At 44.2% G+C, this 129309-nt stretch overlaps 5 protein-coding genes and 2 long non-coding RNA genes across 12 annotated transcripts; 3 read left to right on the forward strand and 4 right to left on the reverse strand.

Moving 5' to 3' along the window:
- Positions 1 to 5544: 5544 nt before the first annotated feature.
- LOC110538971 (cell adhesion molecule 2) lies at positions 5545 to 16195 on the reverse strand. Of its 2 annotated transcripts, XM_021625938.3 has the most exons (8): positions 15491 to 16195; positions 14686 to 14958; positions 14270 to 14596; positions 12670 to 12933; positions 10900 to 11148; positions 10224 to 10547; positions 9729 to 9971; positions 5545 to 8944 (listed from the first exon to the last, which is right to left on the reverse strand). In XM_021625938.3, the coding sequence occupies exons 1-8, from the start codon at positions 15549 to 15551 to the stop codon at positions 8718 to 8720; spliced, it is 1968 nt and encodes a 655-aa protein (XP_021481613.2). In that variant the 5' UTR covers positions 15552 to 16195; the 3' UTR covers positions 5545 to 8717. The 2 variants fall into 2 exon arrangements, with proteins under 2 accessions (XP_021481613.2, XP_090049557.1); XM_090193431.1 differs by lacking the exons at positions 12670 to 12933; positions 14270 to 14596; positions 14686 to 14958; positions 15491 to 16195 and adding an exon at positions 11911 to 12412.
- A 42022-nt stretch (positions 16196 to 58217) lies between these two features.
- Positions 58218 to 87452, forward strand: LOC110538423 (sphingosine 1-phosphate receptor 2). 2 transcript variants are annotated; one of them, XM_021625240.3, is made up of 2 exons: positions 58218 to 61559; positions 83963 to 87452. In XM_021625240.3, the coding sequence occupies exon 2, from the start codon at positions 84130 to 84132 to the stop codon at positions 85249 to 85251; it is 1122 nt and encodes a 373-aa protein (XP_021480915.1). In that variant the 5' UTR covers positions 58218 to 61559; positions 83963 to 84129; the 3' UTR covers positions 85252 to 87452. The 2 variants fall into 2 exon arrangements, with proteins under 2 accessions (XP_021480915.1, XP_021480917.1); XM_021625242.3 differs by having other exon boundaries at positions 58218 to 61460.
- Positions 87453 to 91178: 3726 nt separating this feature from the next.
- Positions 91179 to 92664, forward strand: LOC110539171 (uncharacterized). The gene is made up of 4 exons (XR_016485277.1): positions 91179 to 91780; positions 91853 to 91917; positions 92103 to 92265; positions 92458 to 92664. It is a non-coding gene; the product is annotated as an uncharacterized LOC110539171 (long non-coding RNA).
- A 2274-nt stretch (positions 92665 to 94938) lies between these two features.
- On the forward strand, positions 94939 to 113478 carry LOC110538418 (DNA (cytosine-5)-methyltransferase 1.S). 4 transcript variants are annotated; one of them, XM_021625235.3, is made up of 35 exons: positions 95339 to 95592; positions 96323 to 96365; positions 97253 to 97360; positions 97511 to 97757; positions 98011 to 98086; positions 98174 to 98264; positions 98352 to 98392; positions 98480 to 98534; positions 98614 to 98697; positions 98890 to 98999; positions 99106 to 99224; positions 99372 to 99464; positions 99597 to 99748; positions 99947 to 100134; positions 100507 to 100521; positions 100797 to 100980; positions 104435 to 104532; positions 104901 to 105054; positions 105217 to 105332; positions 105421 to 105622; positions 105790 to 105926; positions 106520 to 106699; positions 109176 to 109400; positions 109597 to 109789; positions 109923 to 110013; positions 110159 to 110293; positions 110447 to 110729; positions 110842 to 110983; positions 111136 to 111302; positions 111401 to 111578; positions 111981 to 112176; positions 112411 to 112574; positions 112759 to 112875; positions 112975 to 113083; positions 113217 to 113478. In XM_021625235.3, the coding sequence occupies exons 1-35, from the start codon at positions 95546 to 95548 to the stop codon at positions 113267 to 113269; spliced, it is 4593 nt and encodes a 1530-aa protein (XP_021480910.3). In that variant the 5' UTR covers positions 95339 to 95545; the 3' UTR covers positions 113270 to 113478. The 4 variants fall into 4 exon arrangements, 2 of the variants coding, with proteins under 2 accessions (XP_021480911.3, XP_021480910.3); XM_021625236.3 differs by lacking the exon at positions 100507 to 100521 and having other exon boundaries at positions 94939 to 95592; XR_016485279.1 differs by lacking the exon at positions 100507 to 100521 and having other exon boundaries at positions 106150 to 106699.
- Positions 113479 to 113821: 343 nt separating this feature from the next.
- LOC110538421 (eukaryotic translation initiation factor 3, subunit G) lies at positions 113822 to 118024 on the reverse strand. The gene is made up of 10 exons (XM_021625238.3): positions 117435 to 118024; positions 117302 to 117348; positions 116891 to 116979; positions 116701 to 116760; positions 115314 to 115418; positions 114962 to 115154; positions 114718 to 114837; positions 114330 to 114466; positions 114067 to 114173; positions 113822 to 113915 (listed from the first exon to the last, which is right to left on the reverse strand). The coding sequence occupies exons 1-10, from the start codon at positions 117455 to 117457 to the stop codon at positions 113900 to 113902; spliced, it is 897 nt and encodes a 298-aa protein (XP_021480913.1). The 5' UTR covers positions 117458 to 118024; the 3' UTR covers positions 113822 to 113899.
- Positions 118025 to 118458: 434 nt separating this feature from the next.
- Positions 118459 to 120593, reverse strand: LOC110538420 (P2Y purinoceptor 11). The gene is made up of 2 exons (XM_036938391.2): positions 120412 to 120593; positions 118459 to 119802 (listed from the first exon to the last, which is right to left on the reverse strand). Exon 2 carries the CDS (start codon positions 119712 to 119714, stop codon positions 118773 to 118775), a length of 942 nt encoding a protein of 313 aa, XP_036794286.2. The 5' UTR covers positions 119715 to 119802; positions 120412 to 120593; the 3' UTR covers positions 118459 to 118772.
- Positions 120594 to 121010: 417 nt separating this feature from the next.
- LOC149979378 (uncharacterized) lies at positions 121011 to 121471 on the reverse strand. Its single transcript, XR_016485280.1, has 2 exons — positions 121310 to 121471; positions 121011 to 121189 (listed from the first exon to the last, which is right to left on the reverse strand). It is a non-coding gene; the product is annotated as an uncharacterized LOC149979378 (long non-coding RNA).
- Between the last annotated feature and the right edge of the window lie 7838 nt (positions 121472 to 129309).

Consider the following 129309-nt stretch of genomic DNA (forward strand, 5'->3'; position numbering starts at 1 on the left):
CTTGTTTTAATATTAATAGTGCTCCAAGGCAGAGTGCACTCAGACCCCCCTTCCAGCATTGGGGAACATCCCGCGCCACCCTGCGCACGAGCCATGTCTATTTCTATGGGCAAAAGCACTTTTCATGACAAAAACTGTTCACACCCCTCTTGTTGGTGAAGAGAAAATCTTGCAGGTTTAAAGTTTATTTTCTGCAATTCTACAAATTTTTTCATGAGGTGCAGAGAAAATGTAGCATTTTTATTCTATACATTTTGCAATGTCTAATGTGTATTTATGTGATATTTAAGTGGCTCAAACGTTAAAACAATATCTATGGGGCAAAAAAAAAACGTTAGCTGATGTGTCCCGACTTTATAAATAATATAAAAAACTCAGGTTTTCAATTTATTAATGTGGTTGAGAGTTGTAACAGTAGAATGCACAAGGTGCACTTTTTACATGTGGTAGTGTATGGGAAGTTGTCCTCTTGTTATGTCATTCACTGACAGACATTAGAGAGCTATTTCTAACATGTCAGTAATGTATAGTTGATCAACTAGCCCATGTTAGCTGGGTAGGTATGTTAGGCTAACCAGCTACTGTGGGGCAAAAAAGTATTTAGTCAGCCACCAATTGTGCAAGTTCTCCCACTTAAAAAGATGAGAGAGGCCTGTAAATTTTCATCATAGGTACACTTCAACTATGACAGACAAAATGAGAAAAAAAATCCAGAAAATCACATTGTAGGATTTTTTATGAATCACTCAGCAACAGGCTGCCTCACTGCCTGATAGTCAGCAGCAGATCCGCATAATTTAGATATTTTTAAGAAATGTCATGGCGGCCGCGGTGCAAACAAGAAGTAGCCCTAAAACCCGAAACCAATAGGTTACATTTTCACCCACTACATCGTTTACAAAGTAGCCAAATAATACGAAAAGCACCTACATGGCAACCCTGAATCATCGCTCTCATGTCTGTGCAAGCAAGCTAGATAGTGCTACGTATCAACTGGGGCAAAAACCATAGTGAGCTTCGATTAGTCAATAGCAACAGGGTGTCGTGTAAACGACGAACTTTAACCTTTCTCAAAGCTAATGGTTATACGGATTTAACTGCATTTTTGTCCCGCCCTGATCACGATACCTCACCCATGCTTGCGTCGCACAATGGTCGCTCCGCCCACTTCGCGTCCTTTGAAAATGAATGGGTTTTCGTTTAATCCGGGATGACGGAGATCCCAAAACGCGTCGCGAAATAACTGTTGTGCAAAATCAGAATAATGACCAGCTGTTTTGAAATCCTGTAGATTCCTCATATGGCCAACGTACAAGAAAAATCAAGTTCTGCAAATCACACAACAAATTTTATGAGGGATTATTTGAAATGAACAATGTAGTGCGTGTTCGGGTCTCTTCTATAATTCATTAGGTTTAAGGATGACTTTTTCAAAACAAAAAGCCTATTGAAATATTTCATATATTTTTCACGAGTAACATTTTAAATACTCAGAGCAGGTATTCCCAAATTGGGGACAATAGCAACGGGATGTCGTAACCCCCAGTGGTGCGAGCAATGCCGTCGGGGGTACGCCAAACAAAAATGTGATTCACATTAAAAAATATATATTTATTTTTTTTGTCCCGCAAAAAATTCTTCACATTTTCAAACAAACCATTTAAATTTTCCAGCTATACATTTGGGTGAGTTTTTTTCTCCTTAGTAGCCTCGTTTCAATGCCAAAAATAAAATTAAACCATCCAGTGTTCAGCGAAATAACAATACAATGTCAAATACAGGTAGCCTAGTCAAATAATTAACATTCAACCACATTAACTTTTACTCTCTTGCGGGAATTCCACTAGCGGTCTGTATGTAGCCAAGAGTTGCTGCTGCTCATTCCGTTTGCTCAAAAATGGATAAATGGTAAAAAAAAAAAAAAAAAAAGTAGGGCCCACGTCAATAGAGACACATACCAGCTCTACTGGTAGTACTGCTACTATCAGCAGTACCTCACCTGCACCTGTCAACGACACAAGTTGTTCTGCTTCCACGAGCACATCCAATGCAAGCATCATAAATTCTACAGTTGTTGTTAGCCCAGCTAGCATGGACACTGATAGATGTGAATCTGATGCAGCCGAAGAGCTACTGCATGCTTACCTGGGAAAGCAACAAACAGCAGACAGGGACGTTGGACCATCGAAGAGGCGCAAATATGATGAGAACTACATTGATTTGGGGTTCACTTATAGTGGGAGTAGTGCCTTTACTCAGTCACAGTGTGTTATATGTGCAAAAGTACTATCTCACAACTTGATGAAACCTGTCACAACTTCCTCCGAACGTCACCGGTCTTCTAGCCATCACCGATCCACCTTTAATTTTCCATTTGTTTTGTCTTGTCTTCCCACACACCTGGTTTCAGTTCCATCAATTACATGTTGTGTATTTAACCCTCTGTTCCCCCCATGTCCATGTCCGGTATTGTTAATTGTAAGTGCTTGTGCACGTTATGTCTGGTTATTGATTGTTCTGGTGGGTTTTCCGGTGGGTTTTTATTATTAAACTGCGCCGTTGGAAACACAGTTTTTTGCTCTCCTGCGTCTGACTTCTCTGCCGCCAGTACGCACCCCTTACAGAATACCGGACCAAACTTATGGAGTAGGCAGGAGCAGGTACCCTGGGTATAGGGGTGGAGGAGCGCATCCAGGAGCACGCAGCAATGCTCCACCATCTTGGCACCGCGATGGACCACGTTGCCCAGACAATGGACCGCTGGGAGAGACAGGGAGTTCTCCCAGCGCCTCCACCAGCACAGCCGGGATCTCCAATACACGCCCCTCTTTCTCCTGGTCCCAGTGGGATTCGTCTCTCCCTTCCCCAGGAATACAATGGGACGGCTGCAAACTGCCAGGGGTTCCTCTTGCAGCTGGACTTGTACCTGGCAACCATCCACCTGGCTCCTTCGGGCCATGAGAGGGTGTCCGCCCTCGTCTCGTGCCTCACCGGGAAAGCCCTGGAGTGGGCCAAAGCCGTATGGAGAGAGGGAGCTGTGGCGTTGGACCGGTTTGAGGAGTTCACCCGCCGTTTCCGGGCAGTCTTCGACCACCCGCCCAAGGGTAGAGCGGCGGGTGAACGCCTATTCCATCTGAGACAGGGGACGAGGAGCGCCCAGGAGTTTGCCCTGGAGTTTCGGACCCTGGCTGCCGGCGCGGGATGGAACGACAGGGCCCTGATTGACCATTATCGCTGCAGTTTGCGCGAGGACGTCCGTCGGGAGTTGGCCTGCAGAGACACCACCCTCACATTCGACCAGCTGGTGGACCTGTCCATCCGTCTGGATAACCTGCTGGCTGGCCGCGGACATTCAGATCGGGGTCTGTTGGTTCCATCCCCCCTCTCCGATACCAATGAAGCTGGGAGGGGCGGTGCGCAGGGAGACCGGGGGGGGGGGGGTGCCAGCTCGTGCACCATCTGTGGCCACAGAACCGGGTTGGTTCCTCTGGGTATCAAGGCAGCAGACAGGGCGCTCTGGCGTCACCCCAGGTGAGCCGGCACCATTCTCACCCAGAGCCCTCTGTCGCACATATGTTTATGTATGTCACTTTCTCTGAGTTTTCCCCGCATTCCCAGCATAAGGCGCTCGTCGATTCAGGCGCGGCTGGGAATTTTATAGATAGATCGTTCGCCAATAGTTTAGGTATCCTCTTTGTTCCGGTGTCTGTGCCTTTCCCCGTTCATGCCTTAGATAGTCGACCATTAGGGTCAGGGTTGATCAGGGAGGCCACCTCTCCTCAGGGCATGGTGACGCAGGGAGACAATTAGTCTCTTCCTTATTGACTCTCCTGCGTTTCCAGTGGTGCTAGGCCTACACTGGTTAGTTTGTCATGACCCCACTGTTTCTTGGCCACAGAGGGCTCTCACGGGGTAGACGCGAGAGTGCTCGGGGAGGTGTTAATGGGTTTCCGTTGGTGCTACTCTGGTGGAGAGTCCAGACCAGGTCTCCACTGCGTGCATTCCCCCTGAATATGCCTGATTTGGCTATCGCTTTCTCCAAAAAGAAGGCGACTCAATTACCACCCCATCGACGGGGCGATTGCGTGATGAATCTCCTGGTAGACTCTCCACTTCCCAGGAGTCACGTGTATCCCCTCTCACAGGCGGAGACGGAGGCTATGGAAACATATGTCTCCGAATCCCTGCATCAGGGGTACATTCGGTCCTCCACTTCACCCGGCTCCTCAAGTTTCTTTTTTGGGAAGAAGAAGGGGGAGGTCTGCGTGTATTGACTATCAGGGTCTGAACCAGATCACTGTGAGGTATAGTTACCCCCTACCGCTCATAGCCACAGCGATTGAGTCAATGCACAGTGCGCGCTTCTTCACCAAACTAGATCTCAGGAGCGCTTACAACCTGGTGCGTATCCGGGAGGGAGACGAGTGGAAGTTGGCTTTCAGTACCACCTCAGGGCACTATGAGTACCTCGTCATGCCGTACGGGTTGATGAATGCGCCATCAATCTTCCAGGCCATTGTAGACGAGATTTTCAGGGACCTGCACGGGCAGGATGTTGTGGTGTATATTGATGACATTCTGATATGCTACACGCACCGAGCATGTGTCCTTGCTGTGCAGGGTGCTTGGTCTCCTGTTGGAGCATGACCTGTACGTCAAGGCTGAGAAGTGCATGTTCTTCCAGCAGTCCGGAGAGTGACCGCAGAGTAATTGGCTGTCGTCAAGGCTCTGAAGGCGTGGAGACATTGGCTTGAGGGGGCTAAACACCCTTTCCTCATCTGGATTTACCACCGCAATCTGGAGTACATCCGGGCAGAAAGGAGATTGAAACCTTTTTGTGTTTACCCTTTCCTACAGACCAGGCTCCCAGAATGTGACGGCAGACGCATTGTCCCGGCTGTATGACACAGAGGAGCGGCCCATGGATCCCACTCTCATACTCCCCGTCTCCTGCCTAGTGGCGCCGGAAGTGGGGCGACGCACAATTGGCCTAGCGTCGTCCGGGTTAGGGAGGGCTTGGCCGGTAGGGATATCCTTGTTTCATCATGCACCAGCGACTCCTGTGGCGGTCCGGGCGCAGTGAGCGCTAACCAAGGTTGCCAGGTGCACGGTGTTTCCTCCGACACATTGGTGCGGCTAGCTTCCGGGTTGGATGCGCGCTGTGTTAAGAAACAGTGCGGCTTGGTTGGGTTGTGTATCGGAGGACTTTCAACCTTCGTCTCTCCCGAGCCCGTCCGGGAGTTGTAGCGATGAAACAAGATAGCATCATAAATTGATCTCCTGGGAGCATACACAATTCACAAAATAAATACTGTAGTGTGGGGTATTCTCTAGGCCTATTGGGGGTATAAAAAGCCATAGGTCCTAATTTACATTTTGTAACATTAGAAATGTAACAGTTAAAAAAAATATATATATATATATATAATTTACTTTCTGAAAAGGAAATTCTGATATTTGTGTTAAATAAACAATTATTTTTTAGAAATATTAAACACATTTTGCTCAATTATTTGTTCAGTCATTTTCACAATACAACAATAATTATCATCATAAAAAACTCAATATTTTAATGATAACTCAAAGCAATATTATACAAAAGATTAATACAAATGAATTTCTTAACTCAGGAGTATTTACATGAGAGGATTGTGAAACAAAAGATCTCCACAGAAGTTTGTGTAGACTACATACTGTGGTGAAAGGGGATCAGGGGAGAAACTCACTCTCCTAACAACCAGAGGACCAATATTGGTAGAAAATCTACACTGACCATCCCTTTGTACAATATTAATTGTTCTCTTGTTCCCTATAAGCCCCCCCCCCCTTTGCAAATCTATTCTCCACATACTCTATGGGCCCTTAAATGTAGAGGCACTCATTTTTACAGACTTTATTAAATATACAGTTCTATATTTTATATTACATACACAAAAGGCTTTGAGTTTACATGAAGTAGCATAAAACGTATGCATTTACATTGCAGTTACATACACTCATTGGCCAGTCTATTAGGTACACCCATCTAGTTCCGAGTCAGACCCACTTTGCCTCCAGAACAGCCTGAATTATTCGGGACATGGATTCTACAAGTCAAAATGTTCCACAGGGATGTTGGTCCATGCTGACACGGTGGCATCACGCAGTTGCTGCAGTTTGGACGGTGATACACCACCGTCACCAGCCTGTACTGTTGACACCAGGCAGGATGGGTCGTGGGCGCTCGTTTCTGAGATACTGGATTTGGTGTGCCATGCTCAAAGTCGTTTAGGTCACTCGTTTTTCCCATTTTAACGTTCAATCGAACATTAATTATATGCTTTGATGCCCGTCTGCCTGATTTATATAGCAAGCCACGGCCAGATGACTAACTGTCTGTAGGAGTGATACATTTTCGTGAATTGGGTGGTGTACCTAATAAACTGTCCGGTGAGTGTATATGGGCACCTTGTAATTACAAAGTGTTACATACCTGTAACTGTATAACAAACCGGTAAAACAGCTGTAAGTACTATGCAACAATGTAACTACCATGTAATTACAAAGTGTTACATACTTGTAACTGTATAACAAACTCATGTAATTACAAAGTGTTACATGCCTGTAACTGTATAACAAACCGGTATAACAGCTGTAAGTACTATGTAACAATGTAACTACCATGTAATTACAAAGTGTTACATACTTGTAACTGTATAACAAACCGGTATAACAGCTGTAAGGACTATGTAACAATGTAACTACCATGTAACTACAAAGTGTTACATACCTGTAACTGTATAACAAACCCATGTAATTACAAAATGTTACATGCCTGTAACTGTATAACAAACCGGTATAACAGCTGTAAGTACTATGTAACAATGTAACTACCATGTAATTACAAAGTGTTACATGCCTGTAACTGTATAACAAACCGGTATAACAGCTGTAAGGACTATGTAACAATGTAACTACCATGTAACTACAAAGGTTTTAGGCCACAATGTGCAGTGGGACCTAAAAAGTATTGACATTACTCTTGAGCTCCAGGCTTTCTCTTGACTCCTGCATTTGATAAGAATGGCTTGATTCAATCTGCTTACAGGAAGAGGCAACCACACACCAACTGCCCCTTCCACACCTTCAGAACTCACATTACAGTGATGCAGTTAAAACACTGAACACTCCAGATGCAGTGGAAGTGTAGAGTAGTAACAGAGTAGCGAGACATGAGACATGAGCTCCCCTAAATGAGCTCACCACTGGTTTAACCTGGTTCAGGTTCTTTCAATCGCATTCATTCTCCACCTGTCTGCCTCTCTGATGTCTGTTTTGAGCTTTGCAACATTGTTTCAACTGGGCCCTCACATGAGCTTGGGACAGACAGCTGTAGTTGTATCCCGTATTTCAGCCCCTTTTCAGGTGTCCAGAATTTTTTTTTATGTACATTTGTCAGCAAGACTCATCAATGAATTCAGGCTACAAGAGTGTAGGCTTCCTTACAATCACTGAATGTCAGTACACTGTTTGGTCTTTTGTAACAGATGTCTCTTTCCCTTGGTGAAATGGAGGGTGCACTGTTTGGAAGCTGGAATTATTTTGTGGACAAAAGTGCACAGGTAACTTAATAATGTTTGAAGTGATTTGTTTGAGAATCAGATGAAAACATCATGACTGTTAGTGTTCATGCCACATTAAAAGGTAACACATGTTTACTGTAAAAATATATCTTTACTATTGGGCTCCCTCACCAATTTTCTTTTTTTAGGAAGTCGAAAAAAATAAAGACCCCTGAATGTCACGGAATAATTCACACTCTGGGGAAATAATACTTTTCACATGTAGGCTATATTAATTGGTTTCAGTGATCATTGTGCTCACAACCTAAATAAGTTGTGTGCATATACTGTAGCACAGGAGGTTGGTAGCACCTTAATTGGGGAGGACGGGCTCGTGGTAATGGCTGGAGTGGAATTAGTGGAATGGTATCAAATACACCAAACATGGTTTCCATGTGTTTGATGCCATTCCATTCACGGTGTTCCAGCCATTATTATGAGCCGTCCTCCCCTCAGCAGCCTCCACTGTACTGCAGGTTACACTCTGAAGCTTCTTGTCATGAGCAAGACATCACATCCAGGCAAAGGGAACATTCTCACAATTCCAATTGTGTGCTGCTCTTCAAGCAATTGCATTATATGACAGCAATTACATTGTCATCAGACCAAACTAAAAAAAGACATTCAAAATGACATAACAATTTCCTTGTTGGTGCTTATGCAATACAAACCAGTTTTTCCAAAACCAGTCATATAAAAAATACATTTCAATTAAGCCAATTTCCAAAGAGGGATTTCAACTTGTCCATTCGCTGCTACTTCTTCTTGTCCTTCAGAGAAAACATCAGCTACACTTTGAATGTGTAGAATAGATCATAAAGCTCACACTAAAAACAGAGGTTATTCTACCTCATCAGGTACTTCAGTAGAAGAGGAAATAGAGGGACTGATCTGTACTTAAAATCTTAGTGCTAAAGTGGAAAGGGAGTGCATATGAAGCATAGGGAGGTTGGAGGAGAGTCAGGAGACACTCCCAACTATCACAATCCAGACCTGCATCTGACAGCTGAATGAGTTGTGACCAGCCCCGCAACCACCTCAACCACTTGGTCTCTCACTTAGTCACTTAGTCTCTCAGCGGGGAAAGAAGGGCTCATCCCAATAAAGCTCGTTCTCTTAAAAGTTGATGTTTGGCTGAGACAGTTTAGTCATCGGGAGCGGAGTGTCCCGGCCGCCGTTCTGCGCTACGTTGCCGTTGGGCGTGCTGCTGAGCTTGGCCTTCTTCAGGCTGTAGCGGCCCATCTTGGTGTTCTTGTAGTAGATGGAGTAGATGAAGACGAAGATGACCGAGATGACCACGACCATGAAGGCCACGAAGCCCGCTATGAGGGGCAGGTAGTCCTCTGTGACAAGAGAGACAAAACAACAAACACCCATTAATCCATCACACTCTGTTAACGTTCTGGCGCCACCTCAGACTGAACCATTTTCACCATCAAATAGAGAAGTGTCAATACACTGATTTATTCCTACTTCTTTCAACAGGAAAGAATAAGCACGTATTACTTAACATAATATTACATGATCCCACCAGTCAGAGTAGATCTACAACATACCGTAAGAGTGGGGACATTGCTCAACTTTAACCTTGAAATAGTCTTCTACAAGGAAACAGTCAGTACTGAGCTAAACTGCCAAATATTCAACAACTTTACCCAACACTTTTCAATGAATGATGGATAATGCTCAGTTCTACCTACCCTCACCAGGTGCCCTTCCCAAGGAGTTTGTTTCATGCCTGATTTTATATGTGCACAAAAATATACTGTCCCCTCATCATCTCATGTTTTGCAGCTTTGGTTCAAACTCCCTCACACAACAGAGATGTACTACATGTATCTGACTACAGAATGTGGCAGGAGGAGAGCAGTTCAGAAACCAGTAACTAAGAGGTTTTGGATTGGTCAACGGGTAAAGGACATATGAGAAAAACTGCCTAGTTAAAAGCTATTAATACAATTTGTTCAGAAAACATTAATCAGTCAACCAAAGAATAACAGACACAGAGAGAGAAAGGAGACCAGATAGATGGGAGGAGGAAGCAGACCAGCAAGAAGAAAACGGTCTACAAGACTTTCATAAACAGTCAATAAAGGGTTTAATACAGTTTAATAAAGGTTCCATTACCATTTAAAACCACCTCTACCACAATGAAGCTCGTCGCCACGTCGTTGGTGGCGGTGCAGTTGTAGAGCCCTGCCTCAAAGACAGTCAGGTTGCCTCCCGCCTCACTGACATGCTTCGCTGGGTCATAGACCCACTTTATCCTGGGCTGTGGGTAACCCTCAGCCTCACACACTAACTCCTCAGGATAGCCCCTGAACACAGGTATCCTCACTGGCAGTCGAGATGCATTGATGCATGGCTTATCTTAGAGAGAGAGAGGGAGTAAAAAGGCAGGTGGTGAAAATATGACAACGCATTTCTTGAATTAATTACTGCAGTGAAGGAAACAAACACAATTGTAAGTTTGATTATTTTCTTCTAACATTAAAAGACAGTGGAGTGAGACTTCACCGTCGAACATTACGCACTTACGGAATGTGCATAGAGCTAATGTATTATCACACGTTATACAACGTTAGCATGGTTTGTATATATGAACAGTTCTCAGCAACTCACAGTGTACAGTAATGCTGAGAGGTTCTGATGTCACTCTATGCTGTGGTCCCGCTGGTCCCAGGTCCAGTTCTGCTCTACATCTATACTGAGCTCCATCATCATCTCTACTGGGGCTGATCATCAGAGTATCTGACACATCCACTGGTGTCGTACTGACAGTACTGTAAGTTACATTATCTAAGGGTTCATTCCCTTTGTACCACTTCACAACCAGGTTCTGTAGAGGAGCGATGTTCTGGATGTCACACTGCAGCTGGTACTGTGTCCCCTCCACCATGGGACCAGAGTGTCTCAGAACAGAGATGGAGACGCTGTCTGGAGTCTCTGTGGAAGACAATTTTCAGACTTATTAGTGTTTCAAGATGAAAACCAACCTTTAAAAACAACTAGAAGTTCATACAAAACAGTAAAAAAGAGACCGTAAATATGTGTAAGAGCATATGGTAAATAATAATGGTGTAACGGTTCACCAAACCCCCTCGGTAGGTGTTGCGGTTTTGGGGTCACAGATTGGTTTTTTTCGGTACAACAGGAGCATGAAATGCCATTCACAATGTTCATATAATACAATATACAGTATAATATATTATACCAGCCAGATATAGAGGATACCCCTTACGGATAGAGACATTGTTCTTCTCACATAGAGAATGAGGAAGACAGCATCTTCACTTACTGTATACTGTGATGTGCAGAGGCTTACTGCATCTTCCAATCCCCTGAAAGGTTGCCTTACAACCAGGCCTTATGTCCCAGTCTAGGAGTTCCAAAACACTCCAGGTAGTGTCATTGACAACTTCTGGACCTGTGGTCCAGTAGATCTCTTCAACACTGGTTGTGTTTCTGCACGACACTGAGATTGGAGATCCATATTTCACCACCACACTCTCAGGGATTAGTTTGATAGGACATACCGGCTCCGCTCCTTACAGAGTTAGGAGAAAAGAGAGATAATGAATTACATCATTTAAATACCTGGTAATATCCAACAATAAATCACATCATATTTCAATGAGCAGCAGCAAAAAAGGTAAAGTGTGGTCCAATGTGACATACAGCTGAAAGCCGCCAGTGACTCAGTAGACCAAAATACAGGAAAATGAGCCAGGAAGGAAGGATACACTTCCTTCACAAAAATGGACTTTTTTTGCATCTCATTCTTTAGCGGGGCTTTTATGTCACTCTCCCTTCCCCTAATAAGCTCCATCAATAATGTAACCCACTTCACAACTAAATAACATACTTCACATGAAGCACATCTCTACATAACTTCAATGTAACTTCAACAAGTTAAGCAATTATTTATTCAATGAACTGGGATTTAGTGTGTGTGTGTGTGTGTCTGTGTGTTTGCGCAGGCATTTCCGTGGTTCTTTAACACTATTGCTGGATTAAGGAATATGACTAAAATACCTAGGAATAGTATTTCTATACATGATGTTGACTCTCAGAATCAGAGAGCACAGAGCCAGGTTATAGCCAGGTTATGGCAAATAAGCCAATATCTACCTTTGTAGCCTATTTCATCTCAACAATGTGCGTCTACTAGTGTGGTATTTTTTTCTCATCATATTTTAGAATAAACAAAATAAAGTTGTCAGGCAATTTGTATGACGATGAGCACGTTAACATGTTCTATAGTGGACACCACCGATCACTTCCCGTTCAGTGCGCTACAAAAACTTACTTGATTCTGATCCATTCAACAGCGACAACAGTTCCAAAGTCAAAGCCAATGAAATAAGGCGATTTAGGTACAAATCCTTCATTGCCTGAGCTCGAGGCTTTGTAAGCCGCCTGGATGTCTATCGGCCCGTTATTTAGCAGCCTCTGAATATATATATTCGAGTGCTTTTCTCTAGTTCAGTGGAAGTTGCAGCCGAGCGGCGCCGAATTGTTGACTTATTTAACGAAAGTGCAGCCAGCACAGCACATTCACTCTATCCCTCAACTCCACTCCCTCTTAAATATAATAGAAAACAACCCTCCCCCACAAGCACCAGGCCGTTTCTAAATGTGTTATTCAATTATGGAACGAGAAACCACATCAATAGCCTAGATAGGCTATACATAACGACATTTCAGAAAGCAGAGATTAATTTGGGAAAACAAAGCTGTAGGCATACTATTTTTTTTCCCTCTCCAGTAAAATACTGGTTGAGCTCAGTTTTATTCCTGGTATTAAAGGGACAGTCCAGTAATATTGATTTCAATGCATGTTCCTCATCATATTTGCTGTCACGAAATTATGATAGTATCATATTATAATAGACTATCATATACAAATGCGTCACTGAACAATGACATAATGTCCAGTAGGCATAAGCAAAGATGACAAATGCAACTGTGAATACAGCACATAGAGTGTCCCCCTTACTATGTAAAGCGCTTTAAGCATCCGGACAGGCAAAATCCAATAATTCATTATATTTGGTGAAGGTCTTACCTCTGACAGAGACCCTGGCTATTTTAAAGACCTTTCCCAGGGTATTACTGGCGTGGCATGTGTAAGTCCCAATGTTCTCCCCTGTGGTCTGCTCGATGGTCAGTAGGGACCCCCCATCATTGTTCTTCAATTTCACGTTGGGAGCCCGGTGATAAGTCCAGGAGTACTCTGGCCGGGGGTTCCCATCTGAGGAGCAATTCAGCCCAGTAGGGGAACCAACATCAACTTCTGTGTCCCTCAGCTCCAGAATGTTCTGTGGTGGGACTGGAGGCACGAGAGTGACATGAGCATAATAAGACCAAAAATACAACAGACGATGATATAGAAAATACAAATATGGACAGAAGACCTGGGTTCAAAGAGTATTTTACATTTTCATTAAAATACTTTGCATATTTGCTTGGGCCTGTCCTGGATTGCTACATGGGTGGGGTTTGAACTTTTGGGACTATTACATTGATTCCATTGCACAGATAAGCTCAATCAAGCACAGCTAAATCAATTCAAAGATGTTAAATACTATTTGTATTGTACCAAATGACCTCAGGTACAGGATAACCCTCAACAGTGCAGCTTAGGTTATGTGTTGTGTACTCAGCTATGCTGTAATATTTTGCATTCAATAAGTATAGTAACAGTACTGGGGAAAATGACAGAGACCTTTCAGCAGGCTGTTAAATTAACAGTACAATGAAGGCTAATAGAAAGTTAGGAGAGACAAAAACACATGCAAATTGCTGTTGTGATCGTTTGGAATTTTGGATTTGTTGGAACACACTAATAGTCCGTACCTGACTACCCAAAATGCTACACCACTCCCACAGATGTTAGTTTCTCCTCCGCAATAAGTCTTGATCTGACTACCTCCCCGACGATTTGAGGAACGCAAACATATTCTAACTATTCTGATTGGTCCGTGGGTAAACATGGGTAAACGTGGGTAAAGCGGTGTTTTGAAAATTGTTCATTGGCTTTGACACTCTGATTGGTTAGAGCTGATCCAATCGCTGATTACTTTGTTTGTAGAATACCCCTCATTTTGACGTCACTACAAACGACTTCAACAATGGCAGTTTTAGATGGAACTTTGTAGCTAACATAGAGCAGTGGAAGAATTCAGTTTGAGTTGTCAGGCAATATGTCGCAGACAAAAATAATGGCTGCCTTCCCCTTTAAGATGAGCCACCACAAGCTGTCATCCAGGCAGAACTACAGTTCCCCTCAGTCAGCACTCCCCACATCCTGCCGCTAGTTGCAATGGGTGCAGCAACCAAGGACTTCACAGCTGTTTTGGCTGATGACAGTTTTGCCATTGATACAGACTACAGGCACTGCAGACTGAAGTTAACATCAAACAAAAGGGTCAATGACATCCCTTTAGGATCGTTTGAAGAATGTGAAATGAAATAGTCCCTTAGGCCCAAAACACTTCAATTTTTTTGTTTCTACCTGGTTGCACTCACCTGTAAATTGTCCCAGGTCTGAATTAGTCCCTTGTTAGAAGGAGAGGATGAAAACCAGAAGTGCCTCGGCACTCCAGGACCAACATTGAACAGCCCCGCAGGGCCACCAACGCCAAAAAGAAAACAAAAAGACTTACAGTAAACAGCAAAATGAAGAGTCTGTGATGAGAGGACAGAAGCTAATGGTCCCTTCGGTCCCAGGTCCAGCTCTGCCTCACATCTGTACTTTACTTCATCCTCAAATCTCCTGGGGGTGATGTTAAGCGTGGAGAACACATCCACTGGGATCCTCGTGGAGTTATGAAATGTTTCAGTTTTTACAGGTTCATTCCCTTTGTACCACCTCACAACCAGGCTCCGTAAAGGAGCGACGTTCTGGATGTCACACTGCAGCTGGTACTCTGTCCCCTCCACCATGGGACCAGAGTGGCTCTGAGGAGAGACGGAGACGCTGTCTGGAGTCTCTAGAGACAAAATAGTTATATATAGTGAGAAAAAACTATTGTTTTCACTGACAAAACTCAGTACAAGACGCAAAAGAAAAACAACTTACTGTATAGAATGACAGGGAACTTTTCCATACACTGCTCTCCATCTTTTTGTGTGAGGTAGCATGCCGGTTGTATTGTCCAGTCTGTCAAATTCTCCACATTCCAGATGACATAGTTGACCTCTTCTAAAGCTGTACCTCCTGATGTGGCCTCCCAGCCCATCCCCTCATAGTCTGTGGATGATGTGCTGCAGTTGACTGAGACTGAGTCTCCATATCTCACCACCAATGTGAGAGGGCTGAGCTCAATAGGACAGGCGGCATGTGTAGGCCCACCTACAGGTCAGACCACATGACAGAGACCATAATCAGCTCATTTGCATTCTCAGGCAGACATACTGTTTCTTTAAACATATAAACGATCCCAAGTCTAAGCCTAGAATGCAGAATGGTAAACTAACAAGAGGTTAAAATTAGTTGCCTTTTTCAGAAGGCAGTTTCTAATCAGTAATCAAAATATAGGAAAAAAAGTTTACAACGTAGTATATTGGACAAAGACATAACCGTTAAGACAAAAAAATGGACATTTTGTGTCATGTCACATAATCTTTACTGCGAGCATACAGATTTTATCCGCTACTACATTGCCCTCTCCTGGTTATTCCAAAAAGTGTTATTGGTTCTTAGTTTATCCCTTTGGCCACTATGAAATACGATCCAGTTATTGCGGATTTTAATGCGAACCAAGGCGGCTATTGTTCTTATCCCTCTTAAAACTGGAATGTCAAATATTTTAGCGTTATCTGTGTTCCTATTCTGCTTGAAATTCTTACATTTTTCAATAACGGTATAACAAAACTAACTTTACCTGCCATCCAGAGAAGTAACGGAAACCCAAGAAAAATCCGACTAAATATTATTTCACACATTTTATATTAAACTAATGTTTCATTCCTAGAAAGACGTAGAAAAATATCGGTATTCCTTGTGGTCAGTGTCTGATGTCCAAATGTCCAGTCCCCACATGCACACAGCCCAACTCTTCAACAGGCGCAGCGGTCAGTTGTCTCACATTATATTTTGGCTCTGTATTGAATTACAAGAACAGGACCGAAAAATCGTGAGAAGTCACGTGCTCTTTACTGGAAGACCCCTTTGAACGATTTCAACCATCAAGCGCAAGAAACCGATCAATGTAAATTTAGGGAATTTCCATGGAACAGGACCCGGAACCTCGTTTTGGACTGTTTCATACTGGAACCCATTTGCAAGGATGCGGTAGTTCTCTTTTATCATACATCATTTCCATTGTTTGCGATGTAAAAATGATAGTAAAAGCAATCAGAGTTCCTTCAAGTTGCCTGCTGTGTATTTATCCTGCCATCTAAAAAAGGGCCAGACAGAGTTTATGGTTTGCGCAACATTGTATCGCCTATAGACCAACGCGTGGCCATTGTTGTGGTCAAAAAAATAATTGCGCCTGTATCTCTCATAGAACTAGAATGACATTCACTTTATGTGATCTCTCTTCCTCTGCTCTGACAGGCATGAGCCTGCAACTGTCATCTCTCCAGTGTTGCTCTTCATCATTTCTTTCACCGCTGATACATTGAAATACATTTGCCAAAATTATAGAAGTACTGTTGTCTGTTCAGAAAGAAATGAAACAAGTCAGAGAACTACACCAGTAATAGGCATATAATTTAGCCAAAACTAAAAAGATTTATGAAATATGACAAGTTAGAGATTTAAATAGCAATATTCATTTTTTTCTGAAAGGCTATATGTCTAAGCATCTGAGGTCACCAGCTCACAGTTTGACACCCACTCACTAGCATTAGGCAATGTGATGCAGTGTTTATGTTCTTCCATTTCAAACAAAATTAACAGTTCCATAAAATGTACATAATAAGTCATTTATCTTTTAATTTTGTTGTGTATATTATTTATTTCAGGGGAACAGTCACTCAATTGATTGCATCGATTTAATTTCAGAATATTTATATTCACATTTTTATTATCATTTTTCATAGTGTTGAAATTAGCACCGTAGTGCGGAATCTGTGTGCATTCTAGAATTAACTGTTATTTCCAGCTTCTCTCTGCACTTTCCTGTCTATTTATGAGACTCGTGGAAAGTACTGAATATCTTGGTCATGTGATGTGTGCTCTGGTAGAGTGGATGCAGAACTGAGTGGTGAAGTGGTGATGATATAATAAGTCATCAGATGAGGGGGAGGTAGTGGGCGGTTGGATGGCTCCATCCACAAATAACATCTCTGTTGACTTAGACTGATATTTAGTTAGAATAGAGATGGTGAGAACACAGAAATGCCTCACTATCTTATACACTATACCGGCTTTATAGCAACCCACAGGTGGGCAAGTGCAGGTGGGAAGACACTCAAGAGCTCCATCCAATCAAAAGGTGTATCTGCTACACGTCTGAATGGGTCCCTCGGTCTAGTCACAGTAGTCGTCTGGACTAGTACAATTTAATTATTTAGCTAAAGCTCTAGCCTTTTAGATGATTTCTTAGCCCTGCATCATCCATCAGCCCAGGTTTGGTCTGTGTTTAATAGATACGGTGAGGATAAGTCATACCCGGGGATCAGAACAAGAGGACTATTTACAAAATACCAGCTGCTGCTATTTCTAAGCAGAGTTCTAGACTTGAGTTAGGGTCAGAGGCTGTTCTAGCTAGTTGTCAGAGAAAGGGGAGGTGAAGGGAGAGGAGAGACAAAGTTATATACAGGGGAGGACTGGACTCCCCATAAGAACAAACAGTGTGTTCTTGTTGTAAAAACAAGTGTTTGAATTCCAGTCATGTCTCCGACACACTCCCTATTCAATAGTGCTCTCATACTGCAGTGCTCTCAAGACACTCTGAGTCTGTGTTATATGTCCTACATCCACGTGTAAAGTCTCTAGTCAATGTCCAAAAACGCTATAGAAAGTTCATACACAGACACTCAATGTGAACAATAGTATTCAATGTAAATGGATAGATCAAAGATATTGTTATTGACCACCAGCCAAAAGGAAACTTGAATCTCCACACAGGGGCTCTGCGTATCTAAGCAACAAGGTCAAAGGCAAAGTAAATAGTTACCAAATGGGACAGACATTTTCAGAACTGTAGCTGAGGAAACCAAAACTCAGCTTTCCTCCCGCTCCCCTTTGTCAGCCCTGTGTATGTTTTGATACTTTACCACCAGAGATCCTGTAGCTCCCCCGTATGTACGTTAAAGCAGAGAGACCTGGAGGGAGTTGACACGTTGCATTTTGGGTCAGACCTCAAACATTTCAGTTTCCTGTGGATCGAAGGTTCAGTTTGCTCCTCAGTGTACTCAGATGTTTCAGAGAGCGACATGTCAAACCAACACAAATACACTAGAGGATTTGAAACACAGTAGCTTTTCTTTGAGTGTTCATCCCACACATGACTTCCTCTTAAGATGACACTTTCATTCCTTTCTTTTAGCAACTTTGATACCAGAACACGTGGAAACAGTGCATCATTTGCAGGACAGTACATCCCTGCTGGCAACATAAAAAGAACAGAGAATGCACCAGACAAATGAATACACTAACACAGAGGAAAACAGTACAGTGTGTTCAAGAAGGTAGAAATTGGGGAAAAGGAAAATGTTGACACCCTCTTTACACTGTTTCTGAAATGTAGAAAGTGGCCCCTTGTCCCTTGTGTCCCTCTGACAGTGTATTCATCTATTCACCCTTCTGCAGGCCTATCCCATTCCATTTCTCTCTCCTCACTGTTTCATTGCTCTCTGTGCCCCTCAGTATCTGCATGTCTGTGTGTGCGTGCATGCGCGTGCGTGTGTGCGCACAGTCAGTGTGTGTCCCACTCCAAGGCCAGCCTCTGATAGCTTTGTAATGCTTTGAAACAGGACACTGATGGCGTGATCTTGTACCCTGTTGACAAACTAATGACCACGTCAGCTTTGGTGACCAGACTGTATTTTCTCACACTTCTGAGTACAGTCAACAGTCTCGTTGTTAACACAGTTCAGTAAGCTGTTTAAAAGTGTAAAAGATAGCAAGTAAAAAATGGTTACATTTTGTGGAGCACATTAAAACAATATGGTTGTTGTTCGTTTAATCCCTGACGCAAACCTCTGAAATATGATCATGTAGAATACATGAGCTCAACAAATGCCCCTCTGTGTCTACACATTCTTCATGGGGCTACTGGAATTTAGAAGCCGTTCCCATAGCTTGCCAATTAGAATAAGGCCTGGTGAGTAAGTGGGTTGGGTACACTCTGAATAGGGGGTATTTTCCTAAACAGTATTTAGAGTAGATTTTATATAGAGCATTTGCCACTCACTCCCTCAGTATACAATTGATAGGGGGTTTCTAACTAAACACCTACAACAATGAATCAGGGTTCGTGAAACGCACATTATTCTCAGAACACACACTCACAAGCACGTCTACTCATGCTCTATGTTGACTCCTGAGTTTTAGAAAGATAAAAACATTTCAAGGGAATTCACCTCCCAATTTAACCCTGACCTGTCAGCTGCCCCAGACTGGTCTCATAGACTAGACGTAACATAGTTAACGTCAAAGCTAGGACACTCAAATTACTATGATATGTTACGTTTTGTACGGTTACATAAGATTGTAGGTTACTTATGACAAAAACGAAAGGATGATAGGTGGGCGTATAACGCAAACGTCTAGCAACCCAAAGGTTGGGCATTCGAATATCATCACTTTGCATCAACTTACTACTTTTTAGCATGTTACCTAACCCTTCCTTTAACCCTAACCGTAACCCTTTAACCTAACTACTAACCTTGACCCTAACCTTAAGCCTTAACCCATAGAGCTAGCTAAAGTAGTGTTAGCTGCCTAGCCATCTAGCTAACATTGGATTGGAATTGGAATTCATAACACATCATGCATTTAGCAAATGTGTAACATATTGTACGAATTGCATTTCGTACATATTCTATGAACTGCAATTCGTAACATATCAAACAAATTGTAATTCGTAAACTATCATACGAAATGGATGATGGACATCCACAAATGAATACTTACCATACGAAACATAACATAGCATACTAAATGGAGTGTCTCGGATTTACATAGAGAATGATATGAAATGCTCTGAGACCAGATTGCAGAAAGATGGCTGCCCAGAGGACTATAACTACTTCCATAATGTTTTTTGCCTGAAGACTCAAACTGAATTATTCCGCTGCTCTATGTTTGCTACATACAGTACTACATACAGCATTTTCAAAACGCCGCTTTGCCCACGTGTGTTACGACTCTGGCTCGACCCATTGCCTTCTGGGACCAATCAGAACGGTTAGAATGTGAGTGCATTCTAGAAATCATTGGGGAGGTACTCAGATCCAGACTCATAACTGAGAAGAAACTAACATCAGTGGGCATATTATTTGACTGGAGCAAGGTGTTTGGGTAGCCAGGCAATAATGATTAATGATGACAACAGAACTGCAGTCTCGATCATCTGCAATGGTGTGATAGATATCAGCTAATCCTAGCTCAAATCAGTCACATACATGAATGTCCAGTAGGTCTACATGATTCACATGGCCATATTATTATTCAAAGTTAACATGATTGCCATTAACATTTTTTATTTATTATTTTGTTTAAAAAAAGTTAACCTGTAAATGTCATTTGACATTGGTATGTCCTAGGGAGAGCACAAACAGCTGTTTTGGGGTTCTCTGATAGATTTGTCTTGGTAATAGTGAGGGGAGGCTGACGTGAGCCTGACATAGCCCCAACCCCAAAGTCTTATGGACTAGACAGGTTTGTCTGCTCCAATAATGCATTTTGTGAAGTTTATTTTTTTACATTTTTTTTATTGTTTTGTAAATGTTGATCTTTACAAAATACAATTACACATCTGAACCACCATCCTATTCTGTAAATAAAAGTCAACTTCTGCACAGGATTCTATCTGACTCCTGAAACTCTTCTGCTCTTATGCCTGCTACAAGGTTCCTATTTTACAATGATGTAAACGCTTTCCCCTGATCATTCTTTCTCTGTCACACGCCTCTTAGTGCTTATGTAAGTTAACAAATATCCTGGCCAAAACCAGTCACTTGTTTTCCCTGATTGGGTCCAATCTGGACTACGTACTGTATGCGCTCTGAGATAAGGTATACTCTAATTCCGTACAAACTGTTCTGGGAAGGATCTAACTATCCAGATGTTGCCGTTCTTTGTTTGCCAATCATCATGAGGAATAATTCAGGGAAAAATCACTCACAAAGAGCACTTTAGCCAGCACAATGTTTGAGCATTATAAATGAAAGATTGTTTGGCTGCGTTAACACAGGCAGACATATTCAGAATTTTTTTCTACTAATGAACTTTTGAGGAATCAGATCAGCCCTTTTGACGATAATTGGGCAAAATATCAGAATTGGGCTTCCTGTATAAATGCAGCCATAGAACATGAACTTGGTTCTGTCTGAACTTTTAAGAATTCTCGTATCACATGCTGATGACTAGATGTGTTTTTTTTTAAATCATAAAGTATACTAGAGTCACACACCAGAAGGGTTTAGCCATTACTCCCCATATCCACTGTAAATGTGGGTGGCCGTGGTTGTTGATTGCGCAATCATAGACTTCCCAGTCGGGATTCATTGAAGTCGTTATCAAAGTCACTTCCACTTTTCCATTAATCTTAAAAGAAAAACCATTCAACACGTTAAGAAACACTGTACATGGAACGGCTTTCTTCCTGGGAAGGAGAGGACCAAAGCGCAGCATGGTGAGTGTTCATCTTATTTAATAATAAATCCAAACTGAACACTTCAAATGACAAAATAACAAATGTGGCAAAACCGAAACAGTCCTATCTGGTGCAGAGAACACAGAGACAGGAAACAACCACCCACAAAACAGGCTACCTAAATATGGTTCCCAATCAGAGACAATAACTAACACCTGCCTCTGATTGAGAACCATATCAGGCCAAACATAGAAATAGACAAACTAGACATACAACATAGAATGCCCACCCAGCTCACGTCCTGACCAACACTAAACAAGCAAAACACAAAAGAACTATGGTCAGAACGTGACAGTACATTAAATAGATGGGTGGGGAACTTCCTACCCTCTGTCGTGTCTTTGGCTATGCCGGATTAAGTGATATGACATGCTATTCTATAAAATAATTTCTCCGTAATATGAATATTACCTGATTGAGCTAATCATGTAAATGTAATTAACTAGAGAGTCGGGCACCACAAAATAATATTTATAGAGCTGTTATCTTCTGAATAAACTCTTAAAGACCTAGTAATATTTTACATCAATAGCAGTCAATATTAATCGTCATCTTAATTCAGTCTCATCTGAAAGTTGTAAATCCTGGGTTATCTGCACGAACCCTGGCTAACAAGTTGAATCAGCAATACAAAATTGGGTTTAATTGTTTATTTACTAAATACCTAACTAATCACACAGAATTACACATACACATATTTAAATCATAACTTGATTACAAATTACGTCATAAAGGAAAACGTTTCCCAACTGTGTCCTTTGTCCTTTGAAGAAGGTCTCTGCTGGTAAATTGAATACGTTGTAGTAACGTCGTTGTGTGGTAGACGGGATACACTGTCTGTTCCTTCCTAACCCTTGTTTGCAGCAGCTATTGCTAACTCAACGGCTAGGAGGTATCACTTCTGTAGTAAATAAGAGTTCAAAGTTCATACCATTCGCAACCAATGCTCATGATGATGTTGGCTTCGTTCTGTAGTTATTATCTGAACCATTCTGACATCGGACCGTCGTCCTCACGTCCTCGGAACAGGAGGTTATATTGTCATCAAGGGCTTATATAGGAAGGGAGAGGAGGGTGTGTTTGAAAAGTTTTATAGCCCATGTCCCTTCACAGGGGCAGGCCACTGATTGAGCAGATTATGAAAACCCAAATCTCACATTTTAGAAGCTAAAATCACATTTCATCCCATCACGAATAATTTCATATTCAAACATTTAAATTGAACAACAATTCCATGTGAATCCGATAACTCTGATGTATAGACTTTCCACTGTAGAGTTTATGTCATCTTATCATTGATGAGAATGTCTCAGATGACAATCGAACTGACATCATATTCATTAAGGACCACCGCATATGTTCAGTTGGTCGGATTACCAGAATATAGTTAATTTCCCTCCACCTTCTGATGTTCCCAGAATCTCTATGTTAACCAAAGGTTTTGCAAATGTAACATCAGTAAGGTAGAGAGAGGAAAAAGGGGGGAAGAGGTATTTATGACTGTCATAAACCTACCCCCAGGCCAACGTCATGACACCTCTAATGGTCAAGGTACATAAGGAAATACAAGCAAAAAAACTGGAACCAGATGACAAACAGGAAATGTCTACAGTCATTGCCAAAAGTTTTGAGAATGACACAAATATTAATTTCCACAAAGTTTGCTGCTTCAGTGTCTTTAGATATTTTTGTCAGATGTTACTATGGAATACTGAAGTATAATTACAAGCATTTCATAAGTGTCAAAGGCTTTTAATGACAATTACATGAAGTTGATGCAAAGAGTCAATATTTGCAGTGTTGACCCTTCTTTTTCAAGACCTCTGCAATTAGCATGTTTTAATCCCAGAGCCACTTAGTTACAATTTTTGCCTTATGGCGAGGTGCTCCATCATGCTGGAAAAGGCATTGTTCGTCACCAAACTGTTCCTGGATGGTTCGGAGAAGTTGCTCTCGGAAGATGTGTTGGTACCATTCTTTATTCATGGCTGTGTTCTTTGGCAAAATTGTGAGTGAGCCCACTCCCTTGGCTGAGAAGCAACCCCACACTTGAATGGTCTCAGGATGCTTTACTGTTGGCATGACACAGGACTGATGGTAGCGCTCACCTTGTCTTCTCCGGACAAGCTTTTATCCGGATACCCCAAACAATCTGAAAGGGGATTCATCAGAGAAAATAACTTTACCCCAGTCCTCAGCAGTCCAATTCCTGTACCTTTTAAATAATATCAGTCTGTCCCTGATGTTTTTCCTGGAGAGAAGTGGCTTCTTTGCTGCCCTTCCTGACACCAGGCCATCCTCCAAAAGTATTTGCCTCACTGTGCGTGCAGATACACTCACACCTGCCTGCTGCCATTCCTGAGCAAGCTCTGTACTGGTAGTGCCCCGATCTCGCAGCTGAATCAACTTTAGGAGACGGTCCTGGCGCTTGCTGGACTTTCTTGGGCGTCCTGAAGCCTCCTTCACAACAATTGAACCGCTCTCCTTAAAGTTCTTGATGATCCGATAAATGGTTGATTTCGGTGCAATCTTACTGGCAGCAATATCCTTGCCTGTGAAGCCCTTTTTGTGGAAAGCAATGATGGCGGCACGTGTTTCCTTGCAGGTAACCATGGCTGACAGAGGAAAAACAATGATTCTAAGCACCACCCTCCTTTTGAAGCTTCCAGTCTGTTATTCGAACTCAATCAGCATGACAGAGTGATCTCTTGCCTTGTCCTCATCAACACTCACACCTGTGTTAACGAGAGAATCACTGACATGATGTCAGCTGGTCCTTTTGTGGCAGGGCTGAAATGCAGTGGAAATGTTTTTTGGGGATTCAGTTCATTTGCATGGCAAAGAGGGACTTTGCAATTAATTGCAATTCATCTGATCACTCTTCATAACATTCTGGAGTATATGCAAATTGCCATCATACAAACTGAGGCAGCAGACTATGTGAAAATTAATATTCGTGTCATTCTCAAAACTTTTGGCCACGACTGTACTTTATGAGGATATTGTAAGTTGTTAAGGGATTTTTTTAATCAATAATGACTAATTATGTATACATTTCAATCAGGACTGAAGAGTCAGAATACCATTATGTTACTGTATAGATGTATGAATTGTATTTTAATCCTAGGACTGAATATAATGTGTGTAATTATAATCAAGAATTAGAACAACGACTGTCTGTTCCTTGGTAGAAATGAATGAACTTATCGTCAGACTGGCTAGAATGCTTATCTACACAGGAAGACCTTGGCTCGGTCATAAATGATCTAAATTGGTAGGAGAACTATACTGCTATTGTACCGGGTGGAGAAGAGACGGGACAGTTCGAAAACTAATGACATCATTTTCAGTTTATAACCTGTGGTAAACTGTATCGTGTTCAGTACTCTCGAGAATAAACACTACTGATTGATTTTGAGACTGGTCTCTGTCCATTTTATGCAAATAAGGGTCTTACAAATTCTTAGGAGTGGACAGAGTGTTGAATTGAATTGGTTTAATAAAACATAAAGGAATTGAATTCCTGTAACAAAGGATAGGGAGGATAGGAGCCATGGAGCATAAAGAGTCTCCTCAAATCAGGAGTTAAGTCATGAGCAGCAAAAATAGTCTAGTGATAGTTGATGTCACTGATGGAGGATACAGCTCTCTTCCTACTCTTATTTGTATCAGGGTTGGGCTCAATTCAGAATTGAAATCAGAATGCCTCATAAATTCCCATTTAATTCATGGATGGCAGTTAGCCTAGCGGTTTAGAGTGTTGGGCCTATAACTGAAAGGTTGCTGGTTTGAATCCCCGAGTTGACTAGGTGAAACATTTGTTGATGTGCCCTTTAGCAAGGCACTTAAGCCTAATTGCTCTGGTTAAGAGCGTCTGCAAAAAAATGTAAACAAAAATCAAAAATGTAAGTAGTAAACACGATACAGAATTTGAATGAAAGGAAATAGAATTAAATTCAATGAAATCCAAATGCCTCTTCTAATAAGGTTAGGGTTAGCTCTTCGACATCAACATCAAACATGTCAGTATATACATATGTAACAGATGTCATCACACTCTGTAACTCTCTTGCTTTGTGTTTTTTAAAAAAAGGCCTGTCCAGCCAGCAGTCCTAGGTGATTGAAGCACATCAGATGTGCAGGACAACAGTATGTTGATGGCTGTAGATTTGTGATTCGTCTGTTAGCATGGAAATAACTGTGAATTAGCAGGGAGCTAATTAGAGCATGCTATCTAACTTGCTTAAAAAGCATTAACATAAAACACAAAAGCACATCCAAGGAAGCCCCCAACATTTAACAGGTACCGTACACACATGATGCTTTATTTCAGAATGTGACCTACCGTTTGCATGTCAGTATCAGACTGGAAAGAATGGAAGTTTGTGATCTCCCCCTTCCTTATTTCACTCTGTCATTCAGGTTAGTATTGTGGATTAACTACATTGTTGATCCATCCTCAGTTTTCTCCTATCACAGACATTAAACTCTGTAACTGTTTAAAATCACCATTGGCCTGATGGTGAAAACACTGAGCAGTTTCCTTCCTCTCCGGCAACTGAGTTAGGAAGAATGTCTGTATCTTTGTAGTGACGATTGACCTGTACCCCTCGGTACCGGTACTCCCTGTAAACTCCATGTCACAGATGAGCCAAGGTGCAGCGTGCATGTAATTCCACATCTTTAATAAAGTGAAACCTTCACACAAAAAAACAGGCAAACAGAAACCGACCGTGAGCCGACCGTGATGCAACTGTGGTGCATGCAAACACACAGAAAATAAATAATTACCTATAACATTAGGTGGGGAAAAGGCTGCCTAAGTATGATTCCCAATCAGAGACAACGATAGACAGCTGCCTCTGATTGGGAACCATAGCTGCCAAAAACAAAGAAATAGAAAACATAGAATGCCCACCCAAATCACACCCTGACCTAACCAAATAGAGAACTAAAACGTCTCTCTAAGGTCAGGGCTTGACAGGAGTACATTAACATTGTTTTCAGAGGAAGTGAGTGATATAGTCTTTGGTATGAGGAAGTGTGCCCTGTTAGATTCAACAAAACTCTCATGTACTATGACTCAGTGTAATTTCTTTGAACTGCACTGAATTAAAAACTACTCCCTGTTACTCAAACTCTAATTCTAATTCTACATCCTGTGGGTTGTGGCTAATTCAATTCGAATTTCAACTCATGAGTTGAATTGGAGTCAATTCCAAAATTCTGAATTGAGCCCCACCCTGAATCCTATAATTGAATGATCTTTCTGGATCCATCCTGAATGTGCCCCTTTCCCCTTCCTTGTTGTGTTTGTCTTTTGGTCTTGTTCAGTAATTTTCTATGTTGTCTGAGCCTTTTTCCTTCTTTCTCCTTCACTTTCACCATGTACGTGGTAAAACAATAAGGACCTGAGTTTCACAGGGAGAAAATATTTCATAATGTTACACTTCAGCCCCTGTTCCCCAATTCAGATTGGGCTGCCCTGAATATGAACAGGGCCGGTATTATGGGTGGGAACTAGAGGGGCTGGCCCACCCTACGTCCTTGCCGTCCAAATAAAATATTGAAATATTGATTCTTTATTTGCCCTAGACGGCACTGTCAGAAAGACGCATCAATCTCAGATAAAGCATCCGAATGAGCAAAACGGCTCCCCTCTGCCGCGGTATGTGTAGACCATGTATCTGATGCTGTCTGGACAAAATGAGCATGGCATGGCATCATTTTTCTGTCCAGACAGCATCAGATAGTGACGAAGCGAGAGATCTCACTCTCTACAAAATCTTTGCTCAATAAGCCCAATGCATTTCTATGGGCATAATACGCAGACCTAAGCTTGTTGCTTGCATTCCCGCCTTTGGGAAAACGAACACCATTGTTAGGGCAGAGACATGAGCTTCTCGTCATTATATGCAGATATCTGGTTTCAGCCAATTGCGCATTACAAAGGAAAATTGGTGGGTGCATGGTGCACTGTTCGGATGCTGGCTTCCCCTAAAGTAAATTGATGTTTTGCCAACATTATATAATGACTCCTGTCTAAATAAAATAATTAAAATTACTTTACCTTTTCAGATGGGATTTTAAACGGGTGTCCTGACTCTCTGTGATCATTAAAGATCCCATGGCACTTATTGTAAGAGTAGGGGTGTTAACCCTGGTGTCCTGGCTAAATTCCCATTCTGGCCCTCATACCATCACGGTCACCTAATCATCCCCAGTTTCCAATTGGCTCATTCATCTCCCCTGTAACTATCCCCCAAGTTGTTGCTGTAAATGAGAATGTGTTCTCAGTTAATTTACCGGGTAAAATAAAACAATTGTTAAAAGTACATTTTGTCCTATGCCGAATTGTAGGTTAGAACACCTTTAATTGAACTACTACAGCACTAAAGAAATATGTAACCCGATGAAAAGTATTGATTTGGATGTATGTTTAAATACTTTCATGTTGTTTTTGATACTCACATGGATGACAATACTGAAGATCTATGATGGACAATAATATGCCTTGTGAACAATAAGATTTGAAAGAGAAGATGTATTATGACTATAAAAAAAAAACGTTTTGTCACCTCAAACATTATTTTAAATAAAACGGAATTAAAAAGAAGAAAAATGCTGGACTCCAAAAAACAAGTTGACATACAAAAACTTCCATGAACACTATTAAATATGTAAATCATGTTAAGTAGCCTAATAATGAATGTATTGATGTGAAAATATTCAAAGTAAGTATTCATATTAATTCATGTTAAGTTTGAAAAATGTGAGATCAAACTTTAATAAAGATTATTTGAAAAAAAAGCAAAGGCTGGTGCTCTTGCTTCAGTTGAATTTTAACTTTTTAGATTTTTATATATATTTTTTTTTAAATAATTTTTTAAGATTTTTTATGATTAACCATGTTGTTATTGAAATGAAACTGTTCCATGAAAATGTGCATTTCAAAATAATCATACACATGTGCAACACGCTGGTAAAATCTGACAAGACACGATGAACTGGCAACAGACAAACAGAGTACACAGATATAAATACACCGGGGAAACAGGAGACAAGGGGCTGTGAGACATACTGTATGTTTAATTCTGGACACATGAAAAGTGGGATGTATACGGAGGGAAAGGGGCAACAGAAGACGAACAGCAGAGGGGCTAAGGAATTTAGAGATCGGGAAAGGACCAATAAAATGGGGGGAATGTTTGTGGGACTCCACCCAGAGGGGCAGGTCCCGAGTGGACAGCCATACCCGCTGCCCATGACGGTAGCGGGGAGCAGGGGTCCGGTGGCAGTCCGCCTGTCGTCGGTGCCTGGAGGGTGGCCCATGCTCTCTTCCAGGTACGGCGACAATGATGGACGAACACCTGGGCAGAAGGTGTGCGGACCTCTGCTTCTTGCTCCAGAAAGAGCGGGTCCTGATAACCTAGGGAACACTCAAAAGGCGAGAGACCCGTAGCAGAACAGGGAAGGGTGTTGCGAGCATATTCCAACCACACAAGTTGCTGGCTCCAGGTTGTAGGATTAGTGGAGACGAGGCAGCGAAGAGTCTTCTCCAGGTCCTGATTGGCTCTCTCTGACTGGCCGTTGGACTGGTGATGAAAACCAGAGGACAGGCTGGCCGACAACACAATAAGGGTGCAGAACACCTTCCAGAACTGGGACGAGAACTGAGGACCGCAATCGGAGACCATGTCGACCGGCAGTTCATGGATCCGGAAGACGTGCTGCACCATGAGCTGGGCCGTCTCCTTAGCTGAGGGCAACTTCGGAAGGGGAATAAAATGGGCGGCTTTGGAAAACCGGTCCACCACCGTAAGGATGGTGGTGTTGCCATCAGGCGGCAGGAGGCCCGTGACAAAGTCCAAGGATATATGGGACCAGGGATGGGGAGGGACAGGAAGTGGTTGAAGGAGGCCAGCCGGAGCTTGCCACTGAGTCTTGTTCTGTGCACACACAGTTCAGGCGGCAGCAAATGCAGAGACATCAGGAACTATGGTGGGCCAACAAAAACGTTGTCGGACAAAATCAGAGGTTCGACGGGAGCCAGGATGACAGGTGAGTCTCGGGGAATATGCCCATTCCAGAACAGGAGCACGGGCAGAGTCCGGCACCAACATCTGGTTAGCTGCGGAAGAGGGACGCATAAATCCAGCAGTGAAAGAGTCCTCAACATACCCTTCCATCGCTTTGGTCTCTGGACCTGACAGGGAATAAAGTCACCCCTGAGGAGGTTTAGTGCCCGGTAGAAGGTCGATGGCACAGTCATAGGGCCGATGCGGAGGAAGCGAGCCTTGCAGAAAGCCTCCCGGAAGTACTGGTATTCTGCAGGAATGGCGGAGAGGTTCAGGGCTTCTCCCAAGCCTGCAGGAAGAAGTCACAGGGCAGGCAGCACTGACTTCAGGCAATGCACATGGCAAAACGGGCTACAACCCAGGATAGAACCAGTAGCCCAGTCGATCAGAGGATTGTGCCTCTGGAGGCAGGAGAACCCCAAAACCACGGGTGCATGAGGGGATTCAATGGGAAGGAACTGCATACTTTCACTGTGATTGCCCGACACTCTCAGGTAATTGGGAAACGTAATGTGGGTGAGTCTGCCAATAGAGCGCCCATCCAACTCTCTGATGTCCATGGGAATGGAGAGGTGTTGTGTGGGGATTCCCAGCTTCGACACCAGGGTATCATCCATAAAGCTCTTGCCGGTCCAAGAGTCAATGAGCACCTAGAAAGATTTGTAGGCTGGGAAGAAACTCCACTGGTGGCGGGGTTGCTGAGAGTCTGGGGGATTACTGGTGTGGCCCACTGCCTAGTAGGGAATCTTGCTGGGAGACATCATTGTGGAGCTGGTCTGAGTCTGCTGGTTCAGTCATGGCTAGTTCATACTATCACGACTCAGGATATGACCCAAATGCAGACACAGGAGGTGGATAGCCCAGTTCTCAGATGATTTATTGTAAAAAAACGGGGCAGACAAAGGGCAGGCAAAGGGAAGGTCGAGGACAGGCAGGGGTTCATGATCAGATCAGAGTCAGGCAGGTACAGGATGGTATGCAGGCTTGGGGTCAGGGCAGACTGGAAAACACACTGGGGATACACTGGGGATACTGGGGAAGATGGGCGACACCTGGAGGGGGGTGGAGACAATAGGGGGGTGGAGACAATAGGGGGGTGGAGACAAGCACAAAGACAGGTGAAACAGATCAGGGTGTGACACCGATAGTCTTTATTATAACACCCAGCAGCGAATCGTCATTCAAGGCGAGCCCCACATTTTTAGCAAAAGAATTTAAAATAATTAAATGTTTTATTTTTGTGGTGCTTGCCTGTTTTGCATGTTATTTTGGCATTAATACATGTCACATATCAGTTTGCAAACAATGTAAAAATAATACATATAATTGAGTTAAGTAATAACGCCACATACAAACATGGTATTTTTTTTGCTTTCTTGAGTAAGGCAGCTCCAAAATGCAGGTGTTTCAGCCTAGCTCAGTGCCTTCTGCGGTGGTGGGGCAAGCCAGCAGAAAATACGGAGCGCTGCACCGTGATTGGCTCAGTGTTTTGTCACTCATGGGGACTTTGCGTCACTGCCAAGTGTAAGAGGAGACATTGAAAATTCTAGCCCTTCAGCTGCTACCATAGAAGTGCCCATCCAAGAAGGCTCAAGGTCATTAGCCACAGATAAAATTATGTCAAGTCACGTTATATGTACAGTAGCTTTGATTGGACTGATCATGTCAACATCATACTTTCACAATCTTAGCTAGCAGTCATCATCATGAATCAAGTCGACAATCTACTTGTAAATCTTTTTTAATCCTTGTCATATGAAGATAATAATGAAGAGAAATTATAGATGAAACATATCGGTGCTCATCGGCCACTGTACATAAACATTACAGTTGGAAAGTTGGAAATCGCAAATTCAACGAGTGGTTTGGAAGGAATCAGTGACAGTAGTTGTGTGGTCCCAAATCTGGGATTAAGGGGCTCTTTTCCAAGTTTAAAATGAAAAACATTCAACATTGGCCATGCTGTCAATGAAGCATGATTTGTGCCGTTCTCAAAACAACTGTTAACTCGGAGGACCGCCGCTCCACCTTCCTGTTCAAGTGAACCGAGTACAACAAGGTGAGTCCAAAAATGTATTGTATGCTGCTTCATAGATTATGTAATATGCCAGGGAGAAGTATATACTGTAGCTAAGAAAGTAATACTAAGTGTATGTTGTGTAGTAAGCTGTTAGTAGCCCATGTGCCTCACCCTAATAATTTGGTCTATTTACCCCTCTTAGTTTTACCTACTGTTCTGACTGTTCTATTGTAGCCTATAACCTGTTTTAGAGAAATGTAATCAATGAATATTGTAAGAGCTTTCATTGTCTGCTTATATGCCCCCTAACTTGGTGTACGGGGAGAACACTGTAAGAACGGCCCATGTTCTGAATTCTGTCGCTGTACATTTCAAAGGTGCTAAACAAATAGTTATATTAACTAACGTTTCGTCTGTCCTAGCTCGCTCATTGTCTTATTCTAAATTACTAATTGCCTCTTATCCGCTTGTCATCCCCATAGTTTGTGCATTTCAATTGTCATTCGAAACCACATTTGTTTAAGCAAGTCAGCCATATCAGCTATGTTTTTTTAAAGGCGGTTAATGAGGTTGAATGAACTGTTTCGCTGGCAGACAAGGCTCCGCTGATAGCCAGGTGTAGCAGTGGTAAGATGTTGGGACTGCTGTTGGGACAGCTTTATGTAGGCTCTAACAGTTTGTGGGCACTGTTTGTCACCGTTATAGTGCAATTAATGTATTGTTTAGTGTTTGCCCCACCAAGATTTACATGCTAAAATCGCCACTGATAACACCCACTAATTAGCAAGCTCATGCACACAGGATGTCCCATGAAAACAGACCGGCCTATAGAAACCAAATTCCAACACCCTTCCAACCGATTCATTCTGGACCGGGCCCTGAATATGAATACATGTCTAGAACACCAGCATGAGGTAAGCATTGGCTTGATGAATCAGAGGCTCATTCACCCTTTCGCCTGTCCTCTTTGCTTCTACTCTTCCCCTCTCTTCTCGTATTATTGCCTCTCATGAGGAGGAGGTGGGGATGCGGGTAGTGATGGCTGTTGAGGGACTGGATTTCACAGGACCTCTCTCTCTCTGCTGAGTCATGGGAGAATGAACACTCCTGCATGAAGAATCTGCTCTCACTTTCCCACGTAGGAGTAAGCCCTCCTCCTTTTCTCCTCCCTCCTCTCCTCCTCACTGACAACAAGCAGATCCAGCCTTCACCTCCTGTGTGGTAGAGGAAGCACTCCATCGTAAACTGTAGCTATTGGCTGACTGGCACTTATCATGTTATCATGTGACTGAATAGATCCAGTAACTATGTGCGTGGGGATGATATGTACGGATATGTATGGGTCCTCTGCTGTGTTATGTGAGATTGTGGAGGAATTTTAACAGATTGTGTAATGCATTAGGGGATAATAAAGTGGAAATATTTTCAGTCAAGAGACCTTTCAATATCATCTGATGATGCTGCTCCTAGGAGAAATTCCAGCCCTGTTGCTTGAAGTAATATATGCTTACATTCACTACACTTCACTCACAGGCACACAAGCACCCAGGGGCACGAACAAGCACGCACACACCACAGCCAGCGCACGAATTAATCAGTAGGATGGGCATTTGATTTCTATTGGCGTCCCGTTTTTCTGCATAAAATGCCCATAGAAACGCATTGGGCTTATTATGGACAGATTTTGGCGAGAGTGAGCCCTCTAGCTTCGCCTCTTCCTCTCTGCTGAAACTAGCGAGCAAAACAGCGCCCCTCTGTATTACTACATCTAGCCCATGTATCTGAGTCTGTCTGGCCAGAAAATGTATGACATGCCATGCTCATTTATTCCAGACAGCATCAGATACATGGTCTATACATACGGAGATAGGGGGGTGCTGTTTCGCTCGCTCTGAAATGTTATCTGAGATTGATGCGTCTTTCTGTCAGTGCGCATCACGGTCAAATAAAATATCAATATTTCAATATATTATTTGGACGGGCAAGGAGGTACGGTAGGGCGGGCCAGGCCCCCTAGTGGCAGCCCACAACTCCGACCCTGGCACACACACTTGTACACGCACATGCACGAGCGCGTGAGCACACACACACACACGCACACACACACACACACACACACACACTAACATGATGTTCCTGTTTCTCACATTCAACTTGTAAGTAATGCACATGTTGTGCAGTATGCTGCTGTAGATGAACAATAATGCAAATCAAGACTGTACAATGGTTCTCCAGGTTTAGAGTCATGTCCTCAGACATTGTAGTAGTGTGTCTATAACCACTAGATGGAAGTCTCTTATCATATCAAAGACCACAGCTAACCAGAAGCTAAAAACCTTTGCCATTAGGGTGTTTGTTTATCCTGGAGAAAGATTCATGTTGTTTCTTATTTTGTGTCAGCAAGCTGTTCTACTACTTGAGAAAGGGGTGTGGTGTTGGGTATGGGGAAGAGGGAAGGTGGTTCTCACAGCCAACAGTCTTGTGTATCTTATGGATTTGGAAAAACTCAACAGTGGCGAAGACATAGACCACAGACAATCCCACTGTCATGTATGTAACACACACACACACCCACCCACCCAGCCACACACACCACCCCCCCCCCCCCCCCCACACACACACACACACACACTAACATGATGTTCCTGTTTCTCACATTCACCTTGCATTCATCACTATTAGCAGAGGAATAGGAGAATGAGAAAGAGTCTCTGTTGTGGTCTCTTAATCTCTCCCTCTAACTGAAACCATTAGGCAATGCACAATTATTCTCCTGTCAAACACTTCACTGATATAAAGAAATCTTTGTACATATGGTGCTGATGGGTGGTTGAAGAAAAAGCCACCACCAGTCAGAGTAAATGTATACCCCCAACAAGTCCTAGACATCAAGATCAAAAGTCTGAGCTGAAATGCAATCTACATTATGTCCAGAACAGAAACAACCTATATAATCCCATTTTTGCTCTATGATAGATACTCAACAATAGTGTACTATTACAGTACATGACAACAGACTGTTTAGCAAGACCATTGGCTGTATTGTGGTAGGATTTAGACAGCATTATTAGCCATTTCTCAGAGCTTTACAGACGGTATAACACAGTAATCCTCTGTTTGTGAGTACTTTAAACATGGAGCTTGGCTGTCTTGCTGTGGTTTAATTTTAGTCTGTTTCTTTTGGGCGGGCTCCAGCGTATGCTGCAGATGGACACATTCTCACAGAACAGCTCCTCGGTCTGGAGACTGGAGTTTGTTCCCGCTCTCTGCTCTCCGCCCTCCGCCCTCCGCCCTCCGCCCTCCGCCCTCTGCCCTCCGCCCTCCACCCTCCAGCCCGTCTCGTCTGGTTTGTGGCCCCAGCCATGCTCATGCCCCCTGGAGCCGCTGGACTACCATGATGTTGTGTTGTCTAGTATCATGTCTCCGTGCCCCAGTTGTATACCGTCTTATTTCTGTGTCGTCTCTTTTTCTCCACCTCAGTGTGCCTGAGACTTACAGACTTACAGTCATTTTCCCGGTGTGTATATGTGGGTGTGTGTGCACTGCATGTGTGCATGTGTGTGTGTGCGTATGTGCCACAGCAATCCTTGATTTCAGTTCTGTACCATTCATATTCATATTTCCTCTTCCAACCAACCTAAGGTTGTCTAGCACAACAACATGAATAAAATACTCATTAAAGTGGAGTTTGGCGGCCGATTGAGATGTCTCGTCCTTGTTTTAAAGAGGGGGATTTGAATTATAGACATGGGCTGGCTGGAAGGACTGGGGCTCTGGAGCTGGAGGGACTGGGGCTCTGTGGCAGGAGGGACTGGGGCTTTGTGGCAGGGGGGACTGGGGCTCTGTGGCACTGGGGACTAGGGCTCTGTGGCAGAAGGCAGGAAGGACTGGGGCTGGGGGACTGTAGGGACTGGGGCATGAGGGGCTGGGAGTACTGGAGGGACTGGGGCTGGAGGGGCTGGAGGGGCTGGAGGGGCTGGGGGGACTGGGGATCTGTGGCAGGGGGGACTGGGGCTCTGTGACAGGAGGGACTGGGCCTGGGGGGACTGGGGCTCTGGGGCTGGAGGGACTGGGGCTCTGGGGCAGAAGGGCCTGGGGCTGGGGGGACTGGGGATCTGGGACTGGAGGGGCTGGGGCTCTGGGGCAGAAGGGACTGGGGCTGGATCCCTTGTGGCCCTTATGAGGTTACAGCATGTATCCCTGTATGACACACAGAGATCTAAGACGGAGGTTTAATCATACTGGTTTAATGATCATCTCCCATTAGCAGGGTGTGAGGAGAGAGGGCAGTAAACCAAACCAGCTTTTGAGACTAAACTGACTGGCCATTGATTTTCTACAGTGGATAGATGTTCACCATTCAGACTGGGCGATACAGTAAGAGGAATGAAGACAGAGGGAGCGAGGCACCTCGCTGAACAGCAGACCACCGACACCAGATACCCCACCATGGTTACAGCCAACATCCAGTGGCTGCAGACAGTTGGAAACCCAATATGAACATCACTAACCATCTGGAGAAAGGACAGCAGTGGACTTTTCACATATGCTTTAGAGCTTATCTGTGTACTGAAATGCTGTCAGAATGTCTTCCAACACAGCCATGTACTGTATGTAACCCTGCAGATCAGGGCAAAGAGACGACAGGTCAGGGATTACTTTGTGAAAGGGAAAGGAGGGAAGGGAACTGTTTTAAAAGCTCAATGGGAGCATGAAAGGTCTGCTGACCCCTTCCCCCTCTCAGAGGCCTCCTGGGCACCATTAACGCCTTGAGAGGGGGGCATTTCCAAAGTTGGGTAGGGGTGGAGAATATACAGCATCTGGAAAGCATTATGCTGTTACTGCCCAGGGGTGAGACATAGGAGGAATAAGAGCAGGGAGAATGTGTGTGTGTCTCAATGTGTGTGTGTGGTTTGGTTTTTACTATCCTTGTGGGGACCGCTTTTTTAGGCGGGGTTGGGTTAAAGTTAAGAGTTAGGGTTAAGGTCAGGGGAAATAGGATTTTGAATGTGAATTAATTGTTTGGTCCCCATAAGGATAGTCAAATGTGTGTGTGTGTGTGTGTGTCTGTCTGTGTGTGTGTGTGTGTGTGTGTGTGTGTGTGTGTGTGTGTGTGTGTGTGTGTGTGTGTGTGGGGGGGGGGGGGGTGGGTGTGTGTGTGTGGCTGGGTGGGTGTGTGTGTGTGTAGTCAATTACATTTGTGGGTCAGAGAACGTTAGAGAAATTTTAAAAAGACACAGAGAGAGAGAGAGAGCGAGAGAGAGCGATGAAGGAGGCTGAGACGGAGAGAGGGAGGGGAGATAAGGGTGAAGGGACAGAGTGATAGTGTGTACATAGGCAGTGGGAATGTGTGAGTGTGTGACCTAGCGCCATGCAGTGTGCTGTATGAGTCTTTGTTCCTGCTAGTCGTTTGAAGGCAGGATGTAGAGATCAGGAACCTTGGCAACAGAACAGTTTCATCTGGGCCTGGGCTAGAAACAAAATGGCTTTGTGTGAGTGTGTTAGAGAGAGACACCCTTATCCCATCCTCACCCCCAGCCGGCTCGGGCCAGCCTCAGGCAGGGTACACGAGGTGCTCCCCCCTCATCAGTCGTCCCAGCAGCCCAGGCCCAGCCAGCTGCCCTGGGCCTGGGGAGAGGGAACAGAGTAGCTAATGGCTCACACACAGCACATGACCTTCACTGAGACACATGCAGACACAGAGCAGGTCCCACTCCAATCAGCAGCACACACTTATATCATCTAGAATTTCAGGGAGAAGAGGAAGCCAGCTGATTCAGAACAGATTGTAATACAACAGGTTACATAGGGGTTACATGAGACAGGGAGGGACATTTGATGTAATACTCATAGTTCATTTTCCCCAAAGGAGCTATTGTTGGGATTTGGGGGTTGTCAGGAAGATATTATAGGTTGGTGAAAGGTTCAACATTGTCAGATACGAATGAAGCAGGCCCCAGGGAGAAGTAGAGCATGCTGGGTATTGGAGTATACTGATCCATATCTCTCTCCATAGGTCATAAGACTGATCACAAAGCAAATACTCCCCTAGTCTCCACTCACAGAGCAATTGACTGTTATAGAGCCATCTGTGATAAATGAAAAGAAGAGGTTTTCTCTGGCCAACTCTGGAACTCGCTCCCCCATTTCGTTAGATTTTCCTGGCTGTGGAGCGTTCACACCCCCACCCCCCCAGAGTAATTTTTTAAGAGCTAGCCAAGCCTTCTCCATAACATGAGTACATTCTGTACTAGGCCAAGTGCCCCCGGCACGCTAGAAACAATAACTGGACGTTATTCCCCAGCCACCCTCCACTACCACCTCACATCCCCAGAGTACTCTAGTCCTCTACCTCTCCTTGCCCATCTCTCTCGTCCACTCCCTCACTCTCTGACCCCCCCCCCCCCCCCCCGCCTCACTCTCCACCCCCTCCCTCTTCCACATACTTCTTTTCTCAACCCCCCTCTCTCTCCTTCACACCCTCCCTCTCTCCTCTCCTCCCTGCCATCCATCGCTTGGGCTGATATTGAGCATGTATTTCACAGACACTCCCTTAGAGACCGGTGACCTCATCACTGGGCAGGAAGTCAGGGGTTCGTGTTCCTCCTTTTGTGAAAGTAATCCCACACTCAATATTTTATTCAGGAGGGAGTGGAGTGGAGAGAGGTCTGACGGAGGGAAGGAGGGGGTGTGGAGGCCCCTAACTCAGTTGATTCTCATTAGTGCTCACTGCTCATGCCACATCATCATGGTCGCACGTCTCTACTTATAGACTAGAGCTTTAACTGCATTGAAACCACAGGAGGCTGGTGCGGGGAGGACGGCTGATCATAGTGTCTGGAATTGAGTGAATGGAATGGTATCAAACACATGGACCATGTGTTTGATACCGTTCCATTTATTCCATTCCAGCCATTACTATGAGCCTGTCCTCCACAATGAAGGTGCCACCAGGAACCAAGAGGTCCTCTGTGAAAAGCATTTCTAGATCCAGGTCCAGGTGGCTTAACTTTCACAACTGGTCTAGACTGGACTGCAATGTGGCAGTGGAACACTGTGGAAGAGGAAGGACTGGAACACTGTGGAAGAGGAAGGACTGAAACAGAAAAGCCACAGAAAATAAAAGAGAAGAAAGATTCGACAAAGAGAAGAAAGATTCGACAAAGGGAAGAAAGATTTGACAAAGAGAAGAAAGATTCGACAAAGGGAAGAAAGATTCGACAAAGAGAAGAAAGATTCGACAAAGGGAAGAAAGATTCGACAAAGGGAAGAAAGATTCGACAAAGGGAAGAAAGATTCGACAAAGACAGGATTTGACAAAGAGAAGAAAGATTCGACAAAGAGAAGAAAGATTCGACAAAGGGAAGAAAGATTCGACAAAGAGAAGAAAGATTCGACAAAGAGAAGAAAGATTCGACAAAGAGAAGAAAGATTCGACAAAGAGAAGAAAGATTCGACAAAGGGAAGAAAGATTCGACAAAGGGAAGAAAGATTCGACAAAGGGAAGAAAGATTCGACAAAGAGAAGAAAGATTCGACAAAGAGAAGAAAGATTCGACAAAGAGAAGAAAGATTCGACAAAGGGAAGAAAGATTCGACAAAGACAGGATTTGACAAAGAGAAGAAAGATTCGACAAAGAGAAGAAAGATTCGACAAAGGGAAGAAAGATTCGACAAAGAGAAGAAAGATTCGACAAAGAGAAGAAAGATTCGAAAAAGGGAAGAAAGATTCGACAAAGGGAAGAAAGATTCGACAAAGAGAAGAAAGATTCGACAAAGAGAAGAAAGATTCGACAAAGAGAAGAAAGATTTGACAAAGGGAAGAAAGATTCGACAAAGAGAAGAAAGATTCGACAAAGAGAAGAAAGATTCGACAAAGGGAAGAAAGATTCGACAAAGACAGGATTTGACAAAGAGAAGAAAGATTCGACAAAGGGAAGAAAGATTCGACAAAGACAGGATTTGACAAAGAGAAGAAAGATTCGACAAAGAGAAGTTGTAAATGAAGCACAAAATATCAAAAGGAATGGAGAACCGATCAGGCTGATTGGTTAGACACATGCTGTAGGCTACTGTATCTTTCTGTAAAAACCCAAGTCAATATGTCGTAAAAACATGGAGACAGAGAGACAAACTGACTGGAAACTTTTGTCCCTGATGTGAGTCAATGAATTTGACTGACGGTTTATTGCTGCCAGGGTGCTATTGCTATACTCTGATGACATCAAGGAAATGCCTAGGCAAGGCTGTAGCAGAGCTCAACTCTACAGCTGCTTCTCCTCAGGCAGCAGCAACAGGAACACACCCACCTGGCCTACTGCCTTATACACAGAGGAGGTGTGGGGGCAGGCATCAGCTCTTTCTCTCAGGGGGCCCTACTGTAGACTAGGAAGATCACACACATACGTGCACACACGCACAGACATATATGCACGTGCACATGGACACATATATATATGTATACACACACACACACACACACACACACACACACACACACACACACACACACACACACACACACACACACACACACACCTTTGACAATGTGAGTGTTTTTACTGCATTCTGGATAGAACCTCTGTCTTCTGGACAAGAAAACCATTCCCCATTTAGAGAAACGCTCGACCTGTGAAAAGAAAGATCATTCCAATCCATTCCAATTTCTAAGTGATTCTAAAGAAGGAATGGAAAGTACCTGAGTGGGTCCTCACCAGTGTGCACATTAGATTAGAGTAGAATAGACTATTCGTAACATGACATTTACACTACCAAACTCTTAGATTAGAATAAACACTGTCTGTAAAGGCTATCAAAGTAATTGGTTATTATGATTTTGGCTACGATTACATTAGCGGGAGTGTTTATTTTTGATGTGAAGTATCAATAGATACATTGCAACGGTTAGGCCTATTTAAATAACAGAGCACACCAAACATTAGGAACACCTTCCTAATATAGCTTTCACCTGGATTCACCTGGTCAGTCTATATCATGGCAAGAGTGTTCTTAATATTTTGTGGACTCAGTGAATGTTACCTTATCATCAGGTCAAGCCCTGCAAGACGACCTTTCCTTTTCAATTTCTCACAATAAGTTTTATCTAAGAAAGATTAGAGAGTGAAAAAGAAAGAGAGAGAGAAATGGATCAGGAGCGAGAGAGAGAGTAGTGAGAAAGCACATTTTTGATCAATGCCTACAGTGTGTTTCATCCAGTTGGCATGTGAGAGCTGCGAGCAGACATTCACGGCAGATCGATTCAGCACTGGGGGGCACAAGCATAGGATTTTGAGGTTAAACTTTGCACGCACAGTCACTCAAAATAACAAAGTCAAACTGACACATACACTCACCTATCATTTATACCACTTTCACAGACACACCTGCATTCCCTCCTTCCCTCAGTCTCCAGGACAGTCATCCCCAGTGAGTCTGTACATGTCTGTTACCGCCAGGTCTGGCTTTCTGCTAACGGTGCACAAACACACACTGTTGCTCCAGAGGGGTGTGTTGGGGCCTGGCCACTCCCGGCCCTCACGACACAAAGACAGTAGCGCTGCCAGAAAGCAACACACAGCAGCTCCACAGAAAAGGAGAAAAACAGACAGAGCAGGCCAGGGAAAGAGGGGGGCAGAGAGGCGAGGGGTGGGGGTGAATTCACTGAGGAGGCTGTGGAGTCTGAGCACTCTGCCTGCAGGGACATTGGTGAGTCTGTGCCCAGATGTGAGGGAGGGGATTGATGGATGAATGAATGGATGGATGGAGGGATGGATGGATGGATGGACACAGAAGTGACAGTAAGATCCAGTGTGTCTGAATCCCTGCCAATCCCTCCAGTCATTCTCATGGTGCTGCTCTACTGCCTCTACAACAAATCTGTTATGTTTCCAGGACATTTCATTCCCCACCCGCTGCTGACTCTGGCACACACCCCCTTAGGGCCTTCTCACATATTATAGTGTTGGACACACACTCTTAGTACACACCACGCACGCACACATACACACGCACGCACACGCACGCACACGCACGCACACACACAGCGAGTCAGTGGAACAGAAGGCAGCGGCAACACATACTCTGTCGTCCTCTATCTTCCAGAGATATGCTAATTAGCAGTGACACAGTCGACCAGTGATAAGGAAGTACTATAAAAACAGTGCCTCATGTCTTAGGAAGTGAATGTCATCCGTTACGCTCTCAACCAGCCCTTTCTGCATTGTACTCGATGTGGAGTCCCTGGGGTTTGATAGCATTTCTCTCCTCCCCCTCTCTCTCTCTCTCCCTTTCCCTCTCTCTCGCTCTCTCTCTTTCTCTCTCTCTGTGCCATGATTCATGCTGTAGTGAAACAGAACTGCTAGGAGAACGGGAGGACATTCACAGATAGACTATGAACATACTCCTTACACAATAAGAACATTCAGACCTGCATTCAGAGAGGAACTGCACTCTCCAAGATGGTGCCTCGTCCACTGTTGGCCAAGTGGAGAGTCTGTGATTAGTACGTGCTTACCTCATTGGTTAGACATCTAATGATGCAGTTACTGACATGAGATTGTCCAATTAGCATAGACGGCTTACCACGACCAAACCCGGACAATGCTGGGCCAATTGCGCCGACCTACGGGACTCCCAGTTGTGATACAGCCTGGATTCGAACCAGGGTGTCTGTAGTGACGCCTCTAGCACTGAGATGCAGTGCCTTAGACCGCTGAGCACATTATCTCACAAGCTGAAAAGCGTTACCTCAAAACTAGGTCAAGGAAAAATAGCACATAAGATGAAGAGCTTGCCAAGGGCCAGAGTGACACTAAAGTGTTACAGGGATGAAATAATCAGCAAGAGAAAAGGCGGTGAGGGAGTGAGTGGGTTAGGGAGGGAGGGAAGGAGGGAGGGAGGGAAGGAGGGAGGGACGGAGGGAGGGCAAGAAAGAGAGCATGTAACTGTGAGGGGAGGAGCAGGGTCAAGGGGGAGATTGGGAGCGAGAGATAAGCAAAGGTTGGTGGGCGTCTGGTGGCTCCAAGGTCACAGAGGTCAGCCAGAGCGGAGGAAAGGTGGAACGTCATGACTCATTGCTATGTGGGAAAGAAGGAGGGAGAGAGAGAGGAAATATTTTCAGGTCTGTTTGGGATAATTGAAGTGCATCCCTCAGCTGTAGTTGCTTGTGGAGTGTGGGAGTGTAGTGAGAGAGGGAGAAAGAGAGAGAGGGAGAAAGAGAGAAAGGAGGAAGAAAGGAGAAAGTGAGAGAAAGAGAGAGAAAGCGAGAGAAAGAAAGAGAGACAGAGGGAGGGAGGGTTCAGTGCCTGGGCAGGTCTGGTTCCCATTAGACAAGAGGCCCAGAGGGTGGGTTTGTTTGTACAGGCAGAACGTCCCATAGGAGCAGGGGAGGCAGAGGAAGGCTGATGATGTCACTCCGCCCTATTGGGCCCCTACAGAGGGAATATCAACTGCTCTGGTTCACTCTTTCACCCTCTCACCCCTTCAATCCCCTCGTCCCTCCATCCCACCCACCCATTTGGAAAGAATTGAAACAAACGGCTAACTTCTAAACTGTTTACGGATGTTCTCTGTTTGTGTGTTATTCATGAGAGCTGAACTGAGAGTTCCTGTCATGACTCCTCTTCTCCTTGGCCTGGCCCAGAACAGAGGATCATCTGCTGCTGCCCTTTGACGGATGTGTCATTCACCTGTGAACGAACCAACCTAGCCCTGCAGATGAATCAGCCTACTGCCTCACTGCCGCCTAATGGGCATGTGCAGACAGGTCTATCACTCACATGGCCCATGGGCTGGGTTGTATCAGGACCAGTTACACACACACACTCCTTTTACACATTATAATTACAGGCCAATTAATTACTGATGTGTCTTTCCATCATGTCATGAATCATGACAAATGCCTCTTATGTCACCCATTAAATGTGTTTTGGTGCTATTATTGACAGCTGTTATATTGCATGCTATCCCCAGGTCATTCATTATCTCCGCTGACCACCATCTCCATAGTTTGTGTTATTTTCACCATGACAACAATGGTTTCTTTGGTGTTTGTGGCCTAACTGTTTCTCTCTTTTCCCTCCTGGTATATGGCTGTTAGAGATAGCAACAGCCTCAGGCGCAGAGGGATGAATGGAAGGCATCACTGTTGATTGTGGCCTATAAAGGACACTATGACTAACACGCAGTAGCATTAATAGGTTAATAAGGAGTCTGATTGGAGCAGAATGACTCTGACTCAACTATGGTGCAACAGACAGACAGGACCAGAAACAGTTGTGGTTAGAGCAGAGAGAGAATAGGAAGTGAGACATCCCACTCCCTCAATTTTTCTGTTTCAATGTGAGTCAATGAACTAGGTAGACCAGACCCAGCTGCTATCGCATTGGTGTCTATGGGAGAGCCAAAGCTTAAGCTCCCGAGTGGTGCGGTCTAAGGCACTGCATCTCTGTACAAGAGGTGTCACTACAGTCTCTTGTTCGAATCCAGACTGTATCACATCCGGCTGTGATTGGGAGTCCCATAGGGCGGTGCACAATTGGCCCAGCGTCATCTGGGTTTGGCCGGGGTAGGTCGTCATTGTAAATAAGAATTTGTTCTTAACTGACTTGCCTCGTTAAATAAAGGTTAAATCATTTTTTTGTGAAGTAGACCAGTACTGACCATTTTTTCCAATGGTAAACGGCCTGAGTGAACTATCTTCATTTATCCACCATCTTTGGTTAGAGTGTCTGAATCAAAGCTGAACAGACACCTGGTTAGGTAGGGGTTAAGGAGTGGAGGGAGTGGTGATGTTTCACTCCTGGTTCCTCTGAAACAAGGACCGGCTGGGGTGTGTAGCACTGATTTATAGAGCCCGGACCAGAACTTCACTCCAACTTTTCCTGGAATTCGAGTCCTTTTGGTGGGAGAGGGAGCAGGGTGTTAAGGGGTGAGTGTGGTCCAAAGGCCAGGGAAGGAGCTATATTTCACCCATGGCCGTTAAATCAATTCTCCTCCAGATGGGTTTCAGGAGGTTGAAAGCTAATGAAAAATATCTGCCCCCTGCCTGTCTATTGCATTGAGTTACACACTTCACCCTGTCTATCCCTATAGGGTAGATCTGTTTCTCAAAGATGGAACCCTACAGTTCAACTTTGTTATTTGAGCTAAGGGGTCAACACTGCACATGATTAGGTAACTATAGCATTTCCCTGGCTCAAGTAGTCAGCTGAAGACTGTAGATGATAAGTGGACTGGTTTGTAACAGTCCAACTGATTACAATAGTTCAGACTGAACAGTATGCACATTGAGACAATGAATCAGCCACACTGTTGTTCTGTTGGCTGTGGATGCACATGCACGTAGAGGCAAGCATGTGTAACCTTATACGTATATAGAGTCTCTTGAGCAACTGCATATGAGTTTGTATGTGTGTGTGTGTGTGTGTGTGTGTGTGTGTGTGTGTGTGTGTGTGTGTGTGTGTGTGTTTGTGTGTGTGTGTGTGTGACTTGTGTGTTTCTGTGTGTGCTTCTGTGTGTGCGTGTTTGTGCATGCACCTGTAGGTGTGTGTGTTAGTGAGATAATAAAAAGGACCAGAGTTTATCTCTATTACTGTACTGTTCTGCCCTTTGAACCAGCTTCTCAATGAGTCACACCAGCGGCCTAATAAGTTATTGTCAGCACCAATGCCTCCTATGCAACAGAAAGAGGACAAACCCTCTAGCAAGTTACCAACACCCACACAGACCCACAGCGTATTAGCATTATAGCATTGCTATTATAGTTTCACCATGGAGTCGTAAAACTCAGAACCATCTCAACCAATCTGCTTCAATTTAACATGATCACTGATAGCCCTGGAAGAGGGGTTCGTGTGAGCCTTTAATTTAAGCCAGCTTTCTTTTGTGTTAGCTCGCAGCGATGTTCGTCAGTTTATGGAGCATTCTTCAGGACAGTTTCACTGTTGCCAAACTCTGACTTTCAAGATAAACACTGGATGTTTTCCAGCATTACAGCTCGGTCCATGGTCACAAAACACTTCCATACCACCACAGCTTGTTAGTCTCACACACGCACACACACACACCTCCCGCTCATGTGGTAGTGTAGTAGAGATCTGAGCCTGAACAGGCTTGGTTCTAACAGGGATGTAATGTGGCCCCTGTCTCTTACATTTTCCATAGGCCACCCCTAATTCCTAGTGAGGGAAGTTCCCATAATTCCTTGGAGGGATGACTGCTCTGCTCGGCCTGCCCTCCTCACAATGAACTCTGTCCCATGTGTCAACTGCTCTCTTCTCATTAACAAACCAGTGTTCCTGGTGTGTTTGTGTTGCAGTGACTGTTCTATCTGCTGCCCTAGATTAGCTTTGACTTTTGTTTGCCATGGATTTAATGGCATGACTCACATCATACTAAATCTTTAGGAATTAACCAGTGAGTCTATCTGGCAGGCCTGGAGGCTGAAAGTGGGTTCACAAATGAAACTACTTACAGTCTTCATCATGTAGAAACCTCAGTCAGTCTCAGTGTATGCCAGGCAGGCAGCTCTGTTTGACACTGTGACTCCCATCATATTATTTAATAAGAAATCCAATATATGGCGGCACACTCCTTTCATCTGTCATCATCTACTTAACCACTGCGCCACCCGGGAGGCACCATGTTGTTGTTATGTTGTGTTGCTACCATGCTGTCTTGTCATGTTGTTGTCTTAGTAGTGTTGTCTCTCTTGTCCATTAAAATAACATCAAACTGATCAGAAATACAGTGACAAAGACATTGTTAATGTTGTAAATGACTATTGTAGCTGGAAACGGCTGATTTTTAATGGAATATCTACATAGGCGTACAGAGGTCCATAATCAGCAACTACCACTCCTGTGTTCCAATGGCACGTTGTGTTAGCTAATCCAAGTTTATCATTTTAAAAGGCTAATTGATCATTAGAAAACCCTTTTGCAATTATGTTAGTGCAACCGATGTGAAATGGCTAGCTAGTTAGCGGGGTGCGCGCTAATAGCATTTCAATCGGTGACGTCACTCGCTCTGAGATCCCAAAGTAGTTTTTCCCCTTGCTCTGCAAGGGCTGCGGCTTTTGTGGAGCGATGGGTAATGATGCTTTGAGAGTGGCTGTTGATGTGTGCAGAGGGTACCTGGTTCGAACCCAGGTAGGGGCGAGGAAAGGGACAGAAGCTATACTGTTACATTAGCACAGCTGAGATGTGTTGTGCTGATGAAAGAAGCAATAAAACTGGCCTTCTTTAGACTAGTCAAGTATCTGGAGCATCAGCATTTGTGGGTTCGATTACAGGCTCAAAATGGCCAGAAATACATACATTTCTTCAAAAACTCGTCAGTCTATTTTTGTTCTGAGAAATTAAGGCTATTCAATGCGAGAAATTGCCAAGAAACTGAAGATCACGTTCAAAGCTGTGTACTATTTATTCCCTTCACAGAACAGCGCAAACGGGCCCTAACCAGAATAGAAAGAGGACTGGGAGGCCCCGGTGCACAACTGAGCAAGAGGACAAGTACATTACAGTGTGTAGTTTGAGAAAAAGATCCTCAACTGGCAGCTTCAGTAAATAGTACCCGCAAAACACCAGTCTCACCGTCAACAGTAAAGCCTTATAGGCAGAGTTGCAAAGAAAAAGCCATATCTGAGACTGGCCAATAAAAATAAAGGATTAATATGGGCAAAAGAACACAGACACTGGACAGAGGAAGATTGGAAAAAGTGTTATTGTAACGGCTTTCTTCCTGGGAAGGAGAGGCGGACCAAAATGCAGCATGGTTATTTATAAACATCTTTAATGAAAGATGAAAACGTGAACACTATACAAAATACGAAAACGTTCTGCTCATGACAGACGGGAGACTCTGGCGGCTCATGACAGACGGGAGACTCTGGCGGCTCATGACAGACGGGAGACTCTGGCGGCTCATGACAGACGGGAGACTCTGCTAGCGCTGGAGAGGAGGAAGGCTCTGGCAGCGCTGGACAGACGAGGCGCACTGTAGGCCTGGTGCGTGGTGCCGGTACTGGTGGTACTGGGCCGAGGACACGCACCTCAGGGCGAGTGCGGGGAGGAGGAACAGGGAGTACTGGGCTCTGGACACGCACAGGAAGCCTGGTGCGGGCAGCTGCCACCGGAGGGCTGGTGTGTGGAGGTTGCACTGGATGGACCAGACCATGAAGGCGTACTGGAGATCTTGAGAGCAGGGCTGGCACCAACCGCCCTGGCTGGATCATCACCCTAGCCCGGCAGATGTGGGGAGCTGAGATGTAGCGTACCGGGCTAAGCACGCGTACTGGGGACACCGTGCGTTCCACCGCATAACGTGGTGCCTGACCAGTAACACGCCCGCCATGGTTAGCACTGCTAGGAGCACTGTAGCGCTGAGCTGGCACAGGACGTGCAAGGTTAGGGAGGTGCACAGGAGGCCTGGTGCGTGAGGCTGGCACAATCTTCACCAGATGACTAGCACGCACCTCAGGACAAGTATGGAGAGCTGACCCAGGTGCCATCAAATCCCTGACACGCTCCATCGGGCGAATGCCGTGCCTCATGCACCAACATAGCAACTCCCTCATAACTCTCTCCTCCAATTTCCCCATTAACTCCTTCACGGTCTCTGCTTCGCTCACCTCCAACACCGGCTCTGGTTCTGGTTTCCTCCTTGGCTCCTTACGATAAACAGGGGGAGTTGGCTCAGGTCTGACTCCTGACTCTGCCACACTCTCCCTGTGCCACCCCCCAATACATTTTTGGGGCTGACTCTCGGGCTTCCATCCGCGCCGCCGTGCTGCCTCCTCAAACCGCCGCCTCTCCGCTTTGGCTGCCTCCAGCTCTGCCTTTGGGCGGCGATATTCCCCTGGCTGTGCCCAGGGTCCTTTCCCGTCTAGGATCTCCTCCCACGTCCAGGAGTCTTGATTCTTCTGCCGCTGTTGCTGCTGCCCGTTACCACGCTGCTTGGTCCTTGGTTGGTGGGTGATTCTGTAACGGCTTTCTTCCTGGGAAGGAGAGGCGGACCAAAATCTAGCGTGGTTATTTATAAACATCTTTAATGAAATAAGAAAACGTGGAAAAACCGAAACAGTCCTAACTGGTGCAAAACACAGAGACAGGAACAATCACCCATAAGATACCTAAAGAATTTGGCTGCCTAAATATGGTTCCCAATCAGAGACAACGATAAACACCTGCCTCTGATTGAGAACCACTCCAGGCAACCATAGACTTACCTAGAACACTCAACTGAACACAACCCCATAGACTACAAAACCCCTAGACAAAACAAGACACATAAATCACCCATGTCACACCCTGGCCTAACCAACATAATAAAGAAAACACAGAATACTAAGGCCAGGGCGTGACAGTTATGGACAGATGAATCTAAGTTTGAGGTGTTCGGATCAAAGGAGAACATTCGTGAGACGCAAAAAAAATAAAAAGATGCTGGAGGAGTGCTTGACGCCACCTGTCAAGCATGGTGGAGGCAATGTGATGGTCTGGGGGTGCTTTGGTGGTGCTAAAATGGAAGATTTGTACAGGGTTAAATGGATCTTGAAGGAAGGCTATCACTCCATTTTGCAACGCCATGCCGTACCCTGTGGATGGCGTTTAATTGGAGCCAATTTCTTCCTACAACAGGAAGAAATTTGCCTCACTCCCCCCTACTTGAGATATCTACTGCAGCCCTCATCCACCACATACAACATCCGTTCTGTCAGTCACATTCTGTTAAAGGTCTCCAAAGCACACACTTCCCTGGGTCGCTCGTCTTTTCAGTTTGCTGCAGCTAGAACGAGCTGCAACAAACACGCAAACTGGACAGTTCTCAATCTCTTCATTCAAAGACTCAATCATGGCCACTCTTACTGACAGTTGTGGCTGCTTTATGTGATGTATTGTTGCCTTTACCTTCTTGCCCTTTGTGCTGTTGTCTGTGCCCAATAATGTTTGTAACATATTGTGTTATTACCATGTTGTCATGTTGTGTTGCTACCATGCTGTGTTGTCATGTGTTGCTGCCTTGCTATGTTATCTTAGGTCTCTATGTAGTGTTTTGTCCTATATTTATATTTTATCATGACACAAGGTGAGACCCAGATGCAGACACAGGAGGCAGATGGTTGGAGTCTTACAGTATTTATTAATCCAATAGGGGAAGGCAAGAGAATGATTGTGGACAGGCAAAAGGGTCAAAACCAGTTCAGAGTCCAAAAGGTACCGAAGGGCAGGCAGAATCAAGGTCAGGGCAGGCAGGATGATCAGGCAGGCGGGAAAGTAGCCCAGAGTCAGGCAGGGGTCAAAACCGGGAAGACTATCAAAAAGAGAATAGCAAAAGGAGAACGGGAAAAACACGCTGGTTGACTTGACTAACATACAAGACGAACAAACTGGCAAAGAGAGAAAGGAAACACAGGGATAAATACACTGGGGAAAATAAGTGACACCTGGAGGGGGTGGAAACAATCACAAGAACAGGTGAGACAGATCAGGGCGTGACATTATTTATTTATTTATATTAATCCCAGGCCCCCGTCCCCGCAGGAGGCCTTTTGCCATTTGGTAAGCTGTAATTGTAAATTACTGACTTGCCTAGTTAAATAAGTTATTGCCTAGTTCCTATTAATTTTGCAACTCACTTCATGTATGTTTTCATGGAAATCAAGGACATTTCTAAGTGACCCCAAACTTTTGAACGGTAGTGTATACAATTACATTGGTAACCAGTTTATAATAGCAATAAGGCACATCGGGCATTTGTGGTTTATTTTTTACATTTTATTTCACCTTTATTTAACCAGGTAGGCTAGTTGAGAACAAGTTCTCATTTGCAACTGCGACCTGGCCAAGATAAAGCATAGCAGTGTGAACAGACAACAACACAGAGTTACACCTGGAGTAAACAATAAACAATAAACAAGTCAATAACATATTAGAAAAAAAAAAATCTATATACATTGTGTGCAAAAGGCATGAGGAGGTAGGCAATAAATAGGCCATAGGAGTGAATAATTACAATTTAGCAGATTACACTGGAGTGATAAATGATCAGATGAACATGTGCAGGTAGAGATACTGGTGTGCAAAAGAGCAGAAAAGTAAATAAAATAAAAACAGTATGGGGATGAGGTAGGTAAATTGGGTGGGCTATATACCGGTGGACTATGTACAGCTGCAGCAATCGGTTAGCTGCTCAGATAGCAGATGTTTAAAGTTGGTGAGTTGAGATAAGTCTCCAACTTCAGAGATTTTTGCAATTCGTTCCAGTCGCAGGCAGCAGAGAACTGGAAGGAAAGGCGGCCAAATGAGGTTTTGGCTTTAGGGATGATCAGTGAGATACACCTGCTGGAGTGCGTGCTACGGGTGGGTGTTGCCATCGTGACCAGTGAACTGAGATAAGGCGGAGCTTTACCTAGCATAGACTTGTAGATGACCTGGAGCCAGTGGGTCTGGCGACGAACATGTAGCGAGGGCCAGCCGACTAGAGCATACAGGTCACAGTGGTGGGTGGTATAAGGTGCTTTAGTAACAAAACAGATGGCTCTGTGATAAACTGCATCCAGTTTGCTGAGTAGAGTGTTGGAAGCTATTTTGTAGATGACATCGCCGAAGTCGAGGATCGGTAGGATAGTCAGTTTTACTAGGGTAAGTTTTGCGGCGTGAGTGAAGGAGGCTTTGTTGCGAAATAGAAAGCCGACTCTAGATTTGATTTTAGATTGGAGATGTTTGATATGAGTCTGGAAGGAGAGTTTGCAGTCTAGCCAGACACCTAGGTACTTATAAATGTCCACATATTCTAGGTCGGAAGTGCAGGCAGCGAACGGTTGAAAAGCATGCATTTGGTTTTACTAGCGTTTAAGAGCAGTTGGAGGCCACGGAAGGAGTGTTGTATGGCATTGAAGCTCGTTTGGAGGTTAGATAGCACAGTGTCCAAGGAAGGGCCAGAAGTATACAGAATGGTGTCGTCTGCGTAGAGGTGGATCAGGGAATCGCCCGCAGCAAGAGCAACATCATTGATATATACAGAGAAAAGAGTCGGCCCGAGAATTGAACCCTGTGGTTCAATGGCCAATATACCAAGGCTAAGGGCTGTGTCCAGGCACTCCGAGTTGCGCCGTGTGTAAGAACAGCCCTTAGCATGGTATATTGGCCATATACCACACCTCCTCGAGCCTTATTGCTTAAGTAGACCATGTGTGGGTGGAATCTTAGCTTTGAGTATTTAGAGCACACTGTGTAATAGGTGAGTGTTTACAGTTAACATTGTGTCTATACAGTAGTGTCTATAGTGTACGCAATAAGGGTGCTGCCGTTCAATTTTCTATTATCTTTGGGCTCCTAGTCTTTCACCCCTTTCCTTTGAATACCAACCGGCGTGTTATTTCAGTTTTGATTGGATGTGACCGGTGAGGTCATAATGTAATTACGGCACAGCTGTATCAGCATCCCCAAACTTCGCCAAAACCTTCCTTCCCCTCCTCCATCCATCCCTCTCGTCCATCCTCCACTCTGGTCTCCCCTCCCCTGGTCTGGCCTGTTCTGGTCTGCAGCACAGAGGAGCCTTTTCCTGCTCGAGGCCTTTCTGCTCCCTGCTCACTGTCTCAACACCCAGTTTACAGGTCAGGGGAAGGAAAGAGGAGTGGAGGCAGCAGCAGGAACCAGGAGGAGAATCAACACAACAGACCCAACCTGATGATGACTGTGGAGAGAGAGAGAGAGAGAGGGGGGGGGGGGGGAGAAAGAGAGAGAGAGAGATAGTGAGATAGAGAGTAAGCAGGCGAGAGAGAGAGAGAGTTAGCAGGCGAGAGAGAGAGATAGAAGGAGAGAGAGAGAGAGAGGTTGAGAGAGAGAGCAGGAGAGAGAGTGCAGGAGGGAGAGAGAGAGTGCAGGAGAGAGAAAGAGTGCAGGAGAGAGAGAGACAGAGGGAAAGAGAGAGAGATAGAGAGAGATAGAGAGAGAGTGCAGGAGATAGAGGGAGAGAGAGAGAGATGATCTCCCACCATCCCATGCTATAAAAACTCCTGACCTTCGTGAAAAAATAAACAGCGCCATTATTGACTATGAAAATAGCTGCTATCTCATGTGAGATGGAAAATGGGTGGCCATAAAACATTTACAACGCTGTGTGATGATTCCAATGTTGCACAATACGTTCCCTCTTTCCCGCCCTCCTGTGATTGCGTAAAGGTGTGAAATGAAAACGAGAGTCGGAAAAGATCTTCACTTATTTGGCCAACAGCAGCGGTGGTTTGTCAGGGTGACCGTTGTGGTGACCCTGGTGACCGTGAAGACAGAGGTCTGGGCAACTGGACTGGAGAAGTGTTCAGTTCCTGTCTACCAGCCCCTCGTAAACATGGGAGAGGGAAGTGAAGTGACATGGAGAAGGGAAGAATGTGTAGAGTGTGTAGGAGATCAAAGCACCAGACACCAGGGTGGTGGTGGTGGTGTGTTGTGGTGCAGCAGTGGAGCTACCGCTGCAGAGTCAGTAAATCTCTGCTCAATTTCAAGTGTGTTTCAAGTGTGATTTACAATAATAACAACACCACTCCCAGATCCCTGGTGGAGTCTAACTAACACCATGGTCCCTTTCATTGCAAACGGCTAAGTGCCGAGACCTGCACAAGAAAAGACAAGTCTGCACTGAAAACAAGTCAAAATTGTATATATCAACTGATCATGAACATGGATGGTAAAACTGAAATAGCTGTGTCATGGATGGTCTCAGCTGCACAATTGGTGTCCTTTATGGCCATTTTCTTGTCTATGTGATTGTGAATGTCTGGTGTTGTGTCCCGCAACGGCAGTATGTCTGAGATGTCTGTAGACTGCACTGCTCCAGGCTGTGTCGGCAGTATGTCTGAGATGTCTGTAGACTGCACTGTTCCAGGCTGTGTCGGCAGTATGTCTGAGATGTCTGTAGACTGCACTGCTCCATGCTGTGTCGGCAGTATGTCTGAGATGTCTGTAGACTGCACTGTTCCAGGCTGTGTCGGCAGTGTGTCTGAGATGTCTGTAGACTGCACTGCTACAGGCTGTGTCGGCAGAGTGTCTGGGATGTCTGTAGACTGCACTGCTCCAGGCTGTGTCGGCAGAGTGTCTGAGATGTCTGTAGACTGCACTGCTCCAGGCTGTGTCGGCAGAGTGTCTGGGATGTCTGTAGACTGCACTGCTCCAGGCTGTGTCGGCAGAGTGTCTGAGATGTCTGTAGACTGCACTGCTCCAGGCTGTGTCGGCAGAGTGCCTGGGATGTCTGTAGACTGCACTGCTCCAGGCTGTGTCGGCAGAGTGTCTGAGATGTCTGTAGACTGCACTGTTCCAGGCTGTGTCGGCAGAGTGTCTGGGATGTCTGTAGACTGCACTGTTCCAGGCTGTATCGGCAGAGTGTCTGGGATGTCTGTAGACTGCACTGCTCCAGGCTGTGTCGGCAGAGAGTGAGATCTAGACCCTCACTCTCTCCCAGTCATCTCCTCTCACAGCCTTTGTTATTTTAAGATACGCACATTCCACCACCCTGTCACTCTGTCTGTCACACAAGTAAACATAGACACACACTCATACACACTCACAGATATCCCTTAGTCATCTTCACATTCGTTTTCCCTCTTAACTGAAGTACTCTTTTTAACCTACTGAGTTGAGCCGAGCTGTACTTCACTGGCCTGGTTACCATCCATCATAGTTGCTGGAACTGTGCTGGAAAGGACAGAGTGGAAAGAAAATATCTGAGCCAGCACAGTACGATTCAGGACGGCACAATAGTGTGAAAAGGAGAGAGAGAGAGAGGGAGAGAGAGAGAGGGAGAGAGAGAGAGGGAGAGAGAGAGAGAGAGAGGGAGAGGGAGAGAGAGAGAGGGAGAGAGAGAGAGGGAGAGAGAGAGATATTAAAGCTGTGCCCTTGTTATGGCCTGACCCTGATCCTTGTTATCTGATGACCCCAACATTGACCCCTGCAGTCAACCAGCCAATCCTGCCCTGAGAGATTAGAAGATAAGGAAGTGGAGAGGGGAGAGATGTGTGTTTGACACATGAGTCGGCACAAACACTCTTTTGTAAACACACTTATACAAACAAATCCTGCATGCACAGTCATCCCTGTCACAAATACACAAAGTGAGTAAGACATGCACGCACACACACGCACACACGCACACACACTGATCTTCTGCTCGATCTCTCAGGGAAACAACTGGCAGTGTGTGTACAATCTCCTGGAGGTGAGATTCCAATAGGCTCACGCTTGACCTGCTTACTGAAAGCTTATTTTACCCTCTACTGACACACTTCACTTCCTTCAACTTCTCTGCATCCATCCATCCATCCATTCATCCTTCCTCTATTTCCTTACCCTATTTTCACCTTTTTCACCCAACTCCCTCAGCTCCCCCATCCTCACACATAATTTACTATCCTCCAAAACACCCCCCCTCCACCCTCTCCTTCCCAAAATCTTCAGGGTAGTAACAGTCTGCATGAGTGCATTTGAGAGCCCAAGCGTTCCTTTCTTCGGGGTGTCCTGCTGAGCTGTGCCAACGCTGTGAAACATCTGTGCTCCAATTTCTTTCTCTTTTATCTGAGTACACATGTAGCTGTCTCTAAGACTGCCCATCCAGTTAGTAGGCTACATACTGCAGGTCAACCTATGGGTCCAGATGTTCCACAGCTGGAGCGGGAGAACATGCAAAACAGTATTCGGCGACAATCTTACACATCAAACACACACTACATCCACCCATATGTCCACAAACACACACACACAGACCACCTGGGGCGGCAGGGTAGCCTAGTGGTTAGAGCATTGGACTAGTAATCAAAAGGTTGCAAGTTCAAACCCCCGAGCTGATAAGGTACAAAATCTGTCGTTCTGTCCCTGAACAAGGCAGTTAACCCACTAGGCCATCATTGAAAATAAGAATTTGTTCTTAACTGACTTGCCTAGTAAAAAAAAAAAAGGCACACCACCATAACCATTGAGCTGAACCTGCGAGTATATTTAGCATTTGAACTCACACACAGTAAAATAATTATCTGTCTATGTTGGATTTCTCCACCAATGACAAGGGGAGACGCTGATGGCTGCCATGTGGTTTCAGATTTTGCCCTTGTCCTCTCTGATGCTTCTGAACATAATAGAGCCCCATCCATGACTGTCACCTCTCACGCTTAACTGACTCCTAAACTCAGTCTGTTGTTCCTGTTTAACTGTGCTTGCTGCTCATGCCTGTTTTAGACTTTAGAAGTTGAGGAGGACTGGGGAAATAATTCAATTTTTATTCCAGTTGTTAGGAATTATTTGTTTACATCTCGCACGTAAGTAACGCCCTGGATCAGAGCTGGCTATTAGATAGCTGACAAGCTCATGTGGGCATAGTGGCACCACAATTAAAAACACAAAGGTCTCCCTTTTGGTAGTTAATAACTAATGTGAAACTTGCTTGCTATATCTGGCCTTGGAAATGTTAACCAGTTCATCAAAATCGTCCAAATCGCATATGCCTACAGTATGAGAGATTATTCAATCCGTCCTCAAATGAGGGGGCGCTATTGAGGTTAGACCATTTCAGAACAGTATTTTTAAACAGATATTTCTCATTGATGTATCTATAAATGTTAAATGTTTCCAATGACCAGCCTCCTCTGATATGTACATGTATTTATATTTCAACCAGACACACACAGAGAAGGTGATCTAAGCTGACTGACAAGAGTTGTATGACAGCACAAATGACAGGTCGTGTTTAGGAAAACATTATCTCTGAGTTATCATGTTCATAGAGCCTAGTTTAATAATGAATGTGCGGATGAGAATGTGTTTTCATACTGGTACTTCAGCAAGGCTCTGTAAACACAGGGCCTAAGCTCCATCCTCAAAACTCATGGCCCCCAACTCCTACCTTGTGTCCCTCATCTCCCAATCCCTGTGTCCATACCGTCCCTCACCATGGAGCTCTCTGGACCTCCCTGCCCTCCTCATTTCTTTCCACACCCTGTCAGAGGGAGAGAGGGGATGGCAGAGTCACACACACTGAAATGGAACATAATAGATATGACCCAATACACCAGTAGAGTAATCAACACACAGAGACACAAAAACACATCCACACACTCACACACATGAATAAAGTTGAACATGGGAACAGTCTATTGAGTCCAGGCTATAATAATCGGGGTAACTCTATACTCCTGAGAGAGATTCCTGGGCAGAAGGGGTGGAACCCTTTAACATTGACTACACACTGAGATCCACTGCACCACGGAAACATCTCACTCATACCCACAGAGAGCTCTGCTAGGAAAATAAATAGACAGATCATATACGTTCAGAGAGACTCCCCTCACACAGCCACACAGAGAGAAAATACAAAGACACACAGAGAAAACACTAACAAAGGACACACCGGAAGCAAACAGAAGATGGGTACAACAAGGCCTGGCAGTTATAAAATATGTATAATAATAATGTGCCTGTAATAAAATATGGTGTTATAAGTGGCTTCATGTACCCATCATGTACATAACTAACAAAAGCACATACGGTTTCATTTGTGTGGGGGGAAACAAAGCGCCCTCCATGTGGTGTGGACAATGAGGTGAACCTCACCCCACAACGAAGAGATCAAATGTTTCTAACAACTACAAGTCTACTGTGTAGGTAAGAGAAAGCTAGAAGATCAGGCTCGAGATAAGAGTGGAAGGTAACACTAGAGGTTATTATGGAGGAGGGGGAGCAGGGGACCTGTTTTACCACATAACCTGTGAACGACAGACAGACAGACAGACAGACAGACAGACAGAGCGAGAGAGAAAGGGAGAGAGAGAGAGACATGTGGCATGACCAACACTTAAGCCACTAATGGGTGATTTGGTGAGAGGAGAAGATCAGCAGACGTCCAAGCGACAATGTTTACTCTGTTTTTTAAGGGGTATGGGGGGAACAAAAACACCCGGCAATGACACACACACCTCCTCTACAACCAGCAGCACACACAGCCTGCTGTCTTTATTTTTTTTATTTAACTTTTATTTAACTAGGCAAGTCAGTTAAGAACAAATTCTTGTTTACAATGACGGCCTACCCCGGCCAAACCCTTCCCTAACCCGGGCGACGCCGGCCCAATTGTGAACCGCCCTATGGGACTCCTGATCACAGCCGATTGTAATACAGCCCGGTATAGAACCCAGGTCTGTAGTGACACCTCTAGCACTAGTGCCTTAGACCGCTGCGCCACTCGGTCCCATTGCTCCATTGATTGAATCACACAGCGCATCAGGATACTTACAGATGGTTAAAGGCACAGGTTTTAGTGATTTTTCAGAGTGGCTGGAAGCAGTTGTAGCTGAGGCCTCTGACTGGGATGCCTGTTCATCTGCAGTAACACTATTGATTTGAACATCAAGAACTCATATTGACAATTCTCAGAACATGCCCTATGCTGTATTCATAAAATAGAGTGTAGAATATGGCGCTGAACCACGATCACATGCAAGCATGCAAAGCCCAAAAATAGGAGTATTGTATCTAGTATAACCACTTTGTGGTAAAGCATATTTGCGCTAGAAAAGTTACTGGTAAACCTAAACTAAAATGAGGCTATGAGCTAATGCTAAAATTAACCCTTCTGTCTCAATCATCAGTTGGTGAGAAATATGTCGCTCTGGAGACTAACGGTCACAAAGGTGTTACATAACCAAAATCATTTCCACATCCTTTGACCTGAATGAGAACACTCAGAGTAACACTCATTATTCATGTCATTGTGACCATCAGGTCTCATTGTATCACAAGAATGGATTACAGATGCACATGACTTAAGGAACATTCACAGTGCTAAAAATATAAAGTCTAACTTTGGGTACTTTGAAGCAGCTGTGGCGGAAAGAGGAAGGCTTATGTCCAGGATTTGTGGAGCTGCTCTCTGACTTCAGAAGAGGAAGTGATGTGAGTAAGAGATCCTTCCCTTGCTTTTCTCTTTATACATCTCTTTTTCAAATCCAAACAAGGTCATACTAACAGGAATACACAGTGGATTTCACCCAGCAATCCTCATGCAGAATAGTAACAGAATATTTTCTTAGTATTGTCTTGCCTGATCTTTGTGCAAAGGAGGAAACCTAGACCTTGTGCATTCAGTGTACCCTAAATAATGGTCCCCCTTAACCAGTTTAACCATAATTGAAATCCCCGTGCATGACGTTGACAACATCCTTGCATCTGTAAACACCGTAGAAAATAGGTTAAATGTATATCATTTAGCCATGGAAAGTCCCCTTTCACTGAAATAGAGCATGAGAACAGTTAGGCTTGACTGCTGTGATGACTTCCCTAGTGAAGGCTGGCCAGCATCTAAAAGTAGAAACAAAGGAAACTCAGATCCTCAGATCCTCTAATACCACTCTGCCTTGTTGGGTCTGAGAGGAGGTATGGAGATGAGTTGAGGAGTCACAATATCTGCTCTTACTCAATGGGACATTTTGCTTGCTAGCAGTCCTGGGATAACTATAGTTTTAAATATGCTAAATCCATAGATTAGGGCCAAATGTATTTATTTCAATTGACTGATTTCCTTATGTTAACTGTAACTCAGTAAAATTGTTGGCTGTTGAGTTTATATTTTTGTTCAGTATATATATTTCTAATACCTTGCATATAAAATACCTTTCAATATTGTGTTTTTCTGAGAGGTATTCAAAATACTTTCAAAGGTGATTCGTTTTTCTGAGACCTTTATTTGAATATCAAAGGAAATAATTGCCTGTAGTTGATTTTCTATATCTGACTACTATTGAACTACCTCAAGTATTTGAAATGTTGGTGTTTTCTAATAAACTACAAAATACAAACTTACCTTTTCTGCCCAGGTCTGCTTGCTAGACATTACAAGAAATAGTTTTGTTTCTCTAAATGTCTGTCTGTCTCTCGCTCTCTCTCACTTTCACATAACTCCATAGGGCTAGAGACAAGTCAGGTAACCACAGACTGTGTCACAACAATCCATGTTCACTTACAAGAAAGGCACTTCACATTTGTTTTGTCATTTAGCAGACATTCTTATCCAAAGTGACTTTCAGGAGAAATTAGGGTTGTGCTTTGCTCAAGGGCACATCGACAGATGTTTCACCATGCAGGGGCCGTAATAACAGCTGCCAGATGTGGGGAGTCTCAAGAGCCCAGTCACATTCTCACAGACAATGGAATGCTTGTGAGTAGCCCCAACAGGAAGTGAGGTCAGGGCTCTTGACCCCTCCCCTGAGCTAAGTGGGAGCTGCAAGGTTGGGGGTTCCTCTCTCCTCTGTGAGGCTTTGCAGTGCACTCTCTCTCAAATGTCTTGTCCCATCATAAACTCCCTGACAATGTGCAGTCAGTCCATAAGCGCTTGCTAGACATCCAGATTACTCACGGTCCATTCAAACTGCCAACGCTTAAGTGGAGGACGTCACTGACATGGAGGTACGAAAATAATTGGCGCCTTAGAGGGTAGGTACGCCCACGTGTTGAAGAGCCTCTCTCAGTTTCCAGAGAAACAGAACGTTAACTTTGAGTCTCCTTTTGATTTCTCCCAAATATACAGTGTGTTTCTATTCAAGATCATTTCACAATTTCCCTGCTTCTGAGAGAACACCTCCCACGCAGCTGGTGGAGGAGGAGAGGTGGAAGGAAGAAAGGTGGGAAGGATGTCTACAGTTGGTGGGTGGGGTTTGCCCAATCACTGCCTGTCTCCTCTTACTATGCAGCTCTATTCACTCTCAACTCACTCACCAACACAGGGAGAGAAAGCAGACCGTTTATGGACTATATGTTTAATCTGTGTGAGTTTCATTACCTAGTTTAATTTGCCACCAAGATGTGTGTAATGTGTCATGTGGTCTCTGGCTGCTGTATACAACAGCATTACATTGATGTCACTCTGCATCACGGTACAGTAGCTAGGCTGGATTTCTGGCTTGATAATGACTGACAGAACATGCCCATACTCACCTCTCCCCTACCTTCTTGACTGACAGCAGACCAATTGCCATGATGTATTGATTAAAGACAAAAACAAGAATGAGTCAACATGAACAACTGACTCAACACTTATTTACATGTTTTGCTATGAGCCATATCAAAGTTGAAATGCAAATACATTTCCTTTCCCTAATAGTAAAATCTAATTACAAATAATGTATGGGAAACACTGAAATTCTTCCGTATATGAATAGCCTGTATGCCAGAGACAGTAATTGCAGTACTGTAGTCTGTCAGAAGACTCCTCGGGTCTCAGGCTAGTTTAGATTTGGAGGAGCACTGGACTCACGTTCATCCAGGGAGCGCGAGGGCTCCGGAAGTGAGGTGGTGGAACATTAAGGACGAAAACATCTGGACTTCATTTGTACACTGGACAGAGAAGAACTCACAATGAAAATGCAATTTGTTATCCTGTAAGTCTAATTAGTGACTATGAATAAAGGTAGAGGGTTTATCTGAACATTATAAGTGAAAACCATTAACCACCAATGAGACTGGTGTTCATATTCTGTAGTAGGACGTTTCGACAGTGGTTCTGAGGAAATATGTGTGTGAACGGCGCGTAATGTGCGCGCGCCTCCCTGTTGTTCCATAGCCGGTGGAGCTGTTGTTCTCAGAGTTAGAGAAGGAACAACCACACGGACACTGGGAATAGAGCAACAAAGGAGAAAGTATGAGCCTAACGAAAAGTCTTAGGCATTGTCTTTAAAGTATTTTGTATTGGGAATCATTCAGTCTTCGCAGTATATACTTTTTTATTTTGAGGCAGAGTAGTTCCAGCTATGGATTTACCTTTGACCAGACAAGCAACACTGCCCAGTCGTCATCCGAACTTTTGACCAGACAAGCAACACTGCCCAGTCGTCATCCGAACTTTTCTCCTCATTACCCTCTACCCAGAAGAAGACAGCGCTCACAAATCAGGTGAACTTTTGAAAATGCATTTGATTTGGAGATAGGTAGCCACATGCTACACCTTTGTCGACAACAACCACAACTACACCGGCCGACTTCGCACATGGGGTAAGTGGTTTAATGTGTAAACCTACCAGCAAAATTGTACAATTGTGGCAAGTGTACACTCTACACGTGCCGTTTGTTAGAAAAACAAAGAAACGATCAATCAATGAACAATGTGCAGCGAGTCTGCAACACACGAGGGCGGTTATGAACTTCGCCCACTTTGGGAAGATATAGCCTATTATTTTATATTAACCTACCCAAAGACCTATAGCACGTATTTAGTGGCAACCACTGACGTCTAATCACACAGGATTGTTTAAGTAACCCTAATGATACTAGAATTGGGCAGCATGAATGATTACCACACCAGGATGCAGTCAAACGTGTTGAGAGGTTATCAGTATATAACGTAAAAGGGAACCACACACAAATTCTAAGAGAAGTTTATGGGTGTCTTGGGTGATGCCTTATTAGTGTCCCTCAAGGTTGTACATTAGATGATTAATCGAACAACCAGAAAATTATCCCTCAATAAATATGTTGTTTTTATTCTCCGAGAATAACAGATGTTTTGGAACGTTGTGTTTAATGAGTAACATTATCCATTAAATATTAACAAGCCACGGTGCCCGCTGCTGGCGGATCCACTACTGCTCTATGTGTATTGTAGTTTGTCGAGGGGGGTGGGGCTGTGGTCCCCTGGCTTTAGCTTCGCATGGGGCTTCTATACGTCTTGTAGCGGTTGCAAGACCCGCTGTGCCCCCCTCCTGTGTTGTCGAGGTCCGCTCATCCGTCACTGTAAAGGGCGCATTGTCCTGAAAGGATGTTTTAATAAAACAAAAGGCTCCATTATACCATCTCACCGGAGCGGAGCTGCTTGGTGGGCGGATCGGGGTCCCCAAGTGCCTGGTGGATTAAACCTCATTTCCATTCTAAAATGTTTTGAAGTGTTCCAAAATGAATAAAGGCTAATATATATATATATATATATATATATATATATATATATATTTAGCAACACTGCTCAGTTTTATCTTAAAAGATAAAGAAACTGTTCATAATTCTATTGTAAAAGCCCTTACCTACTTGCTGCACACTTTCACAAACCATTACATTAGGCTAACCTATCTGTTCTGTCATACTGTACATGTATTATATGCTGAGCTCTTAACTGACTACAAAATCAAATCAAAGTATTACACAAGGAAAAAATACACAATGAGTAATGGTAACTTGGCTATATATAATGGGTACCAGTATGTAGTCGATGTGCAGGGGTACTTAAAAAATATATATTTCACCTGTTATTTAACCAGGTAAGCTAGTTGAGAACAAGTTCTCATTTACAACGGCGACCGGGCCAAGATCAAGCAGAGCAGTGCGACACAAACAACACTGAGTTTCACATGGAATAAACAAGCGTACAGTCAATAACACAATAGAAGAAAAATGAGTCTATACAGTGTACAAGGTAATTGAGGTAGATATGTATTATAGGTAAAGTAAAGGGGTAAAGTGACTAGGCAACAGGATAGATAATAAACAGCAGCAGCGTATGTGATGAGTCAAAAGAGAGCGCAAAAAGGTTCAATGTAGATATTTGGTTAACTATTTAGCAGTCCTACGGCTTGGGCGTAGAAGCTGTTCAGGGTCGTTTTGATTCCTGACTTGCCAGGCGGTAGCAGAGAGAACAGTCTATGACTTGGGTGGCTGGAGTCTTTGACAGTTTTTAGGGCCTTCCTCTGAAACTGCTTGACATTACAGTTCAGCGTGTTGAATATGTGGATTAAGATGTGTGGAACAAGATGTGTCATAATTGTCTGGGTTGTGTGGATTTAGGTGACTGCGGTGATGTCTGTTATGGTGTGTTTATGACCCATTCTGCACCTTGGCCAAGATTAATGAAAGTGTTTGTTAGGATCACAGTTTTGGGTCACATTGACAATGAAAAGCATAAACGCACCCTGCACGTTTCTGCTCTTTGAAAGAATAGCATTATGCAAAAACACCTTACAGACACACCCACACAGAATGAGGGTGTCGGTAATCTATTCATGGGTAAGAGAAACACAGAGATAAGCGGATAAGGAGGAGGAACTGGTGTTTTATTACCCTGATAAAAACACCCATCCATCATTCTCTCTCTCCTCAGCTCACTCTCTTCAGTGTGCTGGTCATTAAACATCTCTAAAATGTTAAAAGCTCCTGATGACATTAGCTCATGCTTAACCAATGGCAACAGAGCGCTAAACTAACTGAATGCTTAGATGCACATGGGAACCACGACAGACAAAAAAACACCAATTAAAGACAAGCAAACATTTCTCCATGATAACATAATTTGAGAGGGGTGGTGGGTGGGAGAAGGACATACACTGAGTGTACAAAACATTAAGAACACCTGCTCTTTCCATGACATAGACTGACCAGGTGAATCTAGGTGAATGTTATTGATGTCTCTTGTTAAATTCACTTCAATCAGTGTAGATGAAGGGGAGAAGACAGGTTAAAGACAGATTTTTAAGCCTTGAGACAATTGAGACATGGATTGTGTGTGTGCCATTCAGAGGGTGAATGTGCAAGACAGATTTAATTAAGTGCTTTTGAACAAGGTAAGGTAGTAGGTGCCAGGCACACTGGTTTGTGTTAAGAACTGAAATGTTGCTGGGTTTTTCACGCTCAACAGTTTCCTGTGTGTATCAAGAATGGTCCCCCACCCAAAGGACATCCTGCTAAGCATTGTAGTCATTGGAAGCATTGGAGTCAACATGGGCCATCATCCCTGTGGAATGCTTTTGACACCTTGTAGAGTCCATGCCTGACAAATCGAGGCTGTTCTGAGTGTAAAGGGGGGAGGTGTTCATAATGTTTGGTGTTTTCAGTGTATGTTGGTGGAGAAGAATATCAGGTGTGAGATGGGGATGTTGTGGAGTGCTGTGGGTTGTTTCGGGTGTGGATGGGACGCCTGTGCTACGGGGGGGGGGGGGGGCTGGCCGACAGGCTGGAGATAGATAGATATAACCTGATCTAGGCAACTGGCCATCTGCTTTGGGACCATGTGACCTCACTGCTCATTACACTAGAACAAAACCCGCCACGCCGCTGCCACAACTAACCTCTGCCAACCCTCTTCACACACGTTCACTTCACACACTCTCATCTCTGGCCCAAGTGACAGAGTCCTGGAGTGCTGCTGTTAACAGCTCCAACACACCAACAGTCAACCATACACACAGGGTAACCAGGCGGACATGACAGCAGCATCCACACAGTGTAACCAGGCGGACATGACAGCAGCATCCACACAGTGTAACCAGGCAGACATGACAGCAGCATCCACACAGTGTAACCAGGCAGACATGACAGCAGCATCCACACAGTGTAACCAGGCAGACATGACAGCCGCATCCACACAATGTAACCAGGCGGACATGACAGCAGCATCCACACAGTGTAACCAGGCAGACATGACAGCAGCATCCACACAGTGTAACCAGGCGGACATGACAGCAGCATCCACACAGTGTAACCAGGCAGACATGACAGCAGCATCCACACAGTGTAACCAGGCGGACATGACAGCAGCATCCACACAGTGTAACCAGGCGGACATGACAGCAGCATCCACACAGTGTAACCAGGCGGACATGACAGCAGCATCCACACAGTGTAACCAGGCGGACATGACAGCAGCATCCACACAATGTAACCAGGCAGACATGACAGCAGCATCCACACAGTGTAACCAGGCAGACATGACAGCAGCATCCACACAGTGTAACCAGGCGGACATGACAGCAGCATCCACACAGTGTAACCAGGCAGACTTACTGTTAAAGACAAAAAAAGGATTTAAAGGGATTCATTGGATCTCATGCTCTGGCTCTGACACATGTTTTTGGGTTTAGCAGTCCGTATAGAGTGAATCTAAACTCCATGATGTCAGACTGCTCTCTGGTTAAATCCAGCAGATCATGACATCATCATGTTGGGGTCAGGAGGTCTCTGGGTGCTGTTACCCACCCTGGCTCCTTCCCTGCTCAGTCACCAGTTTATCCCTCATGAACTGAACCCCCCCCCCCCCCCATGGGCCCCAGGGCCACCAAAGCCTACTGAATGGAGGAAGACTGCAAGGAGAAGTAGCGCGTGAGAAATGCAAGTCAAATCAATGGACAAATAAATAAACCAATGTAGAAAGTAAACAGATGGATAAATAAATTGATGATAATTCAGCAGTGGGAACTGGATGTCTGGGATTATTTCTTGGCCAGGTCGGAAGCCGGGTCACATGGGGGTTGAAGTTGGAGGGAGATGTGGGTGGGGTCGTCCCTAAAGGATGCTCATGTTTCAGCTCCAATCCTGGGAGAGCGAGGCCGCTAATACGAGCAGTGAGAAGTATTTTTCCTTAGGGACGCTGAAGGCTCTTGTTGTCTACTACACACAGCCACTTTACTTTAGTCAGCCATTTCAGAAAGGAGTACGGACAGCGGAAAGATCAGAGAAGGGAACAACGGGTGCAACAACCTTCTGGCTTGTACAGGCAGGGTTAAAAGGAAGCACTCACGTGTCAATCCCCTACTTACAGATAAGAGCTGCAGGACTGACTAAAAATGGATCCTACAACCAATGTGTGTAATGCCTTTACAGGGGTGGATCCCCAAATATATGTATAAAGTGATCAAAACAAATGTAGATTAAAGGATAAGCAGCATATCATTTATAAATGTGTGCATGCTCTTCTCCTTCGGGAAAACATTTGCTGACTCAAAGGGGGTGTGGCAGGTATTAAAACACTTCTGCGCTACCTGCCGTGAGGATCAGTGGAGGCTGCTGAGGGTAGGACGGCTCATAATAATGGCTGGAACGGAGGGAATGGAATGGCAACAAACACATGGAAACCATGTGTTTGATGTATTTGAGACCATTCCCCTCCAGCCATTACCACAATTCTGTTGATCCCAATTAAAGTGCCACCAACCTCCTGTGGTGTGGATACTCTTGTGGATACTCTTGTGGATACTCTTGTGCATCCTCTGTCGAACTTGGTATTCGAGGAGGGGAGCAACCTCCTTCGTTCGCCTACTAACGAATTAACACTCGACCACTTATCGGTTTTACCGGGTCACGGAGGAGAGAGGAAGGAGAAGTCAATGGGAGGACGGTCTTTTGCCCAAATGAGAATCTCCGCTAGCCTGAAAAACACTTTTCCTGGGTGTGGCAGCTGTAGAAAAATAAGTGCCTTCTGTTCGCAGGCTGCAGAAGTATAAGCTGCAACAAACAGCTGACAGCATGTAGCTTTCTGATACACAGCCAAGCACTGGGAGTGTCTCCGATCAGGAAATATATGGCCTGCTCTGCTTTTTTCCCATTCCCAACATCTTACACACATACACAGACACATGCAACTATTTCCAAACGTAATCTGTCTAACACACCCGGACTCACTGTGAGACGTGATCTCAGGAATACTTTATAAATATTTAGTTGAGCAGACATTTGGAGGAGGGAAAGGTTTGGGGTATTTCAGTCCAGGATGATGTTTAAATTCCTTACCCAAATCCAACAGCTTTAAAAGGTCCTGTTACATATCCCGTCTTCTCTAGTCACTTAACCATAAACGTATCCATGGCTACGCACCCTAATACCCTCACCAACATACCAGCATGCCTGACATATCATTAAAGGGATTTGGTTCAAATCATCCTGCACAGTTGTGATAGAGGCATTTCTGTATCATACAGTATTTTTAACTTCACTGTGGACCACCCATAGACTGGCAGAAACTTTCTGCCAGTCTAAGTAATTAGGGTTAAGAAAGGTTATTGGATTGCAATATTGGATCTTTCATCCATGGCACATGAAACAATAACAAACCACCTCAACATTTTCATTTTGGTTTTGTGGCTTTCGAAGAAGGCGACAACACTTTGAGAACTGTACAGTGTACGAATACTGTGATTTACGGTAGGGAGGGAGTGGAATGAGCTCCGCGCTCCTGCTACAGCTGTATGGTTAATCAATGTGGTCAGATTGTGGTTTCCTGGTGTCTGGTCAATCCCAGTCAGTGGTCATGTTTCAGTGATGTTGGAGCAGGTACACATGGAGATGTGTGGTTTGGAACCCCACTCCCACCCACATCCCTCCATTCTGGCAGCCATTGTTATTCTGAGCTGGCTTTGTTTGTGCAGCTGGAAGAAAAGCTGTGCTTCTTCAACCCCCCCCACATGGAGAAGGAGGGAGACAAGGAGTTGGAGTCAGGCCTTTCAGGATTGTTCAAGTGGGAGAAGCTCAGATTAAAGTTCTTAGAGCAGTGTTTGACTCGTTTACTGAGACTTGGAACTCTGAAAGAAGGTCTGTTCCATTAACAACGTTTTGGCGATGCATCTCTAATGTGTGATTATGAATAAAGATGGATGTGGCAGACTGACAGACTCTGTATTGGCTGGCCTACTTCCTCTCATTAACTGACTGACATACTGAAATGGGATTTTAAGTGAACTGCACAAAGAAAAACACATACCACGAGTAACTGAACTGGAGTGAGGTCATGCAGCAGTTCAGAATGCTTTATAGGAGTTGGCAGATCAATTTGAAATGGACGATGTTTGTCTCAACCAAACGTGACAACAGGTCAAATGTTGTAACTCTTGTGAGATCATCTCTCTGCTCCCGGTCAAAGTCAAGTAACCGTTCTCTCAGTGCCCTCGAAACCATACCCCCACAGCATGGCAGAGTACTTTCAGACCTGCTCACTATTAATATTATAGCATACATACACAAATATACACACATACAACTGTTCCGTCAAGGTACTTTTAGAGAGGTTGCAAGCCAGTGAAATAGTTGTAGCATGGCGCAAACTCCCAAATCTTTTCAGCTGTTATTGTGACTGCTGTATACATACCACCTCAGGCCAATCAAAATAATAAACTGGCACTTAACGAGCTGTACAAGGCAATAAACAAGCAGGAAGCCCTACACCCAGCGTCCGCCTTTCTGGTTTCCGGCGATTTTAATTCGGCATCGCTAAGACACGCGATGCCCCACTTCCATCAACACGTCTCCAACGCTACTAGGGGAGAAAGTCATAGACCACTGCTATTTTCCCCATAAGCAAGCATACAATCTCCTCCCTTGTCTGGCATTCGGGCAGATCAGATCATGACTCCGTACAGTTGCTTCGTCTTTACAAGCAGAAGCTGAAACATTGAGAAATGGTCACCAGAATCAGAGGGTATGCTTCAGGACTGCTTTGCTAGCGCTGATTGGAAATATGTTCTGAGACTCCACCGATTTACCGTTGACGAGCTTACCACCTCCGTCAATGACTTTGTTAGAAAATGCATCAGCAACGTTGTACCCACGGTCAGGGTTCACTACTTCGTCAAACAAAAGCCCTGGATTAACCCTGAGGTTGGCGCTAAACTAAAGAGCATGGCTACCGCACACAGCGCTATAGCATACAACCCTGCCATCCAGGACCTCTATGTTAGGCACTGTGAAAAGAAGGCCCGGAAAATCATCAAAGACCCCAACTACCGAAGCCATAGACAATTTTCTCAGCTGCCGCTCGGCAAGAGGTGCCAGTGTATCAAGTCTGACACCAACAGGCTCTTGAACAGCTTCCATGCCCAAGCAATACGACTGACAAATACCTAACCAAATAGCTACACAGACTTTAACTTGTAGCTTTATTTACCTTTTATTTCAGTATTTGCACTGTCTATGCACACTCACAGGGCCCTACAAACTCACACCCACTGTCACTCCAACACACACACACAAACACTCGCTCCATCATTCGCTCACTCACACATAATATGCACATTCATTTATACGGACTCTGCACACCCACTCACATGCAAGCTGCTGCTACTCTGTTTATCTCATATCCTGTTGTCCAGTCACTTTATCCCTATACATATCTACCTCCATCACTCCAGTATCCCTGCACCTGTAAATATGGTATTGGAACTGACTTTTTAAATATTTGCTGTATATAGTATGCCTACTTTCTTACGTTATTGTGTATAGCATATATATTATTCTTCTAGTATTAAATTGTTATGGATTATTGCATTGTTGGGCTTTGAGTTAGCAAGAAAGGCATTTCTCTGTACTTGTGCATGTGACTTGAAACTGAACCTCTTGGGTTGTTTCCGTACAGCTCACTCTGCCTCTGTATGTGGTCTGCTTTTACCATGTACTGTAACTGTATGTGTCCAGTCTCAGGGGGGATTGGTGCTCTTATATGTCAGTGCTCGGGAGGTCTCTGGATGTCGAAATATCCTCGTTGTTTTTCATGAGACACATTGGCTAGCTCTTGATAGTTTTTTCTAAAGAACATGTCATCCTGTCTAAGACTTTGTTGAATGTTCGTAGAGCGTGTTCTCTCACTAGGCAACCATGTATTTTTCTGACAGCAAAGCTCTGAATACAGGTCTGTATTAATAAAATATGGAAGGCTTCAATGCAGCATCTAAAACAGAATCTAAAAGCAATCAGAACTGCGTTGTCCCTCTCTGTTCGGCCCTATAGATGCTACCATATTTTTTTACACACTTCTCATCTCTTTCATTGGCACCATCCCCCTCTCCTCTATTGTGGCCTCCCAGCTCTCTGTCCCGTGACAGTCTGCTGTTATTGATGCATAGAAAGATCACAGGAACATCAGAGGAACAAGCATGCAGTTTGTCGTGTCACAGTCACTGCCTGCACCCTCACCACCAATTTGTGTACACACACACACACACACACACACACACACATAACTAATATTGCACACACATAGAGATGTGTCAAAGCATTTGGAATCTGCTTCTATAGTGCTTACATTCATTAACATGCATACATGCATGATCACATGCATGCTGTGCACATGGATGCTGTGCGCTATCCCAAACTCTCATTACACACAGTATCCTAGCCAGGCAATAGAATATAACCGGAGTAGGGCTGGAGTCCAAGTTCGAGCATCAGGTCAGAATAGGAGCTGGGACAAAGAAAGGGTGAATGTGCATTCAAAGCCTATTCCTTTAGGAGTACCTGACTGTGTTAAACAACAGCACAGAGGTGTGAGAATAGCAGCACTGCTGAAACCTGAAACAAGCACACCTCATCCTCCCTTGAGCTCAGCTGTTAGTTCCAGATCTGACCCATAATGGAACACCTTGTTCCGAACTGAAGGGTTCTGACCCAGACCAACCGGTTATGTTCAGGTCCAACAGAAGAACAGAGCTCCTTGTCCTCCCCCCCGCTGCTCTGAGCGAGCCAGGATACTGGTTCGAGACTGACTTGTCCTGCTGAAACTACTGAGCCTTGCGTTCGCATTGTTTTCAGTTTCAGAGCTGGATGGAGACAAGCAGGCCTCCGGGCTGAGTGTAAATATTCCAAGCCTTGCTTCTGTGGTTTACCAGTAATGTGACTAGTGTGTACGTGTCTTAGTGCCGTGAGAACATTAGCCTACTGTTATCTTTTACTACCACGCTTCCTTTGTGACACTAACCACGTTTCCGTCCACAGTTTTTATGCAAGTAAAGTCATACCTTTTTATAAAAAATAAATCACGACAGCTATGATGGAAACAAAGTGTAGGTACAATTTTTAAATGCAGACAGATAATTTTGTGTCTGTAAAATATATTATGCGAGAAATGGAGGTGGAAACACCTTTTTATGTGCAAATATTGATATAATAACTATCATATCAAAGTAAACTTGGAGTCACGCAATGATGTGTGTGTGGTCCTCCCACTACGACTCAGGAAACCATGCAGTTTATTAAGCTACAGATGAAATAAGTTGTGATGAACTTCACAGGGTGGAGCTTGATGCTCCTTTCCAATAACTGTTTGGGGTCTTATTCTGGTGACATGATGATCGATGCTTGACCGCCGTTTGACAAATACAAATATTCTCGCTCTTATCCATAATAATCTCATCTTGTAGACTAGCCTACCCTCACTGTATCTGTGAGTCCACGTGCCAAGACTAGAGTAGGAACATGTGCTATTTAACAAAACATTTTGTGACAACACTATTGGGAGAGTTGAATTTAATGGAAACCCATTAAACTTTTTAGATTTTTATTTGGTTACAAGCAAAAAAACTATGTCATCGCACAGATTTTTTTTATCCACAAGTCCATTTGGTTGAAACACACTACTGGTGAGGAAATTCCCATTTTCTTTGTGCTGATGTTAGTCTAGTCACATACAAATCTGTCGCCAACTGGATGGAAACCTAGTTACTGTGATCTCTTGAGCGACGTATAACTGCTCAGGTTGTTGCGAACCTTTCGTGTGAAATGAGTGTTGAAATGATGTGGTGTTAAGACGGCTCAGGGTGTCATGACGAGCCTCAAACCAGAGAGTGGTTGGTTCCTTTATATGGAGTCATGAGGCCTTAATACGGAACTATAAGAACATGTCTGCTCCAGATGTGTTCTAAGTCAGCTCTTTGTGCCCTTGTGCTTTGATCTCTGTGGTAAGTGTCAAGTATATCGGAGGAGGAGGGGGAACATGGAGAGAGGGAAATGTGGTCCCTTTAAATCAGGACGCCGGATGAAAGAGAAACATGCAGAATAGTGCGACGTAAGAAAATGAATAATTTGGTAGTGTGCCCCGTGGGACAGGGGTTGACAGGAATGGACTGAGGGTAAATGTATTACAGTAATTGCCTCAAAGGCGCCACCCCCTCTGATGCATTGCCCCTCCCCGTTGGGTAAGGGCAATACTGCACGATGCCCTTCTTCAGTTGTCCCTCTCAAGTGGAGGGAGAGAGGGCACATATCCATCCATTGAAAGTAAACATTGCTTCTTGACCGAACTGTGCAGACAGAAACTAGACCCCCAAAAGAGGCTGTGCTCAAACTGTCATCTGCTGATGAGGGGAAGGTCAATCCCTAATTACAAGATTACCCATCATTCAGTGTTTATTTATTTTTACACTTCCTCGATAATCTGCCAGCTTCAGCAAGATTTTAACAAATCCCCACACCATACGACAAGGGGGGAGAGGAAGACATTCTGTCTTTGAAGCTAAAAACAATGTGCCTTCCAGGGAAGAAGTTAGCATCTCTGCAAATTAGAGTTCTGTAACAAAAAACAGAAGTAGATATCTGGTCACAGTATGTAAGAAAATATATTTCTGTTATTTTTTTCTGCATCAGTAGAAGTTATCTGACTCTGTACTACTATAGCTATGCAGTGATAACGCATGAATGTAAATATTTAATGATCATTACTGGACTAATGTTTCACTATAACTCATCTAAACAATACGTCCAAGTGAAGAGCCAGAGGAATGTGTTTGTCTCGGACATGGTTTGGTAAGTTTACACAAAGCAAGCTACAAAGACATTTTTCCACCATATTTAAAAAACTCTTTCCCCTGTGGAATTCCTCTTAAAGCTTAACACTGAGATATTGCAGGCTTCCATCTCATATCACTGGTCCGTCCGGCCTCTCTACAGTACAAGTCACAGAGCGACACAGAAACAGGCTCTCTTCCTCTCGCCTCTGTTTTTTGTTTCATTTAGCTGCCTGGCGGTCATATGAACAGTGCAAGTCTCTCAGCGACAGAGCCTCGTCTCTCTTGAGTCTGAGTTTCACTCCCCCACAATCAGTCAGTCCACGCTGTAGCCAGCTCCACAAAGCCAGGTGCTACAGAACTGTATGTCAAAGGTCAAATCACAGACAGACCAAGTGATTCACTCTCCAGTCCAAAGTCTGCTCGTGGAGATTTCACCATAGCCATTTCCTTTGTTTAGGAAATTGAGCTCTAAACAGTTGTGAATATCAGTGTCAAAGTGGTATGCATATAGATAAGATTATGCTGGTGTGTCTGTGTGAGTGATAATATTTTTCTTTTGGCATTTTGCAGGTGTCTGTGTGTATCTCTTGTGTCTGGTCCACTAGCATGCGTGTGTTGTTGTGTGGCGTTTCAGTGTTTGTCAACAATCTCCCCAAGGAGAAGTGGGTGTGGAGTCAGGCGCAGGAGAAAGCAAATTTCGAGAAGGGCGTTTTATTAACAAGTCCAAAGAACAGGAAACAGGACTACAACAGTAGCCTCAAAACAACCGGACCCCGTCCAGGAAAAAAACACCTGTTCAACAGAACACAAGAAAACGCAACCCAAACTAAATGCCAGGAAACGTAACAATCCCGCACAAAACCCAGAGGGTATGGCGAGATAAAATACCCCCCCCCCCTAATTACCCTAAATCAAACACAGGTGAAACACAAGACGGACACAACCAAATGAAAAGGAAAAAGGATCGGTGGCAGCTAGTAGACCGGCGACGCCGAGCACCACCCGAACAGGGACCTTCGGTGGAAGTCGTGTGTGTTGCTATTTGTGTGTTTTTTTTCTCCTGGTGTGGGTTTCAGCCCTGCTGCATGGCTGTGCGGTTGTGGGTGTTATCAGCCTGCCTGTCAACACTGAGCCATTTAGAGGAGATAACACCAGGCAGGAAGAAGGGCAGGGGAGGATCACTGCTCTCTCTCTTTCTCTCTCTCTCACAGATCATCATTGATACCACCACCACCACCACCAACCTACTGCATGACTGTTGCCCTGAAGACTTACCCTGGGTTAATGTAGCAGTTAGTGTTATTTCATTAACGCCTCACAATTGGGTTGTTAATGTTGTATGTATTTTCCCTATGGGAAAACACCCCGAGATAAAACCTCTTCTGTTTGTGACTGCAGATGGAACTCAAAGACCTATCTATCTATACAGTGACCGCGGTTAGGGTTTAGGATGAGTCCTGCTCGTGTCTCTTCTGCTCTGTGACCACTCACCTAGCTGAGTTTTTAAAGTCACACTTTATTTGGCCCATCTGTACATGCTCTACAGAGGATCATACTATCAACAAACTATCTGTTGATAAGCAACTGCTTGCTAGGGTTAGGTTTAGAATAAGGGCTAGGGTTAGCTAGGATAAGTGTTAAGGTTAGGGTTAAAGCTAGGGTTAGTAGCTAGTTAGTTAGTTGAAATGTTGCTGATAGACTATTCAAATAGTGTTTCTGCCCCTGGTCCTGCTGGTTTTGTGAACTTGAATGCTCTGCCTCTACTTCTGCCTTGCCCTGGGAACGGACTGAGGGCAATCAATGCTGCAGTGATGGCTGTGAAATCACTTCATGTCATGGATGGAGCCCTGGGGCTCAGGGATGTGGAGAGAGAGCAGAGACACACTGCTGCCACCTGCTATCACCAGCAAATTCAGTCCCACTACATCCTGACTGTGAAGCTAAGCTCAGTGTGTGGCTAACTGGCTGGGGCTGTAGAGGGCTTGTCCTTCCCTGCCCGTTTCCACTATGTAATGACTTGTAGCTATAGAAGAGAGTGTAGCTGGTGTCTGTGTGTAAAGTAGAGACCAGGGGGGGGGTGTCATCTGATTTGGAAAACACTGTCTTGTAAAGGGTGATATACAAGTGTCACTGATCGTCTGTAGAGCATCTACACATTTGTATGCAAATAGTTTGTGTGCATATGAATGCCCATTATTTTGGAATGAGATGTTTGACAAGCAGGTGTCCACATAATTATGATCATGTAGTGTACATGATCTAAGTGTGTTAGTTGGTATTCAGCAGTCATAAAATGGGCCTTATTTACATTGAAGAGCAACTCAAATATGTGACTTTCAGCTCTGCAGAGATGAGATAATGACTTACAATGAAATAATGTAGTCATCAAATAGGCCTAAAACAAAACTCCTGCGTTGTCTTGGCTGTGTGCTTAGGGTTGTTGTCCTGTTGGAAGGTGAAATATTGTAATAAAGTCATGTGAATAAATTATGGTTAATAAGTGATAAGCAGTAATGGACAGTCACTACCATCGTGGGACTTTATTTAGTTGTATTCTCTGTTACAGCATTCAACCCACATTATGCTTTGTGCATTTTAATGTCGTGTCTTTTTAAACTGTGATTTATTTTTGTATTATCTAACTGAAACTAAACCGACCTCAGCGTAGCTCTCTCTTATCCGATAGAACGTTTGTCTGTCTGACAGGAAGAGGTTTTGAGTGAGTTGTGTTTTTAGTCTCTGCGACTGTAGACTTCGTGATTTATAGATCCATACCATAGTGTGTTTGTGTGCATCTATTATAGATCTATAATGGGTCAACAGAAACCACGTCATGGCAATACTTGCTGTAGATACTATGTATGATGTACAGTAGCTTCCAAACGTTGTTAGGTTACAGTTAAAATTGATTTGATGAGGGGAAAACATGTTTTATTTTATCTACATACTATACCCCATAATGACAACGCAAAACAAGTTTAGACATTTTTGCTATTTTATAAAAAATTAAAAACTGATAACATTTATATAAGTATTCAGGCCCTTTACTCAGTACTTTGTTGAAGCACCTTTGGCAGCGACTACAGCCTCGATTTGTCTTGGGTATGATGCTACAAGCGTGGGGGCACACCTTTTCTGCAGATCCTCTCAAGCTCTGTCAGGTTGGAAGGGTAGCGTCGCTGCACAGCTATTTTTAGGTTTCTCCAGAGATGTTCCGTCAGGTTTATGTCCGGGATCTGGCTGGTTCACTCAAGGACATTCTGAGACTTGTCCCGAAGCCACTCCTGCGTTGTCTTGGCTGTGTGCTTAGGGTCGTTGTCCTGTTAGACTGAAGCGAAGGTTCACCTTCCAAGGTCCCGAGTGCTCTGGAGCAGGTTTTCATCAAGAATCTCTCTGTACTTTGCTCCGTTGATCATTTCCTCGATCCTGACTAGTCTCCCAGTCCTGCCGCTAAAAAACATCCCCACATCATGATGCCACCACCACCATGCTTCACCGTAGGGATGGTTTCAAGTTTCCACCAGACGTGACGCTTAGCATTTAGGCCAAATAGTTTAATATTGGTTTCATCAGACCAGATAATCTTGTTTCTCATGGTCTGAGAGTCTTTAGGTGCCTTTTGTCAAACTCCAAGCGGGCTGTCATGTGAGGAGTGGCTTCAATCTGGTTACTCTACCATAAAGGCCTGATTGTTGGAGTGCTGCAGAGATGGTTGTCCTTCTGGAAGGTTCTCCCATCTCCACAGATGAACTCTAGAGCTCTTTCAGAGTGACCATCAGGTTCTTGGTCACCTCCCTGACCAAGGCGTTTCTCCCCCGATTGCTCAGGAAGGTTCCAAACTTCTTCCTTTGATGGAGGCCACTGTGTTCTTGGGGACCTTCAATGCTGTATACATATATATGCTGTATCTTTTTGGTACCCTTCCCCATTTCTGTGCCTCGGCACAATCCTGTCTTGGACAATCTATGTCCAATCAATTGAATTTACCACAGGTGGACTCCAATCAAGTTGTACTAACATCTCAAGGATGATCAATGGAAACAGGATGCACCTGAGCTCAATTTCGAGTCTCATAGCAAAGGATCTGAAATATGTAAATAAGGTATTTCTGTTTTTGCTGAGGAATTGTTTTTATTTAATCCATTTCAGAATAAGGCTGTAACGTGACAAAATGTGGAAAATGATAAGGAGTCTAAATACTTTCCAAAGGCACTGTATGTTTCAAGCTCCATTGCTTCCTGACCTTATACACTGCATTGTGTCTAACGGTCCTGCTGAGATAGAAATCTCTCTTCCTTCCTGCACTGACATCGTTAATGCTCCATCTCACTGCATTTGTGTTGATACCGCAGAGACACTATTGACACTTGGCGTCAAGGGTGATAACCTGTGGTCAGGGACCGGGGTGGGGGAGGAGGCGTTAAGGGGAGGGAGTGCAAAATGGAACAATCCTCCAGACCGCTAGCAGAGCTCTCAACAAGTATGCTCACCACACCATTAGACGGGCCAAAAATGGAACCCGACAAGGCATCCAATCACAGCAAAGATGGGTCCTACCCAGCGTGGGACTATGATGGATAATGATAACCCATAACCCTCTGGCTGCTCTAAAACCTGAGAGAGATTAGCTAGGAGGAGGAGAGAGATTACTACTACAGAGGTAAGATTGTGTCTGTCTGGTGCTTTGATGAGAATACAACAGCTTTAATGTGATAGAGGGTTAGTGTGAAGTAGAGGTCATCTCAGATCTGGAAATTTTGATCCAAATCTAATTGGATTTCTGAAATTCATTTTTTGCAAAATCAATACCCCATCCGATTCGGGTTTCCGAGGTAGATCAGATCCGACCCAAAATATGTCAGAGAAATTTCAATACCTGAACACTTCTCCGTTGCGCAAATACAGCTGTGTCTGTTCCAAGCTCATTGGCGTGGGAAATAGTGAGGGCCCAGTTGAAACAAGTTAGTCAACATGGGTTAGGATCCCTGTGGAACGCTTTCAACACCTTGTAGTCCATGACCCGACGAACTGAGGCAGTTCTGGGGACAAAAGGGGTGCAACTCAATATTGTTGTTCCTACAAGACGATGTTGTGTCTGAGGTATCTCAAACACTGATGTCTAGGTTCACTGGTTTCCCCTGCAGCAGGAGAAAGTGGAGCTGGGTAGCTGTGAGTGCTGCAGTGACAGCAGGTGGGTAATGGAACAGCTATCTGGGAGGGGAGCAGCAGGCACACACAGACACACTGCTAATTGGGGCTTATCAGGTGTTGCTGGGAAAGGGAAAACACCACCTGGGGCTTTTGTGAGAACAGAGCAGGGAGCTATCAGTGGGTCACATGACCACTATGCCGGGATGGGGGGGGCTTGGTCTCAGTGTGGGGTTAGGAACCAGATCATTTTGTCCACCAGCCGGCTCTCTCTGTCGAACCACCTAGTTTTACAGCGCCTCAGAACGGGCCTTGACTGGAAGTCTGTGGTAGGAGCGGACAAAACAACCGCTGGTTTTAATTGGCTGATCTCTCAGTAATAATTGGCTGATCTCTGTCCATCACCATCTAGCTTAATCCTTAGAACCTCCCCCCTACATTGTGGACTTCAAAGTGCGAGCAACGTAGGTGAGATTGGAAAATCTGAAAGTACGCATCTTAGAAATAGTTTTCACATTTAAAATGTAAATGCCTGAACTCAGAATCAATTGGGTTAATTGACAATTTTGAAGTCCTGTCTACTACACTTCCCTTTCAAGTCTCACTTTGTTGCACAGTGTTACCTAGCTCTCTGCACCAGTCGAGCCCGGGGAAATTAGAGAATAAGGTTTCAGAAGATCTTTACTATTCGGACTCCTGAATATTCCGCACGGTTCATTTGAATATCTTACTAAATACACATTGCGTGATAAACTTTGAGCAGCTTTGAGTATGTAAGACGGATATTATTATCTGGTTGTTTTAGTTCTGATCAGTTGTGGATGTAAAACAACCGTGGTGTTGGAGACACACTAGATGGGCTACATGGTCACAAACTAAACTCAGCAAAGAAAGAAACATCCTCTCCTCTCACTGTCAACTGCGTTTATTTTCAGCAAACTTAACATGTGTAAATATTTGTATGAACATAAGGTTCAACAACTGAGACATAAACTGAACTAGTTCCACTGACAGAAATTGAATAATGTGTCCCTGAACAAAGGGGGGTCAAAATCAAAAGTAACAGTCAGTATCTGGTGTGGCCACCAGCTGCATTAAGTACTGCAGTGCATCTCCTCCTCATGGACTGCACCAGATGTGCCAGTTCTTGCTGTGAGATGTTACCCTACTCTCCCACCAAGGCACCTGCAATTTACCGGACATTTCAGGTGGGAATGGCCCTAGCCCTCACCCTCTGGTCCATCAGGTCCCAGACGTGCTCAAAGGGATTGAGATCGGGGCTCTTCACTGGCCATGGCAGAACACTGACATTCCTGTCTTGCAGGAAATCACGCAGAACGAGCAGTATGGCTGGTGGCATTGTCATGCTGGAGGGTCATGTCAGAATGATCCTGCAGGAAGGGTACCACATGAGGGAGGATGATGTCTTCCCTGTAACGCACAGCATTGAGATTGCCTGCAATGACAACAAGCTCAGTCCGATGATGCTGTGACACACCACCCCAGACCACGACGGATCCTCCACCTCCAAATCGATCCCGCTCCAGAGTACAGGCCTCGGTGTAATGCTCATTCATTTGACGATAAACACGAATCTGACCATCACCCCTGGTGAGACAAAACCGTGACTCGTCAGTGAAGAGCACTTTTTGCCGGTCCTATCTGGTCCAGCAACGGTAGGTTTGTGCCCATAGGCGACGTTGTTGCCGGTGATGTCTGGTGAGGAGCTGCCTTACAGGCCCTCAGTACAGCCTCTCTCAGCCTATTGCGGACAGTCTGAGCACTGATGGATGGATTGTGCGTTCCTGGTGTAACTCTGGCAGTTGTTGTTGCCATCATGTACCTGTCCCACAGGTGTGATGTACCGATCCTGTGCAGGTGTTGTTACACGTGGTCTGCCACTGCGAGGACGGTCAGCTGTCCGTCCTGTCTCCCTGTAGCTCTGTCTTAGGTGTCTCTCAGTATGGACATTACAATTCATTGCCCTGGCCACATCTGCAGTTCTCATTCCTCCTTGCAGCATGCCTAAGGCACGTTCACGCAGATGAGCAGGGACCCTGGGCATCTTTCATTTGGTGTTTTTCAGAGTCAGTAGAAAGACCTCTTTCGTGTCCTAAGTTTTCATAACTGTAACCTTAATTGCCTACCTACCTAAGCTGTTAGTGTCTTAATGACCGTTCCACAGGTGCATGTTCATGAATTGTTTATGGTTCATTGAACAAGCATGGGAAACAGTGTTTAAACCCTTTACATTGAAGATCTGTGAAGTTATTTGGATTTTTATGAATTATCTTTGAAAGACATGGTCCTGAAAAAGGGATGTTTCTTTTTTTGCTGCGTTTACATAGCTTTGATAATGACCCCATATCTAGGCTATGCAGCATGAGCATACATGTTTGGTGATTCGTCTTCGGCTCCTTTCTTGATGCAAATGTGCTCCCTGAAGCGTTTTTTGATTTCCTGTCTCTGATTGACACCTGAGAAACGTATGTCTGGTGCTTGTCTTCCTGTCTCTCGCTGCTGCCTTTTACCTCTTATTTCCTCTCACTCTTTCCATCCATCCATCTCTCTCTCTCTCTCTCGCTCGCTCTCTTTTTACACACTCACAATGGAGACACCATTCTACAGCCTGCACTGTATGGCCGAGACCCCTGGTTCTGCAGTAGACCATTGAACACTAATGTGGGTTAGAGTAGGGCCTTGAGCCATGGAAATACAGAAGCCTGAGGCTTTAGGTTCTTGCACCAGTGTAAAACCTGCCAGTGGAACCACATGAATCTCACATAGCACACAGACTTGTTCTGTCATTGGATCTAGGCCTACCCCTCAGTGTAATCTTTCATCTCAGTCACTCTCATCGCGTCCTGTTGTTGAAGGTAGGTAGGGAAGGAAGGAATCGTGGCAGGTGTGTTTTGGTCTTGGTGCTGAGCATGTGTTTATCTGTTATGGCTACAGCATCAGGGATCTGACAGTGATGTATGAGGTGTCAAGACAGTGCACAACTTTGACTCGTGCCGTATGAGGTTCAGGACTACAGAGCAGTGGAGCAGGAAGCCGGCTGCTCTCATGTCCTGTCTGTCAGCTAGTTGCCGTGGAGACGTCTGGGCCTGTATGGCACAGGGCAGGGCAGATCAAGGGCGAGACAACAGCACTGCAGGTAAACCAGCCCATCAGGTTTCACACGCTGTCAAATCCCTTGGTCACAGAGATGTCATGTGGCACGCCAAGGTCTCCACGGTCACGCACAGTCTGACAGGACCTTGAGCTGCCGTCTACTAGCAAAGTCGGAAAACAGTCGGGAAACTCTCCTTAGAAATCTGACTGAAGAGACCTAACTGAAAGATGAGCTGAGCGGAAGGAAGAAGTTGCTTCCAAAACATCGCATCATCTTCTCTTGCTCTGTTCAATCTCAGCAGTTTTTAGAGAGCTGGTTTATATTGACTCGTCCAATAACAACATCATTACCGTCTGCAGTAGTAATGTAACCTGATGTAATTACACTGGTGCGGCTGGCAGAGCCACTCAGCCTCAAGTCCTGATTTCTCTCTACTTATGGACACAGGAAACTGGGGGACGGGCGGAGGCCTGATGCTATGATTCCGATAAGGAAATAGGAATATATTAATTGAATTGAATCAACTTTATTGTTCCACAGAGGGGACATTGGATTTGACCCCAGCATAAAATGGGCATACATCAGCACACGTCCAGTGGCTAATACAGTTGCAGCAGCCCTATTGGGAGTAGTCTGACCGGGGAGGGAGTGACTCCAGCAGGGCTTGGTGTGGCTGTGTTATTCAGGCTGGAAGGCAGAGCTCCTCCACGCCGAAGGAGACTATTGTTCTTTTGTTCCTGCTTGAGGAAACAGCAGAGCATTCTGGTTATTATTAGTAACCAAGAGCAGCTGTGTGTGTGTGCAGCTGGACTGGTGTGCTGCTCTACTCAGCTCTCTGTGTGTTGAGTATATACTCTTAGGTGTGTGTGACCGAGTGTATAGGGCTAGGTTCAGTACATTTCATTCCTGTGTACGGTGCATGGACAGGCACATGACGTTGAAGCTTATATGTGGGGGTCTGGTGTGTGCTGGTATCAGTGTGTGTTTTTGTGTGTGTGTGTGCACGAGTGTGTGAGGGTTTTGTGTGCGTCACAGAGATGTCTCAGATTCCTGCCTTTGTGTCCAGATGCCATTCCACATGGGCACGCCGCTCTTTCCACTCTCCCCAGCCCAGCTCCTCTCTCCACCCTCACCGAGGTTTGTCACAGCCCAGTAGACAGGACGGCAGTTAGACTACCTAGCTAGCTACCCAAACAGCAGTAAAAGCATTTAGATTAGGGAAATGAAGCAGGCAGCAGCAGCTCAGGCTGTAGAGAGGAGGCGTGCAGTGAAAGCATCAGGATCCGGTTACTATGAGCTGTTCTCCAGAGGCATCTCGTTACCGTCTACGTATTTAAGAGCTCAGACTCTGATCAGCTTTCCAGAACCTCTTTACTGCTGGACAGCTTTTATTTTTGTTTAACAGAGCCTCCTTTTGCTTTCAACACTGTTTTGACTTTTGTCTACTGATTCCAAGCTTTCTTTGTGGACCAGTGTGTTATTTGCATACATTTGATTGCAAGTCATTATTTAAACTGTATCATTCAAATGAACAAACGGCTTAATTTGAACTCATTATTGAATGTAAATGTTTAAGGGTAGAGTGGATCTGAAAACCAATAACACACATCTGCTAATTAAAATGTTATGACCCAACTGTGGCTTTTACAACAATCTTAACCAATGACCATGAGAATAGATTTTTCATTTCACTTCAGATTGGTTAATAATATGCTTCCCACAAGTCTGGAAAGTCCCCATCTTGTGATATGCCCTCCAGTGTTTGGGGGGTCATCACGTTGAGGCTTGCCCCTGGCCCTAGTCTGGCTGATCCACGATCTATGCTGCTATGCTGGTGTTAGAGGGACTTTAATAGAGTTAAATGTTGCTCAGTCCGGACAACGATGGTGTGACGGAGCAGAGTGTTGACGGCAAGGTGCTTAGAAATGGTGAGCGGAATATCCTCGGTAGACAGACAGACCTAGCTGCTGTGTGTTCTAGCCTGACGGACCATTAGGCTCTGAGGCTACAGCCTCCAGGTGATCTCTGTCTGCAGAAATATCTAGGCTTACTGTTCTGGAAGAAAAATGTCTTGTTTCCTATTTTTCCTCGTACTGATTTTCCTAGGAATTACAGTTCCAGATTGGTCAAAGAGTCTAACTCTTCATGATAGGTTATGATGATGACGTAAACCTTGCCCTGGAGTCTCTCAATGCTCAACACTAATAAACTATCTCCTTACTGCCATTCCAATCCTGTTGCACAGACAAAAGCAGCAACTGTCTGCCTGTGTGGGTGTTTAGCTGGAGATGTAGCAAAAGGACACAGTACACAGTGTATTTGCAGCAGTAGCACATGTGGTAACACACAGTCCTCGCTGTGTAATGCTCAGGGGATAGTTGTGGCTAAAGGCAGATGCCAGATCTGTCCGGATTGGATCTATTTTTGAACCCTAAGACATGTCTGATCACCCCAGGTCCACAGGCCAAAGCAGGCCCTATGGCAGTAAGAATCAGTCACACACACATCACACACAACTGCTCTGATTTGTGTCATAAGCAAGTCTGACCTTAATAAACTATTTCACTGTAACACAGACCAACTCATTACTTTGTCTCCCCTAGATGAGTTGACACTTGAATCAACCTTTTTCCACCTCTTAAAATTATTATTTAAAGGGAAAAAAGTTTTGCAAATTAAACTTCATTGTTATCTACAGCACCACCCCAACATCAACGTGTGAAAATTGTGCTTTTTATGTTTTGTAGTAAAAAAGTGTTTCCAATGATATCAACCAATTAGTAGACAATTAGTAGGCAGTGCCTACTAATAATTGGTTAAAATCACACGATGCACACTATTATATGCCCTGTTAGTAATCCTGACCATGTCTCTCTGTTTCTCTGCAGGTGACCCAACCAGGCTTCCTGGGCCACAGAGACGTGATTCTGGGACGGGCACAGTCCCTCCCCTCAGCCTGCCTGCCCTGCGTCCTCCCCCTGTCTCCCAGACGTCTCCTCTTGAGAGAATGACTATTGGCCCAGACCAGCTCTACCGTCACCACACCACTGTGTGAATGACTCTTTGTCGAAAAGCCACCGTGCTCTGCCACCCCGTTGTTGCCATGAAGAGCAAGTATTCCCAGTACTACAACCGGACCCTGATCCATGCCTACTATGTGTTTGCCAAGGACATGACCTCGGAGGAGCTGGAGGAGCGCACCAACGGGAAGGCCCAGCTCAGCTCCCTCAACATCGTCTTCGTCATCATCTGCAGCATCATCATTCTGGAGAACTTGCTGGTGCTCATTGCCGTGTTCCGCAACAAGAAGTTCCACTCCGCCATGTTCTTCTTCATCGGGAACCTAGCCTTCTCCGACCTGCTGGCCGGCTCTGCCTACATCGCCAACATCTTCCTATCAGGGCCAAGGACCTTTGAGTTGGTGCCGGTGCAGTGGTTCATCCGGGAGGGCACAGCCTTTATAGCGCTGGCCGCCTCCGTCTTCAGCCTGCTGGCCATCGCCATCGAGCGCTACATCGCCATCACCAAGGTCAGGGTGTACGGCTCCAACAGGACGTGTCGTATGTTCCTGCTGATCGGGACGTGCTGGGTCACCTCCATCCTCCTGGGGGGCCTGCCGATCATCGGCTGGAACTGCATCAACAACCTGCCTGAGTGCTCGGTCTTGCTGCCTCTCTATTCTAAGAAGTACATCCTGTTTGTGGTCACCATCTTCAGCATCATCCTGCTCTCTATCGGCATCCTTTACGTGCGCATCTACTTGATCGTGCGCTCCAGCCACCAGGAGGCCACCAACTCTCCGGCCTACGCCCTGCTGAAGACGGTCACCATCGTGCTGGGCGTCTTCATCGTGTGCTGGCTGCCCGCCTTCACAGTCCTCCTCCTGGACACCTCCTGCCGCAGGCTGGACTGCCCCGTCCTCTCCAAGGCAGACATCTTCTTTGGCATCGCCACGCTCAACTCGGCACTCAACCCACTGATCTACACGCTACGCAGCAAGGACATGAGAAAAGAGTTCCTGCGCGTGCTGTGCTGCTGGGGGCTGTTGACCAGCGGGCGCCCCACTGACCGATGCCTGGTGCCCCTCAAGAGCTCCAGCTCTATGGAGCACTGTACCAACAAACACGAACACCAGACCACGCCCATCATGCAGGCAGAGTGCACCACCTGTGTCTGACTCGATGCTATAATCACACACTGTGTGTTTCTGAATGTGAATGTGTGTGCGTGTGTCTGTTCGACTGGGTGTGTGAGAGGGATAGTGTGTGTGATGGGGCTGTGTGCAGGTGAAGAGACTTAAAGAGGAAAGCACACCTGTGAACCCCCCCCATCCCCACTCCAGACCTGCCACACAGAAGACCGTCTTGTCTGTTTGTCTGGAGAGATGTCACAACATCGTTGACTCTCATTACAATCATACCTGTGTGAATTCACAATCAGCATTTAACCGATTCACCACAAGAGCGTGGTAACGCAATCATCCTCGAGAGTGAATTCACTATTATTCAATGAATTCACAATCGTAGCTGAGACTTTTTTTAATCTTATTTTTGAACAATGTTTTAAACATTTTCTTAGGGACTTTCACAGAGTGAAGTCAATCTTTGTTGAGGGAGTCTTGATTATAACGATACATAATTAATGTTCTGCATGTCGACTTGTTTTACACGTATGCAGACTCTCTTATGGAAAGCCAAATCCACAGACACCATATACATAATCGTGATGCTGAGTTGTTGGAGTGTTTTACTGCGCCCTGATAATGGAAAGCTTTCACATATTGCACTTTGTAGACATGTAAGCGTTGTGTGATTGTTTATGGCTGTCGCCCTCTTGAAAGGTTAAACCACAGACGTTTCCCTGAGTGAATTATATATGTATCCATACATACAGAACTCATAGGCCATTGCTCATATAGAGAGACGTGAGGCACCCAGGCAGTGACTAGTCCTCACTCAGTACTGCACTCCATGCAGGCCGAAACCCTTGCAAGTACCCCTCTAAACCAGGGCTATATACCTTCATATATCAACATACATAGATCCCTTTGATTAACTGCAAAAAACAAAAGTACTCTGCTTACGTATATTGCACGACATTCTAACTCCTTTGTAAGAACTAATGTGTATTGGTGTACTCCAGTAAGTTCAGCTTGTTCATTAACATTCTCTCTCTCTCTCTCTCTCCGCCCACTTAAATCTGTCCCTCTCGCTTTTAATGTTGTCTTTTGTAACTAACGTTTCCTAAGAGGAAGGCCCAATCAGAAAACACATTTCTTGAAGTGAGTTGGCACTGATAAATTTCACTCAATTACAGCTACCCAGCAGCCCATAACCAACAGGACTGTTGTTTTAACAAAGTTGTAGCAACGCAGTGGCAGTGTGCTTTCTGTTATTATTGGTTCTTGCTCCAGGGGAATGGGCCTGAATGTAAGTCTGAAGTGTTTGGAGCGAGACCGCTCTATTTTTTTACAGTATTATAGATCATTGACTTGTCATTGCCGTGCAGAGAGTGGGATTAAACAGGGTAGGTCAATCTCACTGTGAAGTCTTAAAAACAGACTACAACAAATAACAGCAATATCACCACCAAGCCAGTCCAGGTAGAATGGTTGAAAAATAGTACAGTCCTGTTCAACACAGGAAGACATGGGATTCGTCCAGAATAGACACGTCCCATCTTCCCCAACAATCCCCCTCCATAAACGAGAGAAGATCCCGTTTCAAGGGGAGCGGGGGTCTCCATTCCCGCCCTCTTTATTCTCTTAAGACGCCTAAATAAACTCTTAATTCCTCTAACGACAGGAAGTCCTGTGTTTCATAAAGCGGTTGCTGTTGTTCAGGAAGAACCTCATCTGCCTTTGTCCAGACACACTCACTCTCACTTGGCCACGCTTCTGGTCCTCATATTTCCATGCAGGTTTTTACAGCCTGCTAGTTAGACAGCGAGCCCTAGCCTGGAATCCAAACTGATATGCTCTGTTACAATTGTTTCACTTCACAATAAACTGAACCTATGAATGTAGATTCCGGGCTAGACCAGACCAGTAGGAATAGTGAAAGCAATATGGCAGCTTCCATATTGCCTGACTGCCTGCGCTCTCCCGGGTTTCTTAAAAGACAACGCAAACATACCTATCACTTCATTCATGTGTTGTCTAACCCTGTATAAATATATGAATAACTATGTATGTAAGTATGTACAGTATGTATGTATGTATGTATGTATGTATGAACTGTGTTCATGTATGGAATGTCTTGTGTGTCCAGTAGCACTATGCCTGTGTCAGAACGGTACATATTAAACACTAATAGTGGTACATAATTTGTTTTTCTTAAATGCATTCCTTTTTATAAAATAAATGAAGTATCAAAAGAATCCAATGCGTTTTGTGTGTGTTTTTAACCAAGTGAATGTGTGCACACAAAAGTTCATATTTGTGCATGTATTGTATGAGAAAAACATGTTCTGATACGTTTCACTTTCCAGGCCTATTGCCATCTTTCAAAATCTCACATGGCTGCATGAGGTGTAATTGAAAACTGATATTTAATCCAAACATGCTCTAACAAAGTCTAAAAAAATACTTGTTTCAACATGAAAAAGCTCTATGGAAATGTTGCCATTAAACTTTCCCCATTTAACCTTGGCCTTCACATCTAACAGCATGGTTTTAACTGCTTCCAGACTAACATGAGAAAGATTTCTGTTGTGTGAAATGTTAGGGGTGACCATAAGGGGCAGGAGAGGTCAGGGAGGGAAAGAAAGAAAATTGGGTGTGGCAGGCAGTTTTAAGAAATTGTTATTTAGGAGGGAGAGTGGCTGTTTTTCTGGGCGCTCCATAAAGATGGGAGACAGCCTTGGGAGGGAGGGCGGACTCTGGGCCACGGCCCGGGAGAGGCTGACGGAGTGTGGACTTGAAAGAGAGTCTGGCCTGGTTGCTGTCAGACGTCCAGGATTCCTGGGTGGGAACATTGGCTAAATCTGCCCCAGGAGGCTGCGCTGCGGTCATGACTAAAAGGGATCCAGCTTTTGTCAAATTAAAGTCCGATTTGACTTTTCGTAGCAGGTTAGAACTTACGCAGCAGGTTAGGAGAATTAAGTTAAGGTTAGGTAAAATGCTTTTAAAAAATACTTTTAAAGTTAATTTGACAAAAGCTGGATCCCTTCCAGCCATGACCCTGCGCTGCTGGGAATGTGGCCAATAATTTCCAGAGCTCAGCAGCAGGATATGACAGAGTCTAGAAACCTGTAGGTGAAGAACACAAAAGGCATAAAGGTTTACGCAGTGTGCATAAAGCTCAACTGAAACAGCTGCATATGCTTAAAAAGACATGAACACTCACGCCACACAGGCACACCCTCAATCAGGCATTCATATTGGGAAAAACAAGACTGCACACTTGCGAGTTTAAAACATACAGGCACTTGGAGTCAGCTGCACATTCCTGTTATAGATATATCACAGCAAAAACACACACGTACAAAGAAGCTCATATGCTCTTGTAACCGATGGGAAATTACTTGCTGGTTAGCGGGGTGCGCGCTAATAGCGTTTCAATCGGTGACGTCACTCGCTCTGACACCTTGAAGTAGTTGTTCCCCTTGCAGACAAGGGCTGAGGCTTTTATGGAGCGATGGGTTACAGTGTTTTGTGGGTGTCAGTTGTTGATGTGTGCAGAGGGTCCCTGGTTCGAGCCTTGGAAGGGGCGAGAGGAACGGAAGCTATACTGTTACACCCTCAGCCTCAAGAAATTCACATCAACCGTAATGAACTTGTGCCACCTTGTGGTGAAACAGACTTCAATTTTACATTTCACTTTCATTCACAGCACTAATTTCTATCATAATATGTTGAGTATGATGTGTGTGAGTTTTTAATATAATTATTTTATTTTTTATTCATGGATACTTTGTATTTCTACACATTCATTATTAACTTTTGTTTTCGGTTGCATAATGTAAATAATACAGATCTATATCTATCTATTCGTTCCATTTGTCCAACCCAAAATAAATATGAAGAGATGCTGGCTTATGTTATGTGCTCAATGGTTCTGGGATGATTTTAATTACATTTTACTGCACACACTTGCAATTATGAAGGTTTGTTTTTCGACAATAGACACAAATGTTGCTATTGTGTTCTGGTCGTTCCATGAGTCCCTTTTGCATCCCTTTGATATTTTAAGTAGAAATTGTGCACCAATTTTACATTTTAAAAGTATGTTATATTAAACGAATTACCCATTAATATAGAACACGTTTTTATATCAATAAAGACCCACTTAACCCACTTAAACCCAAAGGTTTTCACCATCGTTGTTAAGCCCGTTACAATGCTTTGACATAGTATTTCATATGATTAGTTATTAATTTTAAGGTAAAAAATAAATAAACATGACCCTCATTCTAAGGTCAACCATGTTATATGAACTGAACTCTCGTTTTAATATGGTGAAACTATTCCTATTTAAATACTATTTCAAAAGAAACATTGATCATTCAGAAAGTATTCAGACCCCTTAACTTAAAAAAAAAAAAAATGTTATGCTACATCCGTATTCTAAAATGTATTGAATTGTTTTTCCCCCCTCATCAATCTACACACAATACCCCATTATGACAAAGCAAAAACAGGTCAAGATTGTTTTGCAAATACAAAACTGAAATATCACATTTACATAAGTATTCAGACCCTTAACTCAGTACTTTGTTGAAGCACCTTTGACAGTGATTACAGCCTTGACTCTTCTTGGCACACCAGTATTTGGGGAATTTCTCCCATTCTTCTCTACAGATCCTCTCAAGCGCTGTCAGGTTGGTTGAGGAGCGTCGCTGCACAGCTATTTTCAGGTCTCTTCAGAGATGTTCGATCAGGTTCAAGTCCAGGCTCTGGCAGGGTCACTCAAGGACATTCAGAGACTTGTCCTGAAGCCACTCCTGCGTTGTCTTGGCTGTGTGCTTCGGGTCGTTGTCCTGTTGGAAGGTTATCCTTCCGTCCTGAGCGCTATGGAGCAGGTTTTCATCAAGGATCTGTCTGTACATTGCTTTGTTCATCTTTCCCTCGACCCTGACTAGTCTACCAGTCCCTACTGCTGAAAAACATCTCTACAGCATAATGCTGCCACCACCATGCTTCACCGTAGAGAGGGTGCCAGGTTTCCTCCAAACGTGACGCTTGGCATTCAGGCCCAAAAGTTCAATCTTGGTTTCATCAGACCAGAGGATCTGGTTTCTCATGGTCTGAGTCTTCAGGAAAACTCCGAGCAGGATATCATGTTCCTTTTACTGAGGAGTGACTTCCATCTGGCAACTGTACCACAAAGCCCTGATTGGAGGAGTGCTGCAGAGATGGTTGTCCTTCTGGAAGTGTCTCCCATCGCCACTCTAGAGCTCTGAATACTTTCCGAATGCTGTCAGAGCTGTCAGAGCAGCTCACAGATTACTGCACCTGTACATAGCCCACCTATAATTTAGCCCAAACAACTACCTCTTTCCCTACTGTATTTAATTTATTTATTTATTTTGCTCCTTTGCACCCCATTATTTTTATTTCTACTTTGCACATTCTTCCATTGCAAATCTACCATTCCAGTGTTTTACTTGCTATGTTGTATTTACTTTGCCACCATGGCCTTTTTTTGCCTTTACCTCCCTTGTCTCACCTCATTTGCTCACATCGTATATAGACTTGTTTATACTGTATTATTGACTGTATGTTTGTTGTACTCCATGTGTAACTCTGTGTCGTTGTATGTGTCGAACTGCTTTGCTTTATCTTGGCCAGGTCGCAATTGTAAATGAGAACTTGTTCTCAACTTGCCTACCTGGTTAAATAAAGGTGAAATAAATAAATAAATAAAAAATGCACTCTATTCAACTTCTCAGATGCATTCAGATTCAGTTTTCTAAATTCAGAGACATCTTCCTGGGCAGTCATTTATCAATGTTGAGTGTGAACAGAAATGTTCGTAAAGCATGCGTGTGATCATTTCTAAGCAAAGTGTGGGATTTATCAATTTGTACTTATACTTGAGAATGTGCGTAAATTTAAGCACAACTCTGACCATGTGTACGCACAGCACCTTGTGGTAGAAAAGTCAATCTGGCACAAGCTGCATTACGCAGGGAGCTGTTTTCAATGAGCGTGCAGATTTTTTTGCTGAGAGCGACGCTTGGCTTATTAGTAGATTAAGTTTTCCAAAGCCTATTTTATTGTATCTCTGCAACCAACTCTCTCCAGTATTAGAAAGTGAGACGTAACGCACCAATGCAATCCCAGTGCACACCCAAGTCCTCTCCACCCTGGACGTTTTGGCCACTGGAACATTCCAACGGGAGACTGCGGATTGGTCTGGCATTTCACAACCAACCATGAGCCGAATATTGCCTGCAGTCCTTCATGGCATTATTTCATTGACCCCACAATACATTGTTTCCGTACACTGCTGTGCAACAGGCCAGAGTGAAAAGGGAACAATTGACTGCACCTACATCGCAATAAAAGCACCATCAGTGAACAAAATCAACTTCGTCAACAGAAAAGGTTTCCATTCTGTCAATGTGCAGATCATATGTGACTCACATTTGGCTTTGTTGACTGTAGTGGCCAGGTGGGACACATGATTCAGTCATTGCGCAAAACAACAGTTCAGTTGGCCTTAACCTCCAGACGGGAGCTGTTGAGTATGGATGGCTTATTGGTAAGTGACTAGTGTTTTATTTGCCATGTTCGACCTCTAATGGGAAACTGAATGTTGTGTTCATAACTGCAGGAGACCGGGGCTACCCATTAAAAACCATGGCTGATGACTCCCCTCACAAACCAACAAGATGCAAGGTACAACCAAGGCCACGCACGCACAAGAACAGTGGCGCGCACCATAGGCCTGTTGAAAGGGCGTTGGCTGTGCTTGTCTGGGACAGGAGGCATACTGCAATATCAGCCTAGCAAGGCTTGCCTTTGAAATGACATCTTCAAATGTCATTGCGTGAATGTAATACAATGTGCAAATTCCTTTTTAGGTTTGCTACATTGTCAAGGCTTGCAGTGTGCGCCACAACATTACATTCAAAAATGGCATTCCACTGAACGATCCACCCAGATTCGATGAGCCCATGGAGTGTTTCCCACCACCCATAGCTCTGGAACTGAAGACAAGAGTCAATATCATACAACGGTTTAAAGGTATCTGTTCTTCCAAATATTGTAATCAAATCGACAAGGAAAACACGTTTACATTGCGTCAGAATTTGTCTCACATGCTTAACACAATCAACAAGTTATTTCAATGATTGGTTTCTCTCTCAGGCCGTTGCATACATCCTCCAGCTGCTGTTGGAGTACAATAATTGATGTGTTGATCTCTTGTTGTTTCAGTACTGCGTCAGTCAAAACATGCAGCACAGCTGAAGTGCTCGCCAAAGCAGACACACTTCTTGTAGGCCTGGGGATGGCTGAGGGGGTCAGGCAAATCTCCCACATCTGTGAAGATTTCATGTTTTGTTATATATTTGTCAAGAAAAAATATTTAGATGTGGTCCATGTTTGAATATGGTTGCGAAAATAAAGTTTGGCTTACCATCAGTTGGTGTCTGCTATTCCTTCAGGGTCCTGGAGAGGGTCCTCAGTATCACCATCAAATGATGCCAGACACTGAGGTCTCTCCAATTATGCTGCCAATGCGCTGGTCCATTGTAGACAGTGAAGAGTCACTCTGTACTCCTCCTGTTGCACTTCTATCCCTTTTGTGGATCTTTTTTTGTTTTGTTTTTTGCATACGTTTTCCAATCAAACCATGTATTTAATTTAATTAACTGTTCTGCACTCAGAGGCAGAATTTACCACAGCTCTAACCTGCTCCCAAGCAATATTTGTTCTCTTATTTGTCAAGCCATTGCTGAGGGCTCCAAAAAGTATGTCTTGTTTTGCTTCCACTTCAGTGATCAAAAGTTATATTTCTATTTCAGCGAAAAAGTGTATTTTCTTTGATTTCTCCACGTTGGCGGACAGAAATGGGTGACATTTCTTGCAGCGTTAAAGGGAAGGTTTATGACCATAATTGGTCATTTAGGGCGGTTCTTTATGTAAATTAGACTTCACGTGCACTAGCAGTGTTTTAGAACGTGTCTGATTTATCAAGGCAAAATGCATATACGTGTGTGTAAATCAAGCGTACGAGCAATTGATAAATACAAACTTTGTTGTACTTGCGAACATTCTACATTTTCTTCGTACAGTTAATTTAGAAGCTTTTCTACGCAACATTGATAAATGAGGGCCCTGGCACTTTAAGCGGTACTTGATAAGCAAGCAGGGTGCAGTCCTTTACATGAACTTCCTGAATGTATCCAAATAGAGTACCACAATATGAGTCACAATACCCATAAAAACCTAGCGGTCAAACACCGTTCATTTTTTTTTTTTAGAAACACTTAAAATAAAGGCTGTGTTTCGTGTAGACTGCCATTTTGATAACCGAAAAAAAGAATTTGTTCTTACTGACTTGCCTAGTAAAATGAAACTGCTCATGTGGCTATTATAAAGAACTACAAATGCCATGATGATCTGGACGAGACTGCCTAATTGAAGCAGTCTCTATCTAGATCATCTCTAGATTAACTACCATGTAGTAATGAATAAATTGGCTAAATATATTTTAAGTGGACAATTCTGTGAACTGTCCTGTGCAAGTTTTAAATGGATATAATACCTGTTAACAAAGGTGTCAGAGATGATGTGCAGGAGCTTGCAGGGATTTCTAGTCTTGCATGATCTCTACTTTTATGCTAATTCGTTTTTTGAATCTGAGAGTAAATAGACAAATATATTTATGTCACCTTCTCCGAGAGAGATTTAAATGGCTTATCAAAACGTCACGCCAGGGTAAGCCTACACAAAACGTCACGCCAGGGTAAGCCTACACAAAACACAGCTCCTATTTTAAGTGTTTCTAAAATCCCCTATGAAAAAAATGAATGGTGGAAAAACAACTGGAACTGTTTCCCTGTTTGACCGCTAGGTTTTATGGGTATTTTTACACTTTCAATGTGAGTCTCTATAGGCTTTAGCTAAGTGTGTTAACACAGTCTTTAAATCTGTTATCCTCTACCTTTCCTGGCTGGCAAAGTAGCAGTGCTTGACTTAGGCAGGAGCTCACCAGAGCTGAGTACCAGCATTTCAAATGTTCTACTGCTTGAGCTCCTGTTACTTTTATAAAATATTAGCTCAAAAGTATTGTGGAGCTTCTGAACCTAAATATAAACAGTACCGACACCCAAATTGAGTACCGGCACCTATTTCAGACCAAGTCAAGCACTGTAAAGCATCAGGATGTTGGTCTCTGGTTTTCAATCTGAATTTATAGAACTGAATTTGAAATCTGAATGCATTTGAGAAGTTGAATATATTAACTTATATTAACTTGAAATTATAGTTTGTAAACTTGGTACACAGACAGTGAATGCAATATCTACAACATTGAAACTGAATATATAAATATTGAATTTTAACATTAAATTATATTTTATTTGAAAACTGAATGCAATATTCATTCAATTCAGTTTCAAATAATTAAATACAAGTTAAATTTCTGAATTAAATTTGTGCGTTACAATTAATTTTATTTCAAAATAAAAAATTATGGAATTCAAATACAATTTCTGTTGCCACTGAAATTACCCATAAATAAACCACACCCCCGCCACCCCCACGTGTGCGTATGCCAAGTTGCCCCATGTCCATCAGATGCATATGATGCATATGCGTTTTGGAAATATTGAACGCAAGGTGCACAGAACGCACAACCACCTAGTGCGTCATCCCTAACGTAGCGTTTCGTACTGCTCCTTTGACAATGAAGGACAACCGCCGGAACGCAGAGTTTGCGGCATCTCGTGGACATGAGGCTTTAGTTGTACAACAGGTCACCATAACAAATACATTTATAAAGCCAGCGATGTTTATCTCTGATAAATAAAAAATAAAAAAACATCAACCATTATCACTAGGAATCCGATTGCATTTCCCTCGAAAAATCATGTACATTGTGGTGAACGTAGTTTCGTAGTAGGCAAATCAATGGGGGTATCAACAATTTACAATATTCCATAGAGGTGAAAAGATACTATGAAACAAACAGCCAATGCAATGGATGTATTATTTAATTTAACTATCAATGTAAAAGTTGTTCAAAACCTTAATCGATACATTTATTAATGAAATGTGATCCCATATTCTCCATGCGTTTCACCTATACATCAACGTAATGGTAAAGCCCAAAATGCCCGGGTTTCCGCGCGAAAAGAGGGCCCGCGCGCCTGAACTGTATATAGCCTACAACAGATGCTACACGCATTGTTGTTTAGAGAGCTCTGATTTTTAGTACATTGTTTTAACGATTCTTTGTTGTTGTTTTTTTTAAATCTAAACGAATTTTATATTTTAGTCTATCACGCTCACACTAGAAATGCCAGCCAATACCTCCTTGTCTCTGCCGGTGGATGTCAGGAAAAGGTAACGTTACAAGCTAGCTAGCGCAAATGTAATGTAAATGTAATGTTGCAGTGCTGTCATGTTCGGCTAGCTAGCTTGCAGCACACTGCATTCAGTTCACCCTTTGTCCTGTCAAATAAGCACACATGCATGGCATGGGGTATTCTAATTCTCACCGCATCACACGATCCACCATTCCATGCACAATACTGCGAATTAATGTTGCCATGCTGAAGCTGCTCAGCTAGCTGGATAGCTAGCTAGCATCTTCCACACAGTTTACTACCTATGCCATGTCTAGCTATTTAACTGTACCAAAGATGCGTTGTGCTTTGGAATAGATTTGGCGCCAAATAATACATTTTGGCTCATGTCAGCTGTTGCCTCTCACTTCAGTATTGGATACATGCATGTTTTTATTTCCTAGTTGGCTAACTAATGTTAACGTTCGCGTTATCGCTCTAATTTGTGAAATGGTAGCAACTCAAAACGGCTAGCTATCTACTTTGTCTGTTTACAGCATAACATTACTCTAGTTGGCTTATTTTATTCGATGCTTGGTACAGTAGCTAGGATAGGAATTCAGGTTCACAATCAAGTGTCCAGCTAATTAGCTAGATATCGTTAGCATTTAGCGTTAGCGACCTGCCAACCAGTTGTGCCATGTTTATGTTGGCTTTGACTATGTTCATGTTTAGGTCATTGTAGCAAGTGGGTAACACTATTTAAAAAAATATATATATTTAAACAGGCTGGAGGTGTTGGAAAAAGATGAAGATGGGATCTCAGATGAGGTGAGTGACCTGAACTACCAAGTTGGACATTTGGTTTCGGTTGCTAAAGACTTATTTACGTTTTCTATGTCATTTCATCGTTGACTAATGCCCAGAAAGCCGATCATGACTATCCCTTTGTAGTTGTATTCGTCGTATGTACAAGATACACATGGTATACATCGTCCAACGAAATGGTTACTTGCAGGTCACTTGGCAATATGAAATAATACAAGAGAAAGTAAATGGCTCAAACTAGAATAAACATTGTGCATTCTTGTATTATACTTATGCTAAAATCTATAGTCTAATATTTACACCTGTTTTGGGAATTGCAGGGCAAGTGTTTACATTGTGCATTATTTTGTGTGTGGCATGCAATCGTGTGGATTTGTATTTATTTTTTCACCTTTTATTTAACCAGGTAGGCTAGTTGAGAACAAGTTCACTTTTGCAATTGCGACCTGGCCAAGATAAAGCAAAGCAGTTTGACACATACCACAACAGTTTACACATGGAATAAACAAACATACAGTCAATAATACAGTAGAAAGTCTCTATACAGTATGTTGAAATGAGGTAGGATAAGGGAGGTAAAGGCAATAAATAGGCCATGGTGATGAAGTAATTACAATATAGCAATTAAACACTGGAATGGTAGATATATATATTTATCACACACAACTGTGCAAGTAGAGAGACTGGGGTGCAAGATAAATGTGAGGAGAGCTGCATAGTGTTCAACATTCTGCTACAAGCTGTCTCCGAGCCTGTTGGTATCAGACCTCATGCTCCAATAGTCTTCCTCACAGTAAGCAAGTGAACTGCTTGTGGCTAAGCACTTAAAAATAACTTAGATGGGTAGCACCTTCCAAAGCAGGTCTTAAACGAGTTTATTTAACTCATAGGACCTTGTCAAAGAAAAGGTGGAGTTGCTGCAGGACTTCCTGCATGCGGATGCCCAGGACCAGCTCAGCAGCCTGAAAGCCAAGATGAAGAGTTCAGAGATCTCAATGGTGAGTTGTGGCTGCATCCTGTCACTCAAACAAATCCACTCACTCTGGCCCATCACTCACTCCACAGAAATAGTATATTTGGGTTTGTCCAAAATGGCACTTTATTTCCTATATAGTGAAGTGCTTTTAACCAGAGCATGTTCCCCTCAGGATGGCTACCTCTCTAAGGTGAAGGCCCTATTGGGACGTGAGCTGTGTGTGGAGAATGGCTCACATGGGGATGTTGTGGAGCAGAACTGCAAGAATGGCAAAACAAATGGCTCTGCAGCAAATGGTGACTCTCACAAGGAAGAGGATGATGGAATCATGGACACCAAAGAGGCTGATGCCATGAAGTCTCCTTCTGCCCCCAAAGGCAAGGGAGGACGGAAGATCAAGTCAGACTCTGAGCCCAAGAGTGAGTAGGAGTGGCTGGGAACATCAATTTGAAATCTATACAGTATCCCTTACTTGTCTGTGATGTCTCTTGCTCTGAAAGTTTGGTTCTGATGTCCATCTAATTGTTTGACCAAGCAACTTGTAAAACACCGAACACATTTTTAGAGAACTGTACATTTTGGGAAATGACCAAGTGTTGAGACACATGGATGCATGTGCAATTGATTCCAAATCCTTAAATAATAAAACATTGTTTCTTTGCTTATGTCCAGAATCTCCTGGTTCCAGGGTCACAAGAAACTCTGTCTCCGGGAAACAACCGACCATCTTATCAATGTTCTCCAAAGTGTGAGTAGGAACTCATCTGTTTTCCTTAACCTTTCAAGGTCTTATGCATTCTGCTCATGAGTAAACTTTCCTCTTGCTCCCTTGCAGTCAGAAGTGCAAGTCTGATGAGGTGAATGGAGAGGTTACAAATGGAAAAGTGGAAGAGCAGGAGAAAATAGAGCGGGACATGGAGGAAGAGGTGATCTTATTGTTTTGCACCTGCCACTCAACTTGTGATTTACTCTTATTAATCAATGCTCCTCCTAATCAGTCCTTTCTGTTGTAGACACCGGAAGAGAAGCGTTTTAAAGTGGAGCCAGACAATAAGTAAGACCTTCCACCTTCTAACCCCCTCCCTTCAATTGGCCACACCCTTCCTCCAATTTGCATTGACTGTCACATCTCTCTTCTCAGGCCAGTTGCAGAAGACGCCACTAGTGAGAAAATGAAGCAAGTGGCTGCAGCTAAGGTGAGGCCTATTCCTGCACTCACGCAGTTATAATTTTGGTGCAGAGTTGCTGTGTCACTGATGCTCATCTCCTTTTCAGACTCCACCCCCTAAATGTCCAGACTGCAGGCAGTATCTGGATGACTCGGACCTCAAGTTATTTCAGGGAGATCCTGATAATGCGGTGAGAAACTTGTGTGTGACTACAGAAAATATGATACGGTGCCATTTTAACGTATCATTGGGGCCAACTGGATAATTGTTGAATGATGACTTGCACTAAATAGGCTTTTATAGAGTAAAACAATATGGAGTTATTCTGGTAGAACAATCAATGAAACCATTACTTTTCTTGCTTATGTTTGTATATTTACAGCTGGATGAGCCAGAAATGTTAACAGACGAGCGCCTTTCTCTGTTTGACTCAAACGAAGACGGCTTTGAGAACTACGAAGAACTACCCCAGCACAAGATTACCAACTTCTGGTGAGTGGTCCCTTCATGCTGTCCCTTTGCAAATGTATACCGCATCAGCCTTTTAGTGCATGTTTTTGCTGTCACCTTGGTAAAAGTGAACTGTTCTTTGTTGCAGTGTTTATGACAAGCGTGGCCACCTGTGTCCATTTGACTCTGGGCTCATTGAGAAGAATGTTGAGCTGTACTTCAGCTGTGCTGTCAAGCCCATCTATGATGACAACCCCTGCATGGATGGTATGGCCCTGACCTTTTTCACACTAACTGTTTATATACTTGTTTTCCTCCAACCATTCTAAATCAACTATCTTTACTAAACCATTTTATGTGAGGTATACTTGAGTGGTGTACATCTGGCTAACTACTGTACTGCTATTCTTCTAGGTGGGGTTCCTGCCAAAAAGCTTGGTCCCATCAATGCCTGGTGGATCACTGGTTTTGATGGAGGAGAGAAGGCCTTAATTGGGTTCACTACAGGTAATCTAATCAAGAGCTTCCTTTAGGTTAAAGTGGATTGAACGTTAAAACATTAGCCTAATGCCTATACTCATGGGGTGTGTGTGTGTATATAGTGACTGATCTCTAACCCATGACGTCTTCTCTCTCCAGCCTTTGCTGACTACATCCTGATGGATCCTAGGGAAGAGTACGCCCCCATCTTCGCCGTGATGCAGGAGAAGATCTACATGAGCAAGATGGTGGTGGAGTTCCTGCAGAAGAACCCTGACGTCAGCTATGAGGACCTCCTCAACAAGATTGAGGTGAAATACTAATGTTTGGTGTAGACACTTGACCTGGGTCATGTTCATTAGTGCAAAATGTTTCAAATGGCTGCAACTAAAGTTTAATGGATAAATGCAGGTTGTTTTTTGTTTAATGAACATGGCCCAAATCTTCACACATGGCAACATCAATTTTAGCACTGACTTGACTCGCCAGCTCTCCTCTTTGCCCCTAAGACCACAGTGCCTCCTGCTGGGCTGAACTTCAACCGCTTCACAGAGGACACACTGCTGCGCCACGCCCAGTTTGTGGTGGAGCAGGTGGAGAGCTACGACGAGGCCGGGGACTCTGACGAGCAGCCCATCATCGTTACCCCCTGCATGAGGGACCTGATCAAGCTGGCTGGGGTCACCCTGGGAAAGAGGTAATGATAGGACCTGGTATTGTCCGATGTTGCAACAGACTTGCCATTATAAGCACAACCCCCCCCTGTCCTTCCCCTTTAGTGCTGTCTGCTTCTCACTAGGCTCTGTGGCTGGAAGAGAATCATAACTCTTAGTATGAAGTTAAAATGGCAGACTTGTCTGTCAGTAGCTGGATTGAAGATGCAATTCAGTCTTAATTTGGCTGTGGTTCATTTTATGTTGAAACTGTAAAGCTAAAGGTCCAGCCACCAGAGCTGTGTATGTTCACATGCTGATTTGTGTTGTGGAACAATAAGGAATGTTTGTCTCCCTGCTGTCTGTTCCCTCTGATCCCTGGTGTTTAACAATCCTCTTGACATTCCCTAATGCAGCATGCTGTTGTACTGGTAGGTATTCTACAGCCCTTCGGTCTGAATATATCCTTGGCTTGTTTGGTGTGCATTGCAACAAATGTTGTCATAGAGCAATTTGGTGAACTGTATAGCTCATCCCAATTTGTGCTGTTTGTCATTTTAAGAAATCTGCTGCATGCCTACTAAAAGCATGGCTGCTTTGGCTATTGAGAGCTTGAACACAGCATTACTACATTTGTACTAATATTTGTTATAATAATTGATTGCATTGGGTCATCACCCAACCACCTGCTTCTTTGCCTTCATAGGAGAGCTGCTAGAAGACAGGCCATCCGCCATCCCACCAAGATTGAGAAGGACAGCAAAGGAGGGCCCACTAGAGCGACTACCACCAAGCTGGTCTACAAGATCTTTGACACTTTCTTCTCTGACCAGATTGATCAGAATGAGAAGGATGGCGGAATCAAACGCCAGCGCTGTGGTGTCTGTGAGGTAACTTACTAAGTGCCAATCTGAATAAGGTTGAGCCAAGGCTGGGAGGAGCCTTATTTAATTGCACTTTGAATAAGTGCAAACCTTCTGCCACTCGAACTAGCTAAACCCTTATGCAACTAATTGGAACAGTCTTCTGTTCATAATTGAAGTATGTAAGCACTTTAGAATTAATTTAACTAGGCAAGTCAGTTAACAAATTATTATTTACAATGACTGACTACGAAAAGGCCGTCTGGGGATGGGGGCCTGGGATTAAAAATATAAAAATATAGGACACTACATAAAGAGACTTAAAAACCTCTTAAAGCTCCCCTGAATTATTTCAACATTTTGATAAAAATCGCGCAACATTTCAACGTCCTGCTACTCATGCCAGGAATATAGTATATGCATATGATTAGTATGTGTGGATAGAAAACACTCTGAAGTTTCTAAAACTGGTTAAATAATGTCTGACTATAACAGAATGTGAACAGCAAGCGAAATCCCAAGAAAAACCTGGTCACAAAAACCACAGAAAAGTATTAATCCGCCAGTCTCTGAATTGTTTATTGCAAGCAAAAATATATAACTGAGCTTGCAGTTCCTACAACTTCCACACGATGTCGCCAATACTGCCATTTTCGTTGACAAAAATCCTTTGTGTAATGAGAAGTAGTTCCTTCCTTTCGTCCAGTACACAGGAAGAGACTTTTGGAAGAGAAAGGACAACGTTTTAGCTGCTATTGAATACAGATCGCCCAGTGATCAATTTGATCGATTATTAACGTTTACAAATACCTAAAGTTGGGTTACAAAAGTAGTTTTGAAGTGTTTTGTCAAAGAATAATACGCAACTTATATAATTTTAAATGACATTGCGTTTTGGAAAGCAGTTTTTTCCTGGATCAGACGGGCTTCATAAATGGACATTTTGGGCATACGTGGATGGATTTAATTGGGAAAAAGACCCAATTGTGATGCTTATGGAACATATAGGAGTGCCAACAAAATCTCATCAAAGGTAATGAATCTTTTATATTTTATTTCTGCGTTTTGTGTAGCGCCGGCTACGCTAATTATTTTGTTTACGTCCCCTTCAGGTATTTTGGGGTGTTGCATGCTATCAGATAATAGCTTCTCATGCTTTTGCCTAAAAGCATATTAGAAAATCTGACATGTTGGCTAGATTCACAACGAGTGTGGCTTTAATTCAGTACCCTGCATGTGTGTTTTAATGAAAGTTTGAGTTTTATCGAATACTATTAGCATTTGGCATTGCGCACTTCCATTTCCTGTTGCCTAGGTGGGATGCTGGCGTCTCACATGGCTCTAAGAGGAGACTTAACCTTTCTAGTGGAGGCGTTCTGCTAGCGGAACCCCTTGACAACATTCCAATAAAGGCAGTGCACGAAATTCAAAAATATTTTTTTGAAATATGTAACTTTCACACATTATTAACAAGTCCAATACAGCAAATGAAAAACATCTTGTTAATCTACCCATCGTGTCCGATTTAAAAAATAAAAAAAATAAAATGCTTTCCAGCGACAGCACAACATGATTGTTAGGTCATAGCCAAGTCTAAAAAAAAAAAAAACACAGCCATTTTTTCAGCCAAAGATAGGAGTCATAAAAAGCAAAAATATAGATAAAATAATCACTAACCTTTGATCTTCATCAGAATGCACTCCCAGGTATCCCTGTTCTACAAATGTTTTTTTTGTTCGATAAAGTCCATAATTTGTCTAAACACCTCCCTTTTTGTTCGCATTTAGTTCACAAATCCAAATTCACGACGCGCAGGCCAAAGTCAAATTCCATTACAGTTCGTAGAAACATGTCAAACGATGTATAGAATCAATCTTTAAAATGTTAACATCTTCAATGTTTCAACCGGAGAATTAGTTTGTCTTTAGAAAGGAAAAGGAAAGCAGCTACCTCTCACGGACACGCGCCTGACTGGGCTCATGGCATTCTGCCAGACCTCTTACTCAATCAGCTCTTATTCTCTCCTCGTTCACAGTAGAAGCCTGAAACAAGGTTCTAAAGACTGTTGGCATATGACCCCATAGACACTGTATATTGGATAGGCAAAGACTTGAAAAATGACAAACCTCAGATTTCCCACTTCCTGGTTGGATTTTATTTTTTTTCTCATGTTTTTGCCTGCCATATGAGTTGTGTTATACTCAGACATCATTCAAACAGTTTTAGAAACTTCAGAGTATTTTCTATCCAAATATACTAAATAATATGCACATCTTAACTTCTGGGCCTGAGTAGCATGCAGTTACTCTGGGCACCTTATTCATCCAAGCTACTCAATACTGCCCCCAGCCCCGTCCCACCTGGCCAACATCTGGTGAAATTGCAGAGCGCAAAATTCTAACTACAGAATTATAAATATTTAACTTTCATAAAATCACAAGGGTAATAAGGCTTCAGTCAATAATCCACCCAGTTTCCCTCCAAAATGCATACAAAATGAATCCCAAACATTACTAAAACTTTTCCAAACAAGTCAAATGTTTATAATCAAACTTTAGGTACCCTAATACGTAAATAAAGAATCATATTTAAGACAGAATCGTTATTGTCATTACCGGAGAAAAATACCAAAGACCGCGGTCTCTTCCACGCGCTTGGAAACACTACAGCCAAAATGGGAGCCACCTAGAAAAACCGCAATTTCTGGCTCATTCTTCCAAAAACCAACATGAAACTTTTTAAAGACTGACATCTAGTGGAAGCCCTAGGAACTGCAATCGGAGGATTTTTCCTTGTAATAAGTGAGAGCCATTGTAAACAGTAGGCAGAATTTTTTTTTGGGGGGGGGGGTTGTCCTCAGAGTTTTGCCTGCCATATCAGTTCTGTTATACACATACATTATTTTAACAGTTTTAGTAACTTTAGAGTTTTCTATCCAAATCTACCAATTATATGTATATCCTAGCTTCTGGGCCTGAGTAAGTAACAGGCACTTTAATTTGGGCACTCTTTCATCCGGATGTGGAAATACTTCCCCCTACCCAAGAGAGGTTAAGACAACACAGCATGGCAGCAACACATGGTACAAAATTATTGGGAACAGGTGTTGTATATGGAGGACGAGGGCTGCTGTCTGTCTCAGATATGGGGGAGTGAGGCCTAGGAAGGTTTTACAAGTAAGCATTCTTGTGACGGGTATACAGAGATGACCAGTATAGAGTGCAGTGATGTGTCCTATAAGGAACATTGGTGGCAAATCTGATGGTGGAATGGTAAAGAACATCTAGCCGCTTGAGCACCCTTACCTGCCGCTCTCTAAATTACATCTCCGTATTCTAGCATGGGTAGGATGGTCGTTTGGCAGCTGGGGTGAAAGAGGAGCGACTGATGGAGGAAACCAAGTCTAGATGTTACTTTAGGCTGCAGCTTTGGTATGAAATGCCCTAGTTTAAAACACATGTTCTCATTCTTCTGTCTTCAGGTTTGCCTAGTTCCAGACTGTGGCAAGTGTTCAGCCTGCAAGGACATGATCAAGTTTGGGGGTAGTGGTCGCAGCAAGCAGGCTTGCCAGAAGAGGAGGTAAGTTAGCTGGTCTTTAGTGCCCCTCTTCCCCCTTAGCTGTCTAGATAAATTGTGCCTGCCATGGCTGTAACTGAACACTCATACCATTTTTGTTCCAGAACACTTCCTTCCCATGAGCTCATTCTGGAAAAACGCTAAACAGTTCTGAGACTCTTAAAACTAACTCGACTCGATTGTTTTATTTTTAACTGCCACTAAGTGTGAACTGGGCAATGGGGTGGAACTGGGAATGGGGCTATGCTAGCCAGCTAATGAACATCTTCAGAGCCCTTTATTTCAAATTGGGGGCTTATGTTGTAGGTATGGTGGCTTGAACTAATTGATAAGGGAGCAAATCACATTAGCCAATGTAATTTCCCCACCAGATGCCCCAACCTGGCAGTAAAGGAGGCGGAGGATGATGAGAACATAGAGGAGGAAGAGTTGTTGCCTGTAAAGGCCCCTTCAAAGAAGGTGTCCAAGGCCAAGACTAAGAAGCAGAGCAATGGCAAGCTGACCTGGGTTGGAGACTCTATCAAAGTATGTACTCCTTAGTGTTGATGTTCTTAACCTCAAACTGATCAAAATATCCCTTAGTACACCAGACTTTTAATATAAAAAATGTGTATGTAATTTCACTGACTTGCTGCAATGCAAACAGCTATTGGGATAAAGGTTATTTCCTCTCCCTCCTGTGTTCAGACTGAGGGGAAGAAGCATTACTACATGAAGGTGTGTATGGACAACGATGTGCTGGAGGTGGGAGACTGTGTTTCTGTCAGCTCTGATGACCCATCAATCCTGCTCTACCTGGCCAGGTAGGTCCTATAACAGTTTAACAATCTTGACTTAGCCTTTTCTATTGGTTTCTGTCTGGGTCAGGTGTTGACTGTCTTGGGTCTCCAGGATCACATCCCTGTGGGAGGATAACAATGGGAAGTGGTTTCATGCCCACTGGTTCTGCCGCGGTACAGATACTGTACTGGGGGAGTCCTCTGACCCTCTGGAGCTGTTCCTGGTCGAGGACTGTGAAGACATGCAGCTGAGCTACGTAGAGGGCAAGGTCAACGTCATGTACAAGGCCCCTTCAGACAACTGGTTTATGGAGGTAAGAATTCATTGGCTTTATCGCTCTTTAAGCGGAGTCGCTAGCCTGGTCCCAGATCTGTGTGCACGGTCTTTCCAACTCCTACAGTCATTGCCATGCCAATTGTCTATACAGTTACTACTCAATGCACCTCATCACTGATGTATTTTGTACCACTGTGTTTCCAGGGTGGCATGGTAGAGGACATCAAGGTGATTGACGATGACAATGGGAAGAATTTCTTCTACCAGCTGTGGTATGAAGGAGACTGTGCCCGCTTTGAGACCCCGCCCACCTTCACACCCCAAGAGGACTGCAAGTTCAAGTGAGTCATAATTGACATTTGACAGCCCTATCAGTGCTATAAGTACTTACATTTGGAGCTCTGAAAATCTAGTACTGGAATACCTTGAAAAGCAAACATTTCCTCAGTGTGGTTCTTGAAAAGTCATTTTGAAATGTGTTGTAACCAAGGTTTTTTAATCTCCTGCTCCAACGATTTCATTTCTGATCAGTTTGTGATGTAGACTTTCATTTCTTTCCTACAGTTTCAATTGACTGGTGTTGCGGTAAAACCATGTACGGTTATTATGACATCAAATGTTGTCTTGAACTTGGCTTGCCATACAAAGGGACATTTTGGCTGTTTTTTGTTTGAGAAACATGATACAATACCCTACATCTCAAATGGAACAATGTTGAATTCCAATGCATAGTGCCTTTGGAAAGGCTTGTCAAGTGGTAATACTGTTTTTCTTCTATACTGCAATTCAATACAAATTGAGGTCTTCAAATTACAATTCAGTGCTTGAAAGTTGTTGAATTTGACTTAGCAATGTCTATGAACCTTAAGTGTTTGACATTTTGATAGGAGGATTAGTAAGTTGGTCTTGGGTTACCGTGTCCCCTGTATTTCAGCTTCTGTGCCAGCTGTAGTAGGGCTGAGGAGAGGGAAGAGAAGGAGACTCCTCGGGTGTTTGAACCCATAAAGGACGAGGACCACGACTCCAAGGCCTTATATGCTCTGGCCTGCCTGAAGCGAGAGCAGTTCAGGGTGGGAGACAGCTGCTACCTACCGCCCGACGCATACAACTTCAGGTGAGTGGAACATCCAGGAATACTGACACTTATACTTGGCATTGTTGAATACTTGTTTCTGATTGGTAAGCTAGGTTTGGTTTGCTAAACTAGCAAGTCTAGTTGCCTTGGTGACCAAAACAATGTACCGGTAGTGATCTTGTGAACTTGCTATCTACTTCAGTGGATGTTAAACATTTCTAGTGGCAAATGTGTTCAATTATAGCCTTGGTATAAAAGGCATCAACTCTGGACTCTAAGCATTCTCTGGACAATGCAACTCCATGGCATTTTAGTTCAGCTCTGCCAACACATTGTGGATCACCTTCCACGTTCATGATTTTCATAGGATGCAAAGCCCCTCGTTGATTCTCTTGCATCAGTGGTATTCAAAGTTGGTGTCGTAGGGTAATTGCAGTGGGGTCGCAACAACACAAATTAAGAGTACAGGTTATTGTATGGGACAGTAGACAAATGTTTTTGAGAAAGATCTGTTAAAACCTCTGGGATATGTGAGACGCTAGCGTCCCACCTGGCCAAAAGCCAGTGACAATACAGAACACCAAATTCAAATAAATTACTATAAAAATCTAACTTTCATGAAATCGCACATGTAAGATACCAAATTAAAGCTACACCTGTTGTGAATCCAGCCAACATGTCAGATTTCAAAAGGGCTTTTCGGCGAAAGCAAACGCTGCTATTATCTGAGGATAGCACCTCCGTAAACAAAGAAGCATATTTCAACCCTGCAGGTGCGACACAACGCAGAAATAAAAATATAATTCATGCCTTACCTTTGACGAGCTTCTTTTGTCGGCACTCCAATATGTCCCATTTAACTCTTGGAACTACCCTTCCCGGATCTGGGAGAATTGTCATCAACTACACTAATTAGCATAGCGCAACGGTCAAAAAATATTAGCCTTTTGTTAATCACCCTGTCATCTCAGATTTTGAAATGATGCTTTACAGCCAAAGCAAGACAAGCGTTTGTAAGTTTATCGATAGCATAGCATTGTCCAGCTAGCAGCAGGAAGCTTGGTCACAAATCAGAAAAGCAATCAAATGAACCGTTAACCTTTGATCTTCAGATGTTTTCACTGATGAGACAGACAGCAAACGTTCCTTTTTTCCATAAAGATTATTTTTATACCCAAAATACCTCAGTTTGTTTGTCACGTTGTGTTGAGAAATCCACCGGAAATAGAGGTCACGACAACGCCGAAAAATATTCCAAATAATATCGACAAACATGGCAAATGTTTTTTATAATCAATCCTCAAGGTGTTTTTCCAAATATCTATTCGATAATATATCAACTGGGACAATTGGCTTTTCAGTAGGAGCAAGAGAAAATGACTACCTCAGTCTTTTACGCAAAAATCACTGAGCCCTCAGCTGGCCATTTACGCAATGTAGTCGTTTACGCTCATTCTTCAACATAAAGGTGTGAAACTACGTCAAAATGCTGTAGACACCTTAGGGAATACGTAGAAAAAGGAATCTGGTTGATATCCCTTTCAATGGCCAATAGGGGTGCATAGGAACACAACGGTTTCAAAATAAGAGGCACTTCCTGATTGGATTTTCCTCAGGGTTTCGCCTGCAATATCAGTTCTGTTATACTCAGACAATATTTTGACAGTTTTGGAAACTTGTGTTTTCTATCCTAAGCTGTCAATTATATGCATATTCTAGCATTTGGTCCTGAGAAATAGGCGGTTTACTTTGGGAATGTTATTTTTCCAAAAATAAAAATAGTGCCCCCAAGTTTCAGGAGTTAACGTAAATAATCAATAAAATTGAAGACTGGATTATCTGTGTGCAATACAGGAGGAAAATAAACTGTAGCTAGCTTTCTGGTCACCCGCCTCTATCTAACAATACACTTGAAGTGACCCTCGTTCTGAACAGGGCTACTTCATTACACAAAGGAATAACCTCAACCAATTTCTGAAGACTGATATCCAGTGGAAGCGTTAGGAACTGCAAGAAGGTCCCTTAGAAATCTGGATTCCCAAAGAAAACCCATTGAAAAGAGTGACCTCATAAAAAAAGATCTGCTAAATAAGTTCTGTTATACTCAGACATGATTCAAACAGTTTTAGAAACTTCAGTGTTTTCTATCCAAATCTACTAATAATAATAATATGCATATCTTCTGGGGATGAGTAACAGGCAGTTGAATTTGGGCTTGCATTTCATCCAGACGTGAAAATACTGCCCCCCTGTCACCAAGAAGTTAAGGGATAAATCTAATGAATTGAAGATCATTTGATGTAAATCTAATTGTATTGATTTGGGAGGGGTGGGTCCCAAGAGATTCTGGTGCAAAAATGGGGTCCCTGCTGAAAGTTTCAGCACCACTTTCTTACATAGGCATGGTCTCCATTGGGGACAACTAGGCAAATCCTAGTGTTGGCAAATTCAACATCAGCTTTTAATTTTTTTTATAATCTCCCCTTACATTAACATTATTTTCTTGTGTGCTCAGTGTGAAGGCAGCCAGTCCAGTGAAGCGTCCTCACAGGAAGGAGGACGTGGATGAGGAGTTGTACCCAGAGTACTACAGGAAGCATTCAGACTACATCAAGGGCTCCAACCTGGATGCCCCTGAGCCCTTCAGAGTGGGACGCATCAAGGAGATCTTCTGCCACAGACGCAGCAACGGGAAGGCTGACGTGTCTGAAGTCAAACTGCGCTTGTACAAGTTCTACAGGTGAGCGCCCAAGTCAAATGTTATGGTAGAACTGCAAAAAAGGACCCCTTGGATCCATGTCAAATTTAGTGACTTTTGTACAATGAGAATTTTGGCCTAAAATGAATCTCTTCACTGTAAGGGATGTGAACTGGTGCCAGTACGTGCATGTCTGTATTTTGGTTTTACTGTACTCTTAATGTTCACCCTCTGTCAGGCCTGAGAACACTCACAAGGGGGCGAAGGCAGGTTACCACACAGACATCAACCAGCTGTACTGGAGTGACGAGGAAGTGACAGTCAACATGTCAGAGGTGTTGGGCCGGTGTCGTGTGGAGTACGGAGAGGACCTGAATGAGACCGTTCAGGACTTCTCCTCAGGTGGACCTGACCGATTCTACTTCCTTGAGGTGAGGCTGGACTAGATGAGAAGCAATTGAGCAACTTTAACTTCACATATTATTCTTGCATGCTAAGTAGCTGAAATGCTTGTTCAATGAAGTTTGCTCAAGATGGTAATATCGGTCTCCTTCTAACTCAAAGGCTTATAATGCCAAGTCCAAGAGCTTTGAGGACCCACCCAACCATGCCCGCTCTGCTGTGAACAAGGGCAAGGGCAAAGGGAAGGGCAAAGGTAACTACTCTCTTCTGTGGGACTTATTGCCAGTCACATAGTTCTCTCCTTTTGAAATGTCCTCTTGCCTATTAGAGGTTTAGGCTTGTCGTGAGGCTTCTCTGACTACTGTTGTAACTGTGGCTCCAAACCCCCTGCCCTCCAGGTAAAGGCAAAGGGAAGTCGTCTTCTGCTCAGGAGCCTCCAGACCAGGAGCCTCAGGACCCCAAGGTACCCAAGCTGCGTACCCTGGACGTGTTCTCTGGCTGCGGTGGGCTCTCTGAAGGCTTCCACCAAGCTGGTTAGTTTCTTTACTTCAACAGCTTGGGAAATGTCTAAGTTGTGGGTGACCGAGGGAACTTATTTTAATATACAGGGAGAATTTCTTACAAGAGTGAAGTTAAGTGTTTGTCAGGCCACATAGTGACTGCAATTTGTTGCTCCTACCTGTCAGGTATCGCTGAGACTCTGTGGGCCATCGAGATGTGGGACCCAGCAGCCCAGGCCTTCAGACTGAACAACCCGGGCACCACAGTGTTTACAGAGGACTGCAATGTGCTGCTAAAGCTGGTGATGTCTGGAGAGAAGACCAACTCCCTGGGCCAGCGGCTGCCCCAGAAGGGAGATGTGGAGATGCTGTGTGGAGGCCCTCCCTGTCAAGGCTTCAGCGGCATGAACCGCTTCAACTCCAGAACCTACTCCAAATTCAAAAACTCTCTGGTGGTGTCTTATCTCAGGTCAGTTAAACATATGTAGGAGTATATTATTGATCTGGCAAGTACAGAAGCTCCAGTCTAAGTGGTTGCTGTGTAGTTGTATACTTTTCCCCTAACGTGTATTCTCCTATAGTTACTGCGACTACTACAGACCCAAGTTCTTCCTGCTTGAGAACGTGAGGAACTTTGTCTCCTTCAAAAGCTCCATGGTCCTGAAACTGACTCTGCGCTGTCTTGTCCGCATGGGCTATCAGTGCACATTCGGAGTCCTTCAGGTGAGTTATTAGTCAACTTAAGCTGGCATGTTTCTTTCTGATTTATTAATCCAGTAGTCTGCAGTATTATGCAATTTTAGTTATGGTGCTACATGTTGTGAAAGTCATCCATGGGATATGCTTAAGCCTGACCTCTGCTGTCCACTTCCCAGGCTGGGCAGTATGGTGTGGCTCAGACGCGGCGCAGGGCCATCATCCTGGCGGCCGCGCCTGGGGAGAAGCTTCCTCGCTACCCAGAGCCCCTGCATGTGTTCGCTCCCCGGGCATGCTCTCTCAACGTGGTGGTGGACGATAAGAAATATTTCAGCAACGTCACACGGTAACCAGCCACCAGTCAATGTAAACGCGTGTTGTATAGCTTGTGATGTGAAGGATGAGGGTTGTGTCTAGTTTCTGATTTGTTCCTTCCTGTTTCAGAGGTAATGGCGGTGTGTACAGGACCATCACAGTCAGGGACACCATGTCAGACCTGCCAGAGATCCGCAACGGAGCGTCTGCTCTGGAGATTTCCTACAACGGAGAGCCCCAGTCCTGGTTCCAGAGGCAGATCAGAGGCACGCAGTACCAGCCCATCCTCAAAGACCACATCTGCAAGGTACAGCTGCTGCCTCATAGTTACAGTCACCTGGTGGCTCAGCAGTAACTTGTTAGAACAGCCAAAGGTGTGGCTCGGTCTTCTCTTGGATAATTTAGTCAGCTATTAGACTTCAGTGCAGCTTAGTGAAAAGCTGTTTTGGTTTTTACAGAAGCAGAGAGCACCACACTTGGAGAGCAAATTTGTAGTGCCTCTAATGCTTGCGGTGTTGGTTAAATTCATGGCGTGTGGTGACTGTCTACATGAGTGTATCAAAACAGGAATGGATCATCTCGGAAGTAGAACTAGGAGTAAAAATCGTTGCTTCTCAATGGAATTATGCAATGCCCCATATATGCACTGAACTGTCACAAGGATGGATGGCTTTCCCTGAAACAAACTAAGTCCCTCTTTTGTTCCCAGGACTTGAGTGCCCTTGTAGCTGCCCGTATGAGGCACATCCCCCTGGCGCCTGGCTCTGACTGGAGGGACCTGCCCAACATCGAGGTCCGGCTGAGAGATGGGACCTCATCCAAGAAGCTCCGCTACACCCACCCTGACAAGAAGAATGGTCGCAGCAGCTCTGGAGCACTGAGGGGTGTTTGTACTTGTTCAGGAGGTACTACATTTCATGGATATTTAGGGCCATACAAATGTTATGAAATGCTTAATGGATTTAAAAATACATATATATATATATATATATATATAATACAATAGCAACCTTATCAGTTTAACCTTTTGGCTAAAACAGACTTTCAGGTCAGATGGCCAATGTAATTTGGATGGCAAATCCAAGGGGTTGTTGTAATGCTGTCTGTAGCTATGTTCTTATTGCCATCCTGTCCTCTAGGGGTGCCCTGTGACCCTGCTGACAGGCAGTTCAACACACTGATCCCCTGGTGTTTGCCCCACACGGGGAACCGCCACAACCATTGGGCTGGCCTCTACGGCAGGCTGGAGTGGGACGGCTTCTTCAGCACCACAGTTACCAACCCTGAGCCCATGGGCAAGCAGGTAAAATCTAATACTGTACCAGTTCTATTGGAATTGATGAATGGCTAGGACCATTTCACCTCAGGACACAGCCATGTAATAATGTGGTTGTAAATACTAGTCTATAGAAGTGTATTGGGGTCCCTTTCCTGCAGAGCTGTAATGTTGGCTGCTTTGGGTACTAAAATGTCCCGTCATGTGTCAGGGTCGTGTCCTGCATCCAGAGCAGCACCGAGTGGTCAGTGTGAGGGAGTGTGCGCGCTCTCAGGGCTTCCCTGATACCTACCGCTTCTTCGGAAACGTTCTGGACAAACACAGACAGGTACTGGACTTGGTCTCTCTGTTCTCCATCTGGAATTCAATCCCCTCCTAGAAAATGCCTTTGAGTGACAGTCTCCCCCCCCCCCAAAAAAAAAATCAGGTTGGCAACGCTGTTCCTCCACCACTCTCCAGAGCCATTGGACTAGAGATCAAGAAGTGTGTCCTAGAGCGGATCAAGGAGCATGACGATACAAAAGCGAATGAGAAAGGTTAGGTCTGCTCAAAGTGCATTATATTCTGTATTAGCTACCGCTGCTCATTTGGGCGAATTACTGATAGTGGCTTTAATGTGGATGGGAAGCATGTCATCAGTATCCATACGATGTCATTTTCTTCCCTCAGAGAATGGGAAGCAGGAAGAGAACCTCAAGCAGGAGAAGATGGTGTCGGAGTAGTGCCCAGCCCTATTCCACAATCCCCTTTCCACTGAGTCATCAAATTCCCTGGAGCCCACCATATTTTTTTAAATGAGCAGGCCAGTCTGCAGTACCATTCCATGTTTATGATTTTCTAAATGTGATTTTAACTGTATTTGCAAATATCTGCTTGGAACGTGAATCGTATGTAGTTTTTATATGTTGTAATAAAGCTCTTATTAAATGGTGTCTTCTTGGCCTTCAGTACAGCAGCAAAAAATCAGTGCATACAGTAACGTTTATGTTGAATCGATCAAACAGGTTCGCATGTAGAATGGTCAAAGGTTGTCCCAATACACCCCTTGGCAGTCTGTCGCTCACTGCCAATTCTAAATGCCCTAATGTGTTCATGACTAGGGGAAACAATTTCATTCACTTACCTCAAATGCTGTTAGGTAGTTTCCTTGCAGTATGAGCTCAGGGATAGAGTATTTACTGGTTGGGAGGTGCATTGACCAAGTCGTCCCCCCCCCCCCCCCCCCCCCCCCAAAAAAAAAATTGAGTCATTCCAAGTTTATATTCCATGAAAAGGTTCTGTAGAGAAATACCAGGATTTACGTCTTTATTCAGAGCCACATTTTACTACATGAATGAAATGTAATCGCCATCTCAGTTGTTTGATGGTCTGGGAGGGAAGAAAAGATGGTTGAATAAAATCAGTAAATGAATCTGATGCAATTTAGTGAAGTGTCTAAATTCTAAACAGCCACTGAAAGCTTTCAATGCATATGGAATCTATAGTTCCTGAATCACTCATCACAAGTCAAACAACTCACTTGGCCCATTCCACATTGAGGATAAGATGATCGTATCCAAATCCTGACACTCCTGCGATGGCTCTGGCTGCATCCTCCCTGCGGTGGAAACTGATGAAGGCAAAGCCCTGAAGGACAATCAAACAATTTCAGAATAAACCAACCAGTTGAACTTCTGAAAGACCTGTAAATGCTCCCACAATTGTCAATTACTCCATTAACTTGCTGGTACATGTATACACTACTTCTAAACTAGTAACCATTTGAACTTCTGCTGCTCTCACCTTGGACTGGCCTGTGTTTTTGTCCTTGGCCAGGTAGATCCTGGAAATTGAGCCGAACGGCCTGAAGAGCTCCTGCAGATCCGTCTCACGGGTGTCCTCAGACAGGTTGGTCACACGGATGGTGGCGTTGTCATCAGCTGTGGAAGGATACACTGTGGGTTTGTGTTCTCACCCAAATGCCTGGCTTTGTTGGAATTCCCCAAATGAAATCAAGAGGAGAAATTTTTTCCATATCTCTGCTTAGACTGCTCCATGCTGAACCAGGACCATGAGTGTTGTCCAGACATCAAGATACTTCTCAAACGAGACTACGGTGTTGGTCTGGTGACTCCATAGACTAATATGCTCCTTATTCTAGAAAACAGTGGAAAAGTTGAATCATACGTACATGCACCACGGCGATTGGGTTGCATGGACTCTCCTCTACGTGTGCTGCCGTCCCTCAAGCTGGGGGGCACATACTTCCCTGTTTTGCTCCCTGCAGCTGGTGCGGCAGGCTCAGGCTCGTCTGAAACAAAGTTTAAAAAAAATATCCATTAGTGATGTCAATTTAACAAAATCATTAACCACAATCATGACTGTACATTTACAGCACAATATAACTTCTAAGCTATGGGAAATTATGACAATACCTCCTGCAGTCTTCGTCGGGTCTCCAGTGGACAGGCCCAGCTGCTCGGCCAGCTCCTTCTGCATGGGACCCAGAGTGTCCTTGTAGGGGCAGCGGGTGGTCCAATGGTCTCCTTTACAGATTCGACAGGACACTATCTTCTGTCCCTTCAGCTTGTTCATGGGGTCCTCTTCCACATCTTGGGCATTCAGGTCCTGAGAGAAGGATTCATGTTATTACATCACTGATTTATACCGGAACTAAAAGGTGACAATGAACATATAACTACATCATACAAAAACATAACAGATTGTTGTGACTGAAGAGGAGATCTCTGATGGCTCAAAGAGAACAATACTAGATCAGCTTCTCACCTCTTTGCTAGAGATGAACACCATAAAGACATCATCACTGACTGTGGTATCAGCAACATTGGGACCTGGTGGGTCATACTCTGAGTTGCCAAACTTCTTCCAGTTCTGATTGGAGGGGATAGAAAAACAATGTTAAGTCAAACCAAAATACCTTCCATTTTTTAACCCCTTACACACATGGGAATTGGCCTATATGGATAGGACTAAGTTGAAATGTGAATAAGGATATGCATGACCATGGCAGCAACTGAAAGAAAACACTTTGGAGATTATGGGGAAATGATCAGACTAAAGGTGATGACAATAGTTCACCTGACACATGACTAATCGAAATGTGTCATGAGTGCATTCAGATGTGTATTCAGCGGCAAATCTTCACAATACCCAACAACCAAACTCAGGTAAAGATGTTAAGAAGCTTTTTTGACCTAGACTTGGCGCTCCGGCACCACTTGCCGTGCGGTAGCAGAGAGAACAATCTATAACTAGGGTGGTTGGAGTCCTTGGCAATTTTATGGGTGTGTCATAGAAAGGCCCTACAAATTGTCAAAGACTCCAGCCACCCTAGTCATAGGCTGTTCTCTCTGCTACCACACAGCAAGCGGTACCGGAGCGCCAAGTCTAGGTCAAAAATGCTTCTTAACAGCTTCTACCCCCAAGCCATAAGACTCTTGAACAGTTAATCAAATGGCTACCTGGACTATTTGCATTATCCCTACCCCACCCCCCATTTTTACACTGCTGCTACTCTGTTTATTATCCATGCATAGTCACTTTACCTCTACCTACATGTACATATTACCTCGACTAACCGGTGGCCCTGTACATCGACTCTGTACCGGAACACCCTGTATATAGCCTCACTACTGTTATTTTATTGTTGCTCCTTGATTATTTGTTATATTTCTTTTTTTCTTATAACTGCATTGCTGGTTAATTGCTTGGAGGGGGGGAATAATGCCATGTCATCTTGTAACTGTATATCAAACATTGTGATCATAGATGTTGACAGTGTATATTAAATGAGTCTTAGGATATGGAAATGTGAAGTGCCCATTTGGACTAACGTGTTTGGCTTGCTTGTTTGGCTTGCTTGTATGACATCAGTGGTATTTACTATAATCCGTAACATCTCAACTGTCACAAAACACATAGAGCCTCGTAATTTACAGCATTTCCCTCACTCAGACAAAACCATTCTAAAGTTACCCAATTAGCGGGATGGATGGGAGAAACTTCTTGTCACACGCAGTGCTCAAGTTTGCCATTTCCCATCCATATACAGGTACAAGTGTAAAGGGTTAATGTACAATCCTATCAAACTCAATACTAAGGTGTTGTGCAACAAATGTTAAGATTGTGCTAAATTCCCAAATAAAATACTGACCTTTCTCCTGGCAACAGCTTTGGAGGCCTTCCTAGTCTCAATCTTGAAGGTGCGAATAATCTATAACACAAATGACAAATGTTCAATTCTTGGTTAGTTACATCTGATTCAGACATCAGGGGCAGTAGACTATGTGGGAAGGAATCAAGAAACCCACTCTCCTATTTGGATGAGCATTAAAACAAAGTACCTTGAACTTCTTTCCATCCTCGTCGATCTTGTATTCCGTGATGGTTTTGACATTTCCTTTGACGGTTTCTTTTGGAGGGGGTAGGGTACCTGGTGGTGGGGATGACAACACACAAATGAGGTCCTGATAGTTAACAATAATATCGATACTGTCTGTTAGTGGATTGTCTGCCTACCACCAACTACCCACCATATGACGAGTAGACTTTGTTTCCCTGACAGACTAACGTTCGTTACTAGCTAGCCAACTAACGTTAGAGGGGGGGGGGGGTAGCCTTCTCCCTGACAAATCCCCAAAATTGTCGTACTGACTACGAAGTGTGACAGAGAAACTAACGACTATAATGAAGAAAAAAATACACGTGGAAATCGCCTGGTTTAGCTAGCAAGTTAATGCTAGCCAGCTTCTTACCTTCGTCTCCCTCCTCTTCAACCTGATCGGCCCAACTGGGCTTGGAACTAGAAAGAAGGATTAACACACAGTGTTTGAGAATTCAAAGACATGATATATACGATAATCATTATATTTGTATTGAAGAACTCACTCGTCGTATTCAATCGACGGCATTCTGTCTGTGCGCGCAGCGGCCAGAGAACAAAGAAAAATACACGAACGACACAAACTAAAAAGCTTACCAAATAGGATAGCTAGAGTGCCACCAACGGGTATGGAGGCTACTTAATGCACCTTAAACGATAGGGCACAAAATCTTATTCGATGAGGTTTATCGGCGGTTGGCAACCAATTAATGTTGAATTACCGCAACCTAACGTTACTAGACTGGAGTATAACTAACTACCATCTAAACACAAAAAATATATTATAATAATAAACAATATAAAAATAAACCACCCCCCTGCTCCACTTTTTAAATTTATTTATTCCTACCTCAGGCCAACAGCCTGAAAATACTTAACACACTGTAACTCTTCTGACATCAAGTCTCGCACAACAACAAAAAACTTTCTGCAGCTGCCACCATACACGTTTAGTGTGTTATTTTGGCATTAAATATATATATATATATATATTATTTAAAAAAATGTATTTTACTAAACAGGTGGAGCTTCCTGCCCGAATGACAGGTCGCCATTGCGCCTCCGATACTTCGCCCTGTTTCACTTCCCTTTCCCCTCCTGTCTTCAATCCTGCGTACAACTCACTCTGCGTACACTTTCTACCATTCCTCTTTAACAAACCATCTCCCTTTTCCCCGCCATTTTTAACCGATTTAAGCTCCCCCTATTTCTCCCTCTCTTTTAGACCTCATCTGCCTCACGTTTTCCCTCCATTCCCCCTTCCTCCATGTATACATCACCTTCTCACATTCATCTTGTTCTTGCCCTCTCAAGAGACACCATTTAAGGCTGTCACAATCTCCATACAATCAGCACGAACCCCTCGGGATGTAACGCTCAACAGTGCATCCCACTTCTAAAGCAGCTGCATCGTCTTGATAGTCTTTAACAATAGCTACAGCGGCTCTTTTTCATTTCAAACTAGCACGCTTTTCCATCCACTGTCTCCTAGGGCAAAAATGGTTGTTATAATAACTTTTTATCCAGTGCTTTTGGTGTTAATATATTTATCATCATGTGAAAACTGTAAGTTATGTTGTTGTAGTGTAGCTACATTTCAAATAGTTATTTTGAATATGTTCAATTTCTATTATCTGATACTGTAATAATGAATATAGAAGAGGGCATAGTTTAGACATCATGAAAAGAAACATGACCATCAAAAACATCTTACATCAGAACATTGGAAGGAAGTGCATATAGCTGCAGTTATTTACAGATAAGTCATCAACTGTGTGTAACACTTGCTTATCAGAAACACCATAAGTGCAAGCATCCAAAGAGCCGCGAGAGCATCATTTTGTTCATGTATTATTCATTGCCATATCTGCTGAGCTCCTTCCACAGCAGGCGACTCGGATGTTACCAAACACAGCCATGTAGAGCAGTGGATGGATGCACATGTTCAGTGTAGCCAGTCCCTTGGACACCTGGTAGGCCTTGCACACCCAGTCGCAGACAGAGCCAAGTTCGTCAACCTTCTGGTAGAAATAGTAGCTCTGGAGGAGGTGATAAGGCACAAAGGAAATGGCATACAGCACAACCACTGCAAACACCATCAGGGCCACCTTCCGTTTCTCCAGGGAGGTTATATTCACATTCCTCCACACCACCCTTAACACTGCACAGTATGATGCAAATGTGACCAGGAAGGGAATAAAACACCCAGCCACAGACAGAAATACTTTGTAAAACAAGTGAACGTATGCAACTGCAACACTGTTGGTGCAATAGGAGTAGGATACACAACAGGTTTTGTTGATTCCCTCTGGACATGTGGAGGCAAACTTCAGCACAGGAGAGGAGATGGCTGTCACAAAGATCCAGATGACGACACTGGCAGCCTTGGCTTTGGCTGGGTTCACATGGTTCTGGCTGAAGAAGGGGTACACAATGGCCACATAGCGGTTCACACTGATACACATGATGAAGTAGATACTGACATACAGGTTGCAGGTGAAGAGGAAGCGTTCTATCTTACAGACCGCGATCCCAAACAGCCAGTTCTTGTCCTGCATGTAGTAGACTATGAGCAGGGGCAGGGTGAGGACATAGAGCAGGTCACTGATGGCCAGGTTACAGGACAGCACCACACCAGTGTGCCAGTTGTTCCTCTCCCTGGTCGCCAAGAGTCTCAGGGCAAACAGGTTACCAACCAACGCCACGCAGCACTCAACACCGTACATTGAAGGCAATAACTGCACTTGGAACTTGTCACCATGACAAGAAGAGTTGTAATCCATCATGTTTGTGTATTGATTTCTGTGGGAGATTAGAAAATAGGAGGGGAAAAGGCTGTGCAAACGGGCTCCCAATAGTGGTATTTGTTCATCTCTGTGGAAGAAAAAGGATAAATATATTCATTATATTCTGAAGTGGAGAACCATTCTTTTATGCAGTTCATCCTGATCCCCTAACGGGAACTTTGCACTGTGCCAGCCAATACATCAGTCATAACAGTTCATAACGTCAATCAGTATCATTCTGTCGCAATACATGTAATAAATTGCTAGTATTAGTAGTGGTTTAAGATACCTTCAGAGCTGTTGTCTTATCAGAAATATACATCTGTGGTCAAAAATAAATAAAAACACACTGCAGTTCTCCATACTAATGTTGTGCAATGGATAGCAAATAATAATCTAAAAAACCATGGACCAAGGTTGTGTAAATCTTAAACCAACAGAATGTCTGTCCAAAACACCCCATGGAGCCTAAAACAAGTTCCATATAGTTTCTCTCTAAGAAAAGCCACAAGACCGTTTCTGATGTTACTTCTCCAGGCTATTCAACAGACACAAACACCAGAAGTATGCACCAGTATTCAAAAACAGGTGGTCAATTATAAACGGTTCACATTTACTCCGTTTCTGTCCTTACACTTTACAGATATTTAAATGTATAATGGCAATGACCTCAGAATAAAGTCAGATTAGTACTTACTCATTGACAGACAGATAAGGCTACATTTCCTGGGGTAGACGTTCACACAGAGACCAGTAGAACTTCCCATGATAGGTTAGTTACATGTACAAAGATTTAAAGCGGTCACTTCCCTTTCTGACCTTCCGCCCCCCCAAATCAACACCTTTGTAGGCATTTTCAAGAAGTGTGACCAACACTGCCTGCCCCTTGTTCTATTTGTAGCACAGTATCAAATGAAAATGTCACAACTCAAGTCTCATGCACATCAGCCTCGGCTACAGTTTCACACTGAGGTGAAAGCTTGTGGCAGAGGCTACATGAGTCAGCCCCAAGAAAAAAAAGCTACACACAATTGAGCTGAACTTTGTATTCAGCTATTTATTTTCCAATGCTTATAACATTTTTATAAACATGTTCACAAGGTACAAAATTACATCATTGCATTTTCATCCAGTCCTCCAGCTGACTTGTTGCGATACCAAGGTCCTTTCATGAAGGAATACATTCCTCTGTCCTCCAAACATTTGCCTAATCCCCAAATTTCCTTCCTCCAAACCTCTTGCCCCCGGTGACATCTTTCCAAAAGATTTGCCCCCATCCCCAAATATCTCTCCCTCTTTCCTGTCCACGTCACCCCCCATTCGGTCTCTGGGTTTCCCTCTCAGACCAGACCTATGAGGTGACTTGGAACCATATTTGTTTTTCCTGTCGTCGCCAGACAACGGTTTCCTCTTCTTGAAGGTTCCTGCTGAGGACCTTTCAAGGCTTTGCCTCCTCTTGGCTGCAGGGAACATATCTAGATGGGAGGGAGAAAAATAAATATAGAAGGTGATTTTGTCTGCCGAAGTAGCACAAAAATATAGTACAACAAAACACAAACTATTGAGACTTGGTTCAGTACTGAAAGAGTACATACCATCATCTGGCTCCTCCCCTACAGCCTGTCTGTAGTACTCTGCCTCGTCGTCAGATTCAACAACCGGGGGGCCTGTTATCCTGGTTCCCGGGATCCTCCACTTCAGGGTCATGCTCTTCCTCCTCCTGGCGCTTCCTCTTGATGCCTGCCATGCTACTTTTCCTGACATTAATAGGGGTTGCAACAATTTCGGCAGATAATTTTAGAAAGATTGCAGATTGTCTAGCCCGGCTGGATTTGGGTAAAGGAGAAATGGTGGGGGCTTTGGCGGGTTGCTGTGTTGACTGGGAAAGCAGCCATGTGGAAAGCATGGCCAGCCGTAGAGAAATGCTTATTGAAATTCTCAATTTTGCGGATTTATCGGTGGTGACAATGTTTCCTAGCCTCAGAGCAGTGGGCAGCTGGGAGGAGGTGCTCTTATTCTCCATGGACTTTACAGTGTCCCAGAACTTTTTTGAGTCTTTTTTAAAATGTTACCCCTTTTTCGTGGTATCCAATTGTTGTAGTAGCTACTATCTTGTCTCATCGCTACAACTCCTGTACGGGCTCGGGTGAGACGAAGGTTGAAAGTCATGCGTCCTCCGATACACAACCCAACCAAGCCGCACTGCTTCTTAACACAGCGCGCATCCAACCCGGAAGCCAGCCGCACCAATGTGTCGGAGGAAACACCATGCACCTGGCCACCTTGGTTAGCGCACACTGCGCCCGGCCTGCCACAGGAGTTGCTGGTGCGCGATGAGACAAGGACACCCCTACCGACCAAGCCCTCCCTAACCCGGACGACACTAGGCCAATTGTGCGTCGCCCCACGGACCTCCCGGTCGCGGCCGGTTACAACAGAGCCTGGGCGCGAACCCAGGGACTCTGATGGCACAGCTGGCGCTGCAGTACAGCGCCCTTAACTACTGTGCCACCCGGGAGGCCTGCCTTAGCTTTTCTAACTGCCTGTGTATATTTGTTCCTAACTTCGCTGAAAAGTTGCATATCACGGGGGCTATTCGATGCTAATGCAGAACGCCACAGGATATTTTTGTGCTGATCAAGGGCAGACAGGTCTGGCGTGAACCAAGGACTATATCTATTCCTAGTTCTACATTTTTTGAGAGGGGCATGCTTATTTAAGATGGTGAGGAAGGCACTTTTAAAGAATAGCCAGGCATAATTTACTGACGGGATGAGGTCAATGTCATTCCAGGATACCCCGGCCAGGTCGATTAGAAAGGCCTGCTCGCAGAAGTGTTTCAGGGAGCATTTGACAGTGATGAGGGGTGGTCGTTTGGTCGCAGACCCATTACGGATGCAGGCAATGAGGCAGTGATCGCTGAGATCTTGATTGAAAACAGCAGAGGTGTATTTGGAGGGCCATAGCGGAACAGTGAAAGTGACATTTACATGCATGAATCCATTGGGGCTGTACACTCAAGAGGGAAGAAATTATTTGTGACACTACGATTACACAACAAGCAACAACAATGTCAACTGGATTCCGGTGCTACATGCAACGTAATGAGCTACAAAGACAAAATCAATCTGGCACCTGACACACATCTTTTGCCCAGCGATACTTGACTAAAGCTGTACTCAGGAGAGCTAATGAGCTCTATGGGCACGTTTGAGACCAAATGTGTTATTCGAGGACGCAAACACAAGCTGGAGTTTGAGATTGTGAAAACCAGTCAACACCTCTCCTCTCAGGCTCTACATACGGACGCCTGGGACTGACGCAGTTCACTGTACCAAATGACCTGCACATTGTGGATCATGTCCAGCATGGACCCCTGTCCAAAGAACAACTTCTCAGCAGATATGACAATGTATTCAACATGCCCGTTGAATCTGTGCCTGGGGAGGTACACTTTGAAGTGGATGAGAGCATCACTCCAGTCCAGTGTGCTCCTCGCAATGTGCCCATTGCAATGAAAGCGACTGTGAAGGCCCAGCTGGACAAGTATGAGGCCGATGGCCACATGACATCTGTGACTGAACCAACTGACTGGATCAGTGTCATATATACACATATTCATATACATAGCTCATATATCAAGCACATATATTAAGCCGCCTGACTCAAGTCATTGCACACACCCCTGTCCAAACAGGAAGTACCCTACCCCCAGCCATAAACTGCCCCTCTCAGTTCTCCCTACCTCACGATCCCCTGACACACAAATACCTTATTGCATAAACACACACACTCCATCCCCCCTCTACTGGTCGGGTGCCCAGAGCAGAAGATTCTGCTGTGCACCATTGGGGCTCCTGCTCTGGCTGGAGCAGGTCCGCCTCCAACCCTTCGGGACCATTCAGAAGGCGACACGACAAGACTCCACCTACATTATTCTATGTATAAAAACTGTTGTAACCTTTGTCTAAGCCCTTTTTCAGCTAACTCCATTTGAGCTATATGAATCAGGTCAGTGCACGTTAAAACTGCAGGACAAGATATCTTTTGACTCAATAAACTGCCTTTTTGTTACAACTGAAATCCACTCTGTCCAGCGTCCATGATTTGGTCTCACTCTCCTGTAAGTTAATCATCAACAAAAATGGTAGGAGAGGATGGTTTAAACATCTGAATTCGATCTAGGACAAGTTGATGTGAGAGAAGACAAATCATTGGGTGCAAACCAAACGGAAGGGTGACCTCTCGCTAGGAGTCATCGGCCATTCAACTTGCCTCAGGAGACTGATCAGAGCGCTCGACATAAAAGGTAAGCAGAGCCTGTTAAATCAAAATCTGCATATTGTATCTTAGCCTACAACCAAATTTTGATCAGTAGTACTGAGCGTGAGTATGAATTGCTGTTAAATTACTTTTAAGAAATCAAGGCATGGTTAAAAGATATCTTGCATAAATAGAGACTGGTTAACTGAATCTGCATGTAAAAGATCCTATTGAATAAGTGGTATACTGTTTAATTGGTTATGTTAGAGGTGTAGTTAACAGATAATTAACTGAATCTGCATGTAAAAGATCCTATAAGTGGTATATTGTTTAATTGGTTGTGTTAGAGGTGTAGTTAATTAATAGATCGACTGAATCTGCATGTAAAAGATCCTATTAATAAATAAGTTGTAAACTGTTTAATTGGTTATGTTAGAGGTGTAGTCGAATAGATATAGTACATGTAAATTTGGCGTTCCTCAAGACAGAGATCGGGAATGAGGTGATCATTGCACATCAAACTATAATTAATATAACCAGATTTGACGTTCCGCGAATTTGTTGTGCCCAATTCAGACAAAACATTTGTTGGGGAATGATTGCCATACTGTGAATAGATAAACGGTGTAATATTGACGGACACTGAGCTGAATACTGTTCTTACCAGTCGCCGAGCTGTGAATTAACCCAGCCGCCGTGCTAAAATATTGACTGTTTCTTTTTCCCTCTTTCCGCTGTTGGTATTCCTACAGAGATAGAATTATTCTGATAATTGTTATAGAATCGCCTAAATTCACTGATACATCGTTCCAAAAGGAAATCACCGAATCATTTCTAGAAAATACCTAAATAAATCGCTGAACAAATTCAAATAAAATACCGGAGAAACACACACGTGGGTGGGCGTCACATACTGATAACCCCCTTTGTATGCGAGGGTGGGGGTGGAAGAGATAAGCCTGAGCCAGCACAGCAGTACATCCCTGGTCTCGACCAGGGACGGGCTAAGCATACAATGATAGAAATAAACACCACATAGTAAGGATTGAATATACCTAAATAACGCATTATACACATTATCAGACGAACTAGATAAAATATCTGCAGCCACCACGCCCAAACTCAAATTCAATGAATATTTAGATCAGAGTATGATTGATAGAGCGGGAGGTAAAGAACAGTATGGGAAAGTGGAGAAAGTGTGGAAAGGATTACGGATAAAATGGACACAAGCAGGTTACTTTAGCGGAGGACCCCCTACAGGGGGGAAACTCCAAGATATGCAGACAGAACTAGAGGACGCAGTAGAGCATGCAAAAGCGAGTGAGACGGAGAGAAACAAGATACACATGTTCAAAAAAGTAGGCACGAGAGAGAGAGAGAGAGAGCGGAGGTGGAGCTCAAGATAGGGACATGGGCTATAGAGGAGTGTAGGAGGGTGCAGCCCAAAAACAAACCAGACATGATGTGCGTGGCTACTGTGGCGTCGGGGGATGTTAAAGCCCCGCCTGAGATCTTGCCCACGGCTCCCCCTGAGGCCGCTTCTCCCTCACTATACCCAAAATTGTCAATGGAGGCAGTTCAGCCCCCGCCATACTCAAAGGGACAAAATCACCGGAGCCTGTCACACAACCCATTCCACGGTAACAACCCTTTCCTCACCAGGGCACCTCCCGCAATACAGGCCCCAGTCCTAAGCATACAGGCAGGCCAGCTCAATGGGGCTATGAGCTTCGGAATAACAGGAGGGCAGATAGAGTGAGAGCTACTCCCCACCACCAGCACTCCACATCCAGGGAACACCTCCCAGAAGCGAGAACACCAATGCAAGGAAGGAGCCTTCCCCGGGAACTCTGCCGGTTCCCTCCTGATAGATCTCGGAGGCTCGGTAGGCTCTGGAGCTACAGGTGGGCGTTTCCTACCTCAGCCACGAGAGTCAGGCAACAGAAGATGATGAGGACAGCAACAGAAAGACACCCACCAGTTCAGAAATAGACTGTGAAATACAACACTTAAGGAGAGAATTAAGTGAATCAATAGCCCAAGCGAAGGGCATGATGAATAATGAAGGCAGAGGGATGGGTGAGTACCACATCGAAGGCATGATGAAGGGAAAGGTGACTGACATGACCGAAACACAGGGGGCGACCGCCACCCGGAAGTCTGCCAGGGTGGCTGGACTAAGATCTAAAGGAGTGACCACCAGAGAAGACTGGGACCTGGAACGGGGTGGAGCCAGCATGTATCCCCTACGCCCAGCAGCTGATCCACGCTACGTAGAGTACCAACCCTGGAAAATGACTGACCTGACCACACTGATGGAACAGATGCCCAGCCTACATGGAGGAGCCTCCGCATGGCTACACCAGCTGCAGACTCTGACCTCCGGTCTGGATCTCTGCCTAGTAGACATGAAAGCACTACTAGCCAGAGCCACCAACCATGGGACCATGAACGGCAGCATGACAGCAGCCGACCTCAGAGACCAGCCACCCACCCTGCCCCTAGATCGTTTCAGGACCATTTTATGGGATGAACTGCGCAGATCTTACCCTACTGAAGGGAACTATGCCACTCTGTCCTCCTTCACTATCAGGACGTGGAGGAGCACCAGGGAGAGGAAGAGGAGGACCCCCACCTCTACACTACAGCCCACCAGAACCTAGCGATATGCAGCAGGAACAGCCGGAATACAACCACCCAGGATCCAGCCACATGCAGCAACAGCAAGATATGGCAGGGAACGCTATGCCCTGGCAATGACGATGCCCACCACCCGCTGCAGGAGAAGGGAGCCAACTATCTGCGGTTGGATGTTTCTGTAAAAGACGAATTCACCTCATCCGTCCTTTTCCAGAAACAAGAGGGCGAGGAAGAAGAAAGGAAGCAGAACAAAGAACAAAGAACAAAGAACAAAGAACAAAGGACTGGTGAAAATAAAGACCCTTCTAAAGGTCTCACACATCTGGTGGCACCCTCAAATTAAAGTAATGACTGACTTATTTTGTGACGAATGCAACATTTGTGGCAGCCACAACTCAAAGAAACCATATCAAACATACCTAATGCATATTTTCAGGACAGTAGCATAGAACGCTATCTTTTAGTCATGGTAGATAGGTTCTCCAAATGGGTTGAGGCAATACCAACAGCAAAAGAGGGTGCTAGGTCAGTCATTAAGTGGCTACAAACCAAACTAATACCCAGGTATATTGACAGTGGCTCACATTTCAGTAACAAACACCTAAGACAGGTGGAAGAAAAATTTGGCATAACCCACAGATTTGGATCTGTGTACAGGCCCCAATCTCAAGGTCTGGTGGAACTTCAAACCAAAAGTTGAAAGCTAAGATAGCTAAAGTGTGTGCAGGTTCGAAGTTGACATGGGTTGAAGTCCTGCCTCTGGCACTGATGGCTATGAGAGCCTCACCAGGAGCAGGCACCCATCTCTCTCCTCATGAGAAAATGACTGGAAGAGTCATGCCTGGTCCACCAAGGGAGGGAGGTCATATGCCCGCTCTTGATGTACAACAAATTGTAATATCTGATTATGTGAAACAATTGACGCTACTCTCTGCAGCACTCTCTACCCAGGTTCGCAAGGTCCAAGAGGGGGAGCTGCCGGGGGACACGCCACCACTGAAGGTAAAAGTTGGAGACTGGGTGAGGGTTAAAGTCCACAAGAGAAAGTGGCTGGAACCCAGGTGGACTGGACCGTACGAAGTGAAGGAGGTTACTTCACACTCAGTCCAGGTCAAAGGTAAATCAGGCGCACCTTGGCACCACCTTACACATTGCACCCCAGCCCCAACTCCTTCCAGAACACTGACTGAAGTCTGAGCTGATTTGAGGAGCCTAATTCGATACCAAATTAAGACACTCCTGACTCAGGTGATGGAGTATCAAACTCCATCTCCCCTGACAAAGGAACCTCGCTCAGTTGGAGGGATATTTCTCTCTCCCTGGGCAAGGCTAGGAATATCTGGGCCTTTGTTTGTGATATTCCTACTGGTATTTGGGGTGTCCCTGGGCACTTTCACCTGGTTAATAGAACAACTATCACACCCTACCACATCACGTACACTTACCCAGTCCCCTATCCCTGACACCGTCCCTAACATCACTCACTCCAATCACTCCCGTCCCAAACGCAGAATTACACCTACAAACCAACAATGCACTCCATACAAGGTTAGAAGCACCACCTTATTGCCTAGTTTCGCTGCATAATAGAGGGGGTTTTTGTTTTCGTCATCTCCTCCTTCTCGGTTCTACTATAGTTTTCACGTCTTAAAAGACGTGAAGAGGGGGACTCAAAAAATGGGGTTTCTACCAAAGTGTTTGGTTGCTCCATATTCTATTTCTATATAGTTTTCACGTCTAATAGATGTGAAGAGGGGGATTTGTCATATGTACACATATTCATATACATAGCTCATATATCAAGCACATATATTAAGCCGCCTGACTCAAGTCATTGCACGCACCCCTGTCCAAACAGGAAGTACCCTACCCCCAGCCATAAACTGCCCCTCTCAGTTCTCCCTACCTCACGATCCCCTGACACACAAATACCTTATTGCATAAACACACACACTCCATCCCCCCTCTACTGGTCAGGTGCCCAGAGCAGAAGATTCTGCTGTGCACCATTGGGGCTCCTGCTCTGGCTGGAGCAGGTCCGCCTCCAACCCTTCGGGACCATTCAGAAGGCGACACGACAAGACTCCACCTACATTATTCTATGTATAAAAACTGTTGTAACCTTTGTCTAAGCCCTTTTTCAGCTAACTCCATTTGAGCTATATGAATCAGGTCAGTGCACGTTAAAACTGCAGGACAAGATATCTTTTGACTCAATAAACTGCCTTTTTGTTACAACTGAAATCCACTCTGTCCAGCGTCCATGATTTGGTCTCACTCTCCTGTAAGTTAATCATCAACATCAGCAATATGGTCATAGTGAAAACAACAGAGAAGCTGAAGGTCTGCATCAACCCAAAGCATCTGAACCAAGCACTGAAACGATCCCTCTACATCATGCCGGCACTATAGGATGTCCTCAACAAGCTTCCCAAGGCCAGGATTTTCACCTTGGTGGATGCCCGAGATGCATTCCTTCAATGCAAGCTGGATGAAGAAAGCAGCTTCATGACTAACTTCTGGACCCCCTGGGGTCGGAAACGCTGGCTCAAGCTCCCGTTTGGTGTCTCAGTGGCGCCTGAGATATACCAACGTAAGCAGCACGAGTTACTGGCTGGGCTCAAGGGCATTGAACCCATCGCCGATGATGTCCTGATCGTAGGCTGTGGTGACACAGACGAAGAAGCAG

Source organism: Oncorhynchus mykiss, chromosome 12 (assembly GCF_057628025.1).
Source record: "Oncorhynchus mykiss isolate SJ-2025 chromosome 12, ASM5762802v1, whole genome shotgun sequence".
NCBI lineage: Eukaryota > Metazoa > Chordata > Actinopteri > Salmoniformes > Salmonidae > Oncorhynchus > Oncorhynchus mykiss.

What these genes read in the sequence shown, in the direction of transcription:
- LOC110538418 (XM_021625235.3), top strand. Translation starts at nt 95,546, where the DNA reads ATGCCAGCCAATACCTCCTTGTCTCTGCCGGTGGATGTCAGGAAAAG. An exon ending in TGACAACCCCTGCATGGATG is followed by an intron (nt 99,225 to 99,371) that starts GTATGGCCCTGA and finishes CTATTCTTCTAG; the next exon opens with GTGGGGTTCCTGCCAAAAAG. An exon ending in CAAGAGGACTGCAAGTTCAA is followed by an intron (nt 105,927 to 106,519) that starts GTGAGTCATAAT and finishes CCTGTATTTCAG; the next exon opens with CTTCTGTGCCAGCTGTAGTA.
- LOC110538971 (XM_021625938.3), bottom strand. Translation starts at nt 15,551, where the DNA reads ATGTGTGAAATAATATTTAGTCGGATTTTTCTTGGGTTTCCGTTACTT. An exon ending in GTTACTTCTCTGGATGGCAG is followed by an intron (nt 14,959 to 15,490) that starts GTAAAGTTAGTT and finishes TCTGACCTGTAG; the next exon opens with GTGGGCCTACACATGCCGCC. An exon ending in TCTGCACATCACAGTATACA is followed by an intron (nt 10,548 to 10,899) that starts GTAAGTGAAGAT and finishes TGTCTTCCACAG; the next exon opens with AGACTCCAGACAGCGTCTCC.
- LOC110538420 (XM_036938391.2), bottom strand. Translation starts at nt 119,714, where the DNA reads ATGATGGATTACAACTCTTCTTGTCATGGTGACAAGTTCCAAGTGCAG.
- LOC110538421 (XM_021625238.3), bottom strand. Translation starts at nt 117,457, where the DNA reads ATGCCGTCGATTGAATACGACGA. An exon ending in TGTTCATCTCTAGCAAAGAG is followed by an intron (nt 115,155 to 115,313) that starts GTGAGAAGCTGA and finishes TCCTTCTCTCAG; the next exon opens with GACCTGAATGCCCAAGATGT. An exon ending in ACCCAATCGCCGTGGTGCAT is followed by an intron (nt 114,467 to 114,717) that starts GTACGTATGATT and finishes ATCCTTCCACAG; the next exon opens with CTGATGACAACGCCACCATC.
- LOC110538423 (XM_021625240.3), top strand. Translation starts at nt 84,130, where the DNA reads ATGACTCTTTGTCGAAAAGCCACCGTGCTCTGCCACCCCGTTGTTGCC.